The sequence below is a fragment of the Rhinolophus hipposideros genome (genome assembly GCF_964194185.1).
Source record: "Rhinolophus hipposideros genome assembly, chromosome: 5".
Classification (NCBI taxonomy): domain Eukaryota; kingdom Metazoa; phylum Chordata; class Mammalia; order Chiroptera; family Rhinolophidae; genus Rhinolophus; species Rhinolophus hipposideros.
The window spans coordinates 61,551,138-61,655,655 of record NC_138051.1 but is presented as its reverse complement, the minus strand read 5'-3'; the positions used below and the strand labels follow the sequence as shown (position 1 = coordinate 61,655,655).

Here is a 104,518-nt window from a genome sequence, read left to right as displayed (position 1 = left end):
CTTTAGTCAGTGCTTCATAAATATTTTCTATTGTGTTTAGTGGATCTGGTTCTTAGTGCGGAACACAGAGGAGTCAGGCTGAGCCTGGGGTTTAGGCTCCAGGGCAGTGGGTAAGATAGAAGCTCTATTTCGGTTAAGTTGGAACTCTACATCCTATATCTAGCTAAAAGGTAATCTGAACATCATCTGAAATGTAGTTTTCCTGATTTTTCAGTGCTTCAACTTCACCCTCTCAAGAAAGACTTGGGCCCCCAATATTTAAGTACCCTTTCTTATAAGGGCACTTTTCAGATTCAAAGGAGAAGCTTATAGCAGAAGCTTGTCTGCAGGGTTCTGGATATTGGCAATTCCAATTTTGGCACACAGGACACTCAGCCCTGAGCAGCCATGATTTACATCAGCAGAGTCTGGGCAGGAAATCCAGCATCTCCCGCTACAGAGGACAGAACGCAGAGTCCCAAGTGTGCAGACTCTGTGGCGAGGAGAGCGGGGGCTGAGTGGCGGGAATGAGCAGGCAGCTGAGGGCAGACCTCTGTGGGTATTGCTAGTCTCTCTCTCTCTGACCATTAGTCATATTCTGTGGCTGCATGTCTTATTTTTCTCTTTCCAGTCTTTCACAAACAGCTTAATCATTGCTCTTACTAAGAGAGGAAGAAAGAAAATGATTTCAATTCACTCAGAGGCAGAAGTAATCATACTATTGCATTAGTTCAGATGTTACTTCAGGGCAAGATTGCTATTAGTCTGCCATAAATCATCTGAACATTCTGGAATAAGCTTCCCTGCCATTATTTAGTATTTATTTGACAGCACAAAATATGCGAAGTATAGTCTGAGAGATAAAAGTAGCATGTAGAGCTTATGCCTAAAATTCTGCAATCAGTGTGTGTCCTTACTATTTTCAAGGTAATATTTCTGTAGTATCAAGTATGGGTATAGCACTGTGCTAGGCACTGGGGGAGGGGGATAAAATACAGAGAATCAGATGTTTATTGGCCCAATACTATGATCAAGTCACCTTGACAATATTGGATTCTAATGGGCCAGGGAAGTCACTGTCTTCAACAGCTTCTAATGCAGATGTGGCGGTGGCACAAACATAAATGGGTAACATTTTCATTTTATCCATATTTTTCCCAGCATTATTGAGGCATAATTGGCAAATAAAAATTGTATATATTTAAGGTGTACAGCGTGTTGTTTTCACATATGTATACAATGTGAAATGTTTGCCACAGTCAAGCTAATTAACATATCCATCACCTCACAGAGTTACTATGGTGGTGGTGGGGGCGGTTAAGAACAATTACGATCTACTCTCTTAGCAAATTTCAAGTATATAACACAGTATTGTTAACTATACTCACTGTGGTGTACATTAGATCTCCAGAATGTATTCATTTTGCATATCTGAAACTTTGTACCCTTTGACCAACAGTTTCCCATTTTCTCCACCCTTCAACCCCTGGAAACCATCATTCTACTCTCTGCTTTTGAAGTTTGACTTCCTTAGATTTTACATATGAGTGACATCATGCAGTATTTGTCTTTCTGTGTCTGGCTTATTTCACTTAGCATAATATCCCCAGGTATATTCATGTTGTCACATGTTCTTTCTTTTTGAAGGCTGAATAATATTTTACTGTGTGCGTGTGTGCGTGTGTGTGTGTGTGTGTGTGTGTGTGTATTACATGTTCTTTATCCATTCACCTGTTTATGGACACATAGGTTGTTGCCATACCTTGGGTATTATAAATAATGCTGCAATGAATATGGGAGTACAGATATTTCTTTGAAATACTGATTTCATTTCTTTTGGCTATATGCCTAGAAATGGAATTGCTGGATTTTATAGTTCTATTTTTAATTTTTTGAGGAAATTCTATACTGTTTTAAATAATGGCTGCACCAATTTACCTTCCTACCAATAGTCACAAAGGTTCCCTTTTCTCCACATCCTCTACACATATCTCGTGTCCTGTTGATCATAGCCATAGTAACAGGTGTGGCGATATCTCACTGTAGTTTTAATTTGCATTTCCCTGATGATTGGTTCAGTACCTTGCATATACCTGTTGTCCATTTGTATTTCTTCTTTTGAGAAATGTCTATTCAGGTTCTTTAAGTATTTTTAAATCAGGTTATTTGTTTACTTGCTTTGAGTTATTTGAGTTTTACATATATTTTGGATATTAAGCCCTTATCAGATGTATGGTTTGTGAATATTTTATCCCATTTTGTAGGTTGTCTCTTCACTCCATTGATGCAATCCCTTTTGTCCATTCTTTCTTTTAATTGACTGTGCTTTTGGACTCATGTCCAAAAACTCACCCAGATCACTGGCAAGAAGCTTTTCTCCTATGTTTTAGTACTTTTATAGTTTTAAGTCTTATAATTAAGTCTTTAATTCATTTTGAGTTGATTTTTGTATATTGTGTGAGATAAGTGTTCAATTTCATTCTTCTACATGTGGAAATCCAGTTTTCCCAATATCATTTATTGAAAAGACCATTCTTTCCCAGTTGTGTGTCCTTGGCACCTTGTCAAAGGCCAGTTGACTGCACAGGCATGGATTTGTGTCTGGGCTCTCTATTCTGTTCCATTGGTCTACAGCTCTGCTTTTATGCCAATGCCATACTGTTTTGATTACCACAGCTTTGCAGTATATTTTTAAATCAGGGATATGATACCTCTAGCTTTGTTATTCTCGCTAAGGATTGCTTTGGATTAGGATAACATATCAACATTAAGAAATACTTTGAGGCTAAAGGAGAGTATGGATGGTAAGTGTGAGCTCCTATTGTCATGGAATCCTTTCACAAGGAACAGTGCCCAGATTGTGAATATAATCTAGAGGTTGAGGAGCATGGGCTCAGCGTCTAGTTTCAGGTTCCGGCTCTACCAGGTACCAGCCGTATGAATCTGGCAAGCTACTTGACTCCTCTGTGCTTTGATTTCTTCATCTGTAAAGTGGACACAAATTATATCTACCTCGCAGGTGAAAATTAAATGAAGATAAAATACTTAGACTAACCATATCATTAGTGCCATTCGAGTGCTATATATTACTATTTTCATTGTTCTGATGGGCAGAGAGGAAGGAGGAGCAACAAAATCAAAGGCTTATGGTAGAGGATGATATAAGCCATCTTCTATAGGACAAGAGTAATTAGCATAGGATTGTCACAGTCTCTCCCACTCTCTATTCTTTTGCAAGCTTGGCTCTTGGAGCCAGAATGTGTGGGAAATAAAGGTAAATGGAGGAAGACACATGATTTATTGTAGTCAATTTCTTGTGTTCCCTCTGATATTCCTCAAAAAAATTCCAGTAGGGTTTGAATTTCTTTTTAAATATTCTTGCCCTCTAACTGCTCTTGCCCTCTGAGTCTCTGTGGAATAGGGCAGAGACTGGCAAAAGCGGTTTCTGGTTGTTTTCGCCTAATCTGAAGTGAGCTCAGCCACCTCTGAACTCTCAAGGCTCTTTGTTTGAACTACTTTTTCTTTTGTTTAACCCTTGACATAGTCTGTACCTAGTCTGTTTACTTTTGTACATGTTCTGTGCCCCTGATAATCCCCATATAGATAGATGGGGCCTTACTTGCTCTTACCACAGTGCTTTACACAAAGTAACTTGCAATAATTATTGCTGAAATAAGAAAAAAGGTATTTTTCTAGGGTTAGTGATAAACCCAATCTTATATGGTGGAAGCGTTAAGAATTTTATAATTCCCATCTTGAATAGGATTTCTGTTCACTCCAGAAACTGGATGGGCATCTTTAATTTGAAGGCAAAATAATTTGAAGACTTCTTGTTTTCATTTCAGAGACTGGCATTGGGCAGAATTGAGAAGCTAGCCTTGGGCAAAGAATGGCAGCTCCACACTGGTTCCCTCCTGAAGTATAGCACTTTATTAGGATGTGCTGACGCTGGGGCTGTAACATTGCTAATGTAATTGGCTTCCTAGTCAGAGAGCTGTGAGCATAATTTGAAGTCTGGAATAGATATTTTAAGATAAATTGTACTTTAGCCTGTGCTGCTAAGAAACCTCTCCACTGCACAGTATTAAAAAAGCAACTCATCTATATTGCAGTTTAGAACATATCACAGGAGAGGAAAATCCAGATAAATTTTGGATTTGTTTTTCTTTGCAGTGGTATCATTGCATAAGAAATTCTTATAATTCAAAATAGAAGTTTACAGAAGTAGTTCAAAATTTATGACATTTCATTCACTCCTTCCCACTACACTCCAGGCCAATGGGTATGAACACATGAGAAGGCAAGTTTCTGTGGGGCCAACTGAAAAAAGGATTTCAAAGAAATAAGAGAGACGTTAACAAGGCAGAGCATGACCCATTTGGTAAACGCCATTTTTGAAGCTGGAGGCTATAAAACAGTGGTTTTCAATCCTAACTACACATTAGAGGCATTATTTTTTTTTCCTGTGTGTTTTTAGTTTTAATTTTTATTGAAATATGACATACATTCAATGACATGCACTAATCTTAAATGTAAAGCTTGATGAATTTTCACAAGGGCACCTACCTGTGAACACCATCATGTCAAGATACAGAACAAATAAGAAAAAAGAAAAAACAAGAAAAAACAAGAAATATAAAAAAGGTACAGAACATGTCTAACATCCCACGAACCTCCCCTTGATAGCCAGTAGCTTGGCTGGCTATCAGAATCAGCTGGAGAACTTCAAAAGGTATAGGCTTTTGGGTCCTGTCCCAGATCTATTGAATCAGATTCTCCAAGGGAGAACCTGTCATTTTGACTAGTTCCTGGAGGTGATTTGCATACAACTAGTCCTAAGTTTGGCAACCACAGACATTTTCATTTAAAAATTTAGCTTTTCTTTAATTGAAAAAGACATAGATAGATAGATATATAGATAGATAGATAGATATAGATATAGATATAGATATAGATATAGATATAGATATAGATATAGATATAGATATAGATATATAGTAAGCAAATGAAAAATAACAATTCATTTGCATACACAATGGAAAGTCAGTCTTCCTCCTAATCTATACTCCCAGTGTCCTTCCATAGAGGCAACTGTATTGTTAACTTTCATGTTTTGTGTATGTCCTTCTAAAATTTTTCTGAACATGTTGTATTTGGCTTTTCCTTTATAATCAGGCCTATTCCCTTCATAGCAGCAAAATGGCTGCAGCAGTTTCTGACAGAACTTCACCCCATGACACCTAGGCTGCCACCATTTTCTGATCCCTTCTCTACAAACCCTGGTATTTATTCTGTCTCATTGGTCTGACTTGGGTCACATACTCATCTGTAAACTAATCACTGTGGCCAGAGAATATGGAAGATGCGGATTGGCTTAAGTCAATCTCCTCGAGCTGAAGACTGTCATTTTACCAAAATAAGTGTCTACAAATGTGAGTGAATTTCCTAAAGGAAAATCAAGTGAATGTTCTCCATTGAGTCATAATGGCTAACAATACCATTAAGATACTACATAGAGTTAGCAAAAAACCCATTTCAGATAGCATGTTACAGTCTTCTGGTCAAAAGAGGTTCTCCCAGGGAGCCTGGCCTAAACGTCAAAAGGTCCTCATAATGTTTGTTTTCTTGTCTTCTTTCCCCTTATCTTAATAGTAGAAGCAGGGAGGATATGCTTGGAGACGTAAATATGCATATATTTAACTTTAGCATATAACGCCAAATAGATCTCCAAAGTGGTTATGCCAATTTACACGTCCATCACTAATATAAGAGATTCCATTTATTCCACATTATCAACACTTGATATTTTCCATCTTTTTCTTTTTAGCCATACTGGTGGGTGTATAGTGGTATTACGAGTACAATACGGTTTCAATCTGCACTTTCTTTATGACGAATGCAACTGAACATCTTTTCATATATTGCATGACCATTTGGATCTTTTGTGAGATATCAATTCTCTCTCCTTTATTTTTAAAATCTTACGGTGTTTTCTTCCCTGGTCCTCTTTATTTCCTTTGCTGTGCAAAGACTTCCTCTTTCCCCTTGATGTGACCCCTAGGGAGTCTTTGTGACATTTGAATTTTTAGGGTAACATTATTTCACTTTACTTTTAGGCCTATAACAAATCACTCTTTTTTTTTTAATGAGAAATATTTTATTTTATTTTAATGAACAGTTGTTAAGGCACTAAAGATACAAAATAAAGAACTTCATTTCTTCAAAAATGCTAAACATACAAGTATAACCTAGTAGTAGGCAAGGCAAATCTGTTCAAATCATTTGCTTTTATACTAAACCAGTGACAAAGAATTCTGTGATATTGAGGGGTTTCTGATTAAGCTATAATTTTAATTTGATTACATTAATTTGATTAATTTGAAATGTTATTAAAATGCATATCAATACTTATTAGTGAAATGTATATAAGACTGTAAGATGCATACATGATTATAGAACATAAGGTTACTTTCTTACTCAGAAACTTTACCTAGAATGATATCTGTGTAAGCTTTTACCATATAATCTCAGTCCATAAATACTGGTTATAAAAAGCACATATCTTGATGAATTAAAGCACATTTCATTTAAAAGTCCAAATTCATATTATATGAGTTCAATGTTTATAAAATAATTTTGCATACAATTTTCATCCATATTTTTTAATAATCTCAGATATTTTTGAATGGGTTTCAACCAACAAAGTTAGGGTGCCATTGTTTTGATACAGATATTTTCTGCACCAAGATAATATGCTGTGCCAGTACCCCCCATTTTGCATTCTGTGGGAATTGCATAGCTACAACCAGTAACTTTGACAGTAGAAATTTATTCCCAATTTCACATGGACTTATCTTAGAAAATACCTCATAAAAAAACCTAGAAATAAACTATATGGTCAATTAATTTATGACAAAGGAGTGAGCAATGTACTATGGGAAAAGTTTCTTCAATAAATGGTGTTGGGAAAACTAGACAGCCACATGCAAAAGAATGAAACGGGAATAAAAGGCTATCTTTCACGAAAAACCAAAATTAACTCAAAATAGATTAAAGACTTGAGCATAAGACCTGAAACCATAAAACTTCCAGAAGATAACATAGCGAGTAAACACCTTGACATGAGTTTTGGTAATGAGTTTTTTGGATCTGATTCCAAAAGCAAAGGCAACAAAAGCAAAAATAAACAAGTGGGACTCCATCAAACTAAAAAGCTTCTGCACAGGAAAGGAAACCATCAACAAAATGAAAATGCAACCTACTGAATGGGAGAAAATATTTGCAAATCATATCTCTAATAAGGGGTTAATATCCTTAACACATAAATAACCAATAAACTCGATAGAAAAAAACAACCTGAACACAGGATCTGAATAGACATTTTCTAAAGCAGACATTCAGATGGCCAACAGATACATGAAAATATGCTCAACATCGCTCATCATCAGGGAAATGCAAATCAAGACCACAAAGGGGTATCACCTCACACCTGATAAGTATGCTACTATCACGACAAGCGATAACAAGTATCGGTGAGGATGCGCGGAAAAGGGAAACCTAGTGCACTGTTGGGGAGAATGTAAATTGGTGCAGCCACTATGCAAAACAGTACAAAAGTTCCTCAAAAATTAAAAAGAGAACTACCATGTGATCCAGCAATCCTATTTCTGGGTATATATACGAAGTCTGACAATTAAGTTGGACAACTTGTTGCAATGATGTTGCTAACCTTTTTTCATATCAGAGGGATTATTCATTATGAATTTGTACCAACTGGACAAACAGTTAACCAAGTTTACTATCTGAAGTGCTGAAAAAGCTGCATGAAAAATTTAGATGACCTGAACTTTTCACCAACAATTCATGGCTCTTGCATCACGACAATGCACCAGCTCACACGGCACTGTCTGTGAGGGAGTTTTTAGCCAGTAAACAAATAACTGCATTGGAACACCCTCCCTACTCACCTGATTTGGCCCCCAATGACTTCTTTCTTTACCCGAAGATAAAGGAAATATTGAAAGGAAGACATTTGATGACATTCAGCACATCAAGGGTAATACGATGACAGCTTTGATGACCATTCCAGAAAAAGAGTTCCCAAATTGCTTTGAAGGGTGGACTAGGTGCTGGCATCGGGGCACAGCTTCCCAAGGGGAGTACTTCGAAGGTGACTGTAATGATTGATATTCAGCAATGAGGTACGTAGCACTTTTTATAGGATGAGTTTGGGAACTTAATTGTCAGACCTCATACACTTAAAGGAAATGAAATCACTACGAGTATATCAAAGAGATATCAGCACCCCCATGCTCATCACAGCATTATCTACAATAGCCAAGATGCAGCAATTACCTAAATGTCCATTGATGGAAGAATGGATAAAGAAAATGTGAGATATGTAGATAAAAATATGGATACTTATATATACACAATGAAATATTATTCAGGCATAAAAAAAGGAAAGCCCGTGATTTGCAACAACATGGATGGGCCTTGAGGGCATTATGCTAAGTGGAATAAGTTAGAGAAAGACAAATACTGTATGATCTCACTTATGAGTATACATGGAATCTCAAAAAAACCCAACCAAACAACAAACAAAACCTGAACTGACAAGTACAGAGAACAGATCAGTAGTTGCCATAGGTGGGGGATGGGAGGGTGAGCAAAGTGGGTGATGACGGTCAAAAGATGTACATCTCCAGTTATAAGATAAACAAGTCCTAGCAATGTAATGTACAGCATGGTGACTATAGTTAACAATACTATATTGGATATATATTTTAAAGTTGCTAAGACAGTAAATATTAAAAGTTCTCATCATGAGAAAAATGAATTTTGTAACTATGTGTGGTGATGGATGTTAACTAAACTTATTGTGGTGATCATTTTACAATATGTACATATGTCAATTTATTATGTTGTACACTTAAAACCAATACAATGTTATATGTTAATTATATCTAAATTTTTAAAAGAGAAAAACATATCCTTCAACTGAAACATGACAGGTTTTTAAAATTCTGTTAGATTATTGGCTTTTACCATCTTCCAATTTTTAATTTAATAAAAACTTAAAAACTACTTCATCAGTACTTTCATTAACAAACGCAGGGGGGGGAGGAACAAAGCTGTTCCTCCCCCCTGCCCACATTATAGCTCAGCAGGAAAAGCACTGACCAAAGTCCAAAATCATAAAAATTTTTAATTAACTAATAATTGCTGGCATGTTTCCATTTAAATATCTATGCCTCGTTATATCTGGTTGATTTTTAGATCCTTAGGTCACTAAAGCCTGCTTTTGAGACAAAGACTATTCCTCCCCCAAAAGTCAGGGGAAATATAAAAAATGAAATTAGTGATTAAGGATATAAGTTAATTAATACAATCATTTTGGCTTAATTATTTAAAGTCCAGCTTTTTTCCTCCAGCACACCTGAAAATGCACTATCCCCTAGCTATCAGAATTACTCGTATACTGAGATCTGTAATTTTTCATTGATGAATTTACAGCTCTTGCATACACAAAGGGAAGAAATAGAAAGCAATCCACACAAAAATTATTATGTGATGACACATACACACCATTTGAAAGGCAAGAGGATTTTTACACCTGAAATATCTGGGCTGACAGACTTGCTTATGTTTAGTTTATGAAGGACTTGTGTCAGTTAGAATGGGGGTAGCACAAGGGTTCGTTCTCATGGGAGGGAGTGGTTCTCTGGAGTTGAGCCCTCATATGTATTTGAACTCATGCTCCCTGGGGATTCTCCTGTGGATCCTCTTCTAGATTCCTCTATGCCTTCTGAAAGGTCCCTCTTTCAAATAGGGCTGTGTGACAAGAACTGGGACTTAGAGCCATAATCTAGATGTTTATCCTCTGACCCCACTGACAGCTCTTCCTGGATTCTCCATGCTGGATCCACTTCCTCGAGCCTCTAAATATTGGAATGCCCTGGAATTACGTCCTTAGACCTTTTTTTCTAGTCAATTTACATTCATTTCCTAGGTGATTTCTACCAGTCTCATGCACTAAATAAATATGTATGCTAATAATTCCCAAATATATATATCCTGTCTTATCTTCTTCCCAAAACTCTAAATTCATTTACCCAACTACCTACATGGTATCTCAAATTGGATGTTTAAGAAGATGATTAAATTGAACATATCTTAAATGAAACTCTTCATTTTTTCCACACAAGTCAATTTTAACTTTTTCTCTCTTTCCTAGTAGCTCGGGTAAGATTCTTATTGTAAACTACTCCTCAGTCTCAACTGTTACATCTAATTCAATCTACAGATAGCGTTACTTTTATCTTCAAAATACATCCTATAGCCTACCACTCCTCACTTTCTTCACTGCTAATAACCTTCCCCTGTCATTACCAGGTCTTTCCTGCAGCGGCCTCCTAACTTGTTATCCTGCTTCCATGCTTGCCTCTCTACAGTCTAATCTCCATAGGGTTTCCAAGATTGATCAGTAAAAAATATTAATCGTATCATATCACCTATGTTCTCGTTTTCCTAAGGGCTTCTCATATTATTCTCAGAATAAAACTCAGAGTTTGTCGTGACCTTTAGGTTATGTAAGGTTCCACATGATCTGTCTCTGGCTGCACTCTCATCTCTTCTCTTACAATGTTCTTTGCCCCCATGCCTCTATTGTATCCACACTGGATTTCCGGATGTTCCTTACACACACTGAGCATTCCCACCTCCAAAACTTGATTCCCCTAAGTCTGGAACACTCTTCCCACAGCTTTTACATGGCTCGTTCCCCACTGTATTCAGGTCGCTGATCACATGCCACTTCTCTTATGGCCTTATGCGGAATCTCACCAGCCCCACAACACAGACTGTCATTTTTGTAGGTCAAAAATGGTAGAATAACATCAATTTTAATTAGACATTAGAATAACGTCTGGTTAGAATAACGAATGGGTAGAATAACGTCAACCTACATGTATAACATTATTATGCTTACCTGTCATCCTTTATATACTTATGGACTTACTGTTTATTTATAAGCTTACTGTCTGTCTCCTCCTGAGGACGGCAAGTATCTTAAAGGCAGAGACCTGGATTGCTCATCTCTAGACGGTACCTGAAACAGAAGCATTCACAGGTCATGTGTTGTACACTTCTTCCAGCCTTTGTTTAGCCCTTTGATAAAGTAAGCTCATTAAACTGCTCTCTGGGCAGTCACACTGTGATTTGTGGAGACCAATCCCTCTCACTCCTTATCAAGCACCACACTCTTTCTTGTATTCTCAGAATTTTAGTTTTGTGATACTGCCATCCTCTTACATTGGTGCGTCTTTTAGATTGTCTGGTTATAGGATTAAACTATACTTTCCTCTAAATTTCTGAGAGCTGTGTATGGACATTTAGGACCCACATCAGAGGCTCTTCAGGATGGTTTTTCTTGGGCATTTTAATCCCCTGTGTGACCAGTCCTTCCTGGGAGGTCAGAATTAAATCTAGGAGAGAAGTTCCCTTGTTTCTTTCTCTTCCTCTGCATAATGAAATTTTAGTAAGACAGGGTTGAAAATATATCATATGTTCTGCTTTTAGAGAAATGAGATTTCCAGTTGAAACTCAGAGAGCTGATAAATTCCCGTTACTGCTATGACTTGCAAATGTGTCAATTCTGTGATCTTTTTAGGAATATATTAATCAGAGCTCCATCTTACTTAGCTGAGGCTATTCTATTTGCTTATGTTATGCCAGGTGCTTTCCAAACCATTCAATAGTGGATGGAAATTTCAGTCATCTATATGACAATGTTTAGGATTTTCCCCAAGAAATGCACACAGAGGCTGTAACTTGGGCTCCCAATTATAGTTGATTCAGAGTGTTGTTTGAGTGCCAGTGTTAAAGAAAAAAATATGTAATGACACAGTTGAAGATGGTAACGCAGATTTTATTCAGGACCATGAGGAACGAACTACTGTGATGGAATTTTTCAGTGGGGAAGAGAGATTGGATTCAACTCCAAATATTGCATGGACAAGTGGGAATTTATAGCCAAGGAGTCGGGGTGGGGGTCTGTGGATAGAAAATTACCAAGAGGAAAACATCAGGGGTAAGAGGGTTTCTGGCTAAGCCAACCTAACAGGAGCCTTGCTGAAGACAGGCCAGGGTGATCAGACATCACCTGGGGGGATGAAGGAGAATGAGGGACCTGATCAGATATCAAGGGCAGGGGTTCTGGTTAAACTGACTCAGCAGGATTCTTGCTTAAACCAGATTTTATGAGGCAGTGCACAGATGGGCCTAGGAGAAGGTTTGAGTAGAGTTTGGTCAAACAAAGCTTTGTCAGCAGATTGTAAAAGAAGTGGGAGGGGGACTAATTGTAAAGAGTAGGAATCAAGGGCCTGGGCTTGGAGTTAGACAGACTCGTCATAGAATCCTATTGCTCCTGTGTGTATTAGTCAGAAACCAAACCAGTAATTTTAACTTAAAATAATTTAATAGAGGCAATTGGAGTATGAGATTTGGAGACCCAAAAAGGTAAAAAGGGACCCTGGAGCACCAGAGTGATAATAAATTTAGGAAGCAGTTCTGCCCCCAGGGCTAGTGAACACAAAGATTAGAGGATGTGCTCAGAGCCTGGAAACCTGGAGCAGAAGGCCTTTGCAACTGGTGTCCAGACGTCTGGGAAGGGGGAGCTTGTAGACTGTTTGTACAGTGTTTCCCCCCAAATAAGACCTAGCTGGACAATCAGCTCTAATGCGTCTTTTGGAGCAAAAATTAATATAAAACCTGGTATAATATAATATAATATAATATAATAATAATATAATATAATACTGATTGTCCAACTAGGTCTTATTTTCGGGGAAACACGGTATATTTGAGATGCTGGTTCTGGGAATGGGGAAAATTACTGCTGCTGCTGAAGTGAAACAACATTAGTAGGGAGACAGTGACAGTACTAGGAAGAAACTAGGAAAAAGCCAGTCCCGTCTCTCATCCACCTTAGTGTCTCCTGTTCACATGTCAACAAAGACTGTCACTTTGTTCTGTCACATGTCACTTTGTTCCAGTGACAAAGCAGACGTGTGGTTTGCAGAGTCCCAGAGCATCACAGAGTGGTTGTGAAACAGAAATAAATTGCTTAATAATCAGGATAATGGCCTCCCATAAATTACATAACCTTTCTAAGCTTCGATTCCTCTATCTGTGTCATGGGGAGAAATGCCTCCTATTAAGGTTATTGTGAGGATTAAATGAGTGGTGAATATAGACGGCTCGATAAGTACATTGCCAGCTGCTTCAGATCTGACTATTTGCTTGACACCCCATCTTCAGCTCATCCACCAGAGGATGACAAGGGAAGACAGAAGGAAAGATGGAAAGAAGAGAGAAAAAAGATGATAGAAAGGCGTAGGGGGAAGAGAGAATGGAAGGAATGTGAGAGGTGTCCTGGGCACTTCTAAGGGAAGATTTAACACCACCAGAGAGAAGGGCCAAAGCCCTGCTGACCATCCCTGTCTCCCTCTAAAGGCTGTTCCCGCTTTGAACAAATTACATGCTCCCAGTACTTTTAATGACTCCCGGGGGTTGTTATGATTTTTGCAAAATTGAGGGAATTAATAAATGTAACTGGAGGTATGTGATCATTTTCTAAAAAGTAAAGACTCAGTGGCTTGGCAAAGGATGACAGCAGGAGGTCTTAATGAGTTAGACCACAAATTAATCCTGCCCTGTTTCGCCTTTAACTATTTTGTGTTTGTTTTTTGTTTTTCCCTGTGTCTTTGGCTGGCTTTAGCAGCTGTTCCAACTGTGTAGTTAAGTCATTTCTAAAAGAGCTGAGCAGCTGGGTCAGTACTACTATATGTTCTAGTGATCACTGGCTGTCAGGTTGAAGGTTTAATTAATATTCTGCGTAGTTATCGAACTTATGGGTCCCCATCCTCATGGAAGCCAGCAACTGGAACTGTTACTGGTATTCAGCCTTCTGCTTTCATCAAGAAATTCAAGGAGGAATAAAATCCAGAGCCAGCCTGATATCTCCAACAATATTCCTTAGAACAACTGTTGATGTGAAAAATAGATAAGACTAAATTTAGTCCAAGGAAATGAAAATGTTACTTGCTGTTCACTGTCTGCCTAAACTGGACGGTATAGTCTTCCTTCCACCACACTGAGCTCTCCCTTTGCCATTCAGTCTCATTTCCTTCGTGGATAATACATATAAATTTCTTACAATGCAAAGGGGTCCTTTCTGGAAGTGTAAATTGAAATACACTGGCAGTATAAACTTATGAAATTAGTTTTGCAGGTGGAAGAAATCTTAATTAAAGGGCAACTTTGAAGTAAGGAAGAATAATAAAGCATTTTTCATTATGTTCACCTTGGTACCAGCCACAGTAAATTTAATGATCTAATTTCTATTTTTCTTATTTATTGGATGACATTAGATTAGCTTTCCCAACAGGTTCATTTCTAAAAGTTAACAAAGTTAAGCTAAGGTTGTGTGGTAAATTATTAAGGTTTCTGCTTAGAACCACCAATACCTCACAGTTCGAGATTCCACTTAGGGGACAAGATGAGATTTCTCAGACAACCTCGTCCTTCTTTTCATATTAATGTCAATGTCCTCCATACTAGGAAATCACTTATCTATCAGAATTACAGAAGAAACAGCACCTTGTCCATCTCCTCTAAGTGAGTACGTTTGCCACAAAATCAGGCTTTTTGTGACTTTCCATAGTAAAGAACCGAACAAAAGTAATAGGTTTAATGTATGAGAATCAAAAGTGGGGAATTTAAAAATTGATGTGTAGTAACCTAGTCTTATCAGGGAGTTGGGCAGTGGGGTTTTAAGTATTGATTGAAGGCAGTAACAGGAATAAAACTTAATTTTTTGTAATTTTTTTAAAAGGTGAGACTATACCCACCCTCTCTTACATTGAATTTCTTCTAGAAAGAGCACAAAGATTTGGGGTCAAAGGCCTTGGTTTGTTGGTACACTGTTTCCAGACAAGTTGGAATAACAGGGACTGCCAGAAACCATCAAAAAACTAGAAGGAAAAAAAAAAAGAAAACAATTGTTTTCAAAATATGAACAAAGGACTATGACAGTTAAGAAATGGTAAAAAAAAAATAAGTGCAGTGAGCCTTACAATCTATACAAGTCAATGCAATCCTAAACAAGATCTCAAAATTCTTTTTTGTAGAAATTGCAAAGCTGATTCTAAAATTTTTATGGAAATGCAAAGGACCAAAAATAGTCAAAACATTGAAAAAGAAGAACAAAACTGGAGGGCTTACACTACCTGATTTCAAAACTTATAAAGCTATAATAATCAGACAGTATGGTTTTGGCATAAAAATAAACAAATAGATCAGTGGAATAGAATATAGATCATAGAAATAGAGTTACATATATTTGGTCAACAGATATTCAGCAAAGGTACAAAGGAAATTCAGTGGAGAAAGGATGGTCTTTTCAACAAATGGTGCTGGAACAACTAAATAGTCATTTGCAAAAAAAAAAAAAAAAGACGAGTAAAAAAGAACTTCAGTAACATTTCACATTATGTAAAAAATAACTGAAATAGATAACAGACCTACAAGTAAAACCGAAAAATCTTAAATCTCTAGAACATATAGGGGAAAATCTTTGAAACCTTGGGTTAGGCAAAGACTTCTCAGATATGGCACCAAAAACATGAGCTATAAAAGGAAATGTTCATAAATTAGACTTTACCAAAATATAAAGCTTCCACTCTAAAAGACATTATATTAAGAGAATGAAAGACAATTGACAGAATGAGAAAAAGTATTTGAAAAAGTAACATATCTGATAAATATTCATATCCAAAATATATAAAAAATTCAAAAAACTCAATAATAAGTAAATACTTAAATGGGCAAAAGATTTGAACAGATACATCATTAAAGAAGAGATATGCATAACTGATAAGCACATGGAAAGATACTTCACATCATCAGTCATTAAGGAAATACAAATTAAAACCACAATGAGATATTAGTACATACCTATCAGAATGTATAAAATGGAAAAGACTGACCGTACTAAGTGTTGGCAAGCATGTGGAGAAACTGGAACTCTCATGTATTGCTGATATGTAAAATGTACAACTGCTCTGGAAAACAGTTCATCTGTTTCTTAAAAAGTTAAACATATACCTATCATATAACCCAGACATTCCATTTCTAGGTATTTACCTAAAAGAAATGAAAGACTATGTCCATTACAAGGACTTACACCTCAAAGTTCACAGCAGCTTTATCCATAATAGCCCCCAAATAGAAATAATACAAATGTCCTTTTATCAGGGGATAAAAGAATATTCTTTGAGAATAAAAAAGAATAAAGTACTGATATACACAACAACATGAATGAATCTCAGGCTAAGTACACTGAATGGACAAAGCCAGACCAAAAAGAGTGCATATTTTGTTTCCATTTATATAAAATTAAAACTATAGTCACAGAAAGCAGATCAATGGTTGCCTGGGGATGGCCGTGTAGGGCTGGAAAGAAGGCTGGGGATGGGGAAGGAGGAGGAATTCCCAAGGGGCCTGGGGAAATTAATGGGGATAATGGATATGTCCATTATCTTGATTATAGTGATGGTTTCACCATTTTACAGATGTCAAAACTTACCAAATGTTACTTTAAATATGTGAGACATATTGTATGTCAATTATACTTCAATAAAGTTGTTATTTTTAAAAGGCCTGGGTTCAAGTCGTAGTTGTGTGATCCTGAATGAGTTTCTTAACCTCTCTCTACCTGAGTTCCCTCGGGGATCAAACGTGGACAATAATAATAATCGCCTCACAAGGTGTTGTGTCAGGTGACACCCCGCAGTGACAACCCTTAGAAAAGCACCGCCTCCGTGGCAGGTAGAGTATCTGGTCCTCCCTACACAGGATTCAACGTTTCTATTAATCCTTCAGACAGTGCTCTCGCTCTAGGTTGTACCTTTTATCTTCGGAAATCAAAGAACATGGTTCTTGAAGCTAAGGTAGTTTTCTCTACTAAAAATGCCTTTATAAACAAAATCAGGTGGGGAAAACTGAGAACACACAGGAAATTAAAAAGCAACAGCACAGCATCTGTGTCGTTGTTGAGCACTTAGGTAGAAAGTGGGCTTGCCCTATCATCAAGGGACACAATAAATTCAAGCCATCTGTCCCCTCCCCCACATATACACACACAATCACACGATAAAACATTAAGAACAGAAAATACATGCATTTAAAACAAAGACCATATGCTTTGGAGCCAGACCTCGATCAGATCCTGACTCATCACTCACTGGGTCTGTGACCTTGGACAGCTCACCTACCCCTGCTCAACCTCAGTTTCCTCACTGTCCTGTAGGTTGGCACTGAGGAAGAAACTGAGGAAACGTGAAAAGTACCTTGGACAGCACTTGGCACAGGGCATGTACTCAGTAAAAGTTTCCCTCCAGTAACATGCTAGAGTGCGGTAGCGCTTGGGCAGAAAGCTCCTTGCCCCAGGCCAACGCACTTTTGACTGTACTCTGTTGGTAGCTCACCCAGCTAGTAGGTGGCAGAGGGGTGATTAGACACTAGGTGTCTTAGCTGTTATTCTGGTGCTCTTGCCACTGTGCAAGGTCATTATTTAAAAACCAAAAAACAAAAAAATCCAGCACGAATCAGCTTTCATTTATTAACTTAGGAGGAAATGGCCCCTAGAGATGAAATCACACCGGTGAGAGACGGGGAAACATCCCTTTGGGCCCTAATCTAGTGCTTTAATTACCAGTTCAGGCCCCCCCCTCCCCCCCCCGTGCCTCCACAGGTGCGTCCTCTCACTGCTATTGCGCCTGAACCAGAACCCTTCCTGGAGTGTTACACCCGGTAACCCTGCTGTGGGTGAATAATTGTTGTTGTGGCGGTCCTCAACCACAAGATGGCACACGACTCTCTTTTTCCAGAAAAGAAACGCTCCCAAAGGCAACGGAAATCTGAAACCAGGCATGTTGCAAATCAGATGAAAATGCATTTATGTTTAAAGTTTCCTTCTTCACTCTTACAACGGTAAGGAAAAGACAAAGAGCATTAAAGAAGATTCAGTGGGGAAATCCTGGCGAGTGGCTTGGAAGTTGTAGGACTTGCCTTCTTGGTGTTTGTGCTTGGCCTTGTTGCCTCGCTCTTTGCTCATATTCTTGTCAGACCTCATAACTTTAAAATGGGCTATCCAAAGGGTCTCTGTCCCGATCCAGGGTCTATTTGAGTCTTGATTAAACTTTATAATTCCATAAAGATGTGAGTGCATTCCTATCATTTTTCCCATAATGGCAAGGGCATGTTTTTTTTTCCCATTTCCCCCATGTTTTCTACTGTTTCATGTTCACTTCAGACATTATTTTTTTGTTGTTGTTATGCCAGTAGAGGGATATGTGAGTGGATTTTAATTTCCATCTCACCTCGGATACACCCACACCTGGGCTGCAGGGATCGGAGCCATGGCTGCACGTAGCCCCTCCCTCTGCACACAGGGCGATCACCTGCTCTGCGCGTCTTTCTGCCTCACATAGAAGCCATACAGCTTAGGCAAAGTATATTATGGAACCCAATGCATTTGCAAAACTTCTTCTGTAACTCGTAAATCTCACCTTGTAAGCAAGAGAATATGTCGACTGCCTAAAGTAATCAGAAGCCCTGCACTTAAACCTGCCATCGTCATCTTTCTTGTTAAATTTTGAGGAAATGTGGTACAGACACTTGGACAAATAATTGCAATATAAACCGGAGGGGATGGAGAAGGGAGGTTAGAGATGATTCCCAAAGACTGAGTGGGAGTTAGCTAGGCCTAAGTGGGTAGAGGAGTGGGCCTAGGTTGAAGAAAGACATTCTCCTTGGACACCATTGCATGATGGGTGGAAGTGAGGAAAAGCAAAATGTAAGCAATGCCATAGGCAATTCTTCTGTACTAGACAGTGAATGCAGAGAGCCATTGAGAAACAGCGCCTGCAACAGGCAGCTGGTAGTGTGCCCCTGTGTGCCATGTTAAAAAGCTGGGGCTCCTGTTCTAAAGGATGGACAACCACAGAAGAGTTGATGAAGATGGCTCATGTTTCAAATGGAACCCCTAAGGTGAAGGACAGATTTAGGAAGGAGATGTAGGGAAACCAGCTAAGGATGTGATTGCAGTAATTCAGACAAGAGGTGATGGTGGCCCGACCAGGATAGTGGCAAAGCTGTAGAGAGGAGCTCATCAATCAAATCAATGCAACAGACCAAGAGTGCCTCCTAAGTTTCTTGTTTACAGAGTAGGAAATGATAGCATCAGAAGGGAGAGTTGATTTAGAAGGAAGGTGATAAAATTAATTTTGTGTATGTTTGAGTCTGAAGTGCTCAGAGGACATTCAGGTGGAGATGACAGTAGGTAGATATACACAGCCAAAGCTTGAGGGAGGGCTTAGGATAGCAGTATTTATTTGGGAGACAACAATTGAGAGGTACAGTTAAAACCAGGAGAGTGGATGAGATTTTCTTGGAATAGAGTGAAGAGGAAGAAATGTAGCGTGTAAAGGAGGTATTTCTGGGAGCAACGACATTTAAAGGATAAGTAGCAGAAGAGAACTGTTGGAAACAAAAAGCCATAAAGGAGACAGAGAAGGAATGGTGGGGAGGAGTAAGCAGAGTCAGGGAAGTGCATTACCATAGACACCAAATGACTAGAGACCCCCAAGGAAGAGGATGCAATGCTTTCAGATGCAGCAAAGGGGCCAGCAAGGTAGAGTGTGCCAACTCCCCACAGTGTTTGACAACAGAGATTTTGCAGAAGTTGGATGGCAGCAGACTGGAGAGTGAATGGGAGTTGAAAATATAGAGATAGTGAGGGCGGATTACCTTCCATTAGATGACAAGAGGAGAAGGGAGGCGGATGATGGGGTGGTGGCCGGTGGGGTGGGGACTGGACAGGGCTGAACTTGGTAGAGGGCAGAGGAAGCTTTTGTTTTGTCGTGTTTGTGGATTTGCTTAGCAAAGGAGAGCCTCTGGCATGTTTATGGGCCACAGGGGAAGAAGGAGTAGTGGGTAAGGAATAGAAAGTCCAGGAGAAAGGAGATGAGTGAAAGTAGTCCTCAGAAGGCTGGAGGACAAGTGTGGAGTGATGAGTGGGCTTTGACAAGAGGATGTGTGTGCTCTCCGCTAAGAGTGGAGGAGAGGATGTCAGGATGGGTAAGTGGGTAGAGATAAGTTTGTAAGTGAGAGGGCAAGAAGCTACTCTAAGCAAGGGAACAGCAGAAACGAGATGAGAGGTGGCAGACCCTGGATAGCATTGTCACCTGGTGGGGAGCAGCATGGCCTCTGGATTCCAGGCGGATCTGAATTCCAGTACCAGTTCCACCATTTACCAGCAATTTGACCTTGGCAGAGTATTTAATCCCCTGAAGAACTCGATTTTCTCATTTATAAAATGGGGATAATAATAGGCTCTCCCTTGTAGGATGACTGAGAATTATATAAGATTCTATTTGTCGATGAAGGAGTGACAATGAAAATGATCATTCAGCAAATCATAAAACTAAACATGCCAGATAAATTCATAGTCCAAATACTTTGATAGTTTTTGGTTTATATGTCTTCCCACTGCCTCCACCAAGACTCAAAGTAACTTGGGGGTAGGAGCCATATGTCTGACTTTTTTTCGTTTTCCTCACATCCAATTCAATGCCTTCCTCATGGAAGGTTCTTAGTAAAATTTGTTAAATGACAATAAAAGGATTGCACACAGTCAGCCTGACAACAGTTCAGGCTCCTGACTCCCAGATGGCATTTCCCTTCCACCACACTGTTTCTTGGTCTAGCTTTCCCTTCTCTGTTTTTGATACCCTTTTTACATGAACTAATCTTTTTTTCTGCAACCATTAAACAAAAGAATAATAACTCCCTGATTTGGGCTTTATGCAGGCACACCTCGTTTTATTGCACTCGCTTTGTTGGGCCTCAAAGACGTTGCGTTTTTCACAAATCAAAGGCAAGATCCTCCACCTGCAAAAAATTTACAACTCGCTCTATTGTGATACTCTATTGTGGTGGTATGGAACCAAACCCTTAATATCTCCGAGGTATGCCTGTATTTCACTTCTGAAAATGCAAAAGCAAATTATTATGCATCATTAAAGCCAGGTGATCTAGTTCAGTTGGTTGTAAATTCCCAAGAATTAAAAAGGAAAAGGAGAGGACACTATATTACTGGAAATACTTCTTTAAATTACCTCTTTTTATGACCACTTGTATCCTGGAAGGGATTGAGCTTTAGGAAGTTGAACAGGTTCAGTGTCCAGATGCTAAGTAGGCCACATCAAGACCCAGAGGGACAAAGAAAGGGCTGCGGCAGCAGGGCAGCCAGCTCCTTCCATCCTGGGTGCACCAGCCAGGTGAGAGACAGAACTGGGTCTAGACTAACGAGGAAAAGGCAGGGCATGAATAGCAGAAGACAGCACACCTGTGTCTGGTTGCGTTAGTTCGCCTTGGCCACCCCTCATCCAATCTTTTATAAAAATCAATGTAGTGTGAAAACACCCAACTTCTTTTTGTTCTTCTCTCGCTCCCTTTGCTACCTCAGATGAGATGCAGAAATAAAGTTAAAATGCTACCTCATACGTTCAGCGGGAGGGGACCCAACAAGATGAGTAAGTAATGGAGTCAAAACAAGGAATTTGAAAAATTTATAACCTGCATATCACCCCCTCCTAAAATCATCCTAATCTTGGCAACTGAGCCTCTGCAAGCAGAGGTGGAGTTTATAAGGGTGTAACTTCCCGCAGAATCCCCAAAAGTCAGACGCTCTGGGTCCTTCCTACCAAACCACTCGCTCTGACCACCAGGGGTCAGGCTGCAGCTAAGAACAGGCAGCGGACACGCCACAGCAGAGGTCCATCTTTGTTCCCCGCTCCGGGGCCTACCCCGTGTACCTGAGAGCTCATCCAAACTTAGCCATGTTGGTCCAGCAGTGGCCTGTGGGATTTATTTCCCATTTGCAATGGAAGCTGCCCAGAGTTGCGTTAGCCCCAAATGCATCACTCCCTTGTTTCCATTCCTGTTTGAGAACCACTCACTTTAGAATCTGGGGGGCAGGAGCTTAGTAAAAAGCAGATTCTGGGCCCTGCTTATGGAGGCTGATTCTGAGGTGGAGCCCAAGATTCTGCATTTTAGTGGTTCTGATGCAGGTGGTGCAGGACCACTTGGACAGACAATGCGAACCCAGAGCAGTCTCTAAGCAGAACCTTTGGCTTTGTGTCGTGCCCAGGACTCAAACAGGCAGACAGGATTATCTGGGCTGTAGAGACAACCTCAGGGCTGTGGTCCATCAGATGTGTGGTCTCTGGAATACCTGAGATGACACAGGTACTCTTGGCTACATGAATAAACACCCGAAGTAGGATGAAGGGGCTAGAGATGAAGGAGAATTCCTATGACCAGTGCAGGGTGAGCATGACTGCAAGCCTGCCCTTCCTTCTCCTGATTCCTTTCGTGCTTGAGCTCCTTCTCAGCACTTCTGTGCACTGCTTTCCTTATTTTTCCCCCTTTGATGTTCCTCCTCCTGGTTGCTCAGAAAAAGCATCCTGGATTTAGAGGCAGCTAAGCTCTCTGCTCAAGATAATCTTTGTTTGTTGTCTTTTGTTGGTGCTAAGAACCATCTCACAACATAAGCACCCTGATGTACGAACAGCTTTCCAGGGAGGAGGGGTGTGAAATCCAACAACAAATATGCAGATCCATTGTAAAGTGCAGCCCAGAACCAGAATCAATAAAAAGTGTGTTTTAGAATTGAGAAAATGACTCTTCTCATAATCTAGTGTTATTTTATTCATTCAGCTCAGCTTCACTGAGGGCCTGCTGTGCCGAGAACCAGTTTTAGGTGCAGTGGGAGGGTGAAGCAAGATTCATGAGGTCATCACACTCACAGTGCTGATCTTACGGTTTAGGAGGCAGATAATCAAAGAATAATATATAAATGAATGAGTGAATCAGAGAGCTGGCGATTGTGACTGGTGCTATTAAAGTAAAAAGGGTTATGTGGTAGAGATGCATGGAGAGGCCAGTTTCTGAGAGGTTGTTCAGGGAAGAACTTTCTGAGGATGGGTCAGGGAGCTGGTTGGAATGAAGAGAAAGACCAGAGGAAGAGTATTTCAGGGAGAGGGGACTTTCTGTGGTTTCTACCGAGCCTACCTGGCACATTGGCCCATGGCTGTGGAACTTCCAGCCACTGCTTCCCTTGACATTTGTCAAGTACCTTTTCTATGCCAGCGTGATGCTAATTCCTCAGGATGCAGTGGTGAGCAAGACAGACATAGCTTCTGCCTTCATGAAGTTTACAACCTGGTGCATATTTTAAAGACAAGCCGCTGCTAACCCTCAATTACTAAATTTTCCCATTGATCTTCTTCATCCTAGAAAATCTATTGTAGATTTTGGGTTAGCCTGGCCTTGATGCGGAGGCCTTTGTGATTGCAAATAACAAAACCCAATGGGAAAATCATCTGTGGAGGGCCCGAGAACCTGAAGACAGTGCCTAGCAACTCAGATAAAAAAAACATCCAGCCACCACTTCCTGTCCATTTGTAGGGTGGAGAAGAGCTGCTTTTCACTCTCTAGAATTCCCTTCATACTATCCCAGTTGCTGGTGAGAAGAAATGGTTTCCCAAAGCAGAGCTCATGTCTTCCATAACTGCCTTAAGCCCATTCGGGCACTGTCATTTCCAGTGCACTCTCTTGGTGCTGAGCAAAAAGCACGGTGGCCTGGCCTGCCCCTGATGGCCCCCTGTCCCTACTTCTCAGACCTCAGAGGCTGTCAAAGGGGAAATAAATATTTGTCATTGAATCTCTCAGTTGCCTTTCAGAAGTTCTCACTGAAGATGGATGATGGGAATAAAAATGGCTACACTCTACAGGAGAGCTTTGCTCTAACCCCTCTCAGGACACACCTGCTTCTCCTATAGCACCAATTCACAACTGACAGATGCTGTCCAACCCCTGGTAAAAAGCAGATTTTTACCTCTGGGTTTCAGAAAGTTCCCTCTGCATCTGAATTACTAATAAAAAAGGAAGAAAAGAAACGGCTGAAATAGGGAGTGGACAGCTTTGGGGCCAGAGGCAGGAGCGGTCTGAAACTGACTCCCGGGACTTTCAGGAATGGTTAGAGGAACGAATGGGCTCATCAGAATCCTGGGCCTCACCCCTCGAGGTTCTGATCACAACATGTGGTGCGAGGCCGAGACATAAAGCTCTTTTCAAAAAGCTTCTTTGGAGCTTCTGATCATCATTTGGGTGTTTGAACCCTTGTACTAGGGATAGAGTGATCAATGATCTCCTACTTAGCTCTCCTGTCATCCTGATAACCTTCGTGTCTCCACCCCCACCCTCCACTACCAGGCCTCAGGTTCAGTCTTCTGCCCCACATTTTGTCATTACCCCCTAGGGGCTGTGGCTGAAACTTAAGTCAGCCCCAGCCCCGTGCCAGGTGGAGCAATTGACTTGAGCCTGTTCAGTAAAGGCTTTGGGTTACCAGACATCCATCTGCTGGCTGTTCTCACCAAGGAAACAGGAGCCAGATCGCTTTCACTGGGCATCCACCCCACGCTTCCCAGTGTGTAGGGAAGAAGGGAGATCCAGCCCGCTTCTGGCACTTTCACTACAAACAACTCCCATGTGGCTCCCCAAAGCTCTTTTCATTAATATCTCAACACCTCCCAGAATAGCCTGCATGTGTTGTCAGGAAGAGCCCACGTCTAAAGGAACAACAGCTCCACTCTTCCATTCCACCTCCTGGGCTCGGCGCCCAAGTACTCTGGTCATTAGAGACAAATTTAACAGCCTACTACTCAAAACACCTTGGTTTCAATTGCTGGTCCTTTTCTCTTTATGGTCTCTAGGAACCCAGGGTTCCATGCTAGTGACTGAAATAATTGTTATCATCTGAAAAAATTTTTAAAAACATTTTAATTAATACATCTACAAAATTTGAAAGTCAAATGTACTACAAAAGCTCTAACAACAACAACAACAAAAGCAATTTCCTCTTCCTTCCCTTCCCAGACACTAACACTTTCAACTCTTGAGGTGGTTTTAGAAGATAAGTATTTACCTCCATATTTCTAAGTAATATTCTTATAATATTTGTATACTGCTTTTTCAATTTGGAATATTATCTGTCAACTTCCTATCATGGAAGTTGGGAAGACAGCACTTTTAAACATTTTCTCTCTCACCACCCCACCCAGAATTTCCCTCTGCTCCTAATAGTTATGTTTTTTAATTCAATCAGTATTATAATAGTGTTTACATTATGACTGTGCAAGTATTAATTGAGCCAATTGTAGTATACTATGATTATATGTTTTTCTTCAATATTTTGTTCTCAGAGTTAATAATTTCCTTTTTTTGTTTGCTCAGTTAGTTTATGTATAGGTATATCCTCAAAATTTCTCATGTTCTTCACAGAACTATAAAACCCCTCTCAATAATATGTTCTACTTTAATCATTGAGCAATTCATCTTTTTTATTTTCCTCCTGGAGACACCCCTCAGGGAACCCTTCATTTCCCTGCTCCTATTTGGACTGGTTGCTCAGCTTCAAACCTGTGTCTTCCCTTTGCTTCTCCCCTGTACTGGGGCTTCTGTTTCCTGGGTTTCATATCTATCTTCCTCTTAATTAATTTACTCCCCCATCTTGTGGAAGCATGTACATACTTCAGTAGATTTCTGAGTATGAAGATATGGGACATAAACTTTAAAAAACTTCGATGTCTTTATTGTACTTTTCTACTTGATTAATTCATTCTACAATTCTAGGTTGAAAACCACTTCCCTCAGAATTTTTAAAGCATTGTTCACTGTATTCGTTTTCTGTGTTACTATTGAAAATATTGATTCCATTCTGTGTCCTTATTCTTTACATATGACTTCCTTTCTTTCTCTCTTTCTTCCTTTCCTTTCCTTTTTTTCTTCCCTCTCCCTCTCCGTTTCTCTCTCACTTTTTTTCTTTCTTTCCTTTCTTCCTTCCTTCGTCCTTTCCTCCCTCTTTGCCTCCCTCCAGTTCCTTTCCTTCATTCCTTCCTTCCACGTTTCCTTCCCTTCCCATTTCCCTTCCTTTTTCATAAAAACCTCTGCTGTGTGTGTGTGGTGGTGGTGGTTAGGGCGGGGGTCGGGAAGGGGGGCAAAGGTATATAAGAAATAAAAGAAATCTCTTTACATAGGAAATCTCTATACTTTCCACTCAATTTTGCTGTGAACAAAGAACTACTCTAAAAAAAAGTCTTAAAAAAAAACTGAACAAGGGATTGAGGTAAACATATGGAAGCTTACAGGATTATTTTCTTTATCCCTATTATTTAAAATTGTAAATGATATGTCCTGGCTTGGTCTTTGTTACTCATTTTCTATGCATTCCTTGCTTTTTTATTTTTTTAGTTTGGAAATGTATGTCTTTAGGTTCTGAAATTTTTTCTTGTAAGATTTCCCCTTCATTTCATGTATGTATGTAAGCTATTTGTATACATGCATGTATGTTAACATCTACCATAGTATGTTTTTATTCTGCTTTCTGAGAGATTTCCTTTATCTTCCAACTCTTCCATTGGAATGTTTATTTTGGCTATCATATTTTGAAGAACTCATAATTCTCTATATCTCTACCCATATAGCAATGTTCTCCAATTTTCTAAGTACAATATTTTCTCTCTGAGAATAATAATAGGCTGTTTTTCTCCAAAGTATTTTTACTCCCTGCCTTGTTTTTTATTCCCCCCCCCCGAGAATATGGAGTTAAAACAAACAAACAAAATAACTGTCATAGTCACTCCCCTCTTCAGTTACCCATAGTTTAGTCTGTTATATGTTCTTCAAGGTCATTTTTTATGCACTTACTTACATTTAAACACATATAGATAATTACATGCCTTACCTTTTCATATTACACTAGTGTACTGCATTGTGCCTTTGTTTTCATGCTTAACAGCATATGCTAAAGATCTTTTAATGTCTCTCCTTCTAAATCATTTATTTTTTACTGCTGCATACTATACCACAATAAGATTGTCCCAGTATTTATTTGACACAGACCATATTACATGTTTCTCTTTTCAAATTAATACTATTAAGTCATTTTTGTTTTTATTTCTGTAGGATAAACATGTAGAAGTAAATTGCTGAGTTGCAAGTTGTCTTTATTCAAAATAGTCCTACAAAATGCTATACTAATTTATACTCCTATAAAAAATTATAAAAGAATCTATTTCTTCACACTCTTACCAACACTGGATATAATCGTCTTAACTTTGTCAATTTGATTGGTTAATTTGCCAATAGGTAAAAACTATCTTATCAGTATATTAATGTTGGGTTACCTTGTTATTGGTGAGATTAAATAGCTTTTCATGTATTTATTAGCTGTTTGTTTTTTTATTAGCTGTTTTTAAAATTTCTTCTGTGAATTTCCCAGTCATATTTTCCCCATATTTCTACTGTATTGTTTGTATTTTTCTTATCGATTTGTAGAATATCTTTAAATGCTACAGATGTTAATTATTTGTTATAAAAGTTGCAGATATTTTCTGTCTCTCACCTATCTTTAGGGACATGTATTTTTAGGCAGTTTTTAAGAGTTACATTTAAATCCAACCATATCAATAATCAAATGCAAAATTTACCCAATTTTTAAATTGTAAATTTAAACAATTTTTGTACTCAAAATTTATCAACTTTGCTTTTTTGTGACTCATGAGTACTGTTTATTTTAGGAAAGCTTCCCCAACCCCAAGTTTATAAATATATTATTCTCTGTTGCCCTCTAATACTTTTATAGTTTGATTTTTTTTTAAAGTTTAGCTCTTTAACTTCTTTTTGTGAATGGTACAAAGTTGAGATCTAATGTTATTTTTCAAAAAAACAGATTATTTTTCTCACACTAACTACTGAATAAGCCATCCTTTCCCCTAGGATTTGAAATGCTACCTATTTCATTTACTACGTTCCCTTTTATATATTGGTCTGCTTCTGGTTTATTACATTGCTCTAAATCAGAAATTGGCAAGCCCCAGGCTGTGGGCTAAATCCAGCCTCCTGCCTGTTTGGTAAATAAAGTTTTACTGAAACACAGCCATACTCATTTGTTTACATATTGTCTATGGATGCTTTCACACTATAATGGCAGAGTTGAGTAGTTGTAACAGAGAACATATGGCCTGTAAAGCCTAAAATATTTGCTATTTGGCCCTTTATAGAAACAAATTTGCCAATCCTTGAGTCAGTATCATTAATAACATGAACTCTACAGTGTGTTTTGCATTTAGAAAACTAACTGTTCTCATTGGGTTTATATTTCAAAAAATGTTTGGCTATTTCTTATAAATGTCTTTGGGTAAATTTTACATTTAATTGATTATTAATGTGGTGGGTTTAAATATACCAACTTGCTATTTGTTTTTTACTTGTCCTATTTGTTCTTTTTTTTTCTTTCCTCTTTATCTTCTCTTGGTTTAGTAATTTTTATTTTATCTCTTATGCCTGTTTTATTTTTAGTGGTTGCTTTAGAGTTTATAGTATATGGCTTTAAGCTATCATAATCCACCTTCAAGTAATATTACACCACTTCAAATACGATATAAGAAACTTACAGTAGTATAGTAGTCATTTCCCTTTCCTGGTCTTTTTACCATCGTGGTCATACATTTTACTCTTTACATATGTTATAAACTCCATAGTACATTGTTTTTATTTTTGCTTTAAATGGTCATTCATTTTTTTAAATGGACTTAAAATATGAAAAAAAAATTGTTTTATATTTACCCACATATTTATAATTTCTAGCGCTCTTCATTCTTTGTGCAGATCAAGTTTTTCATCTGGTATTTTCTTTTTGCCTGAAAGACTTCTATTAACACTTCTTGTGCAGATCTGCTGGTGTCGAATGCTTTCAGCTTTTGCAGGCCTGAAGAAGTTTTTATTTTGTTTGTTTTTGAAAGAGATTTTTGCTGGGTATAGAATTCTACACTGACAGCACTTTTTTTTTCAATATTGAAAAAGGCTTGCTTTTTAAGCTTTGTTAGGCAGGGCCAGAGCAATCTTTAGTCTTGGAAAATACCCTTCTGGGTATGTGAGCTCCAGGGATTGTTTTGCCTCTTTCTCGTGGTTCTCTCCCCAATCCCAGATACTTTTGAACTCACATGAGTGTGCGATCAGTACTCAGTTGAAGACTTGAGGAGAATCTCCTGCAGAACTCGAGTGTATTCTCTCAGTCTCTCTCCCTCTCCCCCTCACTCTTGCTCTGTGCAGCTCTCTCTTCTCTGGTACTCTACCCTTTGAATTCTAGTTCCATTGCCCACCCCACCCCCCGTATTCTCCACTCTGCCTCCACAATTCAGGGAGACCACTGGGATCTGTTTGGGTTCCTCCTCCCTCAATGTGGCCTGGAAACTCTCTCTAGGCAGTAAGCTCATCTTGTTTCTCTCCAGTTTCTAAGCCTTTGCCTGGACAGCTTGTACCCCACCCCACCCTGCCTGATGTCCCCATTCAATGCTGTTCTTCTGAGTGAAACCTTCCCTGATCTTCCCACCTCTCGTTCCCACCCCCTAGGTCTTCACTGCCTGTGCCAAAGCAATATACCTATGTAAGCCTTGTATATACCTGGCAAAGAGTGGGTACTCAAAACAGAGTGCACGAAAAAATAAATTTCATTTATCACACTATCAAAACTTTAAATCTGTCTTCCCTATTAAGTTCTGAGCTTCCTCTAAGGGCAATGGGTAACAAGGTGCTATGTAGTAGAAAAAGCAAAGATTTTGGAGACAGATTTGGGTTTAAAACTCTGATCTATCAATTACCAGCTATAGGACCGTGGGCAAGTTTGTTTCCTCAGCTACAAAATGAGGGTGGCAACTCCTTGAAGGGGTCCGAGGAAACATGCTGCGTGTACTATCAGACACATAGTAAGATAAACAAGTATTTTCTTCCCTTGCCTCCACTTCACTTGTCATTTACCAGATATTCTGCAAGATACATGGGTAACACCCCATTAGAAAGCTTTTGCTTTGGATTTTATGCTTTCAAATGACCACATGGCTCAATTCTATCAAAGTTAAATGTTTGTTAGATTTGAAAACCTTTCTCTCTCCTACCTTAATCATCCAGTGCATATCATACCTATCACCTTCTTTAACCCCCAGCGGTCCTTTGAATTAGTATTCCCATTTTTATAGCCAAGAAATACAGGTAATGGATTTTCTTTTAGAACGACAGCAGGCGCATTTCAGAATCCTGTCTATAGACACTATGCTCTGGGCTTTGTCCTTTATGCCATGTTGTCCTCACATTCGGTGTTGTAAATGTGTGCTTTTAAATGCAACCACTTAGTTTTGATTTTTGTTTTTACATTAAAAGGATGACTCGAATGATGACTGTTTTAAGGGCAAAAGTTAAAGTAGTTATTTTAATTTAAAAAATAAAAAAATATCACATTTGGTAAGTAGAGTCCTTTCAGCCACACAATGTGGGACTGAACAGTGGCTGACTGCCACAACCTCTCAGACTTAGCCTCTTGGAGCCTTGTGTCTTTCATCTCTAAGAATAGTAATAGTACCTGCCTCTGGGAATACAAGGAGTAAATGAGTTAACAAATGAACTTTTAACACATGTGGAGCAGGGTCTGGGACACGGCAGGGCTCAGCATCGGCTACTGCTATCATCATCACAAGGACTGTTTTGCTCAGAATTCGGTCACACTGGAACTTTAGATTGACCTTTAATGTGCTCTATTAAAGAAGAACACAAAGAAAACATTCATTCTTTCACGCTTCTTGCTTAACTGAGAAGTATAATAAAAAAATGCACTTCAAGACAAATAAAAACTAACTTTATTGACTGTTAATCTTACCATGAAATGCCTACAAGAATAATTACAAAATAACGTAGTTTTTTTTTTTTAACACACTTTTGGTATCATCCTGATATGATGATCCTTTCACAGAAAGGATTATTGACAGTTTATGTAGATATAAAGCTCACTGTTGCACATACATATGTAGATGTGTAGAGGCAATATATACCAAATTGGTATACTAACTAGCAATGGATATTAACAAATGCAGAATAAATAACAGCTTTATACTTTTCCTTTTTTTTATTTTTTAAAACAATTTCCAAATACAAAAATGTAGGTATTCAAAATGGATTTTCATATACATATATATATAATTCTGCTGCAAACAGTGGATTCAAAAGCAAAAATAAAAATGTCCTTAGCATGTTTCATTTTTGAAAACCCACAAGACTATTCAAAATCCAATTAGAAAGAAGGTGTGCAAAACCACCAACAGTGCTGGCAAAACCCTGAAGACTTGATTCCGGCTGAAGGAGAGAGAAAATAAGTATAAAGCACTACGTAGTAGGTAGGTAATGAAATATGTTGTTTCTTGACGACCGCAAGAGCTAAGGAAATGTACCACATTATGACCTGGACTCTTTAGACTCAAACTTTACCAGGATCTGTCTCTTGAGCATCTGTAAGAAACGATGGATTATTTAATGGCTTATAAGTAAAACAGACATTAAATAATCCTTTCATACTTTCATCCTTTTTATACAGAGACTGAGACACTTTTATGCATTCTGATATGTGAAACTTTGGTTCTTTGAAAACATTTGATAAAAGTAAAATAATTTCACAACTATAGAACACTACAGAAGTTTGTTCCTTTGAAAGTGTCAAGTTAAACTGATTTAACCAGGCTTGTTGTGCACACACTGCCCCGTCACATCCATATGGGGACATTCGAGGGGTTGCACAGGTGGAGCTTGCTCATATTCACCATGTGTTTATAATACTGACTCCCATCCGTGGGTAACACTGCATGTTCTGTACCCTAAATCTATTTCTTTGTTACCTGAAAACTTAATTTTGTATAAAAATATGAGTTTCTTTAGAAAATAATATATAGTTTCTTTTTTAATAAAACCTGGTATATAGAAAAAATGGTATATCAAAATATGGTAAACAAATGTTTTAAATATGAAATCATTAAAAACATTTCATAGAAAGACATTGTGCGAAAGTACTCTCCTGAAGTGCACGCAACATTGTTATTGTACATTTAAAGGTTAATGAGTTCATTCTCCTGACTTGGTTTCACTATATGTCCTAATAGCAGTGGCAGGAACTGTCTTAAAAATGGCCTTTTCTGTATGCTTTTACTTCAAAATTAATACAAAGACACCCTCTAAATCAGTGGTTTTCAACTCTGCTGCATATTAGCTCCATTTGGAGAACTTTAAAAGAAAAGGCAATTCCGCCCGGGTTTTATCACAAGAGACTGATTTAATTCATTGGACGTGGGACCCAGACATTGTTAGGTATTTTTTTTAAAGCTCCCCAAATAATTCTAGTATGCAACCTGGGTTGAGAAGAATGGCAAAAGACACAGGAGAAAATAGTCATTTTTAACTCTATATATGTCAACTGATTGTCTGCAGGTATCATTCATTCAATGACGCATCTACCATATTAAACAAGAAAGACCGCGTATGCAAGCTAGTCATGGAAGTGAAAATGAAGCAGTAAACTTTAAACACATATAAACACGCACAATCTCATGTATTTATATATGTATAATAACATATAGTATAGTCAGGGTATTTTTGGTTAAGTAGAAACTAGCATTACCACAATTTGTTCTTGATTTAAAAAAAAAAAAAGACACCAAGCGCAAACATTTTCTAAGTCACTTCCATAATTTTAACAGAAAACAGTGTTGGAAACTCCACAAAATACATTATGACTTGAACATCATTGATCCGTTACTTGGATGAGGAAGTCAACTGAGTCCTAGACCTTTTCAGAAGAGCAGGAGGAGGACATGGCACTGACTGAGCGTGAAGGAGTCACATGGCATCACAACATGCACAGTCTTCTGGTTATTGCTTAAGTCACGTCTTCCTGACCCTGGGCTGCACTCCTGTTACGTACGTATCTTTGGCTTGCTAGAACCAAATGCTTTTGACTGCTTCATTAGTGTTCATTTTGGGACAGCCCCAGTGAGGCGGCAATAGCTGTGTACTAGGCAAGGTCTCTCCATTAAAGAGAGACTCTTCTCTCTGCTCCCTCAAAACATGAACATTTCATGAGGGAGTGATAAAAAAATTTACAAGCAAACAAATAAACCTAACGACGTCATTCACATGATTTAAAAAAAAAATGTGCTGTTATGTGTAACTGAATTAAAAAACAACAATGAACAAAAACAACACCATTCAATATCCTGAAGGCTTGGTAACCAGTAAAGCACATTTGTTTTCCAAAGGATTACGGACTTCCGGGCACTTGTCTTGCTGTACATTCTCTTCTACCTCTGCGCAATACTTAAAGTGCAATTGTCCCAAGGCTTTTATTTCCATCACAAATATCATAAAGAGCGAGCTGCGTTTGGGGTGAAAAAACTATGGCACAAGAAACATGTAAAGAAAGAACCCATGGCTTTCACAGCCTCTAGCGAAACAGCAGGCTGCTGGATAGCTGCACGCAGATGTACTTTATACAACAAACTCTGGAACTTCATCATGAGTGAGATCCAGAGAAAAGTATTTGCTGGTTCTTTTGACTGGGAAAGCCTCTTGGATGTTGACACACTGCTGAGCCAAGCAGCTGTTGCAGTAGAGGCCTTCTTCATCCAGTTCATGGCCACACCCGAAAGTGTAACTCTGAGCCGTGTCTTGACACAGACCTGCAATGCGCAGGAAGTCTTTCTGGTAGAGTCTGATGTCATCAAGGCTTAAGCTATGTCGATCGGTGGAGGTCTTTGGTTTTCGACATATAGTCTGTAAAACAAGGGTAGGCTGAAACAATGTCAAGAGTAGACTACAGTGAAAGGTTAGCAACATTTGCCCTGTAAACAGAGGGGCTGCAGAATCATAAGAGGTTAAGGAATCTCTCTATATGTTAGAAAGTGGTTTCCAATCTGAGGTCTCCGGGCCTGAGGCCCTGGTGGGGAAACATCAGTATCACCACCAACAATAATAGCAGCTAACATTTACTGAGCCTTTATTATGTGCTAGACCCTGATCTAAACACCCTACATGTATTATTAACTCATTTAATCTTCCTATTGGCCCTGAAGCAAGGGCTATTATTCTCCCCATTTTACAGATGAGTAATCCAATACACAGACAAGTAAAACGCAACAGGAACCCAACTATCTGTAGCATCTCAGAAATCAAGCAATTATCTGAACATAAGGCTGCATAGGTAAAGATAGTTTCTTTGTTTTTTCACTAGCATGTGGCAGCTCAAGGTGGCAACACTCTCATGCTGAGGTCTGTGATTATATTAATAAGAAATGGGAAAACAAACTAATTATTACTCAAGAAACGCAGTATGAAGAACTATTTTTTTAAAAGCCAGAATTCTTGGGTGGAAAAATAATATGAAGTGTTCCTGGTGCAGAAAAGCCTGGGGGGCAAGCGCCCGACTGAGAGGCAGCTCTTGAACACTGCAAGGGCCGTGTTCTGCCAAATGGTTCACACAGCAGGTAGCAGACTTTTGGAACTCGTTATCCCAAGAGGTGGTACTGGCTGAAAATATAAATAGGTTAAAAATGACTCAGGTAATTATATGAATGGAAGATACTAAGTGGGTTATTTAAGGAAACGAAGCATTATCTCTCCAATTTTTGTTGCTGAACACCACAAACGCCAACCTTGTTAGAGTAAGATATCACTTCTGTTGGAGGCAAAAGTACCAGGAGGAGAGAAGAATGTCTGAGCACAATAGTATTTTACTAGGATGTGTCAACCCGAGCACTCCCTGAAGCTGACGATCCCTTGTATTGAAGCTGTCTCCCCGGGCTCCAATGAGATGTCACACAGAGAATTCAATAGATCGTCACCACAAATCCTCAAGGCAGGCACAGAATGCGCTCCCCATTTTGTAAGTGTGGAATCTGATTCTCAGCTGTGCCCCACAAACATTTATAATAAGAGCTAACACCTGGTGGAGCACGGGTGCAAACCCAGGCTTTGACCCTGGAGCTCATACACCTACTCATGCTACACCTACTTTAAAAATTACTCATTGGAGTTTTCAGAAAAATGTTTAATACAATGTCACTTTACATTATGACTACTTAAATGGAAGTAGAAGAGAGAAAAGACCACTGGGAAAAAAAGGAAGAAAGAGAGAAAAATGTAGGAGGCCAAGACTGCCAGAATGCAAGAGAAAGCAATAAAAGACAGAAACACACAGAAGGGGAAAAAAAAAAAAGAGAGAACCCAGGAAAGAGAGACATAAAAAGAAAGATGGGAGAGTTCTCAGAAAATAGATGTTAATATAAGTTGTCCATTATATCCAAATGCAGCAACCATGAGTATCAGAATATTTTAATTTACCTGTATCTTTTGACATGATAACAGTCTAACCAGTGAACATAGGTTATCAAATACTCTTGCTTAGCATACTTTGAAAATTCACTCTGAATGAAATAATCAGAGTATAAAAACATTTCTGCCAACAACACACCTGACAAATTGTAGAGGTCAATCCACACACACACACACACACACACACACACACACACACACACACACACACTTAACCTAAAGCCTGAAGGGTAGAGGCTTCCCTTCCCACCTACATAAAGTATGAAACAAAGTACATAATTTATCTAAAAACAAAATGAACTCAAAATGGAACTAGCAAACAAAATGGAAACAATTCAGGGTAAAAGTAGAATGTATGTATCTGGTAAGAATCATTTCCTTAGGATTTTTAATTTTCACTTGTTTATATAAATATAAATGTCAAGTTCCTACTTAAATTTTCAATTCCTTCCATACCTGTGGAAGAGAATCGGTACTCTGGCCACGAAGTTTGACAACTGTTTCTGAGGAGCTGGAGGTGGAAGAACTGATTTCTTTTACGATCAATCCTAAAGTAAAACACAGAGAAAAAAAAATTAAGACTTCAAATTATTCATACCTCTTGCCACATATCTGATATATACTACAACCATCAAGAATGAAAGATCAAATATTAACCCTTGTTGAAAATCTCACTGTGACTTTTTGGTGGTAGAGCCTTTTTGGTGCTAGACAACCAGGATGGAACACATTTTATCTTGTGTCTTAAAGTAAATGGGGGTGGGGAGGTGAGGAAAAGGAGAGGAGGAGAAAGTGAGATAAATGTGGGGTCTGAGTATAGGAAGGAGTTTAGAGCTGAATTTTCTAAAATAAACGTCTAAAAGCTATGCATGATGAAGTTATTAATAGAAACAAAGACCGCAGATATAAAGGAATCTCTTTACTATATCTCCTAAAGTTTTCCCACTTTCCACATGCTAACTTTGAATGTAATGCCACCTGAACAGTGACGCCGCCTTCTAAGTTTGGTTCCACTTGGCCACTCAGTGGGTGAGGGTTCTGGTCTCTGGCGTCACGCGTATGGGGTGGGAACCTGGCCCAGACCAGTAATTCGCTGTGTGTCCTGGCCAGTTACTCAGCCACCCTGTGTCTTAGTCTCCTCCTCTCATAAAACGGGGCTGATAACAGCACAATCAGCAATGTTTTATGATTAAAGAGCAAATGCATGAAAAGCACGAGGCACCGGGCCTGCTTATGGAACACCCTCCGTTCACAGAAGCTCTTCTTGCTGAGGGGGGCACTGTGACACATACCTCCTGCCGGTGATCCCACTGGCTCAAAATGAGAGGCCACAGTGACAATCAGTTCTGCATCTCTAAGAGCCACAGGGCCCCTGATCGCCCCAGAAGCAACCTGCTAATATTTTGGAAACAGAAATCTAGGGCTGACACTTCCTTATGAGTCTGTGGCATGTGAGTGAAGTACCCCAAAAAATGTTTCAGAAAGTAAAATAACCGACAAGAACTGGAGATGTAAAGGAAGGTCACTGACATTTTTCTTGCAAATCGATGAAGCAAGTAAATAGGTCAAGTCCCAGATCCTTAAAGCCAATGACTTAAGTGCCATCCCGCCTTATATAAAAAAGCATCTTGACTAATGCGATTTTTACTCAGCCACTGCTAGTAACGGACAGAAACAACTTGTGTGAACTATCTTTGTGTTAACTGCTCCCCTCATACCCCCTTCCCATAGGCACTTTCGTGTACATTGTTTTAGACCATTTTCTTTACACACACACAGAGTGAGTGAGAGCATGCTATTTGTGTACCTATAATGTGCACATAATTATGAATTTACATTTAATATATTTGTAATGCATTTATAAGGAAAAATTCAATATAATAAAGCAAATGGGTGAAAAAGAGAAAAAGTTGGGTATAAAAACTCTAAGCATGACTAGAGCAACCAGCCTGTTGAGTCTTTGTTGGTCAGGCAGAGTGATTCTATGCAACAACTGGCAGGTCTGTCCCTGGCAGGGCACGTGAAGGCCATGGTTCTGCTTGGTTAGCAAATGGAATTCTGCAATAAAAGGCTCCTTGTGCTGTTGCAGGGTCCGTGCCAGAATGACAGGGACAGTGGATGTTGGCCGCATTCATCTCTGATTCCTCGCCCTGGCACATGGGAGAGGCTCACTCTCAGGGACTGGGAGTGAGCCTCTCAGGGGTCTTGCCAGGGCAATGGCAGGTCTTTCCAGTCCTGACAGGGTCTTTTACTCAGTCAGAGCTGTAACAGGCATAACAATAAGCATGTAGGTCATTCTGATAGTGCTGGTTCCTAAGGCTTATTTCTCTAAAGAGCAGAGACTAATTCATGACATGTTAACCAAAGCAGTTAGCAGTAACAGAGGTTTAAAAACAAAACCCATACTGCTGCTAGTTTTTTAAAGATAACATCTTTCATTTGATAGAAATATATATTATATATTGTATACTATTATATAACCCTATAATTGGATTATGGTGAATGCATGTTTTCCGGAAGAATTCATCAAACATGGAATTTAAAAGTGTCTTTTTATGTCAACTTTTTTTTGACACTTTTTCCTCCAGACTCCTGTACCGAGTATAATACAGTGTGGGGAAACCTGGAGACCTGACTTCTCTTTCTAGGCAGGTAGCGTTTATCTTCTCTAATCTACAGGTTTTCTCGTCTACAAAAAGGAGGCCAGTCTAAAGGGTCTGTGAGGCCCCTTTCAGATGTATTAAATAATTCTCCGATTATCATTTAAAATACCGAGAGAGAGAGAGAGAGAGAGAGAGAGAGAGAGAGAGAGAGAGAGAGAGAGAGAGAGAGAAGAGAGAGAGAGGAGAGAGAGAGAATCCTGTTTTACAACTTTGTCCAGAACAAGGGGTAGAATATGCCACTTCGTAATCCCGGGTGCTTCTCCCCCTTCCTTTTCCTCCACAGAAGGCACATGATCCCGCAGTTTGTGACACTGACTTGGAAAGGCTCTAGCGCCGGTCCTGTTTCTGATCGCACACTTGTGGTTTCGGAGGCACCTGCTTCCCCGTCCAGGGCAATCACTAGCTAAGGAGAACTTCCCGTAGGAGCTCACCAGAATGTCCATTCAGCTTCCGTGACAGGAGCATGTCCTCCGTGATATAGATGCACATGTCTGGGCTGACTTCCAGGGACTCTTCGTTCATCTGCTCCAGGTCCCTGGGGTCATCAACCAACATCTCTATTTCTGACACAGAAAAAGGGAAAGACACTTAATGACATAAAGGGAAATGGTCACCATAATTCTAAGCCACACTTTGAGGGAGGCTATGTCATTATTCATATTTTAAAACACATTTGCTAACGAGACTTCAGTAGGAAACTCTAGGGACAATTATCAGCTAGATGCTACTTGTTCTCTTTTTTCACAGGATTGCTGTTATCTACATGTCTTCTAATGCCCCGATCTTGACTGTTAATTATTCTTTACTCTTTAAGAAAGAAGAAAAGCTGTACTCCCATGTTGCAATGACAAAGGGCAAACTGAGACTGACGGCCGTTTGCCTAACGCCAAAGCAGACTGCTGACAGAATGCGCAGTTCATGAAGCTCCCCATTTTCCATAGCTGCCCACTCTCAGGACATTTTAGTGGCTCAATTTGTGATCCACATGAATTCCATAGTAACTAAACATACCTTTTGCGGTTTTCCTTAATGGAGTATCTTTTCCCAATGCTGAATGCTACAGCAATTATTTAAGACAGAAAAAGAATCAAATAATAAAAAGGATGCACAGAAATGGTACGTTTGGCTGACACAGGCTGTCGTTCTCATCTTATTTCCTTAACACAGAGTTAAGCAGCCAGGTGCAATATTTCTTTTAGACTCCCTAGAGTTTTGGTGACATGGAGGTGTTTAAGAAATATTTACTAATGAATCAAATGGCCTGGGCTCAAATCTTTTTTGTAGAAGTTCAAGGCCTTTCTGGCACTATCACCGCATCCAGCCTGTTGTCCTAACCAACTCTTATTTCATCTGGAAATCAGAGGTGCAGACACAAGGACTGTAGGACTGACTTCTACTCCACTTCCCATACCCCACGAACACTTAGAAGCCACAACCATCCACCTCCATGGTGGCAAAGAAGCATGAGGAGAGGGATGTTCTGTTCACAAACACGAACAACTCAACCAAGTCATTGGGGAGGATGACAAGACACCTCCTGTTCTCTATTACTGCTTCTTAGCTGCTCTCCAGACATCAACTCCATAGAACCAATGCTTGGGGGGGAGGAGGGAAGCTAGGAGAGCAAAAGACACTAGCAAGTGAGGATGAGTGAGCACGATTAGCTTGGAGGGCCTGGCGGAAGGATTACCGTCGTCCTGCGAGTCCTCTTCCAGCCGGTCCTTGCCCCCGCTCTCCACCCCTGAGGTGTGGGAGCTGCCATGGCTGGTCATTGAGCTGCATGTCTTCAGCTTGCGGTGGATGGCGCTGCCGGAGTAGCTGTCCTCTGGCCCCGTGTCCCGGGGCTTGGTGTCTGCCTCGATGCCCGAGGTGTGGGAACTGCTGTGGCTGGTGGTGGAGTGACGAGACAGGCGCTTGTGCTTCATGCTGCCCGCGCTGCTGCCGCTGGCCCGGGACCGCTTTTCCAGCTGGTCCATGTCAAGGTCCAGGTTGTCACTGATGTAAGATTCCCGGTACTGCTTCTTCTCTGTATGGTGGGGAACACGGCACCAAGACAGAAAAGAACAGTTGGTTCGCTTAAGTGAGTCCTTACACCAAGGACAAGTACAATCAATTTCACACTCAGAATCTAGTGACCGGAAAGTGGTCCCAACTCTGAGAAGAGCTCCACTTAAGAAAATCACAAAATGAGGAAGAGTTAGTACAACAGATTTGAAGGGAGTATTCAAACTACTCAGAAAGTTTTACAGCTTCAAACATGATAGAAGAGTGCTTATAAGTCGGCAGACCACTTGTCAGCAAACTTGTTGTTGGTCCACAGTGAAGTAAGTTCAGTAATTGAGAATACACATTTAGAAATTTTTAGAGCAATCTGACATCGTCATGACAGCCATGAATGTGATTCTGTTATTTTACAAAAGTAGTATCAGTCCACAGTGGATTAGAAAGTTTAAAAACCTGGTCCTTCCCCACAGGTAACTTCAGAAGCACTGCTATATAGGAGGCTGTTCAACAAACATAATTATGGTAACTGCCATTCATTTTATTTGCCCACTTTTCAGTATGGTTCATTGTTAATTTAGCTCTAAGTGTCCGCTACAATTTAAGGTAAAACTATATTCTTCTGAGGATTTCTTTCAAAGAATTCTAAAATTTAGGTTTACATGAATAAAGATTGCTTTTCTCCATTTAGGCTGAACTAGTGAGGCTTTATCATCTATTTGGAAAACATAGTAATCACTGTTGATTTGCCACGTGGTTTCTGATGGGTAAAACTGTTCTTTAACATGTCAGTGCTTTAATACAAAGACACAAGATTGGAAAGTCCCCTTTATCAAATGCTAAACTATCCATTACATTAACACAAAGTTATAACTGAGGTGCAGGTGCATGACTGACATAAAAATATTATTTTTGTGTTTCAGGTCAGAAATTTAAAACAAAAATAAATAGTTTAACTTCCTTGTATTTTTAATACTGATGAGAAGTAACACATTATAACAATACTAAACACGGAGCATGCATTTGGGAAATGTTAAGTTGATAGGATTTCAGAAACTGCTAACTAGTAGACTAATTGGGTTCTCAGGGGGGTGATAATGGATATAATGTCTTGTTTCTTGATTAAGTGAAAACACTTGCACTCCTGATGTCTGAATCCAGCTCTAAAGTACAAGAGGCTCCCCAGAGAAGGAATGAGCATCAGCAGAAAGAGAAAAAGGTAACGCTTTCCAGTATGCAAAATGAAAAAAAATGCTTAGAGAAGGCTATGTGTGCATTTCTGGGCTCCAGCCCATTCATGTCAATTCTGAGCAATAGGGCTGAAACACAAAGGTGAGTGAGCGTGTGTAGCCACACAGAAAGCAGACTGGAATGGGACATCATAGCCACACACATATCACTGAGACAAAAGTGCATCCAACGCATTTCTGAGGGCTAGACTGGGTTCCAAAGACTTCTATTTTCTAAAGGTAACAGGGATTGAGATGAAGATGGAGAATTAAAGGCGTTTGCAAAATGCTCAGACAATTTCTATTGACTGGAGTTTCAAAATAATAGCCATGTGGCCCTTGGAAGGGTGGCAAGTAAAGAGAAAAAAGTAAAAAGAGTGAGAGAGAAAGAGAGAGAGAGAGAGGTAGAAGTTCTATAGGGTGTTGGAGATTTAAGCCAATTGGAAATTGTGGCCCTAGCAATTTAAAAGCTTTTCCACCCTTCACAAATAGTCCTTCAGCTGCCAACTTCCTGATAATCTGGTTTAGAGCCATCTTAGTCCACATTCACTAGTGTACTCACTGGAAGCTAAGCACTTGCCAGACTGTTCTCCTCCTACAAGGAGTCCAGTGTAAATCCACTTCCTATTAAAGCGTCAGTGCAGACTTGGTGCTCCACGAAGCTGCCTTTGGTTCCCATAACAGTGCTACATTATTACTTAGACCTAGGGTTTCGAGGCAGGAATTCCTGCCCATTCTCAGGAATTTTTTTCGCTTTCCCCTTCCCGAATCCCGAGATATAAACTGTTTTCTGTTCTCCACAATGAATCGTTTCCACAAAGTGATGGCCGATACTACCAACCACCTGGGTTCAAGGAGCCAATTTTCCTGATTTCCTGACCAACTTTTCTTGGGATGCGGGAACGGAAAAGCGAAAAAATTCCCAAATATGGGTGGGGATTCCCACCCGCAAACCCTACTTTGACCCTCTGCAAACACTTAAGAAGCTTCCCACCAGTAGTGACAAACTGAGGGACAGGCTAAAATAATTCAGAAATTTATTCTAAGAAATGCAAAATGAGACCCTCATTCCCCTAGTAATCACCAGTGTCCACAGCACAGATCGTCAACATGTCAACGTTTTTATTCCCTCTGTGGGAAAAGCCCAGAGACCAGAGTTTTTCATTACTTTAGAATATAATGCAGTCAATGTAATCTCTAGACACAGAGCCTGAGAATAAGCTCCAGCTACTGATATAAAACTATTTATATATGTACAGTTTTATATATATATAATGGTGGGTTTAGAAACTCTATATTTTTTAATGACAAAGGCATTTCTTCTAACTACTGTGGAAGAAAGAATTCTTGTGAATTCATTTTCTACTACAAAATGCTAAAATACTGTTTCAGACAAGATGACTCTGAAACAAATTTAATTAAGACAAATACAGACTCCTTTTGTGCTGTTTTGCCAAACCAATGTTGAGAAAGGGGCTTTCTTAAGAAAAACGGTGGAGTACTTAAGTGCGGGTGAGATAACTGGATTCAGGTCAAGGTTGGTCCATAGAAACTTAGTTTCAGGCTTCCTTCTGACCTGGAGGGATCTTTAAGTACAAGAAATTAAGTATGTTGTCTTTGGAATAAAAAAAAAAAAAAAAAGATGTTCCCCCCAAATCTATGTATACTTATCCAAATGAAAGATCCAATTTATACTTTTTTTGCCCTACTCATGTAAGCTCCCAGATGCATTTGGTACTATGCGTGGTAATGGACAAAGCCCTAAGAATTCAAAATTCTTTGTAATTTTACTTAGACCCTATAGGGCAGGTTCATTAATTTCTTTAGGCTCTAAAGAGCTCCCGGTAAGGTCACCTCAACAAGAATTTACTAAAATGCTGCTGGCAGAGAGCAGATGGAATGAATGAACTTCTCAAGGCACCAATCAGGAATGAGGCCGACGTGGCGAATGGTGACCTCTGCAGCTAAGTCAGTCACCTACTCTCCCAAGTCGCCTTGGCACTCTGTCTGACTTCCTCTGAATATTCATATTGGGATGAGAGGGATGTATTTGTGATATCAATGAGTCATTATGGGGAAGAACTGGCTGTCTGGCAGTGAAGGAAGCCAATACGCCTGACAGTTTCCCCAAATCTCTCAGAAGACAGATGCAGTTTGGTGGCAGACAGTGGGAGATGATTCACGTTCTAATCGTTTCTTAAATTACAATGACATCTCCAAACTTTGTCTCATTTAGATAGAGTCAGCTTTTGTGAGAAATCAATCAGATGTGCAAACCTCTGTAAGTTTTTTTTGCTGGTGAAGAGAGGACAGGCATTTGTCTTGTTTCTGTAAGTAAGGTGGGGTCTGAGAGGTCAAAATGTGTTTAAGACATGGACCTAAGGTATGAATCTGCATCCTAATGATCATACAAATACCTCAAATCTACTAATCTAATCAAATTATGAAGAATTAGTACATGAATTTGCAAAATAAACTGAAGACATTAAAACATAAACAAATATGCAAAATAGCATTTTGGGGGATTAGAAGTTAGAGAGTGTTAAATGAAGTAACTCCAGGGTACCACCAACTCAAGATAAAAGGCCAACCATGAGGTTAACATTGTAAAGTTAACAATGTTAGAAGCCCCATCCCTCCTTCCTCTGCCTCACCATGATGGACGTGTCCGGCTTTTCAGGGTCAGAACTCTGGGGCCCCAAATAGGCCATTCAATTCTATCTGTGTCTCAGGAAAGCCCCCCTAGGCCTGGCTGATACAATCCTCTGATAAAAACTTCTTTGTCCTTTGTTGGTCATCCTTGCTGAGCCAGATGTGGGTGCCTCCCATAGTCAATAAGAGAGACTGGAGACGGTTCTGTGATCCACCTTTACTGGACAGGTTTCCAGATTGCCCACGTAACAGAGCCAAGGTGAATCGGTGTACACACAGAGCTCTGAGATACAGATATACCTTGGCCTGCACCTTCGTGGAGTGGCTTTTTGTGAGGATTTTCAAGCCAAGGATGGGGAAACTTTATTGAGACTGTGCTTGAGGGGCAGGTGAACGACAGGGGTGACTCAGGTATTTCAGACCTCTGTTGTGGTTGCTGGGCTCGAGGCTGTCCCTCGTCTTCCGGAGCAGTGCTGAGATACACACAGGAATACTACTCTGAATCTGGAGAGACCCAGTCCCCGACACTCACTCTCCAGGACCCTAAAGCTCCAGTCAATGGCAGCTATGGAGTAAGGGCCACAGGTGGCGAAGTCCCCATCCAAGACCCTGCGTACCTTCGTTTTCCTCCAGCTTCCGGATGTGGCGCAGGACAGGTTGCAGATTCATGTAAAGCCGGTGACTGTTGCTCAGCAGCTGCAGGAGGTGCCTGGAGCGCATGGGGCAGCCCGTGTAGTAGATGAGCTTCCGGGCCGAGGGCAAGCCGTCTGGCAAAATCTCAAATTTCTTACCCTATGGAGGGAAACCGTAAATCAGATTCAGGAACTAAAGTCTCTGATTTGCCAAGGTTCCCTTCGTTTTCTGTTTAGTAGGGAAAACTACAGATTCAGAAATAGGTGTGCAGCAGGTCCTCGAATAATGTCGTTTTGTTTTCACGTTGAGGAGATGTTGTAGGAACTTACCTCTCATTTATACCTATTAGTTTCTGATAAAACCAGTTTCAGTATATGTCGTTTTGCTTAAAGCTGCTGAACCTATTCTGACAAGAAGTGAGGACTTACTGTATAAAGCACCAAAGTTTGCTGACAGATACATTGCTGTTTTCCCTTTCAAAAATGTCACAGGACAGAGGATTCCCAAAAATTCAGGGAAGAGTCTAGCCAGGGTCTTCTGGGAAACACTGACTGGGTATGACAGCTGAGAAACATCTTTGGTTTCTCTGGCTGGTCAGGCCATTTATATAATGGAGAAGAGAAGGGCACATCATGAAAGCACCCTCAAATGCAATCTCAACACCCTAACTCAGCACACAAACTCTAGAAGCGTAATGCATTCAAATACCTGCTAACAGTTGCCATGTACCAAACACTGCTAGGCACTGAGAAAAATAACAAATGAATAGGGCAGACAAGGACCCTAACCCTCATGGAGATACATTCTGGTGGGAGAGATGGTAAATAAGCACAGGACGTAATTATAGTTTATGATAAATTGTAGGAAGAAAAGAAATAGAATTATGACAGTGAATACAGGATACCTATTGAAGGTTTTAAAAAAAATACCAAACACCACTAGCTGGATATTATGACACAAAAGGGAGCTGGATACTAGAGGAACAGTTGGAGGGATGAGACAGGAAAGAAAAAGAAGAGATAAGTAGTATAAGTACCTATCAGTAGAGATACAAGGAATCTCATTCTTTAAGTCTGGGATCATTAATATAAAGTTCAAGGTTGAGGGTGAGAGGTTGGCAAAGTTCCTTACAGTTATGGAATATTATGAATTCTTTTAACTTTGTTAATAATGAAGAGAGCAGCAGGACTACAAAAAGGAATATGGCAGACACAATGATTCTTAGACAGAGGAGAGAGGTAAAAGAAAGATGGAAGCGTATTCTAACTGTACACTTAAAGTCAACATGAAGTAATATGGGTTTGTGTAATTCAAACAGAGATGGAATTTTTCACTTCCAGACTTTTGATTTTAAAGAAACCACCAGCGGATTCCAATGCTAGAATGGCAATAATTGATACTTAATGAGCACTAAGAAGGTATTAACTCATTAATCTTCACAATAAGTCTATGGGGGAGAGCCAATTATCCCCAATTTAAAATGAAGAAACCAAGGAACAGAGAGGTTAAGTAACTTGTTCAAGGTCACACAGCTAGGCAGGGCTGCCTGAGCTGGCTAGGAGAAGATTATCTGGTTTGTCAAAGTAGACTGTTAGTCTCCCACCCACATCTACTGAATCAAAAATTTCTAGGAGGACGAGCCCCCAAAGTCTGTATCTTAAATGAGCTCCTCAGATGAGTCTGGTGCACAACTACACTCAGGAACCACTGAGTCCAGGACCCTTAAAACACTCAATTTCATAGATGTATTTTATCACTACTTAACTTGGGACATGAAAGGGGCGAGTAGGGTAATAATTTGCTCACTTTCAAACAGCTCAGAACTTTTCACAAAGAGCTGGAATGGGAGACAGCCAGCGAGGAGGAGGAAGGTCAGGCCTCACTTAATGCATGTGTAAAGGGAAATCAGATTGAATTGTGCCCAAGTAATTAAAGTAATTTAAAGTTAGGAACAGGTCTTTTGACTTACAGGGCAGAGTGGAATCAGTGACCTAATGCTACTTGGCAATATAGCTCTTTATTTACATAGGCCATCTTCGTTAGGGAGAGAAACCCGTGTGTACAAATCCTTATATTCCTTCTGTGTGTATTTTTTTCAGTAATTTCTGAACAAAGAAAAATTGGGGATTTTAATGACCATTAGATATACATATTATGAACTGTAATTTCTTGAACCCTACCAAAAAATGGATATAACTGGCAAAGGAGAGAAATAGCTGGAAAAATCATGGATCTGCTTTAACACAAAAAAGAATCATTTTTAATATTCTAAAAATAAAAGTATTTTTCCTGTGAAGAATTGTAGACCTTTCTTTATAATGATGAGTTTCAAAGAGTCAGATATTAATAGAAACATCTTTTTATATCACTCTTTATTCTTTGTTCAAAAAAAGTAACTTCTAAAAGAACTGGCCAACCCCCACACTAAGAATAATTTACCCTGTGATTACGGCTTTCTGTTTTGTAATCCCTCTGCTGTAGGCTTTAAAAAATAATTCTATCTGATTAACTCATCTTGTACTTTTCTCACATTTCTCCTGCGACTAGAATAACTTAAGGTAGTACGGTGGAGACCAGACACACAAATTCTTTTGCTATAAAATTTTTTAATTTTAGGTCCACTAATGATGAGTGACAAGGATTATAGCACATGCATAAGAATGTAAGAAAGCTAGTTATCTTCACAGTCAACTTTAAAACACATACACACATAGATCAAATTTTATTCCAGGGACAACATTGTTTTAAAACAACAAGAATCAACAAAAATCCAAAAGAAAAAAGCCAACTGAGTAATGTATTTTAGTCAGTTATTTGAAACTTACCACAAACACCAACTTTCCAACGTTTGTCCAGGGGAAATCATAAAGTAATTGTTTCTCTTCATCTAAATTCTGTGGAAAGAATTATAATGCATATAGACTTACTGATGAGACTGACAGACACTCTAAAGTGGCTCTAATTTCTCTCCCAGAAAACTAACATACATTAATTAAAATCTGAAAGAGGTCCGCAACTCTCTTTGGAGACATGCAGACAGTAATTAGGATTAGTGATACACTTCTGTAGCTTTCTTCTTTCAGCCTATCCTTAAATTTAAATAAAATGTCCAAAAGACTCAGACATTCAAGAGATAGGCACTCAGACTTTCATAATTGTATATTTTGCCTACATCAAAGATAAGACGTCTTTATGTTTTCCTAGGTCTCACACAAAGAGGCATTTTTCTCTCCCCTGTTGATGACTGTAGGATAACACCATTCCACTTACTTATCCAAGGGGCAAACTGTATCACAAAAGTATAACGGAAATTGAAACGTCTGGCCAGGCTTTTTGCTTTACACAATTATAAATGTTCCAGAAGATGAAAGAAAATATTTAAAATCAATGACACACAAAGAAAAATGTTTGGATATTAACGATCTGTTAGTGATGAAGGTGGTCCACTCTCCGGCTTGTTTTCTGTGCTAGAGCACTTATTACTGTCAAGGTTTAGATGGTATCACTTCGCCTATCTCACATCATCCATATCTGTGCTACACAAATAGGAAGTAATGACCAATCCATGGCCAGAAATAGAACGGTGAACCTATCACAGGACCACAGGGGAATATTGTGAATGTAAGACATAGTGGATACTATTTGACACTTATTTCTCCTTTACCAACCTGAAAAATCTGTATTCCCCGCATGGTCAATCCAAGAGTCAGAGAAGCTTCAATTTCCCGTTTATCCTGTAGGAATAAAATTGTATGAAAAAGTATATTTCTCTTCTACACTGAAGAATTCAGCAGTCAAGAAAAGAAAAAGGAAGGTAAATTTCAGGACTGGAAAATTTTTCACTTCCAATAACTTTGCTCATCTTTTACATCCCTAGTTTCCTACAAGCTTTAAGAAAATCATGAGCACACAGTAAATCAATACTGGTATATTATACTTTTTAAATCCCTGAGATTTCAGAGCATTAGTGTTTTCACTATATTAAATACACTTTCATATGTGACAATACTCTAAATACTTACATTCTTGAGAACTCCAATAAACAAGATTATTTTTGCTGCTTTTGTATTTTTTTTTTAACCTTCTTATCTTATGCTTTATTTTTTCTCAGGTGTTTAAATCTTGAATCTAACATCATAGTTATATTCTGAGATGTACTAGACTTTATCTGTTTCGAACTGGATAAATCTCTTAGCTCTGAAGCTAAAATTAGAGGCAAGCCTATATATTTCTCGCATGATACATAATAAAGCTGTAAAGATTTTATATTAAGTTAGCTTGGAAAAAAGTACTTATTTTTAAGAAGTTCAATTATTAATTGCCAATAACGACATGTTCTACCAGCTAAACAATAAACTAAAAAAATAAGGAAACTACAATTAAGAATGTACTCAGGAATTTGGCCACATCCTTTAAGTGCTTATTTGTAATAAGTGAATACAAAATATGAGGTTTAAAATAAAACATAAATAAAATTACTAAGTGACTAAATTACTTTCATTATGAGATTTCTCAATAGAAACAATAAATGAACATGTACAGATCTTTATTACATTTAGTGACAGTTTTCCCATGAACATAGCCAAGAAGTATTTTTCGAAAATGCATCCTCACCTGGCATAGAAAAGAGAAAACATAGCCTATTTTCACTATTTGGGCTGTTTTTTTCCAACTGTATATTTTTACCATAAGAAAGGCACATATAGTACAGGTATAACAGAAGAAACCAATCTATCACTATGAGTTTAGGCCAATTTCCCTTTCAAGGCCATTCTGATTGCTTCCAGAAATAGGCTGTGCTCATAAAAATGCTGGTTGTACATGTATGAGGTGTGTAGTATTGGAAATGGGGCACAGAATCTTTTTTTCCCCCAGAATGTTTCCTGTCCTCTGTCTACTTTACTTCCATTTTATAAGCAGGCCTGAAATGAAGCAGTTTTAATGGCTGCCACTTGATTTTTCCAAAGAATGAAAACTCTGCCCGTGTGGTAACAAAATCTATTTCCCCACTTTGTTTAGTTACATCATTATTATTAATTATCTTGTTTTAAAAAGACAAGATTCAGTTTCTATGCCATGTAGAAGTACCACACTTTAAGTAAATTTGAAAGATTAGTTTTTGCACAAAAGATAAATTGGGGATATCTACTTCATTAAAGGATTCTTTCAAATATTAAGCTTCCTTATCAAATAAGAAGTAATTAACATTTATTGAACATTCACTAATGTGCCAGGCACTCCAGCTGGTTATTTCAGATTCATTATCTCACAGAATCTTCCCAACCTTGTGAAACGTATAGAATCATTCCCACTTAATAGATGGCCCAGGATTATAGTTATATTTGCCTAGGATCTCAGTATTAATGAGTGGTGATGTAGGATTTCTATCTGATATTTGATTCCAAAGTCACACTCTTTTCAACACATCATTAACACTTCCAATACATTTTAAAAGTATAAACTGATTGTCAAAATGTAATTTATTTGCATTTTCTCATATAAATTGAAGTGTCACAAATAAAATATCCTAAAGAAAAAAGGTAACAAAGTCCTTTAAGAATTTAGCTAAAGTGATCTTACAGAACTCAATTATGCCTTTCAAAGATGACAAGGCATTAACAATGCACCTCTTGGGCATTGAAGAGAGAAAAAAAAATACCATCCTTTGGTGCCTACGTTTTCTGAATCAGCCAGGAAGATCACCCACCAATATATCCAAACCACAGTTCAATTTCCAGTCGTCTAGTAATGCTAATCTTACCACAAAGGGTATGGTAGTGATAACAAGCATAATTTAACAGCAATGATAATGATAATGGCATAATGACAATGGGAACAGCTTAACATTACGCTTAATATATGCTGGGTACGGTTTGAAGCATCTTTCATCCGTTACCTTTTAAGTCTGCAATAAACCTCAAAAACAGGTATGCTACCATCCCCATTTAATTATGGAGAAACTGAAGCCCAGAGAGGTTAAGTAACTTGCTTAACGTCACTTAGTAAGAGGTGAAGTTGGGATTGAATCCCAGAAGTCAGGCCCAACAGACCACATAGTGAACCACTTCATCCTATTCAGTTTGAGAATATACGTCTGAATATACCTAGGTGGGGATTCAGGGGTTCTCGCCGAGGAAGTGACACTTGTGAAATAGAGAGGAGTGGGCAGGTAGGGGGAAGAGAAGACAGAGAAGACAACCAGTACTGTGTGTTCCCAGCAGATTCTGGTCCCAGTTCTTAATTGGGTGTGTGACCTCTGACCTCTGGGAAAATGAGGCTAGCACTACACAGGACACAAAAGAGAGAACAAGCTTCAGGGAGGGAGGGAAGCACAGAGTTCAGTGGTGAAAACACACAGGCTCTGCCTTCAGTAGACCTAGGTTGAATCGTGGCTCTGCCAAATTACTAGTTTTGTGGTCTTTAGATTGTTGTTCCCAAGTCTGTAAAATGAAGATTATAGTTTCTACCTTACTGTTGTGAGGATTTTAAGAAAAGGATAAATATAAAGTATGCCCCCATAAACACAGTACTTAATAAACACTAGCTGTTGTGGTGATGTCTTTGTTATTAATTGATACAATGTAGGTATGACTTCACTTTGAGGAATATTAAAATTACTGATCGAACAAGTTGCCAATGTTAACTCCCGTAGGCAGAAATGCCGATGTGAGGAGAAAACTGTTTCTTATCACTGAAAAGCCAGATTCACAATCTGAAGCCACTTGTTAGCTCAGTATTACGGCCATTAAAAAAAAACACAAAAAAACTCCATCCTGCTCCCAGGCCCAAGGGAAAAGCAATGACTCCAACACTGACCTATGATGACAAACAGCGGGTCACATGAAACGCCATTAAAAGCCCGTTAAAAAGTGAAATGAGATCTTTAAATAAAAGCTTCATCTGATGGCGAAGGTATTTTTTTCTCAGAAGCTGCAGACTCGCTGCAGTTTTGTACCTTATACAATCTGTAGTAATGAACGGCGACGTCATCCAGTCGGACAGCCTCTTTGATATATTTAAGATGAGCCTCGGAAGCTGTCAGTGCAAACTGATCTTTGTGCATGTTTGGAATGTGCTTCAGGATGTAGTCCTTCCCTCTCTTGGAAACAACCTGTTGGAACACAATGGGTGTGCAATGCAACATTTGTTGGAGGGATGTAAGTACTACCCTCACCCTTAAAACAGCAAAAGGACAAGGACCTAAAGTAGGACCTGTAAACTGGCTAATTCCTATCAGAAAATTCCCACTTTTATGGTATTCACCATTGGTTATGTTACCAGGCAGAACCAGCTAATACTAGAAGCAGCAAAGTCAATTTAGTACTGCATATCTAAGAAGAAAAACCACAAGAAATGGGAAAAATATTTCTTGGCTTTAAACTCACCACCAACAACAATAAAAAAAAATACATGCAAACTTGCAAAATTTTGTATACACCATTTGGTTATACTTGCAAAATTATTGGTACCAAGAAATCCATCCCCTGTCAGCACATCTTCAGGTTCTGGGTCCTACTTAAACCTCTTCTAAAATTATAACCACAGAGTGCGACGTTCTAAATGTTAATCCAAAGAAGACAGAGGAACTGCAAACAATTCTCTGAAACATGCTTGGTTTTTGCATAAGAGGCTGATATGAACACCCTATTTGAATACTAATGAGAAAACAATTTCTTTCATATAGTCATTGCAATTCACTGTGGCTTATATTTTAATCAGATAGTAGCCCGAGCGTTTAGATGTCAAAAACACATAGTGTATCTGGGAGCTGCAGGCTAAGAGAAAGATGTTGATTGAAGGTCCGAGCTGATTTCATAGGACTATAAAATATGGAAAGAATTATGCAAAGTGAACAAAAAGAATAGTGCTTAAAATCATCAGAATGAAAAATTAGGTAATTTTTAGTTTTAAAATGTTTTTATAGAAACTGACATTTTGTTTCTCCCTATCGAATGAAACATAATTATTGGCCAATATCAAGTTTTGCTGAAAACTCAAATTATAGACTTTTCTTTCTAGATGCTTTTGATATGGAGATCATCTAAACCAGTATTTTAATCTTTTTCAGGTCAAAGAACACTCAGAAACTACTTATAAGGTCACTGAAGTAGGGGTTTTGGGGATCCCCAGGGTTGAGCACACTACTATCTGGCACTCTGGATCCCAAGGCATACTGATTGGGAAGCTCTGATTTAAACGACTGAGGTTCAGTGAGGACCCAATGGCAACTAGGGAACGTAAATACCCTAGTATTTACATTGGTCCAACAGATACTGACATGTAAAAGCCTGACACCTTCTGTGGTTTCCCTTCAACAACTGAAGCATTGTCAATAAAAACTTACACTGAGCACCTCAATGTCACATGCTGAAGAAACAGGGAAGATTAAGTTTATGTCTGTCCTTTAGAACATATTCAGAAACAGTTTTCTGGCAGATAAACAGATCATGTGAAAATAAGACGTAAAACACATACATTCTGGGTCTTACTGAGCCCAGAGGAAGGGTCCTGGGCACCTGGCAGCCTATCCCGAGGGAACCACACCTGAGCTGAGTCTTGGAAGACGAGCAGGAGTTAGCCAGGTGAAACAAGGAGAGGGGCTTCGCAGGCTAAAGGAACTGGAGGGAGAAAAGGAGGTAGTGTGAACCACCCAGGAGGTGTGGAGACACAGAACCGCGGGACATGACTACAGCATAACATTCAAGGTGCAGGACCATCAGAAAGGCTGGCAGGGACCACATCCTGGGACATTCCTCAGTCATGCTCGGGAACCTGGCCAGGTGACAGGCGAGCCCCTAAAGGTTTAAATCAGAAGCACAATCAATGCATCTGCAAGCTGTGGAGTAAAGACCACCCACAGGGATGGAGCTGAGTGCTGAGGAGGGCTGGAACCGGGAAATGGGAGGAACAACGACGCGGAGGGGACACAACAGGCATTTAGGAAGTTAATAATAAAACTACAAGAGAATTTTATTTCTTAAGCTGGGTGATGGGTAATCAAGCATTTATGTTAGAGGATGTTCTGGTTGACTGGATGGGGCAGAGAGAAAGAAGGGTGATAAGGAAAGTTCTGTATGACGCTCAAGTTTCTGGGTGAGCAGGTGGAAGGCAGGGCCACTAGCTGACATTAGGAACACAGAAGTAGAAATACACAGAATGGAGATGAGAAGAGGAATTTGATTTGGCACATTTTGAATTTGAGATACCTATGGGTAAACAGCTATCTCACCAACACAGGGGAGAGAAACATTTGGGAGTTGCCAGCATGTAAGTGGTTATTAAAAGCAGTCATTTAGACGAGGTCACCCAAGGATGTGAGGGGTTAAGTGTCAAACGTAGCCGAGAAATTCAGGAAGAGAAGTGAAAAATGTCCACTGGATTTGGCAATGTAAAGGACACTGGTGACCTTAGGGACAGTGTCATGAGTGGAGTTGATGGGGAAAGAAGGCAGATGGAACTGGCTTGAGGAGTACATGTGGGAAGGAAAGAAGCTAGGAAATCAAACCTACATTACTTTTTGTAGAAGCTTTACTGAGAAGGAAAAGCGAAAGAGGCAGCTCCTTTCCCTTCCTCCTTTCTTTCCTGAGGATGGAGCGCTGCAAACCAAACATATGTTCTGGATGAAGAAGAGCTAGTTTGAGTAGAGACTTGAGATACAGAAGAGAGAGGAGTTCTAGCTAAGACCTGGAGAAGGATGGGAACAGATATGGAAAGAGTGGGTGGGAAAAGGACAGGTGAGACAGTTCCTGCTGGAATAAATTTTCTTGCTGAAATAAGGGGTGGTTCCCTTCTTGGGAATGAAGGAGATGGCTGTCAGAGCAAGGAGTTTACTTATACCGAGGGTCCCTGAGTTACAATGGTTCAACTTCTGATTTTCTGACTTTACGATGGTGCAAAAGCACTATGCATTTAGTAGAATCTGTACTTCGAATTTGGAAGTTTGATTTTTTTCCCAGGCGAGCGATATACAGGATGATACTCTCTCGTGAGGCCGGGCAGAGGCAGGGAGCCGCAGCTGCCAGTCAGGCACGCAATCACGAGGGTAACAACACTCTACAGTGTACTTACTGTGTTACCAGCATCTTTTCAGTTCAATGCTTCAAAGATTCTCCAGGCTGTGTTCAGGCTTTCAGCTGTGTTCATTAATGCTGGGTACCCATAAACCATTCTTTTTCACTTTCAGCATGATATTCAATAAATTCCATGCGCTATTCAACACTTTATTATAAAACAGGCTTTGTGTTAGCTGATTTTGCCCAACTGTAGGCTAATGGAAGTCTTCTGAGCACATTTAAGGTAGACTAGGCTCAGCTATGATGTTTGATAGGTCAGGTGTATTGAATGCGTTTCATCTTATGACATTTCAACTTACAATGGGTTTATCACGAAGTAACCCCATCATAAATTGAGGAGTACCTGTATTTGTTTTCTCAGCGCAGGGAAAGCTGTGAATGATCTTACCTTTTAAACAGTAGTGTTTTTCTCCCTTCAAAGGGGGAGAAATGCTGCTCAAATTAAGAGTAAATAAAATAAGATAAAGGCCATATAAATGCCAAAAAGAAGACGGGCAAATTCCAAGTTCCACCATATTTACAATGGATAGCCGTCCTCTCCTGCATGAACTATATAAGCTAACTAAATCTATCAGAGCTCACGTGTACCATGCTCTCAAGAGTTAACTTTACATTTGGGCATCACGAAAGGTTGCACTGGCCACCAAACATCTGGGTTCCCATCTCTGGAAGCAACATGAGTAGGAACACCATGAACCAGAAACGTGCAGAGACAACGTTTTAAGATCTGGAAACAGTGCCTACCCAAGATGGGAAGTAAGCCTCCGGCTCAAAGTATTTTCCATAGTGCTTGTTCCTTTTGAAGTTCCCAAGATCAGCCTGCAGGGCAAAGGCAGCCAGCAGGAAATAGGCCTCCTCTCGGAGCACACACTGAGAATGGAGAACTTGTTTTCTCAGGTGCCAGTAGTAATAGTATCGTGCGGCTCTGTCACTAGGAAAATAAAAGAAAACAGAACTCACATTTTGAGGGAACAATCCAATGGCATGTAAACAGAACCCAAATCCTGCTATCCATCTGGTGACAAGAGCTCTTCTGTTGGCTCCTTCCTCCTCCCATCCTCCCCACTCATGCAAAGGGGGAGGTTGTTGCTGCCTGCTGCCTGCTGCCTCACTGAACTACCCAGACTGCAAAAATAACATTTCCTAAGGAACATTGGATTCATTCAGAGAAGGGAAAAAAGGTCTGAATCACTCCACTTCAATATGGTAACTAGTTCATTGAACAAGTATTACAATAGATAGCTAGGCATTTGTTGTTTGTGTTAAAATAATTTTGTTACAATATACTGCACACAGAACACAAATTAAGGACAAATCTGAGGGGACAATCCTGGCTTGAACATTTTGCTATTCTTTTTTGTTTTTTTCAGCTGAGCACATTACAAATACTTTAAGGCCCTTAAAAAAATCTTTTTGTTTATATGACCATCTAGAAAAAAATTTAACTATAAATGGAGTGTTTTTTTTTCCTCTCTCAGAATGAATGAACTGAAAAATGCTTTCCTTAAATCTTTTTTTTTTTCTTCATTAAGTGGGTATTACTTTATGGGTGTGTTTTTACAAGCACATGTTATGACAACCATGATACTCCTCAAAAATTGATATACTAATATTGCACTCATTATAATCTGTTGAGGTCAGAAATAACTATAGTCCCCATTAAATATATTAAGAAGCGCTGACTGGGGGAAAAACTATAGTCAAACTCAAAGAGGTGTCACAGGCAAATAGCACGTCTTTGTGATCAAAGCAAAAATGCAAGAACAAAAGTGTGTGTGTGTGTGTTTGTGTTTGTATGTGTGTGTGTTGTGTGTTGTGTATTGTGTATTTCATGAGCTTATTTGCCTCCCAATTATTTTAGGTTGAATGTTTACCCTAGATTCATAGCTCATTAGTTGATAATAAAAACATACGGTTTATTTTAACCAAGATCGTGCTTAAGTATGAAGAGTTTAAAAATAAAGCATTTATGTAATTTTTACCCCCTTGGGACAGAGTACTTTCCAGAGCACTTCTGCTTATACTGACCACACAGTGTTTGGACTAGTTCATCCCTGGGGAAAAGGGCAGAAGTATAGGGATAAATTAAACATTCATTAGCCCCAGAGGGTTAATTAGTGGCTAAATAATATATTTTCCTTCTTTCTAGTGTATTCCATACTTAGTAGGTAAATTGAGTAAAAATTTTATATTAACTGGGAATAATTAAAAAGTTTCTCAACCTTTTAAAAATTCTTTATGGACTAATAGTTTTAACTTTTTAATTTTAATGTGGCAATGATGTAAATATTAAGACAAAATCTCACATATAACTCATTAGCCAAACATCTCTTTGTGTCTTTTACATGGGTTTCCTCAAAGCTTAAAAATAAATAAGTAAAATACAGAGTTCACATTCCTAGTATTTCCTCTAAGCCAACAAAATCACTTCTGAAAGTTCCTAGCACTGAATCCTCCTAAGCAAATGATAAAATGAGCTTTTGAAATAGTGAGTTTTGAGTTTGTATCATGAGCATAGAATTGTTCATGCCACCACCTCCAGAAAAAGAATCAATTACCTGCCCTTGCCAAACTGCATCTAAGATTCTCATAGGATAATTCCATTGGGTGTAATCTTAGCTTTAAAGCGACTGCCAAGAACAGAAGCAAGACCCCAAGTTGAAAAGAAAACCAGGCTACATAAACACGCATGCATTGTTATAGTATAGTGTTCTTGCTGCTGCCCCACTCCCCCACCCACCACCAGGAAACAATATAATCCTTTAATCAATTTCTCCACTCTTCACAAAATGCTAGTTCCTTCTTGAACAAAATATCCTTTTGGTGATTGATTTGTTTTTGAAAATGTGGAGTATAGAAAATGTGAGCCACTGACATTCTTAACATTTTCATCAATAGTCTAACATGATCATTCATTCATTCAACAAATATTTATTGAGTGCATACTGTCCCTCTGTTGTAGGAACTGAAGATACATGCAGAAAGATTTTTAAAAAATCAAAAATCCCTACTCTTACAGAACTTACAGTCTAGCAGGTAGAGATAAACAATACATACAAGTACTTTATTTGGCTTATTTATGTTAGAAAATGAGTGCTAGGGGGAATGAAAGTTTAGAGTCTCTCCTTGTCCTCGTACCTGATCAATCTGCCATTTTCCACATAGTACTGCACTCGGAAGTGGATAATCATAGGAGGTCCAAATTGGTCAATACCCTAAAACAAAGATACATAAAAAGCAAATTATTTTTAGCAAATTACTTCGAAAATGGATTTCAAAAGTAACAAAATTCCATTATTTACAAGATACTTTTTAAACACTGAAAGGTTTTATCTACTTCTAATGAGTGGGGCCTTCCAGTGGGTAGATGGTTGTCTCATAGGGATACCAGGTTCATGCCAAAGCAGGAAGTTATACAGCATCATCACTGTATCTGATACTCATTCACTGTGATGCCAATGGCAACATAAGGGAAGATAAAAATAAATGCCAGTGGAAATTTCTAGCGAGCTCCAGCTCCTCTCTCAGCTCTGTCCCCTGTGGTGACCATTTGCTCCTCATTATAAATGTTCTCTTGTTCCTCTGACATTCCACATACCAAATTCTAATATGCTGTTTGTTTATTTAGACATTCATGTTCCTTGGCTTTGAAGTAGCCTTCCAGTGTGTTCCAAGAATTCTTAAATACTAATTGGAGGGTCTAGAATGAAACACTAAGGATTTATTCCTGACTTATCAGGGTGATCCTGAAAATACTAGGTAAATTCCCTGTGAATTCTCCCCCATGTAAACTGAATTGGTGTTTACTAAATAAAGGCACCAAAACAATAAAGTAACAAAGTATCATATATAAGGATAGTAAAAGTAGACTCAAAAATTGCTAATAATATTTAGAACATCAGTTTTGACAACTAACATAGCCACAGAAGAGGGACATGTACTTTTTCCAGGCTTTACATTTCAAAACATTATCTCAAGGTTACTAACAAGTTATTACTCCACATTACTTAAACAGATATCCAAAATGTACTGTTATATGCTACAAGCTATTAATACTTCACTGATGTGGCATTTGAGAACTTATATAATTCATTTCCCTTTCCCATTCTCTACTGTATAATTTCCTTTTCCCATTCTCTACTGTATAAATAAAATGTGGCTTAAGATATTTCTCTAATATATATAATAGCTAAAATAAATCTTTTGAAAAATCAAAATAGTTTTGCTCATAAATGTAATCTCACCCAAGTGACTTCGTATTGTCGTACCTTGCTGGCCTCTTTCTTCCATTCTTTTGGACAATACTTATAAAGCTTTTGTGACAACTCCATATACACATGTTCATTATCTGCACATTGAAAAAAAAAGGAGACAAGATAATTTTAAAAAATGATAGGTTTTTTTTAAAAAGAAAATATAAAAAGCAACAGGTTTTTATTTTAAAGCCTCAAGATTTTGTAAATGTATTCTGAATTCACATACTACCAAGGAAACACAACAAGATATTAAAAAATAAAAAGTTTTGTAGGCTAGATATTCTTTATGAATTATTTTGCTTTTGCAGAAAACATGCTATTAAAAATATGCAGTGTTTAGAAGATATATTCGTTTCCAACTCTTGCTTTTAACTTAATTTCTAGGATCGTTACATAAAGCTTACAATCTATTCTCTGATGCTGTGGGCATTGCTTGGTCTTACATGCTTTTATTTAGCTCACAGACTCTTCCCAAAGGTGCAAAATAATGAAACAGTACAGAATCACCATCTTAATTGCTATACATAAAATTAGAGAACATTGATGATAACGGCCCATTTCCAAGGGAGGAGCCTGACCCATGCTTTGTGAATAGTCTATTTCTTTTTTGTGTTCTCTGCGTAAAACACAGCAGGACAAAATGATAAGCCATTATTCACACTGCCTTTGGGACTGATCTTGTGGGAAGAGAAGAAGAACCTTATGCAAAATAATAATGAATGCCAAAATATTTCTTCAAGGGAATGATGTTCTTAAGATGAACAGAGAATGAGGCTGCTAAAACTCCACGTAAAAATGATCTGAACATGTGAAAATAAGCTAGTAAAAAATACAAACATTTTCATATTTCCCGAATCTTTTAAGAGATTTATTTTACAAGAAAACGCTTCAGCATTCCTATCTTGTGCAAAGTTTTAAATCTTTTTTTTATTTTAAAAGCATATTTCTTTTCTCTAACCCTCACTAAAGGGGGAGGGAGGCTCCTGGAAAGCTCTGCGTAAAAATGTACTCATTCTGGAAGGGAAGTATGTCTCTCTGACCGCTCCAAGGATAACATACTTGACGACATTGTCGCTCCTGACTAAATGTTGGCATTTAATTGGAAAAGTGCCATACGCGAACAGGAAGGGTAAAGTTAAAGCTACTCTTTGTCTATAAATGGCAACATGAAGTCAACCAATTTGAATGAAAGGGATAAGAAAAAGTTCCCAGAGACAAAAAAAAAAAAAAAAAAAAGCTTCTTAAATTCACCTATCAGATCAACTAACACTATCTCCCATCTCTCATATGTCACTGATTAAACATGAAATGGACAAGACCAGACAACTTTCCTGTTGAATCTAATTTGTTTTTGGCTTGAGTTCCCTTCTGAAGAAGCAATACAGTGAAAAAACTGAGACTGTTCACCATAATAGTACATACATATTTTAAACTACCACTATGTCTCTACCATCTGACAGTTTGACCAGAGCTTTATACTTTAAGAATTCTTAAGCACAAATCGATCCTGCAAAGCAGGCTGGCACAGTAATTTCCATTTGGCATGTGAGAAAACTGAAACTGAGAGTAGTGAAGTGACACGTCTAAAGCCACACAGCTAGCTAGCGGTAGAACCAGAATTAGAATCAGGTCATCCAATTTCTATTCCAATGTTCTTTCGCCATAATACAATCTCTCTTTTAAAAAGAGCATCTTAAAAACTCTTATTTTGAAAAACGTAAGGAAGCTGTAAACCGGTTTTATTAGACTGACTTGTTGAACAACAGAGATCAACTGTCTGGCTGTAGTAAGAAGAATGAACTTTGAGTACAGGATCAAAGTCAAGCTATTTAGAATCTATAGGGCATCTTATTCCTCCCAGACCCTTTCTTGAAAGAATGACTAAGGCATTTCTAAAGCAAGGATGGAGCTGAGCATTTGTGTTTTCATTGCTTTAACGACCACAGGAAGAAACTGAAGAGCAAAGGGTTGCTGATTCATCGGTTGCTGAAGTGTTCCCTGCTCCATGCTCTCTGGCCTCGCCTAAAAAGACAACTGGAAGCAGCTCACGTTTTGGAGAAGAAGGGCCTTGTTTACCAGTTGATCATGATATATTTTCCCACCTGACACATCCAGGCAGCTTATCGTACTAACCAGATTCTCAAGATATCATAAGCCTTTAAATATAAACACATTCCAATAGCAGAAAATAATTCATATTCAGATATAAAAGACAAAAGCGTTTCACAAAAAGTCTCCTTGAAAAACTGAGCAAAGATATGAAAGGTTTCTGGCATCTAGAAGACTAAGTTAGAAAATGTAAAAATATGATTTGAAAAAAGAAAGTTTACAAGGAATAGCTATAGGTAAAACCCTGGGAACTTAACTCTGACTAAGGTACTATGAGGTGAGAAAGCTTATATGAAGAACTTTACTTGAAAATCTTCTGCACATAAAGTACACAGAAGAAACTGATCCCGTATCTCAAAGTCATATACTCTGACTGGAAAAAACAAAGAAGGGGAAAGGAGGGAAAAACACAAAATAAGACTAAATTACAGATAACCTTGTTATATAGTTAATAGCAAGTGAATCTGAATAGAGGAGAGTCAGTTTTATCATGTCTAAATTCCTTTTAATGTCACAAATTATAATACAAATTAAATTACAAAAACATCCAAGCTAATTTCCTACTAGCTCCAGCTGTTCCTCTGTGCAAGGAAACAAAAATCAAGCTTGGTTCATTAAAACACAAAAGAGCAAATACATAAAATCCAGACTCCTAAAGAGGAAGCGATTTTTAAGTTCAAACTATAATAAATATATGACCTAAAATCTATATCTTATAGGAAATACATAGAATTAATTTTAAAAATGAATACTAGACTAAAAATGATGACCAGTTTATGGGTATTTTCACAATCACAATTTTATAACATACGCCCAATTTAAGTTACAGGTATAAAATGTCATTTCCTTAGGGATGGTTGGCTAAATCCATCAGAGATGGAAGTTAAGACTTACTCTGTATAACACTCAGTCCAAAGAGGTGACAATCCTTTAGCCTGAGTAGATCACACACCTGGACCAGCAACTGATGACACAGGATTTTAACCTGTAGGAAAAAGACAAAACAAAAAACACAACTTGAGCTAATAATTCAACCAAGTCCACACAATGAACCACAACTGGGCAATGTAATGTATCCTAAATATATTCCTTGGAAGGACAAGCTGACATTAGCAAAACAATTGTTGGTTTATGGAACTCATTTACTTTAATCTGTGGCTGTGTTTCAAGAATGATTATCACAGTACAAATTTTTACAACATTGTAATAAAGTCCCAATGCAATCTTGCACAAGACTCATAAATTTTAGAATACATGGAGACAACACCTCAGTCTATACCCATAATGCATGATAAATTTTCCTGAAGGAACCCAAAACAGCCTACTCAGATTATAAAAGGAATGAATTTGGCAAGTACCTTTATAAGGAAAGTATTCCTCTTGATGGTCTAAGCAAAATACTTGATGGCCACTGTTCAATGTATTAATTCCTAGCTCTTAGTTATCTTAATTAATCATTTTACTGTCATATCTTTTAAGTACCTAAACCAGGTTCCTTTTTTGAATTTTAGTATAATTCAAATATCACAAAACCCTATTGATTTGGAGCAAGACAAATTATTCTGAAAAGTCACAAGCTGAATGATAAAATAGTTTTTAAAATACACAGTTTTAAGACTTCTCAAATGTTTAATGAAGTGTTTTGGGGGATAGTAAGTCTGCTGAGTCTGCCTTGTTGAATTCAGAATCCTAAAGCTTATTAGAATTGAGACTGACTTTGAGAGACCATACAGGACAATTTCTTCATTTCATAGAAATAGAAAATAAAATCTGGACAGCTTAACATCATGGAGCTAGTGGTGGCAAAGGCAACAACTCACAACTTTGTTCATTTGTGTATTATAATATTCTTATACGTACACATTAAAATATGTGCAATATGACAGTTTATCATTTTACTTATGCATAACATGCGTGGCATTTCCCCTCTCATTTGTACTGTAACTTGCAAATTCTGTCTTCAATAATAATGGTGCCGGTTACAGTTTTAATTATAAATTCTAATTAGTTAACTGTGAATTAATGACTTTTTATCATACCTTAATATATAACTCAGATTCGGAATACAATAAAAACACACCGAGATTCCTCGATAATTGAAAGTTAAACAATTCAGAACGGTGATAATGACAAATGGAGTAGGAAAAATACTTTACTACTCTTTTCCACATTGACTACTAAATGGCAACTAATCTGAAGGCAACTAACCTTAACCACTGGGAACCTTATCCACTGGGAAGAGCAAAAGGTTTCTACGTAAGGCCAACGTAGCACCAATTCAGCTGGAACGCAAGGAAGCTGCGACTGTCTTTTTTAATATTCAGGACCTATAGTAGGCACTCAGTAAATGTTTGATGAAGGAAATCCAGGCGTCTGATTTCTCTGTGGCCTCCTCATCTTCGTTCTTTTCCACTACTACAGACCAATCTCCGACCCACTGAGCAGATCATTTTTATCCATGTGTCATTCAAAAATTTAGGGAAAATGTATTAATGCAACCCTACCAACACCACTGGGAGAATACATTTGCCAGTGGGAAATCATTATCATCATCCATTAAAAAGACTTTGGATTTTGAAATCTGTATTACCATAATTCCACTTTACAAATAAGTTAAAATAAACAGAACGATAAAGAAAAAGTATCACATGCTATATAAAACTGAACTATATTCTACAAATTTGAGACTTAAAATGTCATACAGTCCAGGGCACCTTAAATCCTTAGTTTTGCCCGTATTTGAAAATGTCATAAACAAAGCACTCAGGATAAAACATGATAAAAAGTAAATGGAAAACCATGAACTGTATATAAAATAAACTATGTTGTACCATGTAACTGTTGTTCAAATGATGCTGTACATTTCCTCCACAAAGCCCACATAATTATTATTAATCTGCTAGTGTAAATCAAGTATTTGGAGCCTACTGATAAAGTTCTTTAACAACTATCAAGTAAGTACAACGTTCTGTTGAAAAACTGCAATTAACTAAGGCTATTGCTCTGAAGTTGTACCTGCTGTGAAAACAAGCTTGAGACTTTTGTATTGGCGTATTATGAGTCTCTAAGGCTACATTTTAGCGGATTGTGAAATTTTTCAAGTTCTTTAATCTTAAAGAGCAACTGGAACTTTAAAAATTGCTATAGAGTATGAGGTATTAAGAGTAAGAATTAAAGCGTTATCTAAAAATATACTCTATAGGGAACTTTTCAATAAAAACAGCATTTAATCCTAAATGTCAATGGTTTGTTATTGAGCAAGAATGTTTAAACTATGTCCCAGAAAAAAAGAACTGTTGACGCTATTCTCAGTGAAGAGATGTAAGCTCTTGGCCACAATTTCTATCACTCGAAATTTTTGTGGCTTTTACATTTACCATGATTTTATTTCCAAAATCTTCCAAGTTTCCAGAGTTAATATTCATCTGATGATTAAAATCATTTAAAACAGCCCATTTAGTTCAACTCATGGAGAATTCCGAATAACCAAAACACTAAATTTTCCCTACAAGCAGAAAGACAACATTCTATCAATTACACTTCTCAGGGAACAAACTTTCTTTGTTTACAAAGTATTTAGAATTGATGGGGAAAAAAATGAAACCATTAATGAAATAGTTTTTGCTACAGTTAATTTGTTCTACCACCACCAAATACCAACTGCTATTTTCTGAGTTCAAAAATAACACAAAGACAGGCCTTTGGCAACCGTGATCTGATTTCCTAGCGGTGAGGATTGTCCATCCGGCTTAACCCAGTCTGTCCCTATTTGGTACCACGGCTTGCTAGAGAGGAGTGTGGATGCGGCAATGGAGTCTATGTGCCCTGGAATAAGAATAGGCCTACATGGGGTTCAGACTCTCCATTTGAATTTCATTCACAGAGCGCCCCAGTGAAATGAGCAAACAGCTCAAAGAAATGAAAACAAGAGCTACCCTATGAAGTGCTCACTTACTGAGCACTTCTCAGGCGCCAGGCACTGCAATAAGCACTGTATACACCTTATCTTTCAGTCTTCGCAAGGTCCCTGTGAGGAGAGTAGTAAGATTACCTCCACTTTATAGATGAGGAAACTGAAGCAAAAAAACTGATTTGCCCAAGGTTGTAGAGTCAGTCATGGAGTAGTGATTTCTACCAAGGTCCCTCCTAATCATGATATTGATACGTATATGCCTTTGCAGTCCATGCTCACAGTCCTGACAACCCTGTAAGAATTACACTAATTTTGCAAAAGGAGGGAACTGAAGAAGTATAAAATTAATCTCTGAGAAAGGAAATAAAATAATAATACCATGTTTCCCCAAAAATAAGACCAAACCGGAAAATAAGCCCTAGCAGATTTTTCAGGATGACATCCCCTGAACATAAGCCCTAATGCGTCTTTTGGAGCAAAAACTAATATAAGACTGGGTCTTATTTTCGGGGAAACATGGTAGCAGCTATTACATACGTATTGGGAATTATGCTATGTGCTAACCGTTGATTCTCACAACCATCCTGTACCATAGTTACTGTTCCCATTTTATAAATGAAGATGTTGAAGCTGAGAGAGTTTTAATGAACTATCCAAAAGTCATTAAAACATGGGATTTGAATTCAGGTCTGTGTGTTTTAAGTACATTCATGTCTTCTCACTATCAGATGGCCCCTCAATTATTCTTCATAAAGGGAAGGCAGAAAGGAAGCTAATTTAAATCAAACGCCTACTATGTGATAGGTACTGGACAAGTTGCTTTTACAAGGAAGAAGGTGAGTGAGCTTAAGCAACTTGTCCAAAGGTCATAACACTAGTCAATTGTAGAGTCAAAATATGAATAACCTCAGGACATTTCTGAACAACGGTGATGATAATCCTATTACCGTTACTAACAACAACCAACCTTTATTTGCATTTACTATGGATCATGTACTGGTATAAAGGCGAGGCCACTGACTTACTGCCCAAAACACAATCCAGTAAACAGAGTCTGTGGAGGGAAAGAAACGGTGGTGCTGCTATAAAGGCCTCTGCTGCCTGCCTTAGCTTTCCCAGCACGCACAGCGCCTGTTTGGGGGAGCTTGTAAAAGGCAGATTCCTGTGGCCTACCCTAGACTCCCCACATCGGTATCTCTAAGGAGTGGAATACAATGGGCTAAATATTTAACAAGCTCCCCGAATAATTCTGTTGTACATTAAAGTTTTAAAACCACTGATCTACAAGAATGGGGTGGCTATCTTCCAGTCTGGTCTCCATGATTATCTTCCTCACCTGAGATTTTAGTACAAATGAATTTCTTTGAAAACTATACAGTCAGTTCTTAGCATTCCTCATGAAGTAAGTTTAGACTTCCTTCCACTTACCTGAGATCAGCAAGGTTTTGTTCCATATCCTGTATGTATGTATACACACACACACGGACACATGTGTGTGAAAAGACAGAAATGGAACGGAGAGAAACTTCTTAAGTAAATCAAGAAACTGTGGTGATTGTCAGAATAAAGCCAAAATAATTATGGTAATAAGCAGAAACTTTTACTAGCTAAACTTTTTAATGGGGCTATTTAAATGTCATATATATATTCAGTGTAACATTTAGAAATATTCTTTTATAAAGCAACTGGGTTAAAAATATAGTAGCATATAGCAAAAATAAGAAACCGCACACACAAAAACTAATTCAAGACATGCACTAAGGCAATTTTTTCCTTAATTACATCACAATATAATCAGTGAAAGAATATGAAAGGTGGTAATAGGGAGAGGGTTGAAAAATGCTAGGCATGATATTGATCACCATAAAATTGTTTGGCAGGCTCTACCAAAGCTAAACATATGTATACCTTGGGGTCCAGAATTCCACTCTTGGGTATAAGCCCAGAAATGTATACATATGTACATACACATAAAATGTTCACAAAATTTTTATTCAAAACAACCCAAACTTAAAATAACCCAATGTCCACCAACAATAGTTGGACAAAGAAATTGGGTATATTGACAGAATGGAATATTACACAACAATGAAAATGAATTATTGTTACATGCAAAAGAATGGATGAATTTCACAGGCCAAAAGTTGAGTGAAAGAAGCCACATACAAAGGAGAACACAGCACAGGTTTCAGTGGCACGAAGTTCAGAAACAAGCACAATTACTGTAGGTCAGAGGTGTCCAAACTTTTTTCAACGTTTTTCACCAAGGGCCATGTGCGATAAAATACACAAACAGCCGGGCCACTGACTCGATGTGAAGTACGTATTGCCTCACCTGGTTTATTTAAGTCAACTAAATATATGTTTGGAATTTGCTGGGGGGCAATTAACAATGGATTGCGGGCCGCCGTTGGCCCGCGGGCCGCAGTTTGAACACCCCTGCTCTAGGTGATCGAGGTGGGAACAGCTGTTACCCTTTGGGTGGAGATTTTTGACTAGGAAGATTCAAAAGGTCTTTCTGGATTGCTGGAAATGTACCATATCGCAAGCTGGATGATGCTTATATGGATGTATACATTTGCAAAAATTCACGGAGCTGCGCACTTAAGATTCCTAGGCTTCGCTGCATGTAAATTATAACCTAATTTTAATTAAAAGTTAAAAGAAATAGTGTCTTATTCCTCAGTGTTCGGGTTAAGTAATAGAGTTAACTCTGACTCATGAACCATAAGAAATAGCTTAGTTCTCAAATGCACAGCCTATACTTGAAAATGGCTAGATTTAGGCTACTATTAAAACAATGATCAACACGCCTATTACCTAAAAGGCTAGCCAATTACTATCATTTCACGTGTGCAGGCACAACTCAAAAGTATTCAAAAGGCAAATTCATATTACGTATCAATGAATATTACACTTCAATAAAATGTTTAAAAGTAGCCAAGTGTTTGTTTTTCTATAATACATAGTAACCAAAATTCTCTAATTTTACCCCAGGCAAGAGAATACTGAAGGCAAGTGCTCTTAAGCCATAATTCAAAGTTTCGACCTGGGTAGGCTACGTTAATATCCCAACCCACCGCATTATTAGTGTTCTTATTCTGTAACGATTCCACCCTTAACCAAGTCATAACTTGCATGTGGTCACTGGTGGGCACACAATTATTGAAACGTTTCTAAAGTGGGATCTACTCACATTGATGATGATGTTCAGAGACTCATCATTAGGAAGGAAAATACACACACTCCGGCGGTCTTGCATGACTCTGTTGTTGTGGAAGTTCAATTTGTTCATTGTGTGGGGGCTCTCTAGTGGTCAGCGCTGGGCTCCGAGTCCTCGGTACTTCCTCTGGTTCCGAGCACTCCACAGCCAAACTCTACTCCTCATCACACGCGCTACAGGAGACGCATCACGAGGTTCCACCATGTAGGTCTCATAGCTGCAAAGAAGCCCAGAGCAGGTCGTGAGTAAAGGTGGAGGAGATGGGGGAGGAAAGACAGGGAGGTGAGCAGCAGCGTCACTGCTCTTGTTGGCTGGCATAGGGACAGCAGCATGTCTCACGGCGAGGGCTGCCTAGGAGAATACTTAAAAATGCCCTGAAATGTATTCTGTTTTTTGTCCACCATCAACTGTTTCACAACTTTCATTCGCACTCATGAATTAAACATCAAGCCAGTGAGTGAGTCACACATTCCAGGCAGTACCAGGCACTGCTAGGCTCACAGAAGCAGAGCCTGCCTTTGAGGAGTTTCTAGTCTCACGTGGGAGATAATGAAGGGTTCTGAAAATAAATAAAATGACAAAAGAGCAACAGCAACAGAATTCTGAAACTTTTTTTTTTCCCCCATTACAAACTCAAATAAATGTCTTGGCTCTTACATTACATTCCTTCTTCAACCACTTGGGTCTGGCTTCCTCTTCCTTTACGTCACCAGCATGGCTGTGACAAAGGAGGCGAGTGATCTCCAGACCAGCAGTAGTAGCCAAAGGATTCACTTTAATGGAATCCCAATGTCTCCATGGCGTTCATCATGGTTGTTAAGCCCACCTTACAACATTCTTCTCCCTTAGTTTTTATGGCACAGCTTTCTCACCTGATTCTCGAACCTGACAATGCAAACAATTTTTCTATTTGTTATTTCACTGTGAACCGATAAAATATATAGAAATAACAAGACTGCATACGACACTAACCCATGTTTGTATACAAAAGAATATGGATTTTGGATACCTCTGATAATTAATCAGTTGATTAAACATATTAATTTTATTTTTTAACTTCTCTCAGGTTTTCAATGTGTACGATTTTGTTTGCACGTAATGAAAATTTAGTCTCCAAATTTTAATACTTACACCTTTTATTTCTGTTTCATGCCTCACTGCATTGGCAAAGCCTTGCAGAATAATTTTAAAACAGTGGTGGGTATTTCCTACTTTTAATGATTATATCTAGTTGTTTCATATATCATTGCTAATAGAACATTATTCAACCAAGATATGTTAAGACTAGCTGCCTCTCAAACCATTACTAATTATTTATATTGTGCCTGTCCAGCTCTATTTGTAGGATGCAAAAGAGAATTTCCAGGAATATGGAATTGTTATACCCGGCAGAGAATATAACCTTATATAGTTTTAGTAGAAAAACTATTATCAGTGCTCACATAAATCAAAGCATAAATGAGATAGAATCTTGGCCTATTTACTTCTTCGGAATTAAATGGCCATCTGTTATCAGCCGGAGGATAGGAGAGAATATATTCTTACATGGCACCATGAGTACCTATAAACTAGTACTGCTTTTTAAAGTATAAATAAAATGCCATCCCCAAGGAAGCTACTCAAACTAAGTGAAAACAAATCGTAGTCTTATATACAGTATTTCCTTTTTAGGAAAAAGACTAAAGGCTCCCTCAGGAGTCCTCTGCTTTTCTTAAAGGATAATAGCGATTGTTTCAGTCGGTTGTAGGCAGCACGTCACCCTACAGGGTTACTGGAGGTCAATGTAGCAGTTCTCTCCATGTGTTCCATGACCACAAACTAACTGCACCCCAACCCAATTACCCATCGAAAACATGCACAGTTTTAGTTTAATAGCTCCAAAGCACCAATTGTAGGACCAGTGTTGGCGGTGTCGGAATCACCTGGGTATTTGTAATAAACACCGAATCCTGAGCACGATGACATTTCTACTCAATCAGAATCTCCAGGGTCAGGTCCCAGGAATCTTAACCTTTTAAAAAAGCTTGGGTATGTCTGACATGCAGTCATATTTGGAACTCACACTTCAGTTAACAGAAGGAAGGTAATGAGCACAGGACTGGATATATACCTTAATAATAAACACTGGGAAAACATCTCGAAAGTACAGAATTCGGGAGAGGCAGCATATGTGAATGATATAACATCATCACTATAACTGGGAAAAGCAAGTCCTCAACATTTCCGAAGATATAAATTCCTAAAACAGATCACAAATGTATACTCAAAACATTTTCCTGAAAAATGTTACTAGGTATCTAGGGATGAAAACAAGTTGGGGAGACAGGGTGTACACGCACTCTCGAAAATTCAGAAAACGCTAAAGGCTCTGAGAAGTCCTACATACAACTTCTTAAATTTGTTTACCTTAATATTTCTCACACTTACTTGGGCAGAGAATATGCCCCCCACCCCCAAGACATATCTATTAAAAGTGCTGTAGAATAATATTCTTTGTCATATCATTGAAGAAACACGGTTCTAAAATGATTTCCTTGTCAAGTATTATATTTCATGGCAAAATTTCCCCCTATGTATTGATATATTCCAACATTTAGGCCTCCTCTCTATTAAAATCTTTCTAAAAGAAATTACAAGCTATGCTTAAGTGCATCTTATTTAAATTTAAACCCGTAAATGGTATCAATCCCAGTATAATTCTTCTTATTTAAATCTACACTTCAAATTGAGTTACTCCTATAATTTTCCATTTCTAATTAAACCAATTAAAGGCCTACTTTCTAGAATTTAAAAAATAAAGTAGGAGAAAAAATATATTCCGAGATTTGGGATGTTTCAAAGTTTCATTAATTTTAAAATTTCATTTGAGTACAATTTTTATTTATTTTATGGTTCAAATAATGCAGTAAAAAGAAAGACTAGAAGAGGATTATTGAAGAGAATTTAATAAAAGCAGAGTCTTTAAGCAGCAGTATGGCTTCACTGATGCTTTTTCTGCTTTGAGGATGGCAAACTAGAAAAGCCCTAAAAGAGAGACAGGATTAAGTTTTTACTTTACTCAGGGCTGCACTAAAGCTGATTAAAAGGTTCCCCTGAAGCAGCAAAACAGCAATATCTCCAGTATGTTGTGGTATGAAATTAAATCTTAAATTGGACAGTCCTGAAGAAAAGAATTAAATTACCTGAATTGCAGAAATTAGCCTCTTATCCACTGGCATTTATTCCGTGTCCTAAATTAAGTCCCCACACAGTCCCAGGAGGGCGCCTTCCTATTCCAGGGCAGCACTTGTCTGTCCAATGGTCTAGGACAGATTATCTACAAAGAACAAACCATGTCATAGTATCACGTTTTCCAGACAACAGCTTTAACAGTGATGAAACTCCATCCTGCCATCTTTAGTAATACCCCATTTACAAATAAAATGTTAAGTTATAGGATTCCTACACTTGGATGTTAAACCCACATTGATATAAGACCCTTATATCCTGATAAACACCATGAATTACAAAGTTACGTTGTTTCTTTTCAGAATCAGGAAACCACTATCTCGTGTGGACATTAAATACTGATTTCTATTTTTTAGAAATTATTGGAAATAACCTTTAAAACTGGGTCATCCTGGAATAAAAGCATGGACTTTAGTTCATTATAATATAGCAATATTGGTTCATTAAAAGAAAAAACCCAACTCATTTACCAAAGGCATTTTGATATAACTTTTAGGATACGATACATTAAAAGACTACGCGCTATTCATTGACAAATGTACCGTAGTCCTGTAAGAGTTAACAAGAGGGGAGAGTGGGTATACGTGGCTTATACAGGAACTCTCTGTACTATCTTTGCAATTCCTGTCTATCTAAAAGTCCTTTAAAATTTTTAAAAAAGGGAAAAAACAAAAACAAAACCTAAGTCACCAGAAATTTCATACCCATATACTAGTCTCACTTTGAATGAAAGCAAAGGGGAATTCTCAATTCTGAGATTGTCACCCTAGAAAAAGTGAAAAGAGGGTAGTTTGATAAGATTACTATAGGCCAGCATGGTGAGTAGGTATATCGCAAGTCAATAATGTATCTTTATTACCTAACAAAAACAAGGTGAGCAATTATCTTGGAAAACTGGATTCCAGAGTCCTATATTCTGACTTAATCATTATACATGATGCTCAAGTTAAATACACAGTACTGCAATATTTATTGGCTGAAAAGCAGAAGACAAAAGCAATAGAAGGTGTGCCCTCTACACCCATGAGTTCACCATCTACTTAGGGACGCACCACTGCCAGGAAGCTTAAGGTTGTGCTTATTGTCCATGCTTCTCAAGAGCACACGCACTCTGACGGTCAGCAATCACGGGAGTATAACTGATGGCAGCATTAAGTATAAATACTGTGGCTAACACCATTTTGAAATGAATAGCACATAGTCTTTTAATGTATCGTATCCTAAAAGTTATATCAAAATGCCTTTGGTAAATGAGTTGGGTTTTTTCTTTTTTGGGCTTCATTCATGTATTCATTCATTCATTCACCATCTATGCATCAGACACCTATTATGTGCCAAGTGTTGTATACAGCACTGAATAAAACAAATGCTCTACTCTAATGAAGACAGACAACAAATACCCAAAGTAGATGGTGATACGTACTATGAAGAGAAAGAAAGCCAGAGCACGTGAGAGTTGATGGAGGTAAGATGGCAATGTGGATGCTATTTCATATAGGGTAATCGGGGAAGCAACGCTGATATTTGAACAGATACCAGAATTAAGAGAGTGATGTCAGTTCCTCCCTTCCTTCCTTCCTTCCTTCCATCCATCCATCCATCCATCCATCCATCCATCCATCCATCCATCCATCCCAGAGAAGACTTTCCCAAGGAGAGGGAACAGTAAATGACAAGGCTCATCTACTGTTCAGAAAAGGTAAAATAACGGCACTAATTATAGCTAACATTTACTATATAGTTACCATGTGCCAGCTGCTCTTGTTAAGTGCTTATGGCATATTAAAGAAAACTGTCAACTCTTTGCCAGGCTTCCCATTGAGAGGTGGGCTCTAGCTCCCTTCCCCCTGAATCTGGTCAGGTCCTGTGACTAATTCATACTCAGAAGTTCTAGCTGATGGATAACTCATTTGTGCAAATATTCTTTGATATCACAAAGCACTGTGTCTACACTAACAGCTCAGTAGGTTATACTTGTTACTTTTCTTCTCTATCTCCTCTATTTAGATCTTCTTAGAGCAGGGTCGCTAGCTACAAATATAGCTATATATACATACATAATTTTTTTTTTAAATCCAATGGCAAACACATAGTATAAGCTCATTAAAAGTTGGTTGTTTGTCTTACTACCCACTTTCCCATGAACAAGGAAGAGTCTACAGCAGGATTTCTTGACCCTGGCAGTATTGACATTAGGAGACAAATATTCTTTGTCATGGGGGGCCGTCTCTGCATCGTAGGATGGTTAGCAGCATCTCTGGTCTCTAGATGTCAGCTGTGACAACGCAAAATATCTCCAGATATTGCCAAATCTTCTCTGGCGGCAAAAGCATCCATTGAGAGCCAATGAGCTACAGGTTTCCTTAGAGTCATTATGGGCGACTTTCTTACCATCCAGCTGTTCTTTAAGAACAGCAGGTCCTCAAATGACATTGATTTGCTCAGTGCCATTTTGTTCCACTGATGAGAACAAAAGCATCGATTCCCAGCTGGGACCACTGTCTGTGTGGAGTCTGCACATTTCCCCATGTCTGTGTGGGTTTTCTCCGGGTACTCCGTGTACTCCCACAGCCCCAAGATTTGCATGTTAGGTGAACTGGCGTGTCTAAATTGGCCCAGTCTTATTGTGTGCAGGTGGGTGGTGTTAGTGTGTCCTGCGATGGAAGGGCACCCTGTCCAGGGTTGGTGCCCACCTTGCGCCCTGAGCTGTGCAGATAGGCTCCAGCCATTTGTGACCCTGAATTGGAATAAGTGGATTAGAAAACAATGATCTTACTTGTTTTTATTAACCTTTCTTAAATGTATTCATAACTCACATTTATTTCAATGTTTAACATTAGAAGTGCTTTGGGTCTTTATTTAAGTTTGGTGATGTTTTTATGACCAGAAATATGCTGTAGAAACTTAACTCCTGTTTATATCAATTAGCCTATGGAAAATTGGTTTCATTATACATCGTTTTACTTAAAATCAGTTTCCAAGAACTATTGATGATGCTAGGTGAGGACTTACAGTAACAGCACAACTCTTATTAAACATAGTTCCCAACTAAAGGTCAGCAATTGAGCATCGAACTCAGAAATCTGGCGTCAACCCTGAAGTCAAGTTTTTCAACCTCTTGAATGTCTAATGGCTTCTGGCTTCCAAAAAGCTTTGAAGGTCAGCCTTCTGGAAACTTAAATTTTTAATGCAGTGTATTACCAAACTTTTCACATAAGTACACTGCCTTTATCACCAGGTACTTGTTCCTGAAGTCCTACATTTTTATTCTAGTACCTGAAAACATAAAAATTAACCTGGGAACAACTGATACCTGATTTCCAATTTGTCTGCATGTTCTGAATTATGAGGATCCATTTTTTTAAACTAAGGATCACTTGCTTATAAAAGCCATTCTGGAACCACAGAATTATTTTATGTCAATTAAGAGTAAGTAAATCTAACACTTTCTGTTTCATGGCCTATTTTACCTAAAGAAGAAAGCAGTTGACAGCTACACATATTAACCACCAGGAGCCAACCCCTCTGGAAAGAACGCCAGACTCTCTCGTTATTTCATCCCACCTTCCAATCTTTGCTGCAGTAGATAAACAAGGGACTGTGGAAAGCTTAAGATCACCTCCCATATGGGTGAACCTCAGGTGTTTACAAACAATATGAATAGAATATTGATTAAGAAGATAGACTTAACCTCTCCAATCAGTGAAACCTGGGTCCTAACCTGGATTCTACAATACTAGCTGTATGACGTTGGGCAAGTAACCTAATCTCTGAGCCTGATTCTTCAACTGTACAATCTGTCATACTGGCCTCCTACGATTATTGGAAAGATTAAATGAGATAACAGAAAGTATTAGATATCAGGTTGTTGAGGGTAGGTTCATTAAAATAACAGTCATGAGTTGCCAGGACGTGAGAAGGCACATCTACAGCTGACCAACAAGAACACGCATCACCTACAGATCTAGCACTTAAAGCCGGATGCAGCAACTAGACTATGGGAGGTTTACTCTGAGGGGAGAAGTTAAATGCGTTGTTGGCTGTAAATAGAACGGTTGCATTATGTTAGGTGGGGACTCCTTTGAAATTTTATTTATGCAATTTATGAAAAGGGGAAAGCATGTATGAGTGCATAGGTTCAAATGTGTGCTGGTTGATCAAAGGGCGGAATGTAGAGGTTTTACTCTACTGGGTACCACCTTTCCACCGAAGTGTTCCTTTCCTATCCCAGATCTTTCTAGTGGGGCTCTCAATCACAGTGTGTTTTCTATTCTGGATGGGCGCAGAGATGATGTAGGATAAGGATGTGACCCACGGCTGGCCAAACAGGGTTCCCTATTCTCAAGTCACAGTGCTTGGTCTAAAGGGTACGCACATAACCCAAACAAAGCCAGAGTTCCTCCATGGAATTCGTTCTACAAATGCTGGGATGGAGAGGGCTGCTCCTGGTTTTGGATTGCTATTTGTGTGAATGATATGAGCGCGGAGTACCTGGCAATTATCTTTCATGGTAAGAACATCCTGAAGTAGGACGTCATCGTAGAAGAACGTGAAGCTCAGAAAGAATCCTGACTACGTCATTTGAACTGCTATATCTAGCTGTGTCTGAAGCCAGAAACCATTCCGAGGAATTCCCATGTGGTGAGCCAATAAAGTATCTTTCCTCTTAAACTAATTCTGCAACTTGTAACTAAGTCTTCTATAACACAGCCTATCCAAACGAGAAGCTGATTTATAGCTTGACACATTTATTCATTAAGTCACTAAGTGTCTACTGTCACTGGCTACAAAGATCGATATTTACTTGGAAAAAAAGAATGTGCTAAGTTTTAAAGTTTCTATTCTACAACGAAGTAGAATATTCACTACGATGAATATATATATCATTGGCAAAGAAGACCTAGAAGATGGAAATAAATTTGATTAACTAAAAAGTTTAGGTGATTGAGTTGCTATTTAGACACCACCATTCTCTAAGAGCACTACACACAGCAAGCGATTTATGGGAAAATGCATGAATTCATTTAAGGAAAACAGAGTACAGGGCAATTAATTCATAACAGTAATTTCTGCAACAAAAGAATATCTCACCTTGCATACTAATTTGTGAGTGAACACTCCTTACTAAATAGTCTTACTAAATAATAAGTCTTACTAATAGTCTTACTAAAGACTATAATGTGTTTTTACAGAATTGTGCTAAATGTGCTTTGATTGTAATAAATTACAATAGCTGCAAAAAAAATAGTTTTTTTTTTTGCAAATAAAGTAACTAGAAAGCATAGTTGATATATAATTTGGGAATTGGTAAATTGAAAGTATAGTTGTAGCAATTCTAGTAAAACAAGTTTTCATTTTGGGCCTATTGTATAAATTTGGTAAGAGGAAAAATCTATTAAACTAATTACCAAATGCAGTTGAGTATAGACTGTAACCTGACTAACATTATCACGCTCTACATCTATAACTAGCTGTGTATGGCTCTTGAAATAGTTATAATATGTAGTTATTGTACACTACATGTATGTACGTATGTGTATATTTTAAATATGTAAATGTATATAGGTATGTATATGTGCAAATATGTACACACAATATGGGTGACAACTACACTTAAAATGTAGTATTGAATCAGAGGAAAGTTGAGTTTGGAAAGAGGGATTATAATGACAGGCAATACAGTGTGCTGCTTAAGAGTTCGGATGCTGGACCCAGACTGCTTGAGTGGGAGCCCCAGCTCTGACACGTGCCACCTGGGTGCCCTTGGGCAAGTCTCCTCACTTCTTTGTGCACATTTTTCTCACCTCTCAAATGGGACTGTTGTGAAGATTATTAAACGGGTTATTCACTCACTACCAAGGAACATTACTGACTTCCTATCACGGAAAGTAAGTGGAAGAATTGCTGTTTGGTAACATGTGCTGGCCATAATCCATCGGTCCTACCATTAATCAGATCTTGAGTTCTAAAGAAATGGTGTTTTTCTCCTGTTTGTAGCCCACAGATTATTTCATAGCTGTATTTAACCAATGAGATTTGCTACACTTTGGGACTGGGAATGGAAAAAAAAAAAAAACCCTTACAATTCAAGTGGACTTGAGCTGGTGCCAAATCATGCTTGTCATACTCTAATCAACAAAATTATGTGGCTAGTCTGCGGTTATTGAAATGGGAGAATATAAGAAAGACAGAGCTTTATATTGCAATGAGGAGAAAAATTAGTGAAATTGATGTAGTCATAAGCTGTAGTTAGCACTGTAAATCACTGCAACCAGTAGGACTTTGTAGTAAGAATCATAAAGATGTTCATACCTTTTGATCCAATAATCTGACTTCTAGGGAATGTATAAGAAAGAAATAATTCAACCAAAGCATACCACACTTTTGAATAAAAGTATTCACTGTACCATTATTCATCAGAGTAAAAACTGGAAAAAAATCTAAGTAGTCTTACAACAGGAACAGATTAGTAAATTACAGTACATCAAAAATAGTATCAATAAAAAACACAATTTACTTAGCATATATTCCCCCCCAAATCACAAATACCCACTAGGGCACAAACTTACCCTGTTTCACAGTATGATTTTTTTAGACTAGAAGTAGCAGGAATAAAGAAGGCATCTAAATTAAAGAGGCAGTAGTAAAGGAAGGAGGGAAAGAAGGAGGGAGGGAGAAAAGATCACAAGAATTCTGTTAGTCAATGAACTGTTTCAGAGTCCTTCAATGCTTTACAAAGTATGATTTTTGTGGTGTCTCACACCATTTCTAAATTCTAGCCCTTAGAGAGCTTATCATTTCTTTGGAGAGTCAAAATCAACACAGCAGAAACAATGGGAAGTAATACATTTGCATTTTAAGCTAAATGTTAAACCGTAGTAGAGTGACAGTTGTGGGATTTGAGAAAAAGCTGAGAAGTGAGGGGAGGGCAGCACTCAGGAAAGATTTCAAGGAGGAGGGGATGCGGTGCGGAGAAGAAAGAATTGCAAGGGCCTGAGTGGGGAGATAGGAGAGAGGCCTGGGCCCCCACAAAGGATGTGTGACTGCGCCAAGGTGCAAACTCAAAGGCTGGATAGACGAGAAATCAGATTATGGAGTGCTTCCCTGCATCTTAAGGCACTTTCTTTAGAACCTCGGGAGGCCTCTGAACAGACTCACTGGACAGCACACAGTGAGCCAGCTTTCAAAGGTTTGTTTTATGACAACTCAACCAATCACTTTCTTTGGCTTTGGCAACAGTTTTCCCCTGCGACATTCTTTTCTGCTATAACCATACTCGCTTTGTTCACGAGATTACAGAAGCCAAGCAAAGGGTAATGATAACAGTGGTACTCGGAAATGACCCCACCATGTTTTTTCCACACTTGAGATTAAAAACATATTTCTGCAAAGTACGATTCTGGTATGCTCTCTCTAAACTGAACAGTAATAAGCACAATTCTGTTAATCGACGATTACAATGGCTTCGATCCTGGAGTTCATAAAAGAAGTAATGGGGTTCTTTAGAATTATTTTAAACATTTCCAAAAGCCGGATAAAATTGGCATGTTTAGCCATGATGATACCGCAAGGGAAATTAAGTGATCATTTACTTAAATAACTTCAATATCATTTTAATTGCTTATTTTGATAGCACATTTACATCTGGTTTTACATGACAGATTTTTAAAATGAGAACAAATGACAATTTGATAGACAATCTGTCCAAATATAAGGCCCAAGGAAGGTAAGGGAGAGGAAGGATAACAAAAGTGATCCTCGGGGGCTGAAAGACTGGGATAGATTTACTTGCTATTATACATATGTACACATTTTAAACATAATCTTTTAGGAAAAAACCCCAAAATACCTTCTTTGGGTCTAGTCTATCCTTCTAGTGGCTTTTCTCCTCTACCCTACCTCTTCACTGCGTTCTCACCTGTATTTCTAAGTGTTTTGTCTCGTCTTGTCCTTTGAACCCGCCACCCCACAACGCTGCCAGAGTGTCTGCGTCCAACTGTGCATCCAACCTTGCCTGTGACACCCAGCTCACTTCCTCAGTGATAAAGCACTTGTGCAGGAGGACAGCTACACTCCCAGGCACAGCGATCTTTCAGCACCAGGTCCCATCCATCCTCAATGGGACTCTTCTACAACGCGTGTTTTATGTTACTTCAGTAGTTGTCCTCACGGTTCCCTGAACAAGTCTTGCTCTCCTATTTCTGTGCATTGACCGTGCTGTTTCCTCTGCCTAGAATATCCTCCCTTGCATATTATCTCATCCAACACTCACCTCCAAAACAACGAAGTATCTTAGTACTCCCTGGAGAACTCCGCACTGGTCTGTGCAGCCTGCCTCCACAGTGGTGGGGCTGAGGGGCATTTCTCCTGAACTCTTATCATCCTTATACTTGTTGGGAAGTCTGGCTCCCCACAGAGGACTGGAATCTCCTCAAGGACGGGAGCTGTCAACATGGCTATGTCTCTAATGCCTGGGGCAGTACCGGGTCTGCAACAGGCACCCAGTAAGATGTGTTAAGTTATTTAAAAATTCACCAGAAATGTGAATAAAGCCCCTGGCAATTAAGATTAAAATCATGTTTTTAAAAAGCACTCTCCCACCCGCATCTCAGCAATGAGTCAGTATTGGCTACAGCTTCTTGAATATTTTCTACATGTTAGTTACAGGGGAAAAGGGATACATTTTCTCCTTACCTTTAAATTTAGTGGACAAATATAATGGGAGAATACTATTTTGCAATACCATCAACAAAATACAGTTTCTAGGAAAGTCTTCATGTGTATCAGGTTAAACCAACTTGTGTGAAAGCAAACAAAGAAAAAGATACAACTTATTAAATCCCAACCAATGTAAGTAACAAAAATATCCAACTAAACTTTGACTCTGGGGCCAAACGCTGGGGTTTTACTCTTAGCCAGCTGTTCGCTAGCTGTGACCCTGGAGGAGTCCCTTCACCTCTCTATATCTCAGCTTCCATATCTATGAAATGGAAATAACAGGATCTATCTGATAGGATGTTGTAAGGCATATGGTAGCCACTATATAAGTGTTAACCATTAGTAGCTAAACTAGGTAAGCGATATAAGGGGAATTTCTAAAATCCAAAGTAACTTGAAGCCCAGAAGGATGGGTGGTGGGCTTGTGGGTCATGTGATGTGGTAGCTCATGATGTCATCGGGGACCCAGCTTCTTCCGGGTCCCTCGGAATCGCTCTACTTTAAGGCTGGCATCCCTCAAAGTGGCCACATCAACTCGAATGTGGAGGCAAACGAGTACTGATACTCGCCCTGCCTTAGATCACACGCCGCCCTCACTGGGCAGGGGCATGGGACAGTCAGATCTGCTCAGGCCACCCAGGGCCCACCTCTAGAGCTCAAGTTGGGATTAACTTCCCTGGAGTAAATGGATATCAAAACAAAACCCTGGGTACCTTTGGGAAGGGGGGAGATAAGGGGAGAAGCTAGATAGATCAACAATAAGAACAAAAGCAATAGTAAAATTCATGAATTCTAAACCAAAGAAACTATTTTTTTTTAAACTGGCCATTTGTATTCAAAAGTCATATCAGGTTTAGCAACCAGGCACAAAAATTCCTTTCAACCAAGATGCATTTCTAGCATGACATCGCCAACAAAAAGTGCTGTTCTCAGGGAAAATCCTTTAACTTAGAAGCATCTGCTTCTAATTTCCACAATGAAATCTTTGATTTCTTCATTCATGGGACTTGCACTCAACTCTCTCTCACACAGGAACTGCAGTTTTCCAGATTATGCTTTTTCTGTGAAATTTTCATTACCTGCTAGTAATATATGGAATCTTATGTTTTTCCTCTGAAATTAACTTCACTTATTTTTCCTCTGAAATATTTTTTTTTTTCCTAAAGACAGTATAATGCCATTACCAAAGACCGAATTAAACATTTGGGAAGTTGTTAGCTTTCTTGTGAAAAAAGGATTTTCCATGTCATGAAATGGTTCTAAAAAACAACAACAAGATGTGATGTACACACTGGAAATGCAAAAGTCCACTGACAGTAAAACAGATAACTAAAATACGGTACACTAAAACAAATCAGCAGGGAATATTAATGAACCACAGCTACACATTAACAAGCATAAATCTCAAAAACAATGTTTAAAAAAAAACAAGTTGCAGAAGAATATATACAGTATGATTCTTTTCTATGAGTAGAAAGTTCAGGCAACTATAAACAATGATTCATTATGGGAAGATTATATAAAGAATGAATGATTAACCTCAGCACTGTAGCAGTGGTGCTGGAGGGGCAGGCCAGAGGTGGGGCATGTCTTAAGAAATGGGCAGGAGCTTCAAAGATGCCAGAGAAATACTTTCTTAAGGTTGGTAGTGGATGCAATGGTGTTCCATTATTAATATCATTGTTTAAAATGCACAAAGACATTATAAATTCTCTTCTACATGTGTATTTCACAATTTGAAAAAGTAAAATCAGAGGTACTGATGCTGAAAACGCTGTCAATAACCACTACTAGTGATTAAACTTTAAAAAGATACATACGATAGGACAAATATGAAATCAACCACAACGTACTAAAATAATCCTTATAAAATATTACTCTGCCTAATACACAGTTGTTTCCATGGCCTTGAAACTGAAAAAAAAGCCTTATAAATGAATTCTTATAGGAGCTTTTAGAATTTAGTGGCGTGTGTATATATTCATTTCTAGAAAAATAATGTAATAAAGTACAATCGAATGAAAACTTGACCACTGTATCAGATCTTAGAGATGATCTAGTCCAACTCTTTTTATTTTTATAGGTGAAAAAAATTAACTTCTGAGAGAATAACCTGCCAAGACGATACCAGTTGGTTTCAAACAATTTAGCTGAATTTAGTCCCTTTTCAGAAAGTTCATGTTTTGTATATTTAGACAGAAAGTCAAGAAATATGCCAAAATGATTTACTAAAGTAAACATACCCACATGCTAATAAAACCTGCCTCCTATCCTGATAATTGTAGAACTATATGTAAAAAAGTTTACGAAGCCAGAAAAAGACTGAGATGGCGGGCGGAAGGGGGTGGCTCAGTTGGTTAGAGCGCGAGCTCTGGGCAACAGGACTGCCGGTTCGATTCCCACATGGGCCAGCGAGCTGCACCCTCTGCAACTAAAATGAAGTCAATGAACTGCCGCTGAGCTCCAGGGTGGCCAGATGGCTCAGTTGGTTGGAGTGTGTGCTCTCAACCACAAGGTTGACAGTTCGACTCCCCCAAGGGATGGTGGGCTGTGCCCCCTCCAACTAACAACAGCGACTGGACCTGGAGCTGAGCTGCACCCTCCACAACTAAGACTGAAAGGACAACAATTGGAAGCTGAACGGCACCCTCCACAACTAAGATTGAAAGGACAACAACTTGACTTGGATGGAGCTGATGAGACCTGGGAAAAACACACTACTGTTCCCCAATTAAAAAAAAAAAGTCCTGGAAATACACACAGTTCCCCAATAAAGTAGTTCCCCTTCCCCAATTAAAAAAAAAAAAAAAAGACTGAGATGGCAAAGAATCCAATTTTTGCCCTTAAGCAGATAAATTATGGGCTAAAATTATTTTGTTAACTGGACACACCCAAGAAAGTATCATTTGAATGGAATACACCCTCACACACACACACGTACTGAGTATGTGCCAAACGTGCAGAACGGGGTGAAGTGAGGCTCACAGGTCCAGGCGCTCTTGATAGTAAAAGATCAAAAGCACAATCTACAGACTTCAAAGTAAAAGATTCCTCCGGACATTCTAACAAGGTTTTATATTGCAATAAAAATCCTGATTTAACACCGTTTTGGGGGTTTTGCGGTGAATACGTAAGTTAGAGACAAAGTTGTCACACAAACTTATGAAGACATCTGAAAACATGACTTTAAAAGGTCAGAAACAATGATTATTTTAATCATAAAAAATCCTAAAACTTTGATTTATAGTTTGTTTGTTTGTTTTTAAATTGGGGAATATTGGGTAACAGTGTGCTTTTCCAGGATGTCAAGTCGTTGTTTTTCAATCTAGTTGTGGAGGGCTCAGCTCACTGGCTCATGTGGGACTCAAACCAGAGACCTTGGAGTTATGAGCACCGCGCTCCAACCACTGAGCAAACTGGCCGCCCAATGGCGGCTCAGCTCCAAGCTCAAGCCATTGTTTCTCACTGGCCCATGTGGGAATCAAACCGGCCACCTTGGTGTTCAGAGCTCGCGCTCTAACCAACTGAACGATCCGGCCGCCCTGATTTATAGTTTTAAAAACCCTTAGGAGAAATGATTAAAATGTTTATTTTATACATGGCTTCTTTAATTACAGCTTCACAAACTATTTACTATGGTTGTTGTCATGTAGGAATTCATTTCCAACACATTACGAAACTTACAGCCACACAGAGAACTAGATGAAGACTAACTGGAGACTGACAGTCCATATTTTAGGACCACCCCTTCCCCAACCGCCATCCTCTTGGGCTATCATCCAATCACCAGCCCGTTGACTCTAAGGAGACTGAGGGGATGTGTGTTATTCTGGAGAAACATGAATCCAAGACTGTGAAAGTGACCCGTGGGGAATAGAAGAAGCCATGTATAAAATGGGATCCAGGGCTCATCCCTCAGCTTTTTCGTAGGAGAATCTTCCGTCAGGAGCTGGCTGTCTTCTACCTGTCCTCTGGTGTTCAATTCCCTTGGTTACTTCTGGAAGAGAACTGTCATAAATGTGCCTGTTCCACCAAGTGTGCGATCTCATTTCCAAGTGGTACTTACCATGTTTCCCGGAAAATAAGACTGGGTCTTATATTAATTTTTGCTTCAAAAGACGCATTAGGGCTTATGTTCAGGGGATGTCCTGAAAAATCATGCTAGGGCTTATTTTCCAGTTGGGTCTTATTTTTTGGGGAAACACGGTATGTAGTAATGTTCTAGTTCCCATATACCAATTCACAGGCCTTATTTCTGGAACTCTACTCAACTGAGGTTTGAAATAAGATACAAACTAAGGTCAACTCAATTATTGCCCATACATTCCAAAGAAAATAGAAATAAAAGCCACTTCCCAGTGAACCTCTCGGTGTGTGAAGTCAACAAAATCCAATCCTGAGTCACTGAGTAGCCCAGTCGAGTTGCCTCCATTTGACCCTCCTGTTCATTGGATTTTCTGGTTCTGTGATGCACATCCCCTCTGCATATTGCCAAAAGAGAGAATTCCTCCTTACAGTAATCATCCTCTAATGCTTTGAGAGAGACTTACAGTCTGCTTTTTAAAGGGTGTGGAGGAAGGAAATCAGAATTATACCTTACCCTATGCTAACAGGGTTAATCCTCCAGGAAAAATGGAACCACAGCTCAACACTGAAGGTTAGAGTTAAAAACAAACCAATCAGAGGAAAACAGAAACCATCCTCCCTCTGCTCAGCTGTGTCTTTACATGGCTCTAATCATGCCGGAAAGGCAATGCGTCCTGAGGTTGACCTACAGACTCTAATCCCGGGGAAACCACCTCAGCAGCCTGTTCCAAGGTCAGCCGTCCCTCACAGCAGGACCAAATCCCAACACCAAAGACGTATCCCTGCCATCTTACTCCCTTTTCCTACCACGAAAAGGCTATATGTTGCCAACAATTGGAATCATGTCACCTCAGATCCAGAGGTCAATGGAATAAAGAATCCAGAAACAGAGCCATACATAAAGTCATTTGATTTTTGACAAAGGTGCCAAGGTAATACTGTAAGGGAATGGACTTTCAACCAATAGTGCTGGAACAATTACATATCCACATGGAAAAAAAATTGACCTCAACTCTAATATAAGAATTAACTTTAAATGAATTACAGATCCAAATGCAAAAACTAAAATTATAAAACTGATAGAAGATTTTTTGTGATATTGGGTTTCTAGAGCTCAGAAAACATTATACATTAAAGAAAAAAGATAAAATGGACTTCTTTAAAATTAAAAATTCTGCTCTTTGAAATTCACTTAACAATGATAATGCAATCCTCAGACTGAGAAAAATATTTTAAAAACATTTATCTGATGAAAGACTTCAATCCAGAATACATAAATAGCACTTACAACTAACGGAAGACAACTCTCTTAAAAATGTGGGAAAAAAGATTTAAACAGTCACTTTATCGAAAAAGATATACAAATGGCAAATAAGCATTTGAAATGATGCTCAACATTATTAGTCATCAGAAAAAATGTAGAGTATTACAGTGAGATAGTACTATACACCCACTAGAATGGTTAAAGTTAAAAAAGACTGATAATACCAAGTCTTGGTGAGAATTTGGAGCAACTAGAACTCTCAGACACTGCTGATGGGAATGTCAAATGATACAGCCACTTTGAAACACTATTCGAGTTTCTTATAAAGTCTCACATTCATTTATCATACAACTCAAATACCTCATTCTTAGATATCTGCCCAAGATAAAAGAAACGGTACGTCCAGCAAAGACTAACACATGAATGTTCACAGTAACTTCATTTGTAACAGCTCTGAACTGGTAATCCAAATATCCATTAATAACAGGTGAATGAAAAAACAAATTGTGGTAACTGAATACTACATACCAATAAAAAGGAACTACTACAGATAGATATGGGCAATACAATGCCTGAGTCCAAAAATCGTTATGCTCAGTGAAAGAAGTCAGATACAAAAGACTACATGCCGTATGATTCCATTTACATGGAATTCTATAAAGGCAAAACTGAAGATCAGTAGCTGTCTAGGATGGGAGTGGGGTGAGGGAAAAAGGAGAAAAAGAAAGGTATGAGGGTAGAGAAGACTGACCAAAAGGGGCTGTAGAAAATTTTTTGGCATGACAAAAATTTTCCATATCTTGATTGTGACACTGTTTACACATTTATATACATTTGTTAAAAGTCACCAAATTATCTACTTAAAATTTGTGAAGTTTATTTATATTGTGTCATTCATATCATAAAAAAAACTGATTTAAAAAAATAGCTTTGATGAGTCTACATGTTCATTTACATGCCTTATGTGTTAAGTAATGTGACATTACCTCAAACCCTTTGCTACACAATACAGGGCATAAGCAAAAGTGATATTAGCTAAACTGGCTAAATATATGGCTTCAAAAAGTTTAAACCAGACGTTAGAATTAAAATGTAGGAACTCATGGCAATTGGGAAATAGATTATAATTTTAAAGGATACTAAGTGAAAACAAAGGTTGGTCTTTTATGTTTATTGAAGGTATCATCCTAGCAAGAATTCTGGAGAGATAAAAGAAAATTTCTTGTTAAATAAAAACTGAATAAAAGAGTTTTAAATACGCATAGGTAATGTTTCACTGAGGTACCATGGTATAATTGTTCGTTTGTTTGTCTGTCTTCCCTCCTCAACCAGGCTCTAACTTCTAAAGAATTGGTCCATGCCTTGTTCAGCATTGAATTTCCAGCAAAATGCTTGGCACATAAATGACTGAATGAAAGAGTAAATTGTAGATGGTCTCATGCTAAATTTGGTTTAATTTGCAAAATCCACACGTAAGTGAAACTTCCTACAGAAAAGCCTATGGTAGACACGCATCCATAGAACACCAGCACTATTTCATTGGAGCTTCATAGCCTTCTTTAGTCCAATTTAAAAACTAAAGTTCTAAAGAGAAATCAAGCAACTGTATTTTATATCTCACCATTACATGGATAATGTGCCATCATTTCAAACACCTTTATTTTAATTTTAATTACCCTTTACTAACCAATCCTACAAATTAAAGATTTTTTTTTTTAAGGTAACAGCTGCTCTGAACAAAGGATTGATAGTGTGAAATTTTAGGCATATCTTGTGCTTTTTTTCAGATAAAATTCAACAATCTGGAATTTTGTGCCAAGTTAAGTGCATTATTACAGGAAGTAGAATATGTTTGAAGGTTCTGGAAGGTTACCCTACCAGTTCAGACTGACACAAAAATTCTCTATGGCAAGACCAATGTAAGCTAATTAAGGAACACAAGTTGATTTCCTATCTGGCGGAAACTAAAACTGACTTAATAAGGGACTATAAAAAAATTTAAAATATTGCACCATATTTTGCAAATACTCTGGAAATATTTTATCAATATGGTGACTGACTGTGATGGCAAGAAAAAAAAAGCCCACAGTCCTCAGAGTTAAAAGAAGAGTATCATGTTCTGGTTTTGTCACAAACTGTATCGGGTAAAGGTGTCAAATCATCCAAGTCATTTAACCTCCTCATCCATAAAATAGCGCGACCTTACTTTAAGGATCTAATAAAGTAACCAAAGTAAAAATTCCTTTTAAAACTACAAAATGTCACATGGATATAAATTGTTAAGATGCTAGAAAATCTAGTTGAAGGAAATAAATGCTCACCATCCTTTAATTTTTTAAAAAAGAGATAATATAGGGGCAGTTGGTTAGCTCAGTTGGTTAGAGCGCAGTGCTCTTAACAACAAGGTTTCTGGTTCCACCCCCACATGGGCCACTGTGAGCTGCGCCCTCCATAACTAGATTGAAAACAACAACTTGCCTTGGAGCTGATGGGTCCTGGAAAAACACACCTAAAAAACAAATAAAAGTTAAAAAAAGAGAGAGATAATATACACAAAGCACGGTTCTTAGATAATCTGATGAACACTATGTATCCTTAACACTACAACTATGTGTCCATGAACACGTAGGCATTTGTGTTTACTGTTAGAGCTTCAGAGCAACAGGCCACGACAAACAGTTAGGGAAAGCAGCCTTCCTGAAGGCTGGCCCATGTACTTTACCACAATTTCTACACTCTTCTTTGTCCTCTTGACACCTGTCAGTAGTAAATGATCATGCAGATAGATAGATAGCTGTGATAAGACCTTGAGGTATAGCTGTACAGGATATCACATTTATAAAGCACTTCTGAATCCATTATTATTTCGTCATAATATTATCTTTCATACTCTAACAACACTTTAAGATCCATGGCCTCATTCAAATATCAGCTATAATTCAACTTCCGAACTGTGATTTATTATAACCCCAAACTCTAATGATAGTTAAAATTCTTAAGTCATGCTGTATGGGTATATTTCTATCTACATTTAGGCAGAGAACCCCCATTAATTAAGATGCATATACATTTATGAAAACATTTTATTTTATATTTTAGCATCTCAGAGTAATTTAAAGAATACCACTTGGAATTATTCTTATGGTTACCTAAATTATTCTCATAAACATTTTAAAGTATGTACATGATTTTTTAAGCTACCAGAGGAACCTAATCAATGACATCTTGATTTGTTTCTTTCAGGAAATTGTGCTATTTTATATTAATACCTACATTCTATTAGTAATCTTTGAAATTCAATCTTTATTTGTAGTTTTTGAACATTTAAACAAAATTTATATTTTTCAATGCTACGTTAAATTTAACTACTTATTACTGTTTTTTTTAAAGAGTTATATTTTACTCATGTGTCAGACTTGGAAGATACATACATGGGTTTTCATAAGCACAGTTTTTAGTTTATTTTATGGGTCAAACTACTCCCTGGCTTGTGGAAGGTTTAAATTCATAATATCTTCAGGGGGAATAATACACACACACACACACACACACATTTGAGTAAAATACACTAGGAGGGAGTAGAATCTCTATACATTTTTTTTCTATTAGCCATTGCATCCCAATGTAGAACATATGGTATGAGGATATTATTTTTTCCCCTGTAATAATAGAGAACACATAGGTGGTCAGACGAAGCAGGAAAAGAAAACAGAGGAGAGCTGAAGAAACAGAAGTCCAGGGAAGCTAAAACTCCTATCTCCAAGGAGGTCAAGGCAACAGCAGGTAAGATGGCTGGCACAGCAATATAAAAGTTCTGTTCAGAAATAATCTCAACTTGTGGGTCTCTCCCATTCCCAAGCTGAAAGAAAGGTAAGGCCAATACAAGCTCTTTTATAAGAAAATCTGAGGTCCAGCATCACCACATTCCTAGGCCACAAGGCCAAGCGTACCAACTTAAAGAGTGAGAGGCCCGTGTCATGTTCAGACGACCTCCTCCGGGACCACTTGATCACCACAACAGGTGTGGACACCACCACTTGTCAAGCCAAGGAGAAAAACCTGCAGCAATGGTTCAACGGGCATTTGCAATAGAGTAAGCTTGTGCCTTGGTCAAGCCCAGGAAAGCCCAGGAAACGCGTGCACACTGTACCTCCCTTAGGCTCACAGAAAGCCCATGGCATGAGGAAGCAGGAAACCCTGTTCTTTCTTATGCAGGCTAGAAAGAAACCCCAAACCAAGGCATTCCAAAAGAGACCTTGCCTTCTTGCAGCGAGAAAGCAGATAATTTCTAGTGCTGCATTCTGGTGTTAATATTTAAAACCCGATCTTTACTTAGGGTCTTCAAAAGTTTAAGGAATAAAATTTGTATTTTTTTCATAGCCTTTTGAAAATTGGAAATTCAAGCGACAAAATATATATTTTTGAAGGCTAACTTGAAGTCTGAATACATATATCCCTGTTATGCAAAGAGTTATCTTTTATTTAAATGTCAGACTTGGGAGATCGGCATATGGGTTTTCACAAATACGCTTCTGTTACTTCTTTTATGGGTCAAATGTTTCTCTGATTCGCTCTAGGTTTAAATCTAGATGACAGCTCTGTTACCTTAGATCAGAAAGAATAAAGCTGTTAAACACTGTTGGGCTTAAGTGAAGAGCCAACAGTTTTCTAGGAGCTATGGAAGAATTCAAGAGAGGTAGAAATGGGACATCGTGTGTGTCCTCAAACAGCTTACTGCCTACCTGGGAAGACGTGACTAACCTCAGTAACACAGACAATTAACAACATACCAGAAAAAGATATACAAACAGAGTCATCACTACAACATGTCTGGTCAGGATTCAAGCACTGGAAAATGGAATTCAGTTGACCATTAACCAGCCTACACAACCTCCACACAAAATTTCATCCCCTTGGCAATTGAGAATATATTTCAAAGTTTCCTCAGTAGAAGATAGATTATACATCAAATGTGTTCATTTAGATCCTATAGCTCTGATTACAAATTTCCTGCAAACTGATTTGTCAAACACGAGTCTAGTTCAAGAATTCATAAACCGACTATTAAAGGGAATTTTATTTTATGTTATAAATTAGGTAATTTCCACTAGCATTCCCTGCTGGGGTTTACGCCACAACTGAAATTCATGAAAATTTCTCTTTACATTTCTCTAAGGCACCAGTAAAAGTAAATAATTTAGTAAATTACAAATCCTCAGTTCAACATCCTTTTTTTCAGACTTAAAATGAATGGGAGCTCAGTTAATGAATATCTGAGGTTAAAAAGATTTTACTTTAAAAAGATTTATTTGGAATTTATTCTAAATTCTGCATGACCCTTGACATTTCTTAAAAACTATTCCCTGATCTCATTTCCTTAAATTTCCTTAAGATCACATTTGGAAACCTTTATGTGAACTAAAACTTCCTTAAATATGTTAATTTTTCTGAATCTCCTTCTCTAATTACAAGTAACATGAGTTTCTCAACAGAGATTTCAGAAATGGCACCACTGCAGCTGATCTTTGTTTCAGTTTGACACTAAACTATGCAAAAAAATAACTTTATTACTATATTTAGATAGGTTTAGTTAAGTATAGAATTCTATTTTCTTTGGAAAAAATACTTAAAGCATTTCTGATTCTTGTGATAAAATGTATGCAACCACACAAAATTCCACTCTATTTTTTGGCTCACATATGTCACCAACTTTACTGCTGAGGATTTTCATGACACCATATTTACATCACTCCAGGATAAAATTGATAAACTATTAATCTTTTTCAGTCATGGGCTTGAAAGTATAAAATAAAGGTACTATCCGCTAGTCACGCTGGAGGGAATAAATCAGTTAATTTTTTTTATAACCTATTTTAGAAAGCCATACGAAAAGTCCTTACTGCAAACATCTTTGAAATAATTAGTGTCATAAAATGAAAGTTGTTTTGCAAGTTAGCTATATCTGAAATTTCTAGCCCAATTTCCCTTTTGTCTTTTGTTTGCTTGTTTTTAAAAAGAGTTCAACTCAGGTACCAAGCAAAAGACAGTAAAGTCAAGAGCTATCCATTAAAATTATTTCTTTCTCATTAATGCAATGACTACAGGCAATGGTAAATTCTTTGGAAAAGTTTTGTTTTTCTTTTTAACTCTTATTTTGTTATAGAAATTACCTCTTAATTTGTTTCTAAGGTTAAATTTTTTACATTCAGAATATTTTACAAACTGCCATGAATTATGAGCAAGTCAAGGAGTTTGGAATTTAGTCGTGTTTTACACTCCCCACTACAGCCCTGACCCCCAAACCACAGTGCCCTGTTATAAGGTCTCAGAACACCTCTACTTTTTAGAAATACTTGTCAAATTGAACAATTATATACTTGTACTCCATTATTTAGTATCTGCCTTTCCAGCGAAAAGGTGAGAAAAACTTCAGGAAAGCAGGTACCATCACGCCTGACAAGTTCACCCTTTATCCAGGGTCTTCTATACACACTATTTGTCAAACGAATGAAAGAATAAGACATTTAAAACAATACTAGCCATTAGAAAGAAGCAGATCTAAAATAATAAAATGGTATGTAGTAATGACCCATTGATTTGGAAGCTTCCCTCCACCTACATAACAGAGCCAGAGAATTGACAATAAACGAGGTGTTTGGAGAATTAATGCTCACATGGATTACATAAATGGTGATCTGCAAAGCGACAAAAGAATGCACGTAGTAAATTAAGAAGGCCCTACTTGAGGAAGTAGATTCTATGCAAGATTTTGGCATCTTCTAATTCTCTATGGCATTATTATAATCACAGATTACCATCCACTAGAAGTTAAATACAAACAACAGTTAATCTAGTAAATCTAAAATAAATTTGCTAGTCACTAATAATTTATAAGATATAGTCGCTGTCCTCGAGAAACTTATAAACTAGAAGATATAAGTAAAATGATGAGTGTCCAGCTGCATGAGCTGCGTTCTGATGAAGTGATACAGGCACTGTGCAGCTCAGTTCAGGGAAGAAGAGGAAGCAGGACCCTGACTAAGGGCGTATGCCTTTGACGGGACAATGGAGAGAACAACTGGGCTAGACGTAAGGAGCCCTGAGATGGCACTGGGAAATGAGTCAAGTATCTGCAACACAAGGAGGGAAAACTCAGTGCCTACAGGGGCAGGTAACAAAAGAGGGAAGCCTGCAGGATGAAAAATGCCAACTTGATCTCAATGTCAGGGGCATGAGTGTCAGTGCTGGGGACTGTGGGTGACTGCACAGCACACACTCCCCGTAAGAGGGACGCTGTTATGTTGCTCCATGAGATCACTGCCATACCTCCCAGTTTCTCAAAAGAAGGTATAAAATTAAAACATTTTCAATGTACAATTTCTCAATTTCTAAATGTTGGCAAATACATGTCTTCAACACAATGTTGGAAACCAAAACATGTCTGCAGCCAATCTTCCTGGTGGCACAGGCTTGCAACTCAGGTTGAGAATGCTGAATTCCACACTAAGAGATCTGGACTTCATCCTGTAGTCACTGACTTAAGAGACTTAACATTTATTTCAAAATTTGCTTAGTTTTACACCTCTGCACACCCCGGTGACCACTGCCAAATTATTTCACACTGGCCTTGTGTGAGTATTTCTCTGTTACAAGCCAATTACTTTCATTTAACTAACTGTAATGACTTATAAGTTTCAGCTGAAAAAACATTCAAAATGATACTAATAAAACAGTGTTGACAGAGCAATACCTAAGAGAATGCTGACATGATGTGGATATACCACAACCCACTAGCAACACACATATCATCACCAGAGCGCCACTTCTCAAAAAACATGTGTCATGATCCACTGCAAATAAAAAGTCCTTGCTCTTTCCAGCATTTTCCCATAATGCGCAACTTTCTGAAAACTATTACTCTACTTTCTTCTATTACCAAATAACACTCAAGCACACGTAACAAAGTTTTTAATTCTGCAGTCACTGTAAGCTTTTAACTACCCAAAAATAATATTTAAGCATTAAAGGCGTATGTGTTCGCATTTTAATAAGCTTAGGGAAAGAAGAGGTAATTAGTATCAGAGACTTGTTGATTTGTTTTGGTGATAGTATTGCAGAAAGTTAGCATTATAATTCAAAGGTAATCCCAGAAGAGAAAATTCTGGGTGCATAATTATGATATAAAACACAGAGCTATGAAAAGTGCTTAATCACATGCTCTGAAATAATATTCACCATGAAAGTCATGCACAAGGCATAAAAGAAATATTAAACAAGCACTGTTTCTATTATTTCATTTGCTCGGGCAGCCCTGACTGCAGGCTTCCCGGCTTGCGGGACGCGATGTGTGGTGTGCTCAGCTCCGACCCACCAGGAGCAGCACTGCTCAAAAGGAAGCTAACTCAAAACACAGGGCTCACTGGGGCTCTGCTGTGTCCTTTTCACATAAAGGATCAATGGGTGCCATTAAAGAACATGTCTTTACTAGAAAACAAAACAAACAAGCAAGCGAAGTCTTATCACGTTGTGACAGTGCTTCCAGGATACAGCTCTTATCTGAAGGGATGCAATAAAAAAATAAGAAAATTGCATCAGAACTTCTTTTTCTATTTCAAAAGAAAACAGACTACAATCTACACACTAGCTTTACCCAAGGTAACTTGGTGGAAGCTCAAAGGCTCCTCACTGCTGAAGACCCTCATGGCCCCCAGCATTCTAAAGTCCCACCCACATCCTATCAGACATATTAACATGTACTCACATTCAATATTGACTATTTATAAGAAACTGAATGGAAAATCAGAATTATCCTTCTTAAGCTTTTCATTCTCTCTAGAACCCACTCCAAGCAGGATTTTGTCCCCGCTCCTCCACTGACACAGCTCAGGGGACCTGACACAGCTCAGGTCAAGGTCACCAATGACTTTCATTCCTAAACCCAATGAGCACCTCTGACTCCTCATCGTACCTGACTTCTTAGCAACTCATGACACCACTGATTCACTCTCTCCTCCCTGAGACCCTTTCTTTGACTTCAAGGATATTCCAATTTCCCTCCTACCCATCTGGCCGCTCCTTCGCAGTCCTTTTTACACTTCCTCCTTTTCTATCAACTCAACTTGTAAAGGATGAAGTAAGTACCTGAGGCTCAGCCCAAGTGCCTTATCACAGTTAGAAAAGTAACTCATAGTTCACTCTTCCCATGGTGTGGGTCAACAGAATTAACACGGTCTTCTAATAATAACACTGTTACTTAGGAAATGGAGACAATTATGTCTACTATGTTAGAAATATGTGCATAATTCCTTTGGCTTAAGATGCTCTGAGATCTCTTCTCCACAAACTAAATGCTGACAGGATCCGAACAAAGCTTGTTCCATGGACTGCTTTCTCTGTCTACATCCATTCCCCAAGTGATCGCATCCCAATTCTGTTCATGACTTCCAAATGTATATCTCTAGCCTGGACCTGGTTTTGAAGCTTCAGATTCCTATAGCCAACAACCTCCTTAACTTCTGCACTTGGAAGTTGAACATAACATGTTTAAAACAGCTCCTAGTTATCTTTCCCAAACCAACTCCTCTGTCAGAGCCCCGTCGCAGTTCACAGCAACTCCATAATTACACAAAAAGCCTTGATGTTATCCTTACTCTGATCCTTCTTTCTCATGCTCCTCAAACAGCCAGCCAGGAAATCCTATTGGTTCAACCTACAAAATAAATCTTGGCCATTTCCCACCCCCTCCTCCACCACTACTGGCATCTCTTAATTGGGTTACTGCCAACAGCTAACGTGTGTCCTTGCTTCCACCCTTGACTACCTGCTCTATCTTCCTAGCTCCGCACTGCGGCCAGTGATTCTATTAAAACCAAAGTCAAATCACCTTACTCCTCTGCTCAGAACTCTCCCATGATTGCCCACTGCACTCAGAGTCAAAGCCAAAGTTCTCAAAATGGTCCACCGGGTAGGCCCTACCCGATGTGCTGCTCAAACCTCTCTGACCTCACCTACTGCTGCTGTGTGACCTTGCTCACTGTTCCCGGACACAGCAGGCATGCTTGCACCTGAGACCTCTGTTAGTCCCTCTGCTGGAACTCTCTTCCTCAGGTGTCTCGGCATAGCTACCTTCCTGCCTCAAGTCGCCTTCTCAGGGAGGCCTACCTACCTGACCACCCCACAGTAAGTCCTCACTTAACGTCACCGGTAGGTCCTGTGACTTTAAGCAAAAGGCGTATCATGAAACCAATTTTACCACAGGCTAATTGATATAAAAGGAGTTATTGTCCTATGGTAGCTCATCAATGTTATAATGTAACGACGTTATTCAAGGACCTGCTGTACTTCAAACTGACAGCCTCCCATGTCTAGCACGGCGAGTGTCCCTTACCTGCTCTTCTTTTCAGTCACACTTATTACCTTCTGAAATGCTATACAATTTGCTCTGTTATGTTTATTGTCTCCTAATAGTATATAAGCTTCATGAAGGTAGGGTTTTTTCCTTTATTTTGTTCACTGACGTTATCTCTGGTCCTGAAACACTGCCTGGCACATAGTAGGCATACATTATGTTGAATGAATAAATCAATTTAAACATTTAGTAATTCCAATTTCATAGTTCTCTTTTAATATTTGAGGCTTTAATATTTGATATTTAATGAGATCCTGACCATTCCTGTTACTTTTAGAAAAGCTTGTTTGTACTTGAAGAATAGAAAGGTCCCAACCTGACCTTATAGCCCAACACAGACCCAGCGGCCCCAGGGAAGCTCGCAACACCCTTCCTTTGGCCATCACTGATTCCGCTCCCTCAATCCAGGACTCTACTTAGTACTTATCTGAAACATCTAATACCTTTCCATGCGCATGTATTTTGTTCTCCCACCCAGAAAAGAAATACTTTGGTAGGACCTGCACAAAGTATTCAACCAAAGACCTGGATACTCCAGAAAGATGTAAAACCTGTTTTTTAATGGACGTAGTGAACTTAATGCTTTAAAAATGTTCACTAAGTTCAAGATATTACACAACACATTGCAGGGAATAGGGCTATCTGCGGTAGATCCCCCTTTTAATGAACAGATCAGAATGATACATCATGATTATTCTGGATGAGCCTGTGCCTATTTGACTGGGCTTGTAATTATCCTGTTTAGATGTAAATGTGTCTTTCTAAAGTGCTTAATTTTGTTTTTCTTAAACATTCCCTTTGATGTAAACATTCCCTTTGGTTTAAAATCTTGGGCTTTGCGCCTCATAACAGAAAACGGTAAAGGGGTCTGACCCACATTATATAAACTGTGCCGACGGAGGGGGAGATGGGGCAGGGAGGAATAAACCATTGTCTTACCCCAATACTAGTGGCTGTCTTTAAAGGACTCAAATGAAATCTACAGGGTACAGGAGCAAAAGACATAGGCCATTGGGACTCTTTAAGTTACTTTTTAGCATCTGGAAAGAAAGAATTATCCAGTACCAGAAGCTGGGGGACTGAGACTGCTAGGAATTAGAAAAGAATTAAGAAAAATAACTCGATCAATTAGTGATCAGTGGAACAGACCAGATGTTCTTGGTGGCAATACAGATTGCCCAATACCTACAACAGAAATACTAGGTTCTGTTGCCTGCTTAATGCCATCAATAAACAAAATATAATAAAATCTTGTGAACAACTGCTTATAAACAAAAGCTTAGGGAAGTCAAAAAAAACTGTAAGTACTTTTATACATCATTTCTTTCTGTCTTAAGTAACAAGAGCTAACATTACTTGACCGTGTCAGACCATGCCAGTTGCGTTACAGGTACTACTTCATTTAATAATCAAAACAACCCTGTGGGATAGTTACTATTATTATACCCATTTAACAGATGAGAAAAAAGAGGTTCAGAGAGTTCCCCAAGGTTACATCCTGGAGAATAGCGGAGCCTGGATTTGGACCCCTGAGGACCGACCTGAAAGTTCTCATTTTTACCATTACATTTCACTGCCACTCTTCAATGTCATCTTCAAAACACATTATTCTTTTCTGTAGTAATTTCAGTGAGCAATTTGTCACAATAGTGAGCACTTTTTTTTATTCTCTAAGATTACACATAAGTTTTTGCTGTTACAAGCAGTATCTCACTCAGGCAAGATATATTTTACTACCCATATGTAAAACGTCTGTCATTTTACCTGTTTTTCACCTTCCTAATGAGCCTAACTTGAAGGTTTGAGCCTTTTCTTGAACCATGAAAACATCCTTTCTCCTTAGGGAAACATGAAAGAAAATATCTATATCAATAGTTTTCCTTTGCAAGTATTTTGTTTTATCTATTAAATTTCTCAGTGAAATCATAATCCGACATTTTACAAAATAAGTGTTTCCAGGGGACCGCCACAGACTTCAGCATCAGAATTTCACTGTTGTTTTAGGTACAGAGACCGGATGTTTCCAGGGATATTTAAGGAATGATAACTTGGGAAGGGGGAGAAGGGGGAGAAGGGGGAGACGGGTGGAGGGAGGGGAAAAGTGTGTAGAAAAAGGGGGGAGACATAAAGGCAGGAAGAGGAAAAAGTCTTTTTTCAACATTTTCTTACAAATGAACTATTCAAAAAATATTTAGAAAGCAGTTCTTTGAAATTACGGTCCATCCTAGATCATTTATGGATCAATGAAACAATGAGTCAGGAGGGACCTCAAGATATCACCTATTGGCACTTATAAACCAAGGTCTCCCTGGAGAGTCCTAAAAGAGAGGGAGAGGAAGAAAAGGGAAAAGAGAAGTCCAAAGGGCTCTCTGTATGGGGCACCAGTACAGCAGACTTGAGGAAGCAAAGTTCTGCCTCCCTGGGCTACAGCTCCATTTTCTCTGGGCAGGTCTTAGTCTGTCTGTCTACAGCACACCTCTCTGGGAATCAGAAAAGGGCACCCAGTCCCTCCAGGCCCGTGGACTCACTGTTTGGACTGCAGAGAAGGGGGCTGAGACTGAGAGTCAGAAGCAGCTTGACTCTGCTGTCATCTGCTGTGAGACTTGTGCAAATCACTCAATCTCAAGGGACCCCAAACCCTCCACCTCTAAAAAACAATGGAGCTGGCTGTCACCTAAGGTCCGCTCCCTTTTCCCAATTCTCAACTGAAATCTGGCACTATCCAGTTGGTATATTCCAAACCGTGTCCCTGAAACACAAGGATTCTATGGATTGAGTTGAGCCTTTAGTGTTTTCATGATACTGCTTTTTTTTTCTGTCACATTTCTGAAGCATTTTTTTTTTCTCTTTTAATCTTAAGACGATACTCTCCTTTCAACTCCAAAGTGCTTGATTTTTCTTGAGCCACCAAAAGGTCATACCCGACATACCAACTCCAAACTATCCAAATGTCCATCAACAGAATGGAGCAATAAACTGGGTATATTCATTCACAGAAAAAAAAAAAAAGAAAAAAGAACTGCTATTTGGATCAATCTGGAATGACACTATGTTAAGCAAAAGACAGAAAACAGAACTCATATTTGATTTCATTTAAATGCAGTCCAAGAACAGGTTAAAACTAACCACTGCCAATAAAAATCAGAAGAGTGGTTACCCCTGGAGCAGGAATTCTGGCCGTAAGGAGAGGCTGTTGGGGGGGGCTAGTAATGTGCTGTCTCTTGACTTGGATGCTGGTTGCCTGGGTATGATCACTATTTGCTATACACTTCTGATCTGTGCATTTTTCTGGTGGTATGTAATTATTCAACAAGTTCAAGAAAATTAAGCCACAGACCCCTCACTCCAAAAAAGCAATGTAGTGAAACTGAACAGCAGAAGTGTAGGGAGGACAGCTACTGTAGGGAGAAAATTAATTACATTTCATTTAATGTAAACTAGACAGAAAACCTCCTGAGAAGTTAAAAAAAAAAGTAACATCATTCATTTTCTAATTATCTTCACCTAGCATTTACTTGATTCTTTTATAATGATTTCTTCCACATAAAACCATGGCAATAAGTTGTTATAAAATATTGCTTTTCCCTGTCTTCATATACATACCAGTACAACATAACTGCTCAAAATTCTATAACATGTGCACAAAGGCAAAGTTATTAGAAAACATCTAAAAATACCACCAGATAATCAATTTGGAACAGTGAAGTTCTAAATAGATACTTTTGGTCAGAAGTATCCCAGTTATCACATTAATGAAATGACTTGGATAATGCCCCAATCTTTACGTAGTTTCCTGCTATACAGGTCAAACTCTGATAGGTAAGGCCACAAGGGTGGGGAAAGCCATTCAAGAAAACGCTGTGCTACCAACAACCTCAAGGAGCTCCAGGAAACTCTGCCTTCTCCTTTGGCCTGTATTAGGTTCATCTGAGAATTTGTTTCAGCACCTTTTCCTCCTCCTCAGGTAATACAACCAGCTGTCAGATTAGTGATTTCTTTCCCCTTCCCAGTGTTCAATAATCCCTCTTTGATCAATGTGGTATACTGCGTGATTACTCCACTTGTTACATATAAAATGACAGTACACAAACTTGCACCAGAAGTATTTATACCACTAATCCATGTAAGACAACTGGAAGTACAGACTGCTTATTTTCACTCAAAACTTTATTATAACTTCAGCCATTACTTCTGTGGAGCTCCTTTAAGGATGGGCATCTATAGTTCTCCCAAATGGTGGGAGACTAATTAAATATTTGTAGAATCATCAGAGCTTAGACAAAAATGTTTTCAGTCTGTGAAAAAGGAAGTGGCCTGGGGGCAGAGGGAGAGGGGGGACACACAATCATAAGCATCTAGTCCCTGAAAACTATTTAACACAAAACCAGTAATTCAATACACACGAAGGCAAAGTTTCCAGGATAAATATCACTTAGCACTATTTACTGTTGTATATAAGACAAGATAAGGCACCTTAATTCTAATCCTTTTTTCCTCAGATAAAAAGATCTTATTCTGTAATTCCTACTTTTAAATAGAAAGTTCTCCCCACTTCAGTCTTGTTTTAAATACTCATCCTTCTAAGTTTAGATTTTCCTTGCAATTCACTGCCCAGTATTCTACTTCCTCTTTCCTCTCAAATTATCCCTTTAACTTGTTTCTACTTATTTTTATAGGCCCCCAAAGCCTCTTCCTCAGGATAATGTGCAATTCAAAAAGCCCTCTCAACTACCCCCTATATCAAAGTTTAACTACAGAGGCCAACAATAACATTTTTCCTGTTGAGTTTTAGGAAAGATACATTTTAACTAAAATTGCACCACTCATAAAATTCCTTCACTGAATCTTTCCCATTCCCCTCTCCTACACTCAATTGTTTTATACACAATCACAATGGAATCAAACTCCCAAAATGTATAATTATATAATCATACAAAGACTTCCTAAAATATATATAATAAAACATACTGGAATGTATATAATGAAAAAATACTGGAGTTTTCTTATGAATTCTGTGTGTTGTTTCTCGTTGGGAGATGGGCTAAGAGGATCACCGTACCAGGACCAGCTGCTGTGTATCACAGAAAACATACACTGTGTTCCAACGGGATTCTACTGAAGGTTGTAAACACACTTAAAACTTTTCTTTAAAAGAAGAGAGTTGGAATTGGCATAGCCAAAGCTTCTACGCTTTACCCACAGGGCACAGGGATACACAATACTAAATACCTCCCATTTCCCCACTTACAAAAGACATAGGCTTCATCTACGAGGCCAGGACATTTATGAGGTTTGTTTTAATGAGTAATAGGAAAAACCCATCTCTGCATAAATGCAGACAACTTTCTATTCTTTAGAAGACTTAAAACAATATTAAAATGACTTTAGGAAAAGCCTGTGAAATTTAGTTGTGAACTCAGAAAACCACTGAAAGGACAATGTGTGCATGCCATCTGGGATGCAGGCAGCCTCATCAACAAAAGGGAAAACTTGTTGAGATCATCCAAACCTAAAATTCACATACATTTTTACATCTGGACTGAGTTAATCTTTTCTTGGTACTGGCTTTCATGTAATAAAATAATTGTTTGCAGGTTTAACTTTTTTGGTAAACCCGTAGCCTTAGAAATAAAAATGTGCAATATCCAAGTTGAAAACTGTAAAGAATTCGTTTATTAATATTAAGTTAGTTGTAAGATGGGACTCTTACACTAAACTCTGAACCTGACAGCTCAGTCAAAAACAATTCTGTTTGAAACTTTCACTTCAAGCATCTGCCACAAAAGGCTATGCAGTCTATTATGTCATTAGTTCTGGAAGCCAAAAGCTTTATAAATGTAGTTAAAAGTGGAAACAAAGTCCAGAAACAGAAAAGCTCTACAACACGCCCCTCCCCAATTCAGCTAGCCCAACTGAATGAGTTTTTAAAAGACTTATAGCTAAAAGTTATTACTTAATACATGGACATTTTGCTTTCAAAAGCAGTGTCTTCATCCTGGCCCATGTTGTTTTCCTGGAGAGCTAGGAGCATCTAAAATCTTCAAGTCCAAATTATGCACTTGAAGCTGGTAGCTTACCCCTGTTGCCCCCCAAAAAGGAGGGGGTGAAAATAGATTTCCTGTCGCTTAAAATGTTTGGAGCACTGCAAGAGCTGCTTATTACTGTGGTCTATGAGTGTCAGATCTCAGGCATTCTTACAAGCAATTCAAGGGGAGGAAAATTAGTTCATATTACAGTCAGTCTGCTTTCTGGAGAAGATATCCTGCAGATAACTTGATAGTAGATACCCCCTGGGGGAGCCTTCTCATCTAATAATCCCAAAGGTCCATTTTAATATAAATATAAATCCAGTATGTTTACAAACATACTGAAAGAGAACTCAAATGTCAGCTGTCTCGTATTGTGGAGTATTTTCATTCTTAACATACTTTTATTTCTCAAAACCACACCCAAGGAAAATGATTAGGTGCTTGAAGTTTTATACTACAAAGAACAACAGCAAACCCATCTGTTTTCCTGCCTCTCTTTTCTGGTCTTCTCCCCTCCCCCACTCTCCATCCTGCAGGCTGTTTGTAGGTCTCGGTGAATGTTAAAGTTACTCTCTACAATGGTCTCAAAATGCTGTAGATCCTGAAAAACTTCTGGTCCTTTAACATTGCTGACCCTAAATTAATGCGCTGCTCTAAGAAGAAAAATCCAAAAGTCAAAGTCGTTTTTAATGACAGATGTATCACGGAAAATGTTCCCCACAAAGTTTTGATGCTGTGGAAGATCAACTCCCTGAAATCACAGAAAGGAAATGACTTACATTCTTGAAAAATGAAGCCACTAGCAGCTTTCTCCAGCAGTATTTTCTAATCCGTAAACTACACCCTGTGGCAACGGGAAGTTATTTTGTGAAAAATCTTAATTTAAATAGATGCTTATAAAACCAATAAACAAACATCGCTGGATCCCAGAGAAGAAGAGACAGAATCATACATGGAAAATCCAGCAAGAGCTACTTTTTCTGCGCATTCAAAAAAAAAAAACAAAAAACGGAAAAGCACAAGGCTTGAAGGCAAAAGCAACCCGAGAACGCTTGCTGAAGTTTTCCTTTCCCGCTGTGGGCAATGCACAACTCCTGAGGGAAATACTGGTAAAACAGATTTTTGCTAAAAAATGAAAACGAAAAGGGTATTTAAAAAAAGCTAATTATTTCTCTGGATACACAACTGCACAACCTGAAAATCTGCCAGCTTTCATTCCAACTTTAAAATGTTTATTTTGACAGCTTTCCATTTATTCATGCCTTTAAGAAAACGCCCTCACCATTTGGTGATACCATTCCGGGACTCGAGGTGCTGTTATATTCCCTATGGACCTCACACGGATGGCCCCCAGCTGTCTATACCTGACAGTTCCTGCCCATCCTAGAGGAGAGGCTGGTGGTCTCCTCTGCCCGGGTCCGGGCCTGCGCGCCGCAAGCTCCTCCAGGAACCCAAATTCTACAGGCCGCGCCCCCCACTCGCATCCCACGGAGGCCCCCTTCTGGCGCCGCCGAGCCCCAACTCAATTTCCAGCTCTTGGGACTAGGCACTTTCAGGGACGACGGGGCAGATGCTGCGCTCGGGTCCTTTCCCGCAGCCTGGCTGCCCGGCCCCAAGGCGCGCACAACAGGCGGCAGGCACGGCTCCCAGGAATGCAGGGCTCATGGGCTAGCTCCCGCGCCCCGTCACAGCTACGGGGCGCGACGGACAGGCGCCCCCAGAACAGTTCGCCGGGGATCACAGGAGAACCAAGCGTAGCACACTGAACCCGAAGGGGCAGCCCTCAGCCCCGGCCGGCCTCCCGCCCTCGCTGCACAGGCGGCCCCGGAGCTCCGCGCCTCCCCCGCTGCCCCGGAGCTCCGACCTCCCAGCCCAGCGTGGGCGAACTCTGACTCGCAAAAGGCGACCTACCCGCCCGTTGCCCGACGCCCAGAGCCGAGGGAGCGAAGAGAAGGCGAAGAAAGACGCGGAGAAGGAGTCACAGATTTCGCTGGAGCTTGCGACTTTCCCGAAACCCTCCCAAAGCCCCGTCCAGCCGCCGCCGCCGCCGCCGCCCGGCCGGCAGGGGGCACAGCGGGAGGCCGGGACGCGGTGGCCGGGCTAGGGGGCGGGTTGGGAGGCCCCCAAGCGCCGGGCTCTTGCTCGTACCTCGGAGAAAAGTCTGGAGCACTACGCGTTGGACTCAAATCAGCGCTCTGTCCCTTCCTGTCGGCGCCGCGCCTGCCCCACTCCACTCAGCCCCTCGCCCTGGGCAGCTAGGGGAGCGCTCGCGTCGGCCACGCCCCCCGCCCCCGCCCCCGCCCCCCTCCCCGCCCCCTGAGGCTCCGCCCCCCGCCCGCCGGAGGTAGCGGGGGAGGCATCCGAACCCGGAGAGCAGAGCGCGGAGATCGCAACCGCACGTGGAAGGCTTGCTGGCCCCGCCCCGGACCCAACCAAGCGTCTCGCGGAGGGGTGTCTCGAGTCAGAGTCCGGTGAAAGCGGAGGGAACCACCACTCCCGGGTCCAGAGGAAGGACGTAGAAAGACACTGCGTAGACCCCTGCGATCTAAGCCTTCCCCCGCGCGAAGGAGACGGAGGCACGAGGCGACACTGTCAGCTCCTCCGCTCTGGCCCAATGGCCATCTTGGACTCCCGGCCCCTGCTCCCCTTGATCGTTCCCTTCC

General features: G+C 38.9%; 1 protein-coding gene across 9 annotated transcripts; it reads right to left on the bottom strand.

Moving 5' to 3' along the window:
* Positions 1 to 30,836: 30,836 nt before the first annotated feature.
* On the bottom strand, positions 30,837 to 104,161 carry FRMD6 (FERM domain containing 6). Of its 9 annotated transcripts, none has more exons than XM_081047755.1 (16): positions 104,004 to 104,124; positions 71,305 to 71,438; positions 70,233 to 70,361; positions 68,096 to 68,339; positions 61,881 to 61,971; positions 58,890 to 58,969; positions 57,760 to 57,836; positions 55,366 to 55,552; positions 51,504 to 51,659; positions 48,217 to 48,282; positions 47,374 to 47,442; positions 44,533 to 44,707; positions 39,724 to 40,059; positions 38,465 to 38,596; positions 35,827 to 35,918; positions 30,837 to 33,813 (listed from the first exon to the last, which is right to left on the bottom strand). In XM_081047755.1, the coding sequence occupies exons 4-16, from the start codon at positions 68,192 to 68,194 to the stop codon at positions 33,529 to 33,531; spliced, it is 1,845 nt and encodes a 614-aa protein (XP_080903881.1). In that variant the 5' UTR covers positions 68,195 to 68,339; positions 70,233 to 70,361; positions 71,305 to 71,438; positions 104,004 to 104,124; the 3' UTR covers positions 30,837 to 33,528. The 9 variants fall into 9 exon arrangements, with proteins under 9 accessions (XP_080903881.1, XP_080903882.1, XP_080903878.1 ...); XM_081047756.1 differs by having other exon boundaries at positions 103,767 to 104,055; XM_081047752.1 differs by lacking the exon at positions 70,233 to 70,361 and having other exon boundaries at positions 104,004 to 104,135.
* Between the last annotated feature and the right edge of the window lie 357 nt (positions 104,162 to 104,518).

Bases quoted from the DNA above. Each gene is read 5' to 3' on its own strand.
- FRMD6 (XM_081047748.1), bottom strand. From the start codon at position 68,194: ATGAACAAATTGAACTTCCACAACAACAGAGTCATGCAAGACCGCCGG. The intron at 47,443-48,216 runs GTTGGTAAAGGA...TTCTTTCCACAG, and splicing joins GGGGAATACAGATTTTTCAG to AATTTAGATGAAGAGAAACA. The intron at 38,597-39,723 runs GTAATCCTTCCG...TTTCTGTGTCAG, and splicing joins AGAGGACTCGCAGGACGACG to AAATAGAGATGTTGGTTGAT.